This window comes from Ovis canadensis, chromosome 5 (genome assembly GCF_042477335.2).
Source record: "Ovis canadensis isolate MfBH-ARS-UI-01 breed Bighorn chromosome 5, ARS-UI_OviCan_v2, whole genome shotgun sequence".
Classification (NCBI taxonomy): domain Eukaryota; kingdom Metazoa; phylum Chordata; class Mammalia; order Artiodactyla; family Bovidae; genus Ovis; species Ovis canadensis.
The window spans coordinates 22,314,094-22,419,668 of NC_091249.1; the positions used below are offsets into that span (position 1 = coordinate 22,314,094).

At 51.2% G+C, this 105,575-nt stretch overlaps 4 protein-coding genes across 22 annotated transcripts; all 4 read left to right on the plus strand.

The window, feature by feature from the left end:
• Nucleotides 1–832: 832 nt before the first annotated feature.
• Nucleotides 833–12,424, plus strand: RASAL3 (RAS protein activator like 3). The gene is made up of 18 exons (XM_069590727.1): nucleotides 833–926; nucleotides 1,069–1,403; nucleotides 3,481–3,611; nucleotides 3,764–3,842; nucleotides 3,952–4,013; nucleotides 4,780–4,850; nucleotides 5,578–5,704; nucleotides 5,792–5,890; nucleotides 6,333–6,878; nucleotides 7,216–7,360; nucleotides 7,612–7,756; nucleotides 8,864–9,100; nucleotides 9,191–9,392; nucleotides 9,498–9,616; nucleotides 10,615–11,005; nucleotides 11,293–11,450; nucleotides 11,946–12,009; nucleotides 12,116–12,424. Exons 2-18 carry the CDS (start codon nucleotides 1,082–1,084, stop codon nucleotides 12,257–12,259), a joined length of 3,042 nt encoding a protein of 1,013 aa, XP_069446828.1. The 5' UTR covers nucleotides 833–926; nucleotides 1,069–1,081; the 3' UTR covers nucleotides 12,260–12,424.
• Nucleotides 12,425–14,556: 2,132 nt separating this feature from the next.
• On the plus strand, nucleotides 14,557–41,226 carry WIZ (WIZ zinc finger). Of its 9 annotated transcripts, XM_069589188.1 has the most exons (13): nucleotides 14,557–14,724; nucleotides 16,129–16,392; nucleotides 21,428–21,500; nucleotides 23,366–25,533; nucleotides 26,634–26,957; nucleotides 31,620–31,790; nucleotides 32,672–33,175; nucleotides 34,229–34,627; nucleotides 35,199–35,750; nucleotides 36,876–37,403; nucleotides 37,597–38,016; nucleotides 38,284–38,479; nucleotides 39,484–41,226. In XM_069589188.1, exons 2-13 carry the CDS (start codon nucleotides 16,188–16,190, stop codon nucleotides 39,641–39,643), a joined length of 5,700 nt encoding a protein of 1,899 aa, XP_069445289.1. In that variant the 5' UTR covers nucleotides 14,557–14,724; nucleotides 16,129–16,187; the 3' UTR covers nucleotides 39,644–41,226. The 9 variants fall into 9 exon arrangements, with proteins under 9 accessions (XP_069445289.1, XP_069445291.1, XP_069445290.1 ...); XM_069589190.1 differs by lacking the exon at nucleotides 34,229–34,627; XM_069589189.1 differs by lacking the exon at nucleotides 31,620–31,790.
• A 2,290-nt stretch (nucleotides 41,227–43,516) lies between these two features.
• Nucleotides 43,517–74,386, plus strand: AKAP8L (A-kinase anchoring protein 8 like). 10 transcript variants are annotated; one of them, XR_011256943.1, is made up of 15 exons: nucleotides 43,517–43,750; nucleotides 49,008–49,082; nucleotides 53,567–53,599; nucleotides 53,885–54,125; nucleotides 55,941–56,394; nucleotides 56,485–56,581; nucleotides 56,665–56,735; nucleotides 57,104–57,167; nucleotides 57,993–58,101; nucleotides 59,554–59,695; nucleotides 59,788–59,893; nucleotides 59,989–60,038; nucleotides 60,130–60,260; nucleotides 73,822–73,917; nucleotides 74,007–74,386. XR_011256943.1 is itself a non-coding variant. In XM_069589200.1 (15 exons), the coding sequence occupies exons 1-15, from the start codon at nucleotides 43,738–43,740 to the stop codon at nucleotides 74,316–74,318; spliced, it is 1,842 nt and encodes a 613-aa protein (XP_069445301.1). In that variant the 5' UTR covers nucleotides 43,607–43,737; the 3' UTR covers nucleotides 74,319–74,386. The 10 variants fall into 10 exon arrangements, 6 of the variants coding, with proteins under 6 accessions (XP_069445300.1, XP_069445304.1, XP_069445303.1 ...); XR_011256941.1 differs by having other exon boundaries at nucleotides 59,989–60,033; nucleotides 60,207–60,260; XM_069589200.1 differs by lacking the exon at nucleotides 59,989–60,038 and having other exon boundaries at nucleotides 43,607–43,750; nucleotides 53,885–53,942; nucleotides 54,045–54,125.
• A 292-nt stretch (nucleotides 74,387–74,678) lies between these two features.
• AKAP8 (A-kinase anchoring protein 8) lies at nucleotides 74,679–92,539 on the plus strand. 2 transcript variants are annotated; one of them, XM_069589197.1, is made up of 14 exons: nucleotides 74,679–74,797; nucleotides 77,688–77,726; nucleotides 79,163–79,195; nucleotides 79,745–80,021; nucleotides 80,472–80,955; nucleotides 81,482–81,611; nucleotides 81,850–81,896; nucleotides 82,989–83,022; nucleotides 84,881–84,968; nucleotides 86,831–86,972; nucleotides 87,328–87,421; nucleotides 87,881–88,011; nucleotides 89,142–89,237; nucleotides 90,881–92,539. In XM_069589197.1, exons 1-14 carry the CDS (start codon nucleotides 74,779–74,781, stop codon nucleotides 91,316–91,318), a joined length of 2,052 nt encoding a protein of 683 aa, XP_069445298.1. In that variant the 5' UTR covers nucleotides 74,679–74,778; the 3' UTR covers nucleotides 91,319–92,539. The 2 variants fall into 2 exon arrangements, with proteins under 2 accessions (XP_069445298.1, XP_069445299.1); XM_069589198.1 differs by lacking the exon at nucleotides 74,679–74,797 and adding an exon at nucleotides 75,021–75,498.
• The last annotated feature ends 13,036 nt before the right edge of the window (nucleotides 92,540–105,575 follow it).

Genomic DNA, 105,575 nt, shown 5'->3' on the forward strand with positions numbered 1-105,575 from the left:
TCCATTCTACTGTATATGCACATGTTGGTTGTTTTCAGTTTGGGGCTACCAGGTGGCGCAGTGGTAAAGAATCTGCCTGCTAGTGCAGGAAACACAGGAGACACGGGTTCGATTCCTGGGTCGGGAAGATCCCCTGCAGGAGGATATGGCAACCCACTCCAGTATTCTTCCCTGGAGAATTCCATGGACAGAAGAGCCTGGCGGGCTACAGTCCATAGCGTTGCAGAGTTGGACACGACTGAAGCGACTTGGCACGCAAGCGTGTAATCTTTATAAGGCCTTCTCTCGTGGCTCACCTGCCAATACAAGCACCACAGAAGACCCGGATTTGATCCCAGGGTGGGGAAGATTCCCTGGGGTAGGAAATGGCAACTCGACCCAGCAGTCTTGCCTGGGAAATCCCATGGACAGAGGAGCCTGGTGGGCTACAGTCCATGGGGTTGCAAAGAGAAAGACAGAGTCGAACACGACTGAGCAACTGAGCACACACACATTATGAATAGGGCTGGTGGGCATGTCTATTGGGTGTTTACCTAGCATATACACCCAATATGTGGAGCTGCTGAGTCAGAAAAGAGGTATATGGTCAATATTCAAAGATCACACCAGGTTTCCAGCTTGGATGAGTCGGTCTACATCCTGACCAGCAGTGGATGAGAGCTCCAGCATTTAATCTGCATGTACCCATTTTGCAGAGAAGGCAACTGGGGTTCAAAGAGGGGCATGAGCTACCTCCTGGTCACTGAGAGATTCTGCGTCCTGCTTTGTCACCTCCTCTCCTCTAGCATCCTGCCCCCTGTTGTGCCCTCCCAGCCTGGCTGTGGGGTGGGGTGGGACAGATAGGGTCACGTGGAGTTGCGTTCAGCCAGAGGAAGCCGGGCAGGGTGCAGACGGCTGCTGATTCTGAGGCTGGTCAGGAAATCAAGGTAAGAGAGGGGGTGTATGTGGCCCCCAAAGGGGGTTCCCTGGGGGCAGAGCTGAGAGTGAGGAGGGGGCAGAAACGAAGACAGCACAACCCTGTCCAGTGGGCAGACACCGGACAGAATTATCACCGTCTCATTCCCCCAGGAGAATCTCTGCCATGGACCCACCTTCACCAAGCCAGGCCTCCCAAACCCAGCCTGCAGCCCCAACCCCTCTAACCTCCTACCGCTGGCACTCCGGGGGTGGTGGGGAGAAGGGAGCTGGGGGGTTCCGCTGGGGCCGCCTTGCAGGATGGGGGAGGGCACAGAGCCACCAGGAGACCACGGCCAGCAGCCAGCCGGCCCCGCGCTCGCTGTTTCGTCGCGTCCTCTCTGCACCCGCCAAGGAGTCACGCACAAGCCGCCTGAAAATATCCAAGAGCCTCTGGGGAAAAAACAAGAGCCCACCCCTGGATTCAGAGCCGGAGCCAGAAAACCCAGGTACGTGGCTCCCCCACCCAGGCTGGGAGGCCCGGATGCAGGGAGGTTTTGTCTGCCTCCAGAGCATCAGCCTTACAGACACAGGAAGTTGTGGGGAGTGCAAAGGCCCAACAGGAAGTGGCTGGGGGCCCGGCTGGCTGCCCTCTTCCCTCTTTCCCCCTCACCCCAGGGGCCTGGGCATGGTGGGAGTGGCTAGGAACCTATGAGCTGGGGGTCCAGCCAGGGGAAGGGGCAGGGAACAGTCTGATGCGGCAGCACTGTCCAAATGCCAAAAGGCTCTTGGCCCTGGCAGGTCTGTCCTCATATTCAATGGCCCAGGCATCTTCTCTCCTGCCTGGATACCCATTTCTGCTGTCTTCTACTTTCCTGCCCTCCAGCCTCGATGTCTTAGTATCTCCTCTTCCTTGAGCTTCAGTTTCTCCACAGGTTAAAATGGAATCATGACTCCTATCCTGAAGGGTATATCATTCATTCATTCGGTCATTCAAACAGAGGTCTATGAGCATTTACTGTGTTCTAGGCCTGCCCTGATTTAGACACTGAGGACACAGCAGGAACAAAACAGATGAAAGAGCCTGCCTGCCTCATGGAGTTCAGGGTGCAGTGAGTGTGACCGACCGTCAACAAGTAAATAAGGAGATGACAGATGGGGCCAAGTGTCACACAGAGAGATCTAGAATTCTAAAGGATACCATGAGGGTTGGAGCTCAGGAATGCCTATGACTCAGCACATTTTATGTGCTCCATTAGCAGGTGGAGTTATTGCTTATTCCCCTGGTGGTAAAACTGTAGGACAGGTGGGTCCCCTGGGAGGGTTGATTCTGTCCTCCTAATTCTGAAAGCTCATTTAATTCTCATCATTCATATCCCCACTTTGCAGAGGTATCCCTTCAGCCCCCTCCAGGGTATCAGATATTGCCCACTCCATAGCATCCAGTGAGAGCTCTCTGACAAGCCCACCTGCTCTTCCCCGACTCAAACACCTCCCATGGTTCCATAATACCTTCAAGATGAATCCCCATCTCCTCTAACTGACACTCAAGGCTCTGCCAATCTCTTCCTTAACCTTCCCCTCCAGCCTTTAAGCCTTCCAAGCTCTCCTCACCTCTCCGTTTAATTCTCTGGACCAGGCCACGTGCCAAATCCCAGCCTTTCCACAAGCTCTGTGTGTGTGTGTGTGTGTGTGTGTGTGGGCGTGGGTGTGGGTGTGGGTGTAGGTGTGGGTGTGCCTTCAGTTGCTCAGTCATCTCCGAATCTCTGTTACCCCATGGACTGTAATCCACCAGGCTCCTCTGCCTATGGAATTTTCCAGCAAGAATACTGGAGTGGGTTGCCATTTCCTACTCCAGGGCATCTTCTCAACCCAGGGATTGAAACTACGTCTCTTGCATCCCCTGCACTGGCAGGCAGGTTCTTTACCACTGAGCCAGCTAGGAAACCCTGCTCACTCTGTTAATGCTACCATCTCCTCAATCTCTGTCAAATCAAACCTGCTCTTCAAGATCCAGTGCAGGGCATTCCCTGGTAGTCCAGTGGTTAAGGGGCTTCCCTAAGTAGCTCAGTGCTAAAGAATCTGCCTGCAATGCAGGAGACCTGAGTTCAGTCCCTTGGTCAGGGAGATGCCCTGGAGGAGGGCACAGTAACCCACTGCAGTATTCTTGCCTGGAGAATTCCATGGACAGAGGAGCCTGGCGGGCTACAGTCCACAGGGTCACAAAGAGTCGGACACGACTTAGCGACTAAGCAGCAAACGGCAGCAGCCTTGGTAAAATGGGGGTTTTAATAGCCCTTTGAATGGCTTTTGGAGGATTAAATGAGAGAAGGAATGCGGAGTAGTAAATACAGTACAGGACACATAGTCTGTGGGGCTGCATCCACTACCCATTACTATCCATGGCTACTGGAGACAAGGCCCAGAGAGGGGTGGGGGCTTGTCCAGCACCTGACATGACTACTGAGTGGGTTGGGAAGAGGAGGCACTTAGGAGGGAACCCTTGATGAGCCTTGGTGAATGGAAAGGTTGTCTTGAGGGAGAAGAAAGGACTCCCAGGTCCCCAGCGCCGCTTCCTCTACCCAGAGCCTGAGCCGGAGCTGGAGCCCGTGGCCGCACAGATCCCAGAGGCTCCCACCCCTGATGTCCCCGTCTGGAACATCGAAGTCTTCACACTACTTGATGGGAAGCTGGTGCTGCTTGGGAATGAAGAGGAGGTAAGAGGGGCCACACAGGCAAGGGAAGGGGAAGAAAGGAAGGGAGCGAGAACAGCAGTAAGGGAGCATGAGGGGTATAACAGAAAGGTGTCCACCTCTCCTTCTGTCTGTCTGCCTCCCCTTTCTGACCATCCACTCCTGTTGGGGGACAGGGTCCTCGCCAGCCCCGGATTGGGAGCGCTAGCTCTGAGAGCAGCATCCAAGTGGCCTTGGGGAATCTCAAGGATCCAGGTAAGCTTGAGAGACAGGGAGGGCTGGGGCATTTGGGAACCTGTTAAAGTGGGGCAGAATCCAAGATGATCCCACCCCCCGCCAATCTTCCACCCCTGACCACCCACAGATCGGACCCCTGGAAAGACAGAGCCAGAGGCTGCTGGCCCCCACCAGATCCACAATGTTCGCGTAAGTGGTGGGTGGAGGGGAGAGAAAAGATTTCAGAAAGGAGGGACTTTTCCTGGGTGATATTTTTTCATTAATTTCCTGGGATTTTTTTTTTTACTTTTTAATTTTTTAATTTATTTGTCTTTATTCTTGGCTGTGCTGGGTCTTTGTTACTGCTCATGGGCTTTCTCTAGTTGCTGCGAGCAGGGGCTCCTCTTCCTGGAGGTGAGTGGGCTTCTGCTAGCAGTTACTTCCCTTATTGTGGAGCATCGCCTCTAGGCACATGAGCTGTAGTAATCACCACTTGGGCTCCGTAGTTGCAGATCATGGGCTCTAGAGCTTGGCCTCAGTGATACAATGCTCAGGCTTAGCTGCTCCAAAGCATATGGAATCTTCCCATACCAGAGACGGAAGCTGTGTCCCCTGCAATGGCAGACAGATTCTTAGCCACTGAACCACTAGGGAAATCCTCCTGGGCCATCTTGACCAGGTCACTGACCCTCTCTGGGCCATAGCGTCCCTATCTGTCAAATGAAGCAGGTGAGAGAAGCTCCTTCTTGGGGCTGTTTATGAGAAGTCCATAGAGAATGTAGGAAAGCACATTTCTAAATGGCTGGTGCTTTAGAAATGGCAGCTGTTGATTGCCTTTAATATTCCGGCAAATGTAGTCTGACCTTGTGATTTCCCCCAAGATCAATAGATCTTCCAGGACATCCTGGGTGGGGCAAGGAAAGGACCTAAAGAGGGAACATAGGGTTCTGCCCAGCTGACGTCTCCCTCCCCACAGGGGCTGCTGAAGCGTTTGAAAGAGAAGAAAAAGGCCAAGTCAGAGCTAGGAGCCAGTGCTTCCCGAGATGGGTAAGGGTCTCTGAGGAGGTAGAGGGGTTGAGATTCAACACTACCCCTCCCATTCCTCCTGCCGATAATTCTGATCTTCACCAAATATACCCTGTGGGCCTCTGTGTCCTGCCCCTTGTTGGGCAACGCTGGGGCCACTGAAAGACCCTAAGGATGGAGTCAGCCCTCCACCGAAGGGTGGGGGCAGAGTGTGACACACTAACTCTAAAATAGCAGCTGAGTCAACACCTTGGTTTGGGAGTGAGTGTCTCGGAAAGGGACGCTTGATCTGAAACATGAAGGGTGTGTGTATGTGTGTGTTTGGTCATGTCTGACTCTTTGCAATGCCACGGACTGTAGCCCACCAGGCTCCTCTGTCAGTGGGATTTTCCTGGCAAGAATACTAGAGTGCTTTGCCATTCCCTCCCTCCGGGGAGATCTGAAGGCTGCTGCTGCTGCTAAGTTGTGTCAGTCTAGATGGAAGTTAATCAGGCCAAAAAGGACAGGAAAAGCATTCCAGGCAGAAGGAACAGCAAGTGCAGAAGTCAAGAGGACGAATGAAGTGACAGAAGGCCAGTGTGACTGGAGTACAGACAGTGAGGAATTCAGTGTCAAAAGGATGGATTCACGTTCAACTTAGGTTCAAGTTCCCTCTGGGTTCCTTCCACTCTTTGGGCTGTAGGGGGCAGGTTGTGGGGGTCAAGGGAGTGAGTAGGAATGACAGCTTGCCCACGCGCGCCTTCGCCAGGCCCCCCAGTGCTCTGGGCTCCCGGGAATCGCTGGCCACGATTTCCGAACTGGACCTCGGAGCCGAGCGGGACGTTCGGGTCTGGCCACTGCACCGCAGCCTGCTGGAGGAGCCCCACTGCTTCCAGGTAAGTAAAGGCAACTGTCCACCTCGCCTGACCCTTTGGCTCAACCCTTGTCCTCAACCGTACTCGTGGATTCCCCCTCCTCAACAGGTAACATGGGCAGGCGGGAGTCGCTGCTTCTCCTGTCGCTCGGCTGCCGAGAGAGACCGCTGGATCGAGGACCTTCGTCGCCACTTCCAGCCTAGTCAGGTAGGTACGCGCAAGGTCGGACGTGGAGGCCCCGCCCACAGCCCGGGCCCCGCCCCTTCCACCCAATCCAAATTTCTCTCGCGTTAAAACTCTGCCCCTTGGACACATCTGCCTTCCTACACGTTTGCAACCACTCTGAGATCCTCCGCCGATTCCATGAATTGCCAGCCCCTTCCACAGCTCGGATTGTATTCAGTCCAAGCCCTATTTGCACCCCAGGGAGTCGCCAAGTTTCCACCTCGCGGTTACTCCTCCATGCCCTGGACCCCGGATCTCTCCGGGAGAGCCCAGAAAAGCTAGAGGATCGTCGTGGGACCCCCGTAGTCCCGCTGTCTTCCCCCAGAGGCACAGCGAACCCTTGGGAGTACGCGTCCCGCGCTTCATCTCTGATGCGCCATGTGGAGCACCGAAGCCACGCTCCTGTCTCTGCTTTGGTCCGCAGGACAACGTGGAGCGGGAAGAGACGTGGCTGAGCGTGTGGGTGCACGAAGTGAAGGGGCTGCCCCGGGCGGCGGCGGCGGCGGCGCCAGGAGTGCGCGCGGAGCTGTGGCTGGACGGAGCGCTGCTGGCGCGCACGACTCCGCGGGCCGGCCCGGGCCAGCTCTTCTGGGCAGAACGCTTCCATTTTGAGGCGCTGCCGCCAGCGCGTCGCCTGTCCCTGCGACTACGCGGAGCGGGCCCCGGGGACGCGGTGCTGGGCCGAGTGGCCTTGGCGCTGGAAGAACTGAGCGTCCCCCGGGCGCCCGCCGCGGGTCTGGAGCGTTGGTTCCCGCTGCTCGGGGCGCCAGCCGGCGCAGCGCTGCGGGCACGAATCCGGGCGCGGCGCCTGCGAGTGCTGCCGTCGGAGCGCTACAAGGAGCTGGCGGAGTTCCTCACATTCCACTACGCGCGCCTCTGCGGGGCTCTCGAACTCGCGCTGTCTGCTCAAGCCAAGGAAGAGCTGGCCGCCGCCATGGTGCGCGTGCTGCGGGCCACCGGCCGGGCTCAGGTGCGGCGCCGCGAAGGGACGAACCCGGGTGACCAGGGGCTGACCGATCGCGTGCTCCAAGGAGGGAGTTAGCGGGGACCAGTACCAGAGTGGTACCTTCGAGGGGTGGGGCAGCTTGAGGGGTGGAGTCTGAACTGAGCTTCTGCACCGTGAGACCCAAGTTTCTGCTTTGATTCGGAGGTTCCCGTTTTGTTAAGAACCCCAGCCGCGAGGCCAATGGGCCCGAGCAGCAGCTGCGAGGGGCAGGGCCTGTGCCCCAAGGGTGAGGGATCCGCCAAGAGCAGGGATTCTCACGACTCAGTCCGCGCCCAGCGCAACGTAACCCCACTATGCCTAGGCCCTGGTGACAGATCTGGGCACCGCAGAGCTGGCACGCAGTGGAGGCCGTGAGGCACTGCTATTCCGGGAAAACACATTGGCCACCAAGGCCATCGATGAGTACATGAAGCTGGTGGCACAGGATTACCTCCAAGAGACGCTGGGTGAGCAGAGTTGGGCAGGGGTCAGAGGCTTAGTTAAGCCTGCTAGGACAACCCAGGAGAAATCTGAGAACCCTTGGGTAAACTTGGATTCTGGTAGTGGGTGATGCCCTGGGGATGCTGGGATCCTAGAGTAAACTGGAGGTTTCCCAAGATTTTAGGTGCCTCCGAAGTAGGTTGGAGATGGAACTGGAGGCTGGGTGCTGTGGGTTGTGGTCATGGTCCAGGCCCTCTCTGGTTGTGCTGGACTGCAGGACAGGTCGTGCGGCGTCTCTGTGCCTCCACCGAGGACTGTGAGGTGGACCCCAGTAAATGCCCAGCCTCAGATCTGCCCCAGCACCAGAGCAGACTGCGAAACAGCTGCAAGGAGGTCTTTGAGAACATCATCCACTCCTACAAGTGAGTGTCAGGGCACCACTGCTACAGTGCTCTCAGTCACTATGCTAGCTCTGACTCCAAATTAAGGTTTCCAGATAAAATATAGCATGCCCAGTTAAACGAGATACCATATTTGTGACATACCTTTTTATACTAAAAAAAAAAAAAAGTATTCATTTTTTTTAAATCTGAAATTCAAGTTTAACTGTTTTTCCTAAAGTTTTATTTGCTAAATCTGGCAACTCATTCCAATGTCATGCTACCTAACCCCAAGTAACATGGGACCCGATTCTTTGTCTTCTAGACTACAGGTGACCCCATACCCTAATTCCATGCCCCCTGACCCCAGTTAAATAGGGTCTCAATCCTATTGGGGCTTCCCTGGTGGCTCAGATAGTAAAGAATCTGCCTGCAATGCAGGAGACCCGGGTTTGATCCCTGGTTTGGGAAGATCCCCTGGAGACGGGAATGGCAACCCCACTCTAGTATCCTTGCCAGGAGAATTCCATGGACAAAGGAGCCTGGCAGGCTTCAGTCCATGGGGTTGCAGAGTCAGACAGGATTCAGCAACTAACACTTTCACTTTCACTCAATCCTATGATCTCTGATTCCAGTAATGCCATACTCCCAATCCCATGATCCCTGAACTTAAGTAACCCTGTATCCCAAATCCCATGTAACTGGAATTCCTAGGCTTCCAATTCCTTGACCTCTGACCCTAGGTTAACCTGTGTGCCTAATCCCATGTCATGTAGGACATCAATCTCATGATTTCTGAATCTAGATGACTCTGTGACCCAATCTTATACTACTTCATATTATGTACTCTGTCTGGCACCCCAGTTTCATGTCCAGTTATAGCTGGACATGAAGCTCAGGGCTTCTGTCCTCCTGTGAACCTATACCCCCAAATCTAAGCTTTCTGACTCCAGAAGTCACCACAATGAGTACACCACCAACAAGCCCTGACCCCAAGGAGACCTATAACCCCAAGCATCATTATCCCCAATGTCTTCTATCCTGGAACTTAGCAAGCAGGCATCTATTGACCCCGACCTTAGGATTTCGATCATCCATGAACCTTATGCTCATATATTTCCCCTCTGACTATTGCCTCTTCTCTCCCAGCTGGTTCCCAGCAGAGCTGGGCACTGTGTTCTCAGGCTGGCGAGAAGCATGCAAAGCACGTGGCTCTGAGGCACTGGGGCCCCGACTCGTATGTGCCTCTCTCTTTCTGCGGCTCCTGTGTCCTGCTATTCTATCACCCAGCCTCTTCGGCCTAGCATCAGAGCACCCGGCGCCTGGCCCAGCCCGCACCCTCACACTGATCGCCAAGGTCATCCAGAACCTTGCCAACCGTGCTCCGTAGGTGCTGGGAGGCTGGGTAGCCACACTGGGGTGGTGGGGGTGGCAGATTCTGGACCTGACCCATCCACCACTTGGGCTCTGATGCAGGTTTGGTGAGAAGGAAGCCTACATGAGCTTCATGAATACCTTTCTGGAGGATCATGGACCTGCCATGCAACATTTCCTGGACCAAGTGGCCGTGGTGGATGCAGACACAGCACCCAGTGGTTATCAGGGCAGCAGTGACCTGGCCCTCCAGCTGGCAGTCCTGCATGCCCAGCTCTGTACTATCTTTGCTGAACTTGACCAGGTGTGGCCTGAGCACAGAGCCCAGAACATGAGGTAGGGAGGCAAGAGAGTAGGGGTCTCTGGTCCTGGAGAGTTTGCTCAGCATCCTCCCTGCATGCTTTATCAGGCCACCCGGGACAACCTGGAACCGCTGCCCACTATCCTGCATGCCATTGAAGAGGGCCGACCTGTACCTGTGACTGTGCCAATGTGTTTCCCAGCACCCCACACCCAGGGCCATTCCAGGTAACTACTTGCCTCAAGTCTGACCTGATCCAGTTCTGATGGGTGGGAGTAGGGGAAGGGCCAAAGGCATGCACGGGGTCAGAGGTGAAGACAGGATCATGTCAGGGGTCAGAGACAGGGTCATGTTCATCATCAGAGACACTGTAGGATGGAGGTCAGAGGCTAGAGACAGGGTCATCTCGGGGGTCAGGGAGAGGCTCACAGTGCCATCAGAAAAGGGGGCATCAGGTCAGATTGGACTCTGAGGTGGGGATTAGGCATTGCAGAGGTCACATCTAGGGTCAGAGAGAGAAAGTGACATTGTCACTTTCAGCAATGAGGGGCAGATCTCAGGTCAGGCCCAGGGGGAGATGGGGTCAAAGTTTATGGGCAGAGTCATTTGGGGGGTCAGAAGTCAGGGATCATGTTCTTTCAGAAGGCAGAGACAGGTTCAGTTGAAGGTCAGAGGTTGGGGACAAGAGGGAGTCAGATTGGGAAGGAAGAGGGTAGAGTTTTGAGCACAGGTCAAGCTCCAGGGGGCTCTGCAGGCGGTGCGAGTGGTAAAGAACCTGCTTGCCAATTCAGGACATGTAAGAGTTGCAGGTTTGACCCCTGGGTTGGGAAGGTTCTCTGAAGGAGGGCAAGAGAACCCACTCCAGTATTCTTGACTGGAGAATCCCATGGACAGAGGAGCCTGGTGGGCTACAGTCCTTAGGACTGCAAAGCGTCAGGCAGGACTGAAGTGATTTAGCATGCAGACAAGCTCCGGCAGATTGGAAGTAAAGATTACACAGAGCTCCGGGACAAGGCTAGAGAGGGCTCAAAGGTTAGATTGAGGTCATAGAAGGGACAATATTATCGGAAGTCCAGGACAGGATCAGAAGTCAAAATGGGATCCCTTCAGTCACAGGGCTTGCAGAGAAGTAAAAGATCAGGGGTGGAGTTATTTCTGGTGGATGGTTGAGGTGGGGTCAGCGCAGAAACCGGTGGAAGTTCTGAGCTCCCCATCCCACCCCCAGCATCTCTGCAGGGGAGAAGCCTGGCTTTCTGGCCCCCCGCGACCTCCCCAAGCACACCCCTCTCATCTCCAAGAGTCAGTCCCTGCGCAGCGTTCACGGCGCAGGTAGTTGGGCCCGACCGCGGCTGGAGGAGGAACAGCACCCCCGGCTGCCTCGGCCGGTACAGCGCACGCAGAGTGTCCCGGCTGGCCGCCCCGCTCGCCGCCGCCCGTCTGCCGGACCGCGGCCGCGACCCAAAGGCTCCCTACAAGCGGGACCCGCGCCCCGCGGCCGGCCCTGGACTGGAGCCTCAGCATCGCTGCCTCGGAAGCCGTCGGTGCCCTGGCAGCGCCAGATGGACCAGCCAAGAGACAAAGACCAAGCGCTGGGCACCCACCGACCCGTGGGCAAGGTGAGGTGTACAACTCAGGTCTGCGCATAGAGTGGGGAGACAGGATTGGAAAAAGACTGAAAGATAGGCAGGTCTCGGTTCAAACACCGAGCTTGCTGTGGTCTGTGATTCAGGCCTAACCCAACCCTCTCTGAGCCTCAGTTTTCCCCTTCTGTAAAATTAGAGCGTCATTACCCTATAGGCAGGGCGGTTAGGAGGCAGAGCAAACGGAACAGGGAGGTCAGTCAGTGTCCGTGGGGAGAAGGGGCAGGACAGTGGCTCAGGTTACAGTAGCTCCCTCCCCACAGCTGGCGGAACTTCAGTGCGAGGTGGCTGCCCTGCGTCAGGATCTGAAGATGCTGACCGGCCTCGTGGAGTCACTCAGCACCCACATCCGGTCCTTGAGCGAGCAGCAGGAGCAGCTTCGGACCCAGCTTCAGCTTCTAGATTCCAGGCTCCGAGAAGGGTAAGCCCCGCTCTCCCTATTAGCTCCGCCCCAGGCGGCCTTACTAAAGAGAGATCTGCTCAGGCCCTGCCTCCCAGTAAGTCCACCCAAATCACGCCTGGCACGGCCACGCCCCCTCCGTAAGACCCGCCCCTACACAGCTAAGACCCGCTTCTTGGTCACCTCCATCCACCCCAAGTCTCTGGGAGGTCCTCTCGAGCAGTCCCTCAGTCAGCTCCTTCCAGACAAGTTGGGACAGACCCGTTATCTCTTAGTCTGGGCCCGCCCCTATCCTGCTCACGACCTCACGCAGGACTGGTTGATTGGTCCTTTCATCGCAGCCAGTCCAGGTTCTAATTCAGCAGTCCCTTCTTCAAACGTATCTAGGCCCCACCCCCAGGCTGGATAAACCCCACCTCCATCTCAAGCTCCGCGCCGGAGTCCCTGACTCCAACCAGGAGCTCTAGGGGAGTCTCTCAGCCTCTGACTCTTTCCTTTCACCCGTAATCCCTACAGGACCGTGAAGTTGGATCCAGGGCGCGATCCTTCAACCAATGAGAGCCACAGGCTGAAAAGTCTGGTGAGACCCATGCCCGAGCCCTGGAACAGATTTAGGTTGGGTGAGGGAACACGAGTTGGGATGCAACCCTCACCCGGCTCTGAGTCCACTGCTGCTGCCTCCCCAGGAGTGCCGACTGGCTGAGATAGAGAGTACTCAGGCCCAGCTGAAGGATACCATCCAGAACCTGCAGCTTCTTCCCAGGACATCAGAGTCCCAGAGCCAGCCCCTGCCTCTCAAAGCTCCCTGCATCAACGGAGACACCACTTGAGTTGCCCACTCGGCCGACATGCTTTGGGAGCAGAAAGAAAGCGTCTAAGGGGCCTGTCCACCCCCTGCCTCAAACCCACGTGGCCTATAGTAGGGAATGGAGCTGTAGGTGCCAAACAGTCTGGCACTGTCAGGTTGCCCAGTAAAATCTTGATTTCAGTAAAAATCGATGTGTTTTTTTGCCCCTGAATTTTGCCAATCAGAAAGCAAACTCCATTCCCTCAATCCAGCTCTCTCAAACTCTCCCCTAATTGCAGGTTTCAGGGGAGTGGGGCGATGCAGGGAGATTCTCACCAGCTGTGTGACCTTAGTCCCTCACTTTCTCAGAGCCTGATCTCCTCATTTGTAAAATGGATTTAAAGTTCCTCATACAGTAAAAGACCTATAGTTTAAAGTGTTTGATAAAAGGTATTGGTCATTGTTAGCTGTAGCAGCTGATTCTCTGTAAAGCCCAGATCTCATCTCCACTAATTTCCAGATCTCAGATGAGAGCATCTTCTGCTGCTGCTGCTTCTGCTAAGTCGCTTCAGTCGTTTCCGACTTTGTGCGACCCCATAGATGGCAGCCCACCAGGCTCCCCCATCCCTGGGATTCTCCAGGCAAGAACACTGGAGTGGGTTGCCATTTCCTTCTCCAATGCAAGAAAGTGAAAAGTGAAAGTGAAGTCACTGAGTCGTGTCCAACTCTCAGCGACCCCATGAACTGCAGCCTACCAGGCTCCTCTGTCCATGGGATTTTCCAGGCAAGAGTACCGGAGTGGGGTGCCACTGCCTTCTCCAGAGCATCTTCATAGCACTCCAATTCCAACATTGGCTCCTTGATTCAGTGAAGGCGTGGGTCTAGGAGACAGATGAAAGAAGGAGTGGGTAGATATGTAGAAAGTTAAGCTGTGTGTGTGGTGGTTGAAAAAATGAATGGGCACTTGAATCATGAGTAGGTAAATGGGTGAGGGTTAGGGTGGATAAGACAATAGGCAGATGAATAGGTTAGCATTTGCTGGATGTTTGCCCTGGTAGGTGAGTAGTTGAGTAGGTGGTTAGCTGGGATGGGTATGTCTGTCTAGGAAAGACCTGGTTCATAGTAGGAAATAAATATTTGAATTAAATGAGTAAGCAGTTATATGTATTACATGTACATTTGTTGAGGTATCCTGAGACTCTCAGGCTGTGCAGTGGGGAAACAATAATGAACTCCACAGACAGACTCTTGTTGCACTCTAGTGGAGAAGACAAACATGCAATTGATGGATTGGTGTTTGGGCGGCTATCTTCCCTATTGGCTCAAATGGTAAAGCAGCTACTTACAATTCGGGAGACCTGGGTTCCATTCCTGGGTTGGGAAGAGCCTCTGGAGAACGAAATGGCAACCCACTCCAGTACTCTTGCCTGGAAAATCCCATGGAGTCCATGGTGTCACAAAGAGTTGGACACGACTAAGCGACTTCACTTTGGGGTGACTGTATGAAAGGATTATGTGCAGAGATGGGTGGATGTTTGCTTGGTTGTATGGATAAGTAGGTATTTACATAGGTAGTGGATGGATGAGTAGGTAGATGGGAGGTGGATGGTCATTGAGTGAGTGTTTGAATAGATGGGTGGCTAGATGGATGGATGGATGGATACGTGGTTGCAGAGGTGGACGGCTAGGTGGTTAATCGATTGGATGGGTAAATGAGTGGTTGGGTGTGTGGGTGAATGGGTGGAGAGATGAATGGGTAGTTTGGACATGTGGATAGGTGATGGGTGGGAGAAGTAGCATTGTGTACATTATGGGGTTGTCCAGGCAACTGTGATCTTGCGGGTTGGGCGGAAAGGGGGACTTTGCACTAGGTACCTAGGCCAGCTCTAGGGGCATGAAAGTACTGAAGTCCAGTGTAGGTAATGGGGAAGGAGGGAACAAGCTCGTGGTTGGAAGGTAGCAAGGGTCTGAAGGCTAGGGATTGGCCATGTGGAATCCCCAGTGACCTATGAATGACCCACGGGGAACTTCTCTGCCCCCTCCCCACTCTTCTGGTGCTATTAGCGGACCCAGCATTGGAAGAACCAGTGGGGTGATGAAGAGCCATTGGGGACAAGAGGACAAGAGTGTTGTCATGGTAACAGAGCCTCTCCCTGGACTCTCAGGTCGCGCGGGCCCTTTAAGGGTCACCCTTCTGGCCACTCCCAAAATGGCGGCGCGCCTGCTGGCTGCCCCCCCCACCGGGGTGGCGCGGGGGGGCGCCCCAGACCTCCCCATCATGGCGGCGCGGCGGGGCTGTCGCGCTGAGGTCACGGCGGCGCGCCGGGGGGGCGGGGCGGCGGGGGGAGAGATTTAAAGGGACAATGTCCCCCGAGCGGTGGAGGCGGCGGCGGCTGCGGAGGCCGCGGCACCGGCACCGGGAGCCGCAAGGGCGGTAGCGGCAGCGACGGCCGCACCAAAGAAGGGAGCGCCGAGCCCCGGCACCCAGCCGGCGGCGCCGCCTCCCCGGTGAGGCCCGGCCCGGCCTGGGGAGCCCGCGGGCGGGGCGGAGCCGGCACGGGGAGGGGGAGGCCCGGGCCGGGCCGGGCCAGGCGGGACCCCCCGGGGCGGGGGGCGGGGGCGGGGCCTGTAGGGGCGGGGCCTGGTCGGGGGCGGGGCCGCACAGGTTGGGGGGAGGAGCGGGGGTCTTGGGGCAGGTGTCCCCCACCCAACCTCGGCGCGTCCCGCGGGGTCTCCCGCCCCGAGGTGCACGGGCGGAGGGCGCATCGCGTGGACCCTGGCGCCCCGAGGGGTGTGCTGGCGCGGCGCCGCCACCACCCCTGCGACCCCCGGGGGCGTCCAGGAGGGAACCCCCTTCCCCACGCTGCCAAAGTGCTCCGAAGTTGCGGTCCCGCCCGTTCCCCGCGGGCAGTGCCCACCCGGTGGGCACCCGCAGGTGGTTCCTCGGGGCCTGGGCAGGGACCCCCACCACAACGGCCAGTCCACGGATAGGCCCCCTGGGAGCCCCCAGGCCCTCGAGGGCAGCGCCTGCAGCCAGGCCTGGAGCCCCGGCCCCGCCCCGGTTGCCTGGGATCGGCCTCCCTACCATCTCCCTGGGGAGGGCGCCTCATTCCTGCCCTTCACTTTCCGCCGTTACCTTGAAGGTATTTATAGGTGGAGAAGACAGCCCCCACCCCCCATGGCCTCCCCAGGGTCCTCATTTCTGGACCAGGAGCTCCATCCTTCCCTTTTGCCCGCAGACTGGAGAGATCTTGGGAGGGTGGGATGGAGGAACCCAGGCAGGGTATGCATGAGGGGTAACGTTGGGGTGAAGCAAGAGGGTGAAGGCTGGGGTCACTTGCGGCTGAGTGTGAGGGTGAAAGGGTTAATGCTGGAGAACCCTAAGGTTGTGTGTGGACACAGGGTTGGAGTGTGGGAAAAGTGAGGGGTAACTGATCTGGGCAACAGGAGTGAGAAAAGTGCAGGGGTAATGATGGGGGGACTTGAGACAGTGTATGGGATCAGAGTGTAGCAGTGCTGAGGCACGTGCATAGGATATACACGTGCATGGAAGTGAGTTCACAACTGGGAAAAGTGCAACCATGAATGAATGAAGGGAGGCATCTAGGAGAAGTAATAGGTTTAATGCTTCAAGAAAGCAAGGTGTCTGAGCGTGAATGCTGTAAAGTGGGGGAAACTGAGGCAGTGCAAAGAGAGGAGTTGTGGACGAAAGCCGAGGTGTGCTGAGATTAGAGACCACTGAGATCAGTGTGTAGGGATAGGGCCTCAGCACTGTGGACTTGCTCATCTGTGCTTGGGGGGTAAACTGAGGCACCAAGCCACAAGGGTGAGGACAGGGGCTTTGAGGAAGCAGAAATTGAGGCAGAATCCCTTCCAGCCTCCCCTGAGCACCTGTCTCTCTACCCCCACCAGACCTACAATGCCTCACTGAGCCGGGCCAGCAGCTGAGTGGAGCCAAGCAGAGAGCATCTATGGATGGGCCCCTGGCAGGCGGCCTGGCCGCCCCAGATCGTCCTCGAGGCCCCGAGAGACTGCCTGGCCCAGCACCAAGAGAGGACATCGAAGGTGGGGCCGAGGTTGCTGAGGGGGAAGGTTGCATCTTCCGGTCTACCCATTACCTGCCTGTCACCAAGGAGGGCCCTCGAGACATTCTGGATGGCAGAGGTGGCATTTCTGGTAAGAGGGTGGGCCCTGTGGCCCTGATGGGAACATCCAGCCAGGTCCCCAAGGCTCAGAGAGGGCCGAGTCACCGAGCCCATCAGGGGCTGAGTTGGGATTCTGAGTCTACCTGGGTTCAGAGCCTTTGCCTTCTGCTTAGTTGCCCATTTTACAGTTGTGAAAACAGAGGTCTCGGGATCTAATGACCTGACCAAGGCCCGCCCCAGTGGAGAGCAAGGAGCTGGGACTTGACTCAAGTCTGCCTGGCTTCCTTCTTTGAGCATACTAATGGGGTCCAGATGCTCAGCTTAGCACCCCTGAGCTCCCCTCCCTGAACCCACTTGTTCTCCAGGCATGCCCCCATTCCGGTCAGTCTATTCCAGTTCCATCTTGCTGCCCGGTCTTGGTGTGTCCCACTTCTGAGCCAGGGGCCCAAACAGCTTATGCCCCCTAGTGGCCGGGGAGAGACTGGGTAGTCAGGGATGACAGCCATCCCTTTATGCCTCTGTTTCCCAACAAAAGGGGATCTTGCACCATCCCCACCTAAAGACTTGTCATTCCTTTATTAAATACTCAGCAACTACCATGTGCCAGGCTCCGTTCTAGCTGCTGGGGATACAGCTGTAAGCAAAAGCGACAAGAGTCCCTGCCCTCAGGGACCTGACGTTCTAGTCGGGGAGACAGACAACAAGCAATTATACAAATAACATACGGGCAGGTAGTGACAGGTGCTGTGAGGGTATTAAACAGAGTGCCAGGATCATGCCTGGGGGAACCTGGGAAAACCTCCCTGAAGGGGTGGAATTTGAAACAGCAGGTGCAGAGGCCCTATGGTAAGGAGGAGCCTGGTGTAGTCAAGGGCCAGGCAGGAGCCTGGTGTAGCTAAAGAGTGGTGGGTGCGGTGTAGGCTGATGTACTCTGTGTGTCCCTTCATCTCCTTGGCCTGCTCTAAAGGCCATGGTTTCTAGGAACGTCCAAGCACCTGATCATGGGTCTCCTATATGCCAAGCCCTTTATGTGATCATCTCCTGTCATTCTCAAAAGAACTGTGTGGGGTAACCTTGGTCATTATTATCCAGTGTTAGAGATGGGGAAACTCAGATCCTGAAGTGTCAAGTCAATTTCCCAAGGGCCCGCAGCCAGGCAGTAACCTGGCTTGACAGCCCGCATACTTCACCACCACCCTATGTCAGGGCATCCTTGACCTGCTCCAGCTCACCTTAGTGAGGCTCGTGAAGCTCAGTTACTTACAGAGCATGGCATGCTAACCTCCCTGGAGCTGGACACTGGTGCGCAGCCAGGGACCAAGCGTACACTCCACGTACGCCCCCGCTGGACCCTGCCATCTGGGGTCAGACAGACAGACAGACCAGCCACCAGCTGTTAAGACATAGTTGCAGAGGTTGCAATGGGGAGTGGCCAGGCTGGGGGACACCCCGGAGTCCTGGCTGAGGCACCGTGAGTCAGGCAGGGGGCAGGGGACATCCAGACGGGGCTCCACACATGCAGCGGTGTAGAGGTGACTAGTGGTACCCAAAGGTGTCATGCAGGAGCACGAGAGGGCAAGACCCTGTTCAAAGAACCATACCCTCCCCCAAACTGTTAGGAACCAAGGCCCAAAGAGAGGCAAGACCATGTCCCAGGTCATGCCGCTGACCAGGGCAGGTCCAGGACTGTGACTCTGTGGGAGTCCTGGGGAACGGACTTTGGGGCCTAGGGCCCTCTTTGGATCTGACTCTGAGGAACTGGGCATTCTGCTCTACCTGGCAGAAGTTCTGAGGACTTCCCTGCTGGTCCAGTGGTTCAGACTCCACTCTTCCACTGCAGAGGGTGTGGATTCGACTCCTGGTCCAGGGAACTAAGATTCCCATGTGCCACATGGTGTGGCCAAAAAAGAAAAAGAAGAATTGCAAGTCTGGAGAGAGGGAGCAAGTAGGTAGGTGGGTAGGTGTGTGCTCACTCCCCCTGGGGAGTCCACCAGGGTCCAGGGCACGTGCCTGGGGAGGAGGGGGGTTGTGGTTGCTGACGGGGGACAGGTCTACTCCTAATGGTACAGCTGAGCATCTGGGGCATGGGGCGAGGGCTTGACTTGGGGTAGGGTCATGGCCTGGAAGGTGGAGAAGGATCTGGGCTTCACACAGAGTGTCTGCCCCACTGCCCTCTTAGCCCGTTCCACCCCGCCTTCCCTAGGCACCTGCCGTAGGAGTCTTGTGATGCCTATAAATAGGAACAGCCTCTGAGGCTGCCATTCCATGCTGAAGCCTGGGCCCTCCCTCATCCCCACCTAGTCCTGGGAGTCCCTCAAGAGCACCCCTGGAGGGGCTACCTCCAAACTCCTCCACCTAGACATGGATGAACCCACTGCCTCTTCTGTCCTTCATTATAGCTGTTGGCCTTGGCCTCACCTGCAGCCCCTCACCCAATGCTTGGCTTCTCCGGTTGGCTGGGTGCACCTGAAGCCTGGGGGGCTGGGATGGTCCGTATGGATTTCTGAAGAGTCTGGTGCATGCCTGGCATTGGGACCAGGGAGCTAAGGGACAAACAATGCACCCTTTCTGCCCTCATGGGGTCCCAGAGTGTGGAGTGAGTGGGCCTGAGGTTCACGGTCAAGCCTCCACCTTCCGACTTGGGGGGTGTCTGAACCCCAACCTGGGCAAACCATCCCCCCTCCTCCCCCCACCGCCGACTCTCTTGATTGAGCATTTACTCTGTGATCTTCCTTGGCGCCCGCCTCAGGCCCTTCAAGACAGGCCATAGCTGTTGCCCTTATATCGAGGAAGAAACAGGCTTGGAGTGAGAAAGGCATGCCCTTCAGTCTCCCGCTTGGCCTTGAACTGGATCTGTCTGACTCTGATGTCTAGACTCTTGGCCACTTCGCCAAGCTGGCTGGCTTGGGCTTCAAGCTGCTCACGGACACCCTTCTCATTTTCAGTTGCTCACTTTCAGACCCTCTCGGGGACCCCAGATGGCAGGAGCCAACGAGGACCCCTCGGCACGGCATCACTGGGGGCTGCATCCAGAGTGCCTTGTCTGACCCATAGGGACTTCTGGACCCCCTCCCAGTGGTGGAAGCCACCAGATGAGCCCCCAGTTCCCCCAACAGTCTTGGATACAGGACCCTGCTTGGTCTGCTTCCTCCAAAGCACCTAAAAATAGGTGCTTCACTGGAGCCGCTCAAACAAAGAGGCCAATACGGCCCCCTGGCTCGTGGAATTCTTAGACAACGGCAATCGCAGAACCATTGAATCTGGGACACTCGGAATCTCAGGAGCTTGGGGTCCCAGAATCTCAGAATCAGGACATCTGGACCCTCAGACTTGCATGAACTGGCTGGCCTCTCCCAAGAAGCTCACGTCTGGGACTGTTGTGTTCTCAAGAGACACATTTCTTGGGGTCTTACTCCCTTAGCTGGTCCAGGCCTTCATTCCCCAAGCCTTGAACCCTCTCCAGCACTCCCCTGACCCTTGCATCCGGGCTCAACCCTGACCTGGCCCCACTCCCCATCTTCTACCACAGAGCTTCTCAAAGGAAGGAGTTTCTGCCCCCAGGGGACACTGTGGCCATGACTGAAGACAATTTTGGTTGTCATGACTGCAGGTTCAAGGGTGGGGGTGGCTCCTGGTGGGTGGAGGCCGGGGGTGCTACTGAAGATCCCACAATGCACAGGATGCCCCCCACCCCAGACAATAATTCGGCCCCTCAAGCGAGCAGCACCACATTTGAGAAACTGTTCCAAGGGATGCAGAATCCTGTATCCCCATCACACTCTCACCTCCTGGAGGCCACGTGCCAGTCATGCACCTTCTCTCAAGCTCAACAGAAAGACCCCTGTGGCCGTGATCACAGCCTGCTGACCCCTACCCGCCACCCTCATCAGCTCTGAATTCTTTGACCCCTGACAGTCGGCTCTCAATCTCCTGGGCAAATTGGAGAGTAGGGGATTGGGAAAAGTATCCATACCAACCCCGGCGCTTAGCCCTCTTTCTGGACCATCCTCAAATTGAAGCTGATCCAGCAATTGCATCTGTTGGGCTCTGGATGGGGCGCAAGATCTCCCAGTATGTTAACCCTGGCCCCGGCAATTGGCCTGTGCCCTGACTGGCATGCTTGCCTGCATCAGGCGGGCGTGGCAGGCAGAGGAGGCGCAGGCCAGGATTCCTGTGGTCACTCCAGGCATTGGCTCCACAGGCGGATAATGGAGAGTTGGCTCTATCTGTGTGAGGGTTCCTAGGAGGGATCAGATTCCAAGTGGTAGGCCTGAAAGGGGGTCTGGGAGGCAGGAGGCAGGGAGGGGCCCTCTGCAGCTCAGGCTCAAGGGCTCCTCTCTCTTCATCTGCCAGCTGTTGGTTGAGTACCTGCCATGTGCCAGGCACTGAGATGCTGCAGTGAGCGAGGCCCCTGGAGTGGGGGTGGGTGGCTTACGTGCCAGCGGAGGACCCTGGCAATTTCAGAGAGTGCTAAGGAAAGAAAAGAAAGAAGGCAACGAGTGAGGAAATCACTGGGGCTCACTTTATCAGGTGGCCAGGGAAGGGTTCTCCAGGCAGAGGGAATAGCCAGTGCAAAGGCCCCGAGGCCAAAGAGTGAGGTGGGCTTGAAGCTTCATGAGCTGTCTGGGCAGAGTGAGAGAGGGGTGAGGAGGAGAAGGCAGAAAAGCTGGAAAGACCCACAAAGGTCTGACCTCACAGGGCCTTGCAGGTGGTAGTTGGGAATCTGGCTTTTATTGGAGGTATGATGAGAAGCCAGGCAAGTTTTACCAGGGTGTGACTTTAAAAAAAAAAAAAAAAAAGATCACCCTGGCTGCCAGGTGGGGGACAAAGAGAGGAAGACTGAAGGCAGCAAGCCCTAGTGGTCCCCTAGGAAAGCCAAGAGGACCCCTCCAGAGAAACCCCTTTGGGGCTCAGAAGTACAGAGGCCAGAGGCCTCTCAGGGGAGAGGGGTGGGGAGCCAGCTGGGCCCTTCCAAGGTGCCCGGTTGGGCTCCCGGAGCTGGGGTGCTGTGAAGGGCTCCAGCCGGGGGGACCCCAGCCCCTCAGGGTCTCCCCTCTCTGTTGCAGATGGGCAGCCCCACCCTGGCCTCAGCGAAGCCCTTCCCCGTGCCACCTCCGCCACCCATCGGATCAGCAGCTGGTGAGTTGCCACGCTGGCCCTGACCTCAGGGAGGGCAGGGGGGCGAGCAGGACATACCTAGGCCAAAGAGAAGCCCCCAGGAGTGAGACGGGGTCAGGAGGGAATCAGGACACCAGGCAGGAGGAGGTGGCTCCCCTCAGGCAAGCCCCTGGGCGCTCGCAGGGGGTGGTGGGAGGACTGGGATGAACACAGACAGTCAACTCTCATTATCCCTGCCGGGAGCAGGGCCAGAAGGCCAGGAGCCCGGAGGTTGGACCCTCGGAGCCCTGTCTCTGCCAGGTGACCCTTAGAATAGGGTTCGGCCTCTCTGAGTCTCAGTTTCCTCATCTGTAAATGGAGTCCTTGTAGCGCATCTCACAACCTCACCTCGAAGACCAGAGGGATGTAGCGTCGGAGCAGGAATCAACAGCAGTGCTGATGGCAGCAACCTTTTATTAAATGGCTTGAAAGTGAAACTGTTAGTCGCTCAGTCGTGTTCGACTCTTTGCAACCCCATGGCCTGCAGCTCTCCAGGCTCCTCTGTCCATGGGATTCTCCAGGCAAGAATACTGGAGTGCGTAGCCATTCCTTTCTCCAGGGGACCTTCCCGACTCATGGATCAACCTGGGTCTCCCGCACTGCAGGCAGATTCTTTACCATCTGAGCCACCAGGGAAGCCCCCTATTAAATGGATGAGCAGGCGCTAATGTATAACAGCGTCCATATTGGGATTAATAATAGCTCAGTTATTTAGCGCTTTCTGTATACTGTGCTCTCAGTGTGGGACTTTACCCCACTAAATCTTTGCCATAGCCCTGGGGGGAGTGGGCCCGTTAACATGGAGATAACCCCATGATTTCTGCTCAGCCTCGCAGTGGAACCCATCTCCACATCTGTTCCATGAGTGTGATTCATAGCCGCTCGTGGAGGCCAGATCTTGAAAATGAGAGAAATCGATCAGGAACAGTCATAATAAGAACCCGCATTGGTTGTGGGCCTACTGGGAGCTGGGCTTCAGGCCAAGTGAAGCGTTTCCCAAGCACTGAGTTGCGTCACATTCACCCTGCACTTCACGGGGTCAGGGTTCCCATTTGAAAGCTTGTGGTTGCCATCATTTAAATAAGCACCTGCAGCATGTTAAGTTTTCTTTGATTACGGTGTGAGAAAACTCCCTCCGTCACTGCATACAGGCACAGAAGCTCTTGGTTCTCGGGACTTGTCCCCATTTTTAGGGCTGGAAAACTGAGGCTCAGTGAGGTTGCCGCGCCTCCCGTTGCCCCTCAAAGGAGGTCAGGGTCACCAGAGCCACAGGCTGCGCAGGACCTGACTCTGCCCTCCTTCCAAGATGGGAGACGCAGGGAGGAAAGTGCATTCTCATGAATGTTTCCTGTTGCCGAGTTTTACCAAATTTGCTGGAAAGAGGAAACTCAATGCACAAATCACTCCAATTTGGGGAGGACCAAGACAAAAAAAGCAGCCTGCAGCGTAACCAAAATGGGGGTCATCTAGGACCCTCCCAGGGGACAGATGAGAGTTGACTGTGCCACCAGACTTGGAGACATTCCTTGTGATCCCCTCTGTGGTCTCTGCACACTCCGCCCCTGCCCCCATCCACCACAGTACAGCAGGGCTGGGTTCCATACACAGGCATGAGACCTGGGAGCTGAATCTTGTATTTGACCCAACTGCTCTGGAAGGGTCCACACATACTCCCCCGACCTCCCAACTGACACCCACACACTCCCCGCCTCAGTCCCCACGGGTTGAGTTCTCTGGAACCTGTCTCAGACCGCCTGGGAACCACCCCCATCCCCTCACTGTCCCTTGCCCAAGAAAAGGAAACCAAGGCCTGTGGCTAACCTGTCCCCATTGGCCCTTCCTTGCAGCTGCTGGGATGAAGGCAGCCTGGACTTCCAACCGGGCTCCCCCTCACCCCATCCCCTGGGCCACTACCCAGACCCCCTGGATGGCCGGGGGCCCTGGGAGCGGCCCCTGATTCAGGAGGCTGGAGAGGAACTCCCATCTGAGCAGAGGTTCGAGGACTCCATCATCATGAGAACCGTGAAGCCCCATGCTGAGCTGGAGGGCTCCAGAAGGTTCTTGTACCAGCACCAGGGGGAATCGAAGGTATTTGAGAAGGTCCCCCGGGGTCGCCCCAGGTTCGACTGGCTGCAAGACGCAGATGAGGTGGTCCCGCTCCAGGACGCAGGGCTGGACATGGACTTGCCTCCCCAGCCACCACCCCTCACCTCCTTCAGGACAGTGCTCGTGCCCGTAGATGATACCACGAAGACATTGGATGGGCCGGTGGTGGGCACCAGAGAGCACCTGGCAGGCCTGGAGGGCCTGACCCAGCCGTCCGAGTGGAGCCTGCCCCGGTCCGCCTCAGAGGTGGCCACGCAGACCTGGACGGTGAACTCAGAGGCATCTGTGGAGCGGCTGCAGCCGCTGCTATCCTCCGTCCGGACAAGGCCCTACTTGTGTGAGCTCCTGGAGGAGGTGGCTGAGGGAGCAGCCAGCCCCGACGAGGACGAAGACGAGGAGCCAGCTGTGTTCCCGTGCATCGAGTGCAGCATCTACTTCAGGCAGAAGGAACACCTCCTGGAGCACATGAGCCAGCACCGCCGAGCCCCGGGCCAGGAGCCGCCGGCTGAGCTGGCCCCGCTGGCCTGTGGCGAGTGTGGCTGGGCATTCGCCGACCCCGGTGCCCTCGAGCGGCACCGCCAGCTGCACCAGGCCTCCCGGGAGAAGATCATTGAGGAGATCCAGAAGCTAAAGCAGGTCCCAGGTGACACAAACCGGGAGGCACGGCTGCAGTGCCCCAGATGCATCTTTGGCACCAATTCCTCCAAGGCCTTCATGCAGCATGCCAAGCTGCACACGCAGGAGCCAAGGGGCCCAGCGGCCCAGGAGCCCTTTGGGGGCAGCAGCGGGACGGGCAGCCCAGGCCCCGACGCCACCTCCCTAGCCTACCAGCCCTACGGAGACCCCTCGGGCCTCAGCGCCTGTGTTTTCTGTGGCTTCCCCGCGCCCAGCGAGAGCCTACTCAGGGAGCATGTGAGGCTGGTGCACGCCCATCCCCACTGGGAAGAGGAGGATGGTGAGGCTTTTGAGGAGGAGGGCCCTGCCAGCCAGCCCGGCACCAGCCAGGACGCCTACACCCGATTCTCTGAGGCCGCCGACTACTTTGGCAAAGCTGAGCCGCTCTTGGCCCCCACGTGGCAGGAGAATCCTGCTGGATACGACCCCAGCCTGGCCTTTGGCCCAGGCTGCCAGCAGCTGGGCACGAGGGATTTCCCACTGTCAAAGCCACTCCCACACTGCTCGAGCCAGAGGCCCCTGGGAAGGCCAGCCTTCCCCTCGCCACTAGCATCCGCCGCCTACTCCTTACAGGCCAGCAGAAACAAGAGTGTTGTCCAACATCAGGGGCTCCCAGGCCACCTGGAGGACCAGAGGCACCCATGGAGTGAAGAAGATGAGGAGGAGGAGGAGGAGGAGGAGGAGGAGGAATTACTGCTGGCCTCAGAAATGGACTTTCCCCTCGAAAACAGGGTCTTCGCGCCGCCAGCCAGCCCCGGCCTCATCCCACAGCCAGCCCTGGAGCTGAAGCGGACATTCCGAGAAGCCCTGCAGACGGCGGTGGCCTCGAGGGCACAGCAGCAGCAGCTCTGCGGGATGGTGCCTGTAGTGCTCGTGGCGAAGCTTGGGCCGCAAGTCATGGCTGCGGCAGCCAGGGCCCCCCCAAGGCTCCAGCCTGAGGAGCTGGGGCTGGGGGGCGCCCACCCCCTGGACTTCCTGCTCCTGGGCACGCCACTGGGTGGCCCTCTGGGGCTGGACCCATTCCTGGATGGGGACCCAGGGGTGGCACTGAAGCCTGAGGAGCGGAAATGCCCCTATTGCCCTGACCGCTTCCACAATGGCATCGGCTTGGCCAACCACGTGCGGGGCCACCTGAACCGTGTGGGTGTCAGCTACAACGTGCGGCATTTCATCTCCGCTGAGGAGGTGAAGGCCATCGAGCGCAGGTTCTCTTTCCAAAAGAAGAAGAAAAAAGGTAGGGTGGCTCCACTCCAGCACCCACCTCCCTCCGAGGCCAAGGCCGGGGAGACGCATAGCTGGGCAGCTGAGTCCTGAACCAACAAACCCTCAATCTAAAGCCTCCTGTAGTGCCCAGCAAGGTGAAGGCAGGGAATTGGGGCCAAGGTCACTGCATCAGAGGAGATGTGGGGACATCCCAACTGTCTGACGCTTCCAGTAGCTGGAGTGTGGGCTCCTCAGCCCCACGCAGAAAATATCACTGAATCCTTCATTCGACAAATCTTTACTGAGTGAGGTCACCACAATGAACAGAACAGGAGTCCCTGCCCTTCTGGACTGCACAGTCCCAGAGGCTTGGTGGGACCCTGGCTGACTTCAGAACCCCTGGGGCTGCCTGTGAGGTATGCTGATTCCCAGGCACCAAGGTTCTGATTCCAGAGGTCTGTCTCCACATGAGTGCCCTGGGGAGTTCTGATACTGGCAGACATGGAGCCTACATGGGGAGGGGCTGGTATGGTGTTTGAGAGTGTGTGTGTATGTGCACTGCGAGGAACGGGCAGGGGACCAACTGCCACAAAACTAGGCAGTTACAATGTTAAGGGACCTGGGCTGTGATGGAGCAGCTCGGGGAGGGGTTTGGGGAAGCCCAGAGAAGATCCCCAACTCTGTCTGGGGGATCTGAGCAGATTCCCAGAGGAAGGCATCCCACCCATTGATCCGTTGCTTCATTCAGCCAAGGTTTCATTGATAACACTGGGGTGATACAGACATGAGCTCTAGAGGAAAGAAGGGTATTAATCAAACACTTGTCCAAATGACTGCAAATCTATCCTGGAGAAGTATTTCTGGGGGTGAGGTCCCTGATGCTTTGAGCTGTGTGAAGGGAGACAACAGAAGGCCAGGGAGAGAAAGCTTCTTGAAGTGAGCAGATGCAGGCAGGAGCATGTACAACAAAGGGCAAGGGAGGCATCCAGGGTGAGAACCAGCACGGGGTGTGTGATCCACTGGGGAGCGGCCCTGGGAACGGGGAGAGCGGAGGATGTAGAATAACACACACACACACACACACACCCACCCCCCACTCAGGCAGTCCATGTCCTCTCTCTCTCTCCGCAGTGGCTAACTTCGACCCGGGCACCTTCAGCCTGATGCGCTGTGACTTCTGCGGGGCCGGCTTTGACACTCGGGCTGGCCTCTCCAGCCACGCCCGGGCCCACCTGCGTGACTTTGGCATCACCAACTGGGAGCTCACCGTCTCGCCCATCAACATCCTGCAAGAGCTGCTGGCCACCTCGGCTGCTGAGCGGCCCCCCAGCCCCCTGTGCCGTGAAGCTGGGGTGCCGCCTAGTGGCTTCCTGACCTCCCGCCGGCCTCGCTTACCTCTTACAGTGCCCTTCCCACCCACCTGGGCTGAGGACCCTGGGCCAGCCTACGGAGATGGTAAGGGGAAAGGGGGCAGGCAGGCTAGAGCCCTGACCCTTCCCAGGGGCCTGGAGGGATGGAGGAGTGGGAGGTGGGCCGCCACTCTGCTTTCCTGCAAGTGTTTTCAAGTCACTTTACCAAGTAGGTTGACTACTGTCCTGCCACGTAGGGGTCCTTTCTATTTTACTCAGTGGCTGGGCTAGGGCTCTGTCCAGGTCCAGTTCCTCCCTGCTCTGCCTGACAGTGGTTTTAACAGAAGCTTACTGATCTCTTGACTAGGAGCCAGATATTCTTCTAAGCCTTTAACAAATATGAACTCATTTATATCCTCATAACAACCCTTTAAAGGCAGGTGTTATTATCCCCATTTTACTGATTAGGAAACTGAGGCTCAGAGATCTTCATTAATATGCCCAAGGTCATACAGCTGAAAGCATGTGGAGCTGGGGTTTGAAAGCCCAGAAAGCATAAGCTTCAGAATCCTTGATCTTAATGATGTCTTTTACCTAGAGCAGCACTGTCTGGTGGAACTTCCTGAGACAACAGAAATGTTCTCTAGAGACTCACACTGTCCTACAGGATCACCACCACTGGCCACATACGGCTGTTGAGTCAAAGGCAGTTAGTACAAGGTTAGTGGTGATCCAAGTGGACAGTGTAGCTCTAGAGTTTACGTTCTAGGTTTTCAGTGGTGCCTACAGTGTCCATCTGGGCTTCCCAGATGGCTCAGTGGTAAAGAATCCGCCTGCCAATGCAGGAGCCACAGGGACGCGGGTTCGATCCTTGGGTCAGGAAGATCCTTTGGAGGAGAAAACAACAACCATTCTCGTATTCTTGGTGGGATGATCCTGTGGAGAGAGGAGCCTGGTGGGCTATAATCTATGGGATCACAAAGAATCAGACAGGAGTGAGCAGCTGAGCACACAGGCATGCACTGTGTCCAGCAGCACTGATAACCCCTCTCTTAAGTGAGTGCTTGCTGTGTCCCAAGGTTTCACGTCACATACACCTCACAAGAGTTCCATGGAGCTGAGGGTTTCTGTGTTCCTGTCTTTTGGATAAGGAGACTGTGGGTCACCCGCTCTGCCACAGCCGCAAAGCAGCACAGCTAGATGGTGACGTCAGAGGCTTGGGATGATCCAGAAGTAATATTTTGGTGAAGGAGCCTGGGGCAGGACTCCGTGGAGGAAGTGGAAATATGAAGGACTCAGCCTTGCAAAGCCTGACTTTGTGGGAGTCTTTACTGAACCTCACAGGAGAAAAACCTCAGCAGTGAGGAGAAAGTAGGCTCTGAGGAATGGAGAAGGTACCTGGACAGGGGAATTGTCCAGGGGCTGCTTGGGCCCAAGGGTTCCTTCTGTTTCTCCTGTTTTCAGGGTCCTGGGCTTCCCAAGTGGTGCTAGCGGTAAAGCACCCATCTGCCAATGCAGGAGATTTAAAAGATGTGGGTTCAATCCCTGGGTCAGGAAGATCCCCTGGAGAAGGGCAGGGCAACCCACTCTAGAATTCTTGCCTGGAGAATCCCGTGGACAGAGGAGCCTGACAGGCTACAGTCCATAGGGTGTCAAAGAGTCAGACATGACTGTAGTGACTTAGCACACTCGTGCACGCACGCACGCGCACACACACACACACACACTCTGAGCACGTGCGTGCGCGCGTGTGCGCACACATATACGCACACCCCTAGATCTGTACTCTGCCTTTGCTGGATCCATCCACGAGACTAAAGGACATTTGAGGGTCTGCAAAGGGAAGAGTGTGGCTGTTGAAGCCCCCTCCCCTTCTTGGACAAGGAAGAGATTTGAGGCCCAGAGAGAGGATAGTGGTTAGTTGAGGTCACACTGAAGGGAGAGGCGGAGTGGGGCTGTGACTTCAGGCTTCTTGCCTCTGTGAAGGCTATCCCCTAGGCAATCAGCTCATATGCCTGGCTTCCTGGTATCTCAATGGTGGCTGGGAGGTGCCGTTGCTCTGAAGATGGCTAGTTGTGGGTGGGAGTGGGGGAGGGGGCAAGGCGGGGACAGGAAGCAGTTTATAGGCTCCAACCTTGGCCCCTTCTTTCTCTGACTGAGTCCTGAATGTCAGGCTTACACTCTTTACTTGGTACCCGGTTCAGGCACCCAGGGGATGACAACATGCAACCAGCAGCCAGGTTCCGTTTCTACCAGAAGCACAATGTACCAGCCCCCAGTTAGTGCTGAAGAAGCTGACCATGTCACTGGGACAAAGGAGTCAGCCTGCTACCGCACTGGCCCTGTCCTTGGGGGGTTAGCGGTATGATCAGTCTTTCGCTGAATATGTTGGGGGTTAGGGTGTTAAGGAGTGGTTGAGAAGATCCTAGAAGCCTTGAGGAACGATGCCCAACAGTAGGGCCAGGTCTGGGCACCAACCACGAGAAGCGGCCATCCTTCGGAGGATCTCCCATGCCTCCCAAAGTGGGCGGTAGGGAGCGGACTCCAAGTTGGGGGCGGGGCAGTGGTCAGATGCTGGTCCCACCCAGCTGTCAAGTAACAGCTGGGGGCAATCCGTTTAGTTTGGGGGAGGGAGAAGAAGGTTGCCGGCCTTATGTGGAGTTCGGTAGGCTTGCCAGACAGCGCCGTCAGGGGACAGCTGGATGCCAGCATGATGTTGGGGGATTCTCCTGGTTTGGGGATCAAGTGTCTTCCAGGATTCCTGACCCAGAGGGGAGACTTCCAAGGAAGGGAATGAAACAGTGTCCCCGGGCAGGTCCTAGGTCCTCCCGTCGGGCTCTAGGAGCCTGGGTGCTGTTAAGGCGAATGCATGTGGCCGGAGGATTCCCATCGTAGTCTTAGAGATGTCTAGGGTACGGGGAGAATGTCTCGGGCCATTGAGACCCGGCTAGGGCGGCAATTAGCAGCCGCTAGTAGCACTGCGTGCGTGAGCGCGCGAGCTCTCTGGTCGGGCGGGGACAAGGGGTTCGTTCGCGGTGCTCGGCGCTCGATTGGCCGCCCTGGGCGCTCCCCGAGGGGTGGGGCGGAGCGGAGCAGGCTCCGCGGCGGCGGCAGTCGGCGTTCGGCTGCTCTCGCCTGGGGCGGCCGCCCCGCGTGCGCCGGAGCCAAGATGGCCGCCTCCACCGCCCAGTGCCGAGTGACAAAAGCGGAGAGCAAGGCGGCGGCGGGGCCGCGCGCGGGGGGCGCCCGTGAGCGCGCGCCCGCGGGGGCGCCCCCGCCGGGCCCCCCGAGCCCGGGCCCCGCGGCTCTTCCCGCGCCGCCGCCGCCGCCCCCACCCCCGCCGCCGCCGCCGCCGCCGCCGCGGGACGGGCCCAAGGCCGAGCCGGAGCCGGGGCCCGGGCCCGCGCCCGCGCCGGGTAAGAGCCCGCGCCGGGGAGGGTGCGGGGAGGGCAGAATTGGCGTCCCGCCCGCCCCCTGCCGCAGCCGCCGCCCCAGACACCCGCCGTCCAGTCTCCGGGACTTCCCCTCCCCCCAAGCGCTCCAGTCGCGGGGACCCTGGGCCTCCTGTCGCGGCTCGCAGAGTCCCAAGCTTCAGAAACACTCTCCGCCGCCACTTTGCGGAACCCTCTCCCCATCTGACAGATAGGCGCTGAGCTCCTTGGAGCCCGTGGTTTGCCTCTCACCGCAGCCTCTGTTCCTCCGGCGCGGAAACCGACTCCAAGTCACTTCAGCCTTGACACGGTCGCTGCCCCGACTGACAGATGCGCCCACTCCACCCGGAGACTTTGACAAAGTCCTCGGCGTCCCAGGCGCCCACCCCCGCCGAACCCCAACTTCCTTTCTCCTTGCCTCTGTAGGACTCAGACTGAGCCTGGGACCTACCTGTCCGTCCCTTCTCCCCCTCCCGCTGCTCACAACACGGAGCACCTCCAGGGCCCCATCTGACACACCATTCCTTCATTCTGACCTCTCTCTATACTCTGAACGCGAAAACTCGGACTCAACAGGCCCCTCAGTCCCCTTTCTCCAAAAAATTAGGCCATGAAAGCTCACCTTTGATTCTCTGTCCTCATAGACATCTTACCCAGAGCTAAGCTTTGCAGTCTGATGGAGGCCTCAGAAACTTCTGAGAAAGTTCAGTGATGCCCATTCTCACTGTCCCCAGTCAGGACTTGGCCTGTCCCAGGCTCACAATTCTTACCTGTACCCTTTCCTTGGGCTTAGCTTGAGATAAGAAGACCAACCTAGGGCGCCCAGTTGTCTTGCCTGGTGGAGATGCCCCACAAGTCCTAGGGAGCGTCCCTTCCAGTCCTGTGCTGCCTGCCTCTGCACTGCCTCTGTGGCCTCTGACCCTGGCTTTTTCTTTCCGAATCCCCCTTCTGACTGCCACCTACCTGTCCCCCCATGACTGAGAGATGCTCCGCTCCGCTCCACGGAGAGGAGCCCAGAGACCTCTCTGCCCGGAGAGATATTTTCTCTGAGATTAGCACTGCGTCCGGTGACCTGTCTGTGCTGTGGTAGGTGGAAGCCGTTCCTAGTCTGTGCTGTCAGTTGGCGGCCTCGACATCCCTGCGTCGTATCGGAGCTCGGGGTTATGGATGGAGCCTCAGCTTTCATGGGGTGAGCTGCGTCCCAGAGTGAGAGCAGGCACCAAGGATGAGGAAGAAGGCTCCCACTACCACCAGCCCTACGCCCCTGGCCCTCCGTCCTCACAGGGGTAGACAGCCCACACCTTACCTGGGCTGAGCCTGTCTTCCCAACCTCACAGGCCTGGGTTCTGAGGAAAACGCAATGGTGGCCATGGACTTGGGCTCCCCCCCACTTCCCAAGAAGAGCCTGCCTGTCCCTGGGCCCCTGGAGCAGGTGGCCAATCGGCTGAGCAGCAAAATGGCTGCAGAGGTTCCTCATGGTAGCAAGCAAGAGCTGCCGGACCTCAAGGGTGAGTGGCGCAGGTGACGAGGGTGCTGGCCAGGCTGGTCACGCTCTCAGGGAGCTCTTGGGCTAGGGGGTTAATGTGGGGGGAGGCCCTAGGTTAGCCACAGCTTTCTCTCTGGCATCTCATGGTACTAAGGAGACCCCCGGCTGTCTTCTCTCTTGAGTTTTTGCTGCCACAGGCATGCTTGGCCTTGAGCCCTGGTCAGGGGAGGGGCATCCAGAGAGGCAGTGGGCACGGTCGTCAGGAGCGCACCCCCCAGACCCAGTTCATTTGCTGACTCTGACTGTTGGTAGCTGTCTGATCTTCTCCATGGAACTGCCTTGTCCGTCCGTTGATTCTCAGGTCATTACTCAGTAATGGCAGGCACTGTGCTGGGCCCTTGGAATGTGAGGGACGCAAAACAGACACTGCCTTTGTGGGACAGCAAGGCAGCGAAGTAGAGATGAGGGCTCTGCAGAAAAGCGTGCAGACAGGGCCCCACGGAGGCCATGGCTGAGGCCCCCAGCCTAGCATCTGGGGCACGAGTTAAGCTACTCTTTAAAGTGTGTGTCTAGCAGGCCAGCGTCTGTATGAAAACCTGTTGCCAGGACACCCTGGTACATTAGAAATGTGAACAGAATGCCACTGGCTGGACCACCAAGGGCTCTGCCTCCCGCTGTGTGCCTTTGGGCACAACTTTTCCTCCCCCTCTCTCTGAGACTCAGTTTCCTATATTTGAAAACTGAACAGACTAAATCCTGCCTCATTAGGGTCATTTTAAGTGTGGGAGGGGTTGACAGAAGCCAGGAGCCTGCGTGAACAGGACCTAACCGGGAGGAACAGCGGGAGGGCAGAGCCTGTGCAGCCTGACAGACAGCTCTCCCGGCCTTGGTCTCATCCTCCAGCCCAGAGCCTGACCACCTGCGAGGTCTGCGGTGCCTGCTTTGAGACACGCAAGGGCCTGTCCAGCCACGCGCGCTCCCACCTGCGGCAGCTGGGGGTGGCCGAGTCGGAGAGCAGCGGTGCCCCCATTGACCTCCTCTACGAGCTTGTGAAGCAGAAGGGCCTGCCTGACACACCCCTCGGGCTGCCCCCAAGCCTGACGAAGAAGTCCAGCTCGCCGAAGGAGATAGTCGCTGGGGCCCCACGACCTGGCCTGCTCGCGCTGGCCAAGCCCCTCGATGCCCCTGCTGTCAACAAGGCCATCAAGTCGCCTCCCGGCTTCTCAGCTAAGGGCCTGGCCCACCCGCCCAACTCCCCACTCCTCAAGAAGGCATCGCTGGCCCTGGCGGGCTCCCCTACCCATAAGAATCCTGAGGACAAGAGCCCCCAGCTGTCTCTGAGCCCCCGACCAGCCTCTCCAAAGGCCCAGTGGCCCCAGTCTGAAGATGAGGGGCCCCTGAACCTCAGTGAGTGCGGGTCCTGGGAGCCGAGGGAAGGGCGGGGCCTCAGGCTGGGTCGTGGGGCTCGGGGTGGATGCAGTGGGGACCCTAGCGCCTGCGTGTCCTGGGTCGGCTGGGTCAGAGTGTGTTGTGTCTCCGGTTGGGCATATTACCTGTCTCCCGTTTCACTTCGCCGTTCTTCCCCCGGAAGTCTGGCGGTAGCTACTAAACCTGCCAGGGGCACCAGGGTCATCCTTGCCCCTTAGGGCTGCTTTTGACCTTCGCTGGGCCTGAGAGTTGGGGCAGTGAAGGTAGCCAGGGATCCCATGGGGCACCTGGGGTCCTGCAGGTAAACAGGTGATCCACTAGCCAGGTGGGCCCGTGCTTGGCCCTGTCTTCACATCCTCTTGTTCCTGGTGTCCTTTGCAGAGGTACCTCCGTGCCCAGGGCTGGAACAGTACCTCTTGGGCTGCCTGTGGGCATGGCAAAGAAGGGCTTGGGAAGCAACTCCCAGGCGTGGTGAGCAGGCTTAACAAAGGCCATCTCTTAGGAACTCAGACCTCCCCGCACATTTGTGGGCCTCAGGGTCTGAGAGTGAGCCTAGGGTCTGGCCCCTGCCCAACAGGGCACCCCAGTTGCACCTCATGTTCCAATGAAGCTGCTTCCATGGTCTTCTGTGCTTCCAGGAGCAAGGGTCTGAGCAGGTGTGCCCTTGGTTGTGTGATGCCTGGCAGCCAGTGTGCCCCTGCTTTGTCACCTCCAGCCCATCCTGCACAGCTTCCCTGGCTGAGCTACCTGGGAAGGGGGCCTGGAAGCCTCAGATTGTGCCATTAGAACTGGGCCACTGCCTCTCTACCCCACTCTCCGTAGCCTTAAGCTCTGTACACTCAGCTTGACGCCAGAGGCCTAGGCAAGGAACATGACTTTCTGTTGCCCCAAACCTCATAAATCCACAGCAATGAGTCTTGGACTCCCACCAGCCTGGGCCACCGAGACTCACACCAGGCCTTCCCGCCTCAGTCCCGGAGGGCCGGCCGAGGTGGCGGCCGTGAACCGCCCCCCTGTGTTTTGTCTCCGCAGCTTTAGATAGTGACGGGGGCAGAGAGCTGGACTGCCAGCTGTGCGGTGCCTGGTTTGAGACCCGCAGGGGCCTGTCCAGCCACGCCCGCGCCCACCTGCGCCACCTGGGCGTCAGCGACCCGGATGCCAAGGGATCCCCCATAGACGTGCTCCACGGGCTCATCCGGAGGGCCGGCGTCCAGATCCGCCTCCCACTCGGGCGGGGCGCCCTGGCCCTGCTGGGGCGGCCTCCCCCCGCTCCTGCGGCCCTCTCCTTGCCCCCCCCCCCGCCGCCGGCCAAGAGGGCCAAGCTGAAGGCCAAGGGTGCGGCCAGCCCCTGGGGGAAGCAGGACCTCCCGGCCGCCGCAGCCGCTGGCATTTTCTGGGCCTCTGATGTGGAGCCGTCTCCTCTCAACCTCTGTAGGTTCTCGCTTCAGCTGCCCCCGTCCTCCCTGCGGGCCCTGGAGCCCCTCCCAGGGTGGGGAGTCACAGCCCTGTTCCTCCTCCTTCCCTGCTGAGGCCAGGAGTGGACAGGGGCCCTTAGCAGTGGCCCAGTTCTGCCCAGAAATCTTGCTGGCCGTTGGCTGCTAGGCCTTCTCTCTCGGCCTTTGACCTTCCCTCAGAATGAGGGCCAAGGGTGGGGTGCTGCCTCTTGGTATAGAAGGTGCCCATGGTTGCCCCTGGTCCGGATGGCAGGGCTACCACTTCCTGCCCCCATCCCGGTTGGGACCCTCAGAACTGTGGCATCTTGGTTCTGTCCTTTTTCCACCAGGACCCAGGGCCCGCAGGCTCTCTCTAGAGCCTCCCTGCGCTCCTGCCGGGTGTCTGCCCCCAGCCCCCGCCCGCTCCTCAGCTCCCTCCCTTGCACTTACCCTCCGTCACCACCCCGGCCCCTGGACATGCTGCTGTCCATGCCCAGCCGACCAGGAGACCCGCAGGTGATGATGCTAACAGTGCTGGTGAAGCTAACCGCCCCTCTCTCCCGCTGCAGCCTCGGGCCCGGAGCCGGCACGCGACATCCGCTGTGAGTTCTGCGGAGAGTTCTTCGAGAACCGCAAGGGCCTGTCGAGCCATGCCCGCTCGCACCTGCGTCAGATGGGCGTAACCGAGTGGTACGTCAACGGTTCACCCATCGACACGCTGCGGGAGATCCTCAAGAGACGGACCCAGTCCCGGCCTGGCGGACCCCCCAACCCATCAGGGCCTAGCCCCAAAGCTCTGGCCAAGGTGGTGAGCAGCGGAGGTCCTGGCAGCTCACTGGAAGCCCGCAGCCCCGCGGACCTTCACCTCTCACCCCTGGCCAAGAAGTTGCCGCCGCCACCAGGCAGCCCCCTGGGCCACTCACCAACTGTTTCTCCTCCTCCCACGGCCCGGAAGATGTTCCCAGGCCTCTCCTCACCCTCCCTGCCCAAGAAGCTGAAGCCTGAACAAATGAGGGTGGAGATCAAGCGGGAGATGCTGCCGGGGGCCCTTCATGGGGAACCACACCCATCCGAGGGTCCCTGGGTGGCACCTCGGGAAGACATGACCCCCTTGAACCTGTGTAAGTGTGACCCTGGGGCAGGACAGGGAGAACAGGTAGAGGGGTCTTCCCCTCACTTGCCTCGGGGGTACCTGGAACACCCAGGGTTGAAATGGAAAAGGAAGTAGTACACAGGTCGAGAGAACAAGGGGCTAGCCGAGAGTTCCTGCTATGCAGACCCCCATCTGAGTGAGCTGCTTCTTGATGATTCTTCATTCCTGTGAGGGAGGCAGAACTGTGTCATTAGGCAGTGGTAGAGAGATTCTCTCTGCCATCTTTGATTGATTGGTAGTGGCTACCATCCAGATTTCAAGGGGAAAAAAAAACAACGCTTGTAGGGATCAATCAGTGATGTCTGCCATGGGCAGGAGTGTAAGTGCTGGAAATGGGTGTCTTTCTGATATTCCCGGTCACTAAGCACTTGGCATTTGGAGTTCAGGTTAAGGTCTCAGCTGCTCCAGAGTCTAACAATACGTGACTTTGGACAGTTTCCTCTTTTGGAAGATGGAGATGCTCATGCTCCCAGCTCTACAGTTTTCCGAAGTGGTGTAAAGCACTTAGCTTTAACGCTGAAACAAAGCTCCGTGTATGCAGTAGTTGTAACATCCCTATTACAGCAAGCAAGAGTGCTCCCCTCTCGAACTGTCACTGTTCATTCTGCTCCAGTTGGTTGAGCTGCTGTGTGCCGAGCAGGTAAGGAGGGCCCAGGCCTCTGCCTTAGTGCTCACATGCGTTCCACGACTGCTGTAAACCACATGTTTTGAATTGCTCCTGCTTTAGACCCCAGGAACACAAGAGAGGTGGTTTCCATCTCCCATTTTGCAGAGGAGGAAACTGAGACTCCCAGCTTCACACAGGGAGTCACAGCCAAGCTTGCAGCTGAGTCCAGGATCCAGGGAGTGCTTGCCCCTCAATCCATTACAGAGTCAGGGATTCATCGTGAAGCCAGCTAGCGTTTGAGGTGACAGGAGCAGCAGAAGGGCTGGATCGTACTCAGGGGCCTCTGGAGGCAGATGAGGGAGCGGGTCCATTCAGGTCTGGGACTGCATGGATGGGCAGCGGGGCACTTAACACTGACCTTGAGCTTGGAGGCTTCCTGCCAACAGCCGCCGCCTCCCTCTCCTCCCCTACCCTGACCCACTGCAGCATCCCGGGCAGAGCCGGTGCGTGACATCCGCTGTGAGTTCTGCGGCGAGTTCTTCGAGAACCGCAAGGGCCTGTCAAGCCACGCACGCTCACACCTGCGGCAGATGGGCGTGACCGAGTGGTCTGTCAACGGCTCACCCATTGACACGCTGCGGGAGATCCTCAAGAAGAAATCCAAGCCATGCCTCATCAAGAAGGAGCCGCCGGCCGGAGACCTGGCCCCTGCCTTGACCGAGGACGGGCCCCCCACAGTGGCCCCTGGGCCCATGCAGGCCCCCTTGCCCCTGGCGCCGATGGCTGGCCGGCCAGGCAAACCCGGAGCTGGGCCAGCCCAGATTCCCCGCGAGCTCACCCTGGCACCCATTACTGGCACCAAGCATTCAGCCACTGGCTACCTGGGCTCCGTGGCAGCCAAGCGGCCCCTGCAGGAGGACCGCCTCCTCCCAGCAGAGGTCAAGGCCAAGACCTACATCCAGACTGAACTGCCCTTCAAGGCAAAGACCCTCCATGAGAAGACCTCCCACTCCTGTAAGCAGTGGGCGGCAGGGTCCAGGGAGGGCATCTGCCAGGGCCTGTCGGGCTGGGCAGTGCCGTGTCGCTCAGCCCCAGTGGGGGTCAAGGCGCCCGTGGGAGGCGGGACTGACTCCCGACCTGGGCAGTGCCTTCTGGGTACCCCTTCTCCCTCGGGGCTGGGGCTCAGCAGCACCCCCTCTGCCTGCAGCCACTGAGGCCTGCTGCGAGCTGTGTGGCCTTTACTTCGAAAACCGCAAGGCTTTGGCCAGTCACGCCCGGGCGCACCTGCGGCAGTTCGGCGTGACCGAGTGGTGCGTGAACGGCTCACCCATCGAGACACTGAGTGAGTGGATCAAGCACCGGCCCCAGAAGGCAGGCGCCTACCGCAGCTACATCCAGAGCGGCCGTCCCTTCACTAAGAAGTTTCGCAGTGCTGGCCACGGCCGCGATGGCGACAAGCGGCCGCCCCTGGGGCTGGCCCCCGGGGGTCTAGCTGTGGTGGGCCGCAGCGCTGGGGGTGAACCAGGGCCCGAGGCTGGCCGGGCAGCCGACAGTGGTGAGCGGCCTCTGGCGGCCAGCCCGCCAGGCACCGTGAAGGCCGAGGAGCACCAGCGTCAGAACATCAACAGTGAGTGCTGGTGGAGGAGGGTCGCGAGCTGCCCCCCGGGTCCTCTGCCATGCATCTCCCCTCAGGTCACTTTCCCAGCCACCCTCCTGTTCAGTCATCCACCCTCCATCCCACCTGTCCCACAGTCCAGGAGGTTTCCATTCACCAGCCATCCTGACTCAAAATTCCCGCAGCATCTGCCCCTCACTCGCTAAAGGCAGGAACCTCTTCAGGGGCCTTGCCGTCCGGCTCATCTCCCGTCCCTCTCCCCACTTTTCCCCACCTCAGAATTTGAGCGCCGACAAGCCCGCCCTCCAGATGCCTCTTCGGCCCGGGGCAGCGAGGAGGCCAATGACCTGCACCAGAAGCTGGAGGAGGTGCGGCAGCCTCCGCCCCGGGTCCGGCCAGTCCCCGCCCTGGTGCCCCGGCCACCCCAGACATCACTCGTCAAGTTCGTGGGCAACATCTACACCCTCAAGTGCAGGTATGCAGCCCTCCCCTGGGGGAAGGAGGAGACTGCCCGCCCAGGGCTGGGCCTCCAGAGCCTCTGGGCCAGACTGGGGTGTGGCTGGACCCAGGGGAGGGGCTCCACACAGACAGCAGTACCCCGCAGCCTCGGGCCCTTGAGCTTTATAACTTGCAAGACCTGTGTTCAGTTGCTGGCTCTGACACACAGTTTAGTGACCGTGAGCAAGAGTTTCCTGCTCCATACCTCAATAATCCCACCTATAAAACGGGATTGATAACAGACCCACCAAATAGATTTGTTGTCAGGATTAAAAGTTGTGTAGTTACAAAACACTCAAACTGTACCTGTCACATGGTAAGCAGTTGGCGAGTGTTTGCTGGATTAAGGAGGAAAAAAATAGGTCTTAGTTCATTGTTAGCAAAGTCCATGCATCCATCAGTGTCCAGGAAAGAGAGTCTGGGATGCAATGTGCCTGCCTCAGGCTACACAGGCCAAGTCAGAAGTAGGATTCAAACCCAGGACTCAGAACCACGAGCTTCGGTTCTGGATTTGAGGCTGAGAGGGTGATGAGTGGGTGAATTGGGAGTGTGAGTCAGGTGGGTGGGAGTTGGTACCCAACCCCCCTTTCCCTGGCTCCCATCCTTCTCTCCTGGGGCCTGGCAGGGTTGCGTTTGCTTCCCTGGGGTCCCTGTCCGCCTCAGAGCACATGCTTCAGTCACCTGGCAGAGGTGTTTGGGAAGCTCAGTGACCCGTACCCAGCACCTGAGCTGGCAGACTGCCCTGAGCATAGGGGGGGTCTCTCCAGGGGGCCCTAGCACGACCCTGTGATGGATAGAGGTAGCTGTAGGTAGGAGGACACCTAACTTCGGGTCCCCCTTCCCCCACATCCTGGGCCTGCTTTGTTCACAGTGAGGAGCAGCAGGTGTGCCTGTTGCTCAGGGTGCGGCCAGGGCTATGGTTCTGCCTCTCCTTACTGCAATGGCCACATCTTCCTCTCTCTGTTCCCTGCGCCCCCCCAGGTTCTGTGAGGTGGAATTCCAGGGGCCCCTCTCCATCCAGGAGGAGTGGGTGCGGCACTTACAGCGGCACATCCTAGAGATGAATTTCTCCAAAGCGGACCCCCCGCCGGAGGAGCCTCAGGCCCCACAGGCACAGACAGCGGCAGCAGAGGCACCCTAACACAAAAGCATTCCAGACCCCCTCTCAACGCCACCTTTCTCTCCTTTTTCTCCTTTCCTCCCTCTTTCTTTTCTGTTTCCAAAGGAGCAAGCCAAAACCTCAAACCGGCACCTTTCACGGGCCGGGCACACTACAGCCGGGGCACCGGAAGCCAGCTAGCCACCCTTCCCCTAGCCCAAGGACTCTGGGGCCACACACAGGGCACCCTCCTCCAGCCCACACCCACCTGCCCATTTGGTTCAGCAGTGGCAGCGGCCAGGTGTCTGGCGGCAGCCAGTCAGTTCACAAGGGAGGAAGACCAGCGTTCTCCCGCGTCCAGCAGCCAGGCGGGCTCTTTTTGCCATCTGTGGCCACTTGCAAAGACCCCAAGGACCCCTGTCCTGGTTCCCTCTTGCCCCTGCCCCTGTGAATATCTTCTCACACACGCACGCACGCACTCACGGACCTCGTGAGACCCGGGAATCGGCCCCAGCCCTCCAGTTCCCGAGTTGAACGACTACCACATCACGCCACGGTGCTTGCTCAGGAGAAGGCACACTCCCTCTGTGGCCCTCTGCCAGGGCCTGGGAGCCCCCCGCCTGAGCCCACAATGCCACGGAAATCCTTGTTGGCCGCCTCCCCCTCATCCCTTGCAAGAGGGGCCTTCCCAGCCAGGAAGAGCTCAGAGCTGACAGCTGCCTCCTGCCCTGTCAAGGCCCCCCCAGAGTCTCGGGGGCTCTGGGGCCTGGGAGGGGGTGGGGGTGGGACTCTCCTTCCCCACCCTCACCCCCCCCTTTTCACTGTTGCTTTCTATGTATAGCTCCCTAGACCTTTCACTTTTTTAAAAACGCGTTTTGTGTAGAGAATAAGGAACGTGGATCTTTTTATTTTGCAATCCTGGGCCAGCTAGAAACCGGGAGCCGATTGCCCTTTTAACTTTTTTCAGTGGCCACATTTTGGTTATCGATGTACCTAGAAGTATGTAAATTAGATTAAATTTCTCTTCTGGAAACACCCCGGGGCAGGCAGCCAGCGTTGTGTTTTTCTGTCGAGTGGACAGGCTGGCATTGTCTGTCTGGCAGCCAGGGCTGGGATCAAGCCACCTCCGCCAAAAGCCCCTGGAAGCCCTGGGTTTTCCTGTTGGCCGCCAAGCCCACCAGCCCTGTCTGGGGATGAGCCCGAGTTCCCAGCTGCTGGCCTTCCATGGCAGGGCTGGTGGTCGGGGGAGGGGCAGCGGGTGGGCCTCTGGCCAGCTGGTGCGGCAGCTCCTGTGAGCCAAGGAGCAGAACCAGAGCTCTGGGCAGCTGGTCTGGGAAGGGAGCCAGGATTGAGCCGTGACTGAGGCCTGAAGGGCTCTCTGAGGGCAGGAGCTGTCCATTGAGGGTGAGGGGACCTTCACTAGGGGGGAGGGTGAAGTGCACAGCCGCTGGGACTGCCCTGCCTTCAAGACATGTGACCTGTGTGGGGAGATACACACGCACCCTGAACCCAACTAACACAAGGGGGAAAAGAGCTGCTGGCTCCTTTTCGTTGTTATTTATTTTCTCGTTCTGCAAATGTTTATTGAACGTTTCTGAGATTTTAAGAGATTTTGTTGGCTGCTCCTTCTTGTTTATTGCATGTGATTTTTTAGCTCATTATTTTCACTTAAAACAGCCAGGGGCTGGAAAGTGGGAATGACCTCCTGGGGCAGAGGCTTCTCCTACCCCAACCCCATTATCCTGGGCCCCCAACCATGCCCCTGACTGGGAAGGGGGGACTCACAAGCTGTGACAGTACGCACCCCCCCTCCCCAAGGGTGGTCTTGGCCTGCACACTTGGCATTTCTGCTTCTATGAGATCAGGATACATATCTTGCCTGCCGGAGGAGGGCCTCTACTACTCATGTCTAACCAATGCTGCGGCTGGGCATGTGTGAGAATTTGAAAGCTGGTAGAGCCTCACTCGGAGAAGGTGATGGCACCCCACTCCAGTACTCTTGCCTGGAAAATCCCACGGACGCAGGAGCCTGGTAGGCTGCAGTCCATTGGGGTCACGAAGAATCGGACACAACTGAGCGACTTCACTTTCACTTTTCACTTTCATGCATTGGAGAAGGAAATGGCAACCCACTCCAGTGTTCTTGCCTGGAGAGTCCCAGGGATGGGGCAGCCTGATGGGCTGCCGTCTATGGGGTCACACAGAGTCGGACGCGACTGAAGTGACTTAGCAGTAGCAGTGGCAGAGCCTCTCTCAGAATGAGACCTGACCCAAAGGCACCACCTCTTTCAGCGTTTTTTTTTTTAAAAACTAATATATTAGTTTTTAAAAGTGATGTAAGCTGGATGTAAAGGAAAAGTTCAAACTAGTGACTGAACTGAACTGATACAAGAATTTTGAAAGTAGGAGGTCCTACACCACCTGCAGTGGTGCCATGATAAGGGCCAGCCCTTGAAAGGGTTGAATGCTGTTCTTGCTACAGAGGGATCTTTTCCTAAAACTTGTGATCACATCCCTTCTCGTAAGCAGTTCTACTTGTCTCAGAGGCAGTGCATTAGATATTAGTGAAGTCAACATATGAGGGTGAAATATGGCTGTGGCACAGGCCATGAAGGAAGCCTGGGGCTATGCCTTAGTTTGGACGGCAGGCAGGTATCCCTGAGGGTGACACTGAAATGAGCCCCACAACTGGAGTGCACATGAGGCAGAATTTTATGTACTTCATATGTGGAGTTTTTCAATGCATTGTGAGCTTTGGCTCACGTGGCAGCAAGTTTTGCATAGGCCCAGGGTTGGAGGAGTTGCTAAAGCTTTTCACGGAGAATTCTAATCACACAAAAGTGGAATAGTAAAATGAACTGTCACCTACTCATCAGTTGTAAACTCATAACCAGTCTCTTCAGTTACAGCCCCTTCATGTCCTCTCCTCCATATGAATTACAGTCATCAGACCAATCAATCTGTTAATGTTTCAGCATATTTCTCTGAAGGATACGGACTTTTAAAAGTGCCACTGAAATGAGAGATTAATATCAAAAAGTCAGTAGTGGCATACTTTAAAACAAAAAAGTACAAGTCACCCAGCTTGATGAACTTTCACAAACACATTAAGCACAATTTTCAGTGTCTGCAGCTCCCTCAAGTCGTTTCTTAGCAGCTATGAGCTGGTTCTGACAGTGGACACATCCAAAGAGGCTGCTGAGGACACAGCGCTGGAGCCTGGCTGGGCTTCTTACTGTAGGATCTCTAAAGTCCAGAACAAACTGAGAAGGGTTTAGAGTGGGTAGTTCCAGCTTTAACACTTAAGTGTCAAGGACCCTGAGCAAGTCATGAATTTCAAGCTTCAGTTTTCTCATCTATTTAAATGGGAGTTAAAAAAAAAAAATAACAAACTTCCTCACAGAGTATTTGAAATAATACAAATATATTTATTACATATAATGATATAAACGTGCTGTATATGTTATCTTTATGTAACGGTGTATAACAAAATGTAACATTTCTTTAGATCACCCGGCATCGGACTGAATTCTTCACATATGTTATTTCACATATTTGAAACTGTGCCCAGTATCTTGCTTGGCACTTAGCTGTAATTTTCATTCCAACATGGCTTTACCTTGTTCGTTTTGGAGCTGAAGGCCAGGGAAGTTAGGAAAGAGCGTAGACTGGCACAACATCCCCGTGGCAAAGCCGGGACTGGAGGAGTGTCCTGCCTTGTAGACCCAGCTCCCTCTGGCGGGCCTCCAGGGCACAGGCCTTTCCCGCCTGGCCATTCTTGGGCCTCAGGTCTTTCCGTAGTGAACAGCTCCGCCCCTTCGAACTCTGCGGGAGTCCACCTCCAGGCGGTCTCCTCTAAGCCAATCCGCATTATCTCAAAATAACGGGAGGCGGGATTTAGGGTGGGGCTCGCGTGAGATTGGCAGGGCCGTCAGCCGCGGGCCTAAGGAGGCTCAGAGATGGACAGCGAGGCTATCCAACAGGCGTGAAGCCAGGGTCCGGCGTGAGCCAATGCTGTCGAGAGGCGGGGCTTAGTTGTGTGTGGAAGGGGCTCAGGGGATTGTCTCCGCTAACGCGGCGACGTTCGACGCGTGGAGCAGCTGCAGGAATTTTCGGGTGCAGTCTTCGCTGCTGCCATGAGCTACACAGGTGGGCCCGGCAGGGTTGGTGAGGAGAGGGGTCGGGCTCCCGGTGGAGAGGGATAGGGATGTGCCGGAGCCGCGCCGGGCTCGTCCGTGCCTCCCACGGGGCTTGGACACTGCCCTCTCTGCGGTCACAAAATGGCGCCGGGGTCCCGTCGCCTCAGTAGCGCGCCCCTCACGCCTTGGCGTCTCAGTACTCTGTGCTGGCCACCTCGGGTCCCGGCTCCCTACCGCCCGAAGTTTTGGCTTCTGTCCCCTGTGTCGGTGGGCCTTGATTTCGGCACCTGAGTTCTCGCCTCCGTTCCTGGCCCGGCCCCCTGGGCCCTCATCGCCTCGGGTCGCCCTTTCTCAGGCCTCGGCCCTTCAGGTCGATCTGCGGACTCGGCCGCTGTCGCCATTGTCCCCCTTGCAGTTTCCCTGCAAACACCGCGGTTGCCCGCACCCCGCCCCCCCTCGCCTTTACCTGCCCCAGGCTGGGAGAGGCGCCAGCCCCTCCTTGGAGCGGGGGTGTGAGTGAATAAATACATGAAGCGTCTGGGCCGAGTGGGGAACCTCGCGTCCTTAGGGACTGAGCCGTGTGAAGAATGGCTGGCTTCCGTGTTAACTCATTCCACAACTGTCAAATTCATCGTGGAGTCTGGGGTTGAATAGACACTGACATACTGACGGGAATTCCTCAAGTGTTTTATAGAGTAGGGCAGACCCTAATCGGGAAACGAACGTAGTATGTGTTGTGGAGTAGTCAGTACCCTGAGGACCTTGTTCTATTAAGTGGGGTGGTTGGGGACCTCTGGAGAGCATTGAGCATTTGAGCAGAGACCTGAATGGAACGTGGGAGTTAGGGATATCTGGCCAAGGGGGCCCTCGATATAAAGACCTAGTGACAGGAGCTGCCTGGTGTGTTACGATCAGCCCGAGGTGATCAGTGGGTCTTGAGCTAAGGGGAGGGAGGGGATGATGAGATTAGAGAGGGAGCCATAGGATATGCCTGGGTGATTACAAATCATCCCTGAATGAATTCAAAGGCTGGCCTGGGACTGCTTTCGGAATAACTGAAGAGGCTTCTCAGCCAAGAGCTTCCCTTGTTAACAGGGCTTAAGCTTGTGTGGTTGCTGGGTAAGCTGCATTCTGCTTGGAATGTTTAGGACTGAGAGTGGAATCTGAGCCTCTGGGGCTGCTCCATAGGCACCCTTAGACGAGAAGGTAGTGTTAGCTCTCCCTCCTCCAGGTCAGGAGCTTGGCAAGAACTCCAGTTTTTTTAAGCAACCATCCCTTAGCCCAGTGGTTCTCAACCAAGGGCAAGTTTGCCCTCCAGGGGACATTGGCAAAGTTTGGAGCGTGGGATTCGGTTGTCATTTCTTGGGGTGGGAGTTGCTACTTGTGCATCTAGTGGATAGAGGCCAGGAATGCTGCTAAAAACATGCTATAGTGCAAAGGGTGGCCCCACCCTGAAGAATTATCTGGCCTCAAACATCAGTAGTGCCAAGGTTGAGCAACCCTGCCCTAGCCTTTGTGTACCTTTTCTGGTTCACCAGGGAAGTCAGTCTGGTTGATACTAACATAACTGAAATTGAAAACTGATCTATTTCACCAAATCTTATCAAGAACTGGAAGACAGTTCTGTGGTTATTAGGGACAGGACTGCTGAAGAAACCAGGGGATGACTGGTTGGGTGCTGTGGGGTAGCTTAATAATGATCCATTTAATTTCATAGACAAGGAAACTAATGTATAGAGGTCACAGATGGTCATGTTTGAATATCAGCTCCATATCTTGTAGGCTGTAATTCTGTGTTTGAGTTGGCAGTGAGGTAGCCAAGCTAATGAGGTTATGATTAGTTTTCCCTTGATCTTGACCAACTGAAAACCACAGTCGCTTTATAATGTGTGATTTTCCTTTTAAGAAGCAGGCCACTTAAGTCAGAGGCATGTAAGGATTTCCCTGGCAATCCAATGGTTAAGATTCCACTGTAGGGACACTGGTTCAGTTCCTGATGGGGGAACTAAGACCCCACATGTCAGGAGGTGCTGTCATAAATAAATAAATGAATGAATGTCAGGCATTTTATGTCACATTTTAGATAACTCTTTGCCTTTAAGGAGAATTTCTGGAGGCCTTAAAGCAAATGTTGCCCTTAGTAGTAAGGTAGAAGGTGATTTAAAATGTATCTTTTTGATAACTTATCTACTTTTTTAACCTAATTTTTTTATGTATACTTGAGAAAGAAAGTTCTGTCTCTACCACTAAGGGGAGGAAGATAGGAGCAGTGGAAATATAGGACAAAAAATCCAGAATCAGATCTTTAAACAAAGGTCTGAAATGCTACCAGTCTTTTTATAGGACCATTCATCATCTCATATATTTTCTCTGCGTTAGAAATGCACAGGTGGTTTAGCGGGGTGGCTCTGACTTGGGATTTCTCATAAGGTTACATTTTGGATGTTAGTTGGGACCTTAGTCATCTGAAGGCTGAACTTGGGCTGAAGGTGACTCAGACTAATGTGCCTGACAGGTTGATGCTGGCTGTTGATTTCTATACTACCTGGAGCTCTCCACAGGCCTACTAGAGGGTCCTTACTATATGCTAGCTTATAGTAAGAGTGAATAATCTGAGAAAGAATAAGGTGGACGCCTCAGAAGTTGCACTGGGTCATTTCTGCAATATCTTTTCGATCAAACTGCCTCCTTTTATTTGGGAAGAGACAACATGGTGTCAGAAGGCAAGAATCGTTGGAGGCCATCTTGGAGGCTGATTTTCACTGGATAGTAGAGGTTGGCGGCAACCTAACCTCTTTCCTATTGTCTTCCAGTTTTTGTCACTTACTATTATTTCTTCAAAGAATCCCCTTCTAAAAAAAAGAAGGAAAATAATAAAATTGAGAAGCTTTGTGTGTTTTTGAGCAAAAAAAGATACCAGAGAGGCTGGCCAAGATGGAGGGGCTGTGATACACAGTTATAAACACATTGTCTCACCTTTCAATTTATAGGACCAAAAATTTGCTTATTTTATTTTTTCACTCAGAGCTTATTTTTTCATTCAGAACTTAGTCAAGCTGAAAAATTGAACTAAGACAAGATCGATCCTCAGCCAGATAAGAATTGGTTCATAATTGGAGCATAACTGGCTAAAGAAGGTCCTGCCCTGGGGGCAGTGTTGTGGCGCAGGATATTAATGTAGAGAGGACAGAACGAGCTGAGTTTGCCTTTGAACTCTGAAGGTTTGATGCATTGATGAATTATCTTTTCTTTTTCTCAAGGAAGAATCAGGGCCCTCTCCCCTGAATATGCATAGATCTTTTGCTCGATAGCTTTAATACTGTGTTCCAGTATGTATTCCTGTTAGCCTGTGGTAGGTTCTAGTTGCAGCTGCAGTACCTTCAGGCCATATTACCTAAAGTCTAGAGTTGTTTTGCAAGTGGCACTATTGCTGAACAAACAGGTTTCCAGAAGCTAGTTGAGCAAACAGTGGAAAAGGCCAATGTAAGGTGGTACTTATATTGGGAGCCTTCCCCACAGGTGAACCTTCTTTAGATTACTTTCGATGTTTTTTATGTATTATCAGGGTTACAGTTTGGGCATCTCAGGAAGATCCTGGATCCCTGGAGGAAATCCATTCCGTGTGCCCTGTTTAATTAGGGAATATAGGAAATGTTGGATTTATATGCTTCTGTCACCAGCTCTCTTATTCCCCAGTGCCCAGTTTCAGTTCCCTCCTCTGGGAAGTAAAGTGTGGATCCACTGTTCTTTGTTTGAAACCCTTGGAGCTGGGTGTGTTTTGGAATTCTAGCTTCAAAGGACATTGCACGACACCTGCAGTGGGGTTTGGGGCTGCCGCTGCTGCTGAGTCGCTTCAGTCATGTCTGACTCTGTGCGACCCCACAGATGGCAGCCCACCAGGCTCCCCTGTCCCTGGGATTCTCCAGGCAAGAACACTGGAGTGGGTTGCCATTTCCTTCTCCAATGCATGAAAGTGAAAAGTGAAAGTGAAGTCACTCAGTCCTGTCTGACTCTTAGCAACCCCATGGACTGCAGCCTACCAGGCTTCTGCGTCCATGGGATTTTCCAGGCAAGAGTCCTGGAGTTGGGTGCCATTGCCTTCTCCAGGGGTTTGGGGCAGCACCTTGTAATTAAATGAAGAAAGATAAAGAATGTCCTCATGGGTCAGTTTTTCCCAGAATGCATGTTGACACCACATTTGACGAAAACACTTGGTTTTCAGACTTTTTTGGACTTTGGAATTGGCAGGGTAAGGGATCTTGACCCTGTCCCTTTTGTTGGCTGTGGTGAGGATGAAGCGAAATAATGCAGATGAACCTCTTAGCACCCTGCAGGAAAAACACTTGTTCAGTGTTGGCTGCTGTTGCTGTCCTATTTGCTGCTATGGTCTTAAGAAATGAACTGGAAAAAAAAGAGAACTAGAAAGAGTGTCAACAAATACTTGAATGCCTGCCCAGGGAAAGGCACTTGGTGTATGGTTTTATTGTCAGCAAGCTACTGGAGGTGCTGGCTTTAATTTTTAGGTCATGAGTTGGATCTTGACGGGAACAGGCAAATGTTGCCTCTTATGGTGTCTATCATAATTTCAGTGCTAAGGGCAAATCACTTAAACAGTGTTTTAAAAGTGTAGATTAAAAGATAATCAGCATTTGAGACCAGTAGTTTCTGGTAGAAGTTCAGATTTTCCTTACTTGTTACTAATTCATTAGAAGTTGAGAAATAGTATAAGATTTGAGAAGATTGGAAATTATACATATAATCTGTAATGCTTGTTCCATGTAAACATGCTAACCCCAAGTAATTACATTTAAGAGGTAATTGTAATACACTTTTTTTTTTTAATGGGAAAATGAAAAATATATATAAGCTTTAGATTTGGGGGAATGGAATAGGTATTATTTACCTTAACATTGTTCAAAATTAACCCCCATTGTTTTTTGATTTGGAGCTCACCTTTCAGTGCTCACCTTTCAGTGATTTGATATAAACGTTTTCTTCATTTACCTGAATCATTTGGGTACCCATTTATCAAAACAGGGTACTGGTTTAAAGGTTTAAAAATGTTTATCCAATTCTTCTGACATAACAAGTTAAATATAGCCTGCCTTTCCTTTGGTTGATATGTTCTGGAGGTGTTCAGAAACCAAAAGTTTTGGTGGCTTTCCAGTGAGGGGAGGGTCTGCCAGGCAGTCTCCACTGACGGGTAGTCTTAGGTCATTTTCATGTGGCTTATTTGGAGAAATTAACCACACTGTACGTATATTTAGGCTTTGTCCAGGGATCTGAAACCACTTTGCAGTCGACGTACTCAGACACAAGCGCCCAGCCCACCTGTGATTATGGTAAGTGTGGGCCCCTGGGAACTGGAGGGTGTGTGCTCTGCTCTCCAGTGGCGGAGCAATCCACTGGTTTATTAGTTGCCTTTAACATTGCTGTCACACTGTCGTTTCCAAATGCAAACTTGTATGAAATGGTACGGTGGGCTCTTAGAATAGCTACGGGGGGTTAGAATTGCCCTTTGGGGGCAATTGTGGGAAAGATGTCTGTTATTGAGCAAGCTGGAGTTCTTGGCTGTATATGATTGGTTCCTTTGACCCTTTGACAAACTGTTACAAGTACTTGTGGCCTGTGACAAAGGTGTAGGTTCAGAAAATCCCCTCAAGGGAGGGTCTGGGGAGGAGAGTGGCCAATCAAAGTCCAAAGGATTGGTGTGAGCAGAAACCAAGCCATTAACTTAACCCCTGGGTAGTGCATGAGATTCCAGTGTAGGAGAGGCTACCTGTCTGAATCTAGATGGCTTTTAGAGACACAGTCAGGCTGGTAGGTTCCTCCCACACAGGGTTGAGAGAAAGTTTCTCATTGCTTTCTCAATTGTGGACAGACACACTGAATCTCTAATTCAGAAGGATCCATAGATATTCTTTTGGTATCTCTCAGCAGTCCAAAACTGCCAGTAAAGCTGTTTCTCCGTGATTTGTGACCGTGACCCTAGTTCTCTGTCATGAAGGAGCTTTCTTCAAAAGGTTTTGCCTTGATTATTGAGATGGGTAATTGGTTATACTGCCAAGGTCTAGGGAAAGACTGAGTCTACACAGTCACATTCTCTCAGGAGTCACGGATTAAGTGGAAATAAGTAAAACTCCCTAAAGGATTGTCAGATTGTCCCAGGGGAGAGAGAGACTTAAAAAAATGTTCTGAAAATGAGTAAGGAGGTATCAAATAGTTCATAAGGAGGAGAAACTTTGTTTGCATGGCTTCTCTGTCCTGCCCTCCCTGCCTCAACCCTTTTCATTAGACATAATTCCAAATTACACATCTTTTTTGAACCATTTTCTCTCAGGTTTATATATTCTAGTCCAAAACATTTCATAAGATGTGTCATTTGCAAATATTTTCTCTCAGGCTGGGACTTATCTATTTGTTCTCTTGATAGTGTCTTTTGAAGAACACAAATTCTTCATTTTGGTGAAGTCCAGTTCATCAGTCTTTTATTTTTGTTTGTTTTAAAAGTCTTTCAGCTGTGCTGTGTGGCATGTGGAATCTTAATTCCCTGACCAGAGATTGAACTTGGCTCTTAACCACTGGACTGCCAGGGAAATCCCAATCTTGGTTTTGTTTTGTTTTTTTGCACCGATTCTTCATTGCAGCACAGGAGCTTCTCTAGTTGCAAGATGTTTCTCTCGCTGTAGAACACAGGCTCTAGCGTGCATGGGCTCAGTAATTGTAGCACATGGGCCTCTCTAGTTATGACTCTAGAGCTTAGTTGCCTGACCAGGGTTTGAACCCAAGTCCCCTGCTTGCTTTGGAAGGCAGATTCTCAACCACTGGATCACCAGGGAAGTCCCCCCAGTTGTTACTGGGAAATTTATACTTAACCCAAGGTCACAAAGATTTTCTTTTAAGCACTTCATAGTCTTAGGTTTTACATTTATTTTGTGATTTTGAGTTAATATTTCTACCAGGTATACAATATAGGTCAAGATTCTTCGTTATCTTTGTTGAAAATTAATTGAATGTATATGTGTAGGTCTGTATCTGGATTCTAATTCTGTTTCATTGATTTGCATGTCCTAAGTTTCCTCTAGTACCTTACTGTCTTGATCACTATAGTCAGTCTTGAAGTTTGTGAATATAAGTCCTCTAGGTTTATTCTTTTTCCAAAATTGACTTGGATATTCTTGTTCCTTAGCTTGTATGTATAAATTTTAGAATCAGTTTGTCAATTTCTATAAAAATTCCTCCTGAGATTTGGAGTGGAATGGTCTTGAATCTGTAGTTTGGGAGAATTGAAATCTTAATAGTATTAAGCCTTAAAATATGTGAACACAGTATGTCACTTCATTTTTAAGTATTTTGTCGTTTTTGCACACAAATCTTGCACATATTTTGTTCAGTTTACAGCTAAGCATTTCATGTCTTTAATGGTATGAGATATGATAGTTTTCAAAAATTCAGTTTCCTATTGTTCATTGCTGTTATGTAGAAATTTGATTTTTTTTTCTTTTTGTATGTTGACCTTGTAATAAGCCTTGCTAAGCTCACTTATTTACAAGTTAACTTTTTTTCCACTAGTAACTTTTTTTGTGTAGTTTTTTTTTTTTTTTTTTGAGAAGTTTTACATCATGTTTTGAAGGAATAGTTTTACTTCTGGCTTAAATTGTAAGACTAATATAACAGCATTTAAATAACATTTTGAAAAACAGTCAGCCAAGGTCCCACCATCTATACCTGTCAGCATAGTTATTTTAGGTAGTTGCATATCTTACAGGTAGCTAGAATTAATGTTTTGTTGTGCTGTTAGAGCATTTCCTTGTGCAGCAAAAGGCCTAGTAGTTTATTTTTTTGATGCCTATGTGATATCACTGAGTAGGCTGACCATAATGTGATTAACTATTACCTTAAAGTCAAACATTTACATGGTTTTCTATTTTTTGCTCTTTAAATATTTGCTACAACCAGCTCCTTTTCTTTACTTTTTTTTCTTCTTTCTTATTTTGGTTTCCTTTTTAAAAACAAATTACATTCTTAAAATACTCTGTCAACTATGGTCTCATCTCCTCTGTGGAGATGAAGTGAATTCCAGTGTTCTTTTGCAAGGGAGTCACCAAAGAACACAGTGTAGACAAAGATTTCCCCTGAGGGGATCTGGCTGGGGAGCCCACCAGGGTTGCTCTAGGCATAGCAGGTAACACATAGAGAGTGCTTGCCTGCCGCCATCATAGGAACCACCAGCCTGTGCTTGTGCTCAGAGTTATGCCTACTGCTGCTTCCTTTCTTTGTGCTTCTTCGCTGTTCTGGCAAGTGCTCAGTAGTGGAAGCCTGGAGTGGGGCAGGGACACCGTATTCGGGACTCAGGCATAGCCTCGATGGGCTGCCTTTGTCTCCCAGTCCTGTCTCTTTTTGAATAGCCAGTGTCCACCGTCCTGGTTGCAGACAGCCACGTGGCCAGACCCTTTTAGCTGCTGGGACTAAGTGTACATTATTCCTTGTGCGGCTGTGCCAGCCACTCTTCTTGCCTGTTTGAATGCCTCATTCACCACTCACTCCTTGCATGATCTCCACCTGCTGTCCCTTGCTGCTCTCTAATTATTTAGGGTCTGCTTTACCACACAGTGCTCTGGGCCTGAGGAGTGCCTGGGACTGCCAGCCTCTGTTCTGTGTGCTCTGAGCATGATAATCATTGAATAAACAAATGAATGAGAAGCCCCTGCTTTGGTTTCCCCAGCTGTAGAGGATTTTCACTTTGTGAGCTCTAGCATGTCCCACAGTTCATTAGTGTTCAACTCCAGGTCCTTGCTGGTTTCCAGTGTCTCCCTATTCATTTGTGCAGTAGATCGAGGGGAAACTTGAGTATAGGATCTCAGCTTGCCCCCACGCATGTTCACTCTGATTCATCTTCTCAGTGTATGCACTCTTGCCTTCCTATGGCTGGATTCTGTTGTTTATCACGCTGCCCTCTCGCTGAGGTTTGGTCCTCTCTCTGTTCTGGGACGAGTATGACCTGTCTGTCTGCAAGGTAGACATTGTGGAATAGGAGATAACTCTGAGGTCCCACCAGAGACACTGGGAAAGTGGTTGCCTGTTCTCATGCATTTCCTTGGGAAAGAATCATGCTCGACTCAGAGTTTGCACTTGGTCAGTTTTCAATGGCTTTATGTTTTCGAAGGAAAGACTTTTTCTTATGTGCTGTAATAAAATCCAAAGTACATTTAGTTTATAATCCAAATTGTATTTTCATCAGCTCTTCTCAAGAGTGGCGTCCTGTGTTTCCCTCTGCTTATGTGTTCCAGCACAGCACACTCACACAATTCAATGGCTTGATAGTTCTCCCTGTTAAGGCAGACATTTGAGGGAGTAGGGTGGTTATTTTCTCTGCTCCAGATGGCTTTGTTGGGTGATCTGATTGACAGGATTTTGGAGTGGATATGAGCTCTTTGCTGAGCTTCTTTTACAGCGTGGAATCAGTGTGAGGCACCAGAACTGCTTGACTCTTCCTCTGATTGGTGCTAAGCCAAGGGCCAGAATAATCTTCCAATTCTGACTTATTGCAGAAGCCATATAGAAGCCAAATTCCTTCCCTGAGAGTGTTAGGAGTGGGGGGGTTCCTTAAATAGCAGATGGTCAGACCCATGAAAGATCGGGCACCAGGGCAGCACGTGGCCTGGGTCAGTTATATAGTGCTCTCAAGCTCAAGGCTTCTCAGTTAGGGGAGGTTCGGCCTCCTATAACCGCTCAGGTTCTAGGAATCATTGTTTTTATGCCGGAATTAGGCTTTCATCGTACTGTAAGCAATTATAGATATAATTGCCCTTTTACTTTTTTGTAGGATATGGAACTTGGAACTCTGGGACAAACAGAGGCAAGTATTATTCCCATGATCACTCTTCTCTCTCCTGGGATTGGACTGGTTGAGTCTTTCTGCCACTGTGCAGCTTAACCAAGGTTTCAGGATGGGGCTTGCCTTTGGGGGTCCGAGGTGCCCTGGGGCTGGCTGTTCCTTCCCAGAAGGCTGGGCCCATCCAGCCTTGGGTGGCTAAGATCCAGGCTTGTCTCTGTGACCAAAGGTGTCCTTGTCTCTGTGTTTGTCTGTCTCTCCTCGCCCCCTCCATCTTGTCTGTCTGTCTTTCTGTCTCCATCATTGCAGGCTACGAGAACTATGGTTATGGCTATGGCTATGGCCAGGATAACACCACCAACTATGGGTATGGTATGGCCACTTCAAACTCTTGGGAAATGCCTAACTCTGACACAAATGCAAACCCTAGTGCCATGGGTAGTGCCAGTGCTGATTCCGTTTTGTCCAGAATTAACCAACGCTTAGATATGGTGCCGCATTTGGAGACAGACATGATACAAGGAGGCGTGTACGGCTCAGGTGGAGAAAGGTGAGTGGGCACCAGCCTAGGGGCGGAGGCTTTGCAGGGTCACCCCCTGGCCCCTGGTAGTCTCCCCTTCTGAACTTCCTGTTACATCTGTCTGCTTTTTCCTTCTTTGCCATACTGCTGGGGCTTCCCAGAGACTGTAGGGTCTGTTTCACATTCCGTCTCTGGCTTGTGTCCCGTCTTCCCTCCATCCTCACCCATTGTCTGGTGGTGAGCCTCTTTTCCAGCTTGCAGAGGGCCGAGCAAGCCCACTCTTGGCTGGTTTCACTGTGACCTCTGAGTGGCTCTTCTCAGGGTCATTGTTGAATGACTCTTCCCTCTGGAGACAGCCATTTGAAGTCCTTGCAATACTTTGCACCCTGCACTCTGTCAGGGCAGGACCATTTCGGTTGTGTATGAAGGATGGGGTGAGCACCGTGAGCTGGGCCATCCCACATAAGGCACGGGAAAGATGGGGGCACATCCTGGCCACCCTTCGGTGCCTAATCAGTGTGTAGCTGTTGAGCCTCAGAAGTGCCCCTGTGGGGAGCTGTTGATGTCCTCACTTTGTAGATGAGGAAAGTGAAGCGCCTGTGGGTTGTACCTCTTGCCCAGAGGCACACAGGAGCTAGGTATTCCACTCAGATCTGCCTTCAGATTTGTCCTTGTCTGATCTGGTGCTGGCCCAGGAGTTCTGTGCCCTAGTGAGAGGTTTCAGTGAGAAGGGCACATGTATTTCTACCACGGGATTGAGTGAAGTGGCCTAATGGCTCCAGTTGACAGATGGGAGAGAGTAAGGAGGGGTCTGGCCAGACACTGATAGGGCCAAGTGAGGCCCCAGGAGCACTAGGGCCGAGGGTGCCAAGGAGACTTCTGCTTGCATGGGCTCTCTAGCAAGCAGAAAGTATTGGGGGAGGCCCAGCACATCCCCTCTCCTTTTGCCTGATAGTCAATTGTGTTGGATCTGAGGCTGCCAGATGGCGGAGCAGTGGTTGTGGGGGGGTGGTTGGGCTGACATTGCTGCTGGTGCCAGCTGCCTGTGTACCGTCTTGCAGCAACCTAAAGCTGGAAAGCAGGGTTCAGAGACAGAGTGGCAGTTGGGTCACCCTGGCCTCTTCTTTCATGGTGCTGGTGCTTCTTAACTACCCAGCTTTGGCAAAGAGACATGTGGGGCCTGGGCCTGTGGGCTGCAGCCAAGGTTAGAACAGCTGTCTCTGATTCCACAGTCAGAACATCTGGCTTGCCTTCCCACTTGCTGTGTAGGCTGTCCTGGGCACCAGGGATGATATGAGCTCATAAGAGTTGTGTTCTTGTCATTGGGCAAGCTTGCAGTGTCTTTGCTGGCAAATGTTCTGTATTCTTTTTAGTTTTCAGTGATGAGGGGGTTTGAGGCTTCCTGTGGATGTTACCAGCCCCAGTGAACAAAACACTGATGCGCTGGATTGCCCATGTATTGCGGGGTGCCAGGATGCTTGGCTCTGCCCCTTGAGGAACAGCCTTGGGCATTGTGACTGCCACAGACACATGCTCATTCCCTGTGGACCCGCTCTTCTCCTGAGACCTACTCTACCCTAGTAGTCAGTCCTTCTTAGGGTCTGAAAGCTGGTGTGTGGTCATATGCAGGCTTGGGGACATGAGCTGAGGGGACCTGCTAGCTTCTAGAAGTCTGCCCCGAGAAGCCTTTTAAGTTGGCATTTCTGAACGTTGGTCCTCTACAATGGGCTGGGGTAGTGCTGGAGTGGGTCTTCTGTCCCTGAAATGGGGAGGTTTGCTGGAAGGCAGGAACAGAAGGGTGAGGGGACCTGAGGCCCCCTTGATGCTTGTCATCTGCCTCTGCAGGTATGATTCCTACGAGGCCTGTGACTCAAGGGCCGTCCTGAGCGAGCGTGACTTGTACCGGTCGGGCTATGACTACGGAGAGCTTGACCCTGATATGGAAATGGCCTACGAGGGCCAGTACGATGCCTACCGCGACCAGTTCCGCATGCGTGGCAGCGACACTTTTGGCCCACGGGCTCAGGGCTGGGCCCGGGACTCCCGGAGTGGCCGGCCGATGGCCTCGGGCTATGGGCGCATGTGGGAAGACCCCATGGGGGCCCGGGGCCAGTGCATGCCTGGTGCCTCCCGGCTGCCCTCCCTCTTCTCCCAGAACATCATCCCTGAGTACGGCATGTTCCAGGGCATGCGTGGCGGGGGCACCTTCCCAGGTGGCTCCCGCTTTGGCTTTGGGTTTGGCAATGGCATGAAGCAGATGAGGCGGACCTGGAAGACCTGGACCACGGCTGACTTCCGGGTGAGTGAAAGGGGGCCCTCCTGGTCTGTGACTGAGAAAGTGAAGGGCCTGAAGCTGTTTACCCTGACCCTGTTCCCTCTTCTGACCCAGACCAAGAAAAAGAAGAGAAAGCAATGCGGCAGTCCTGATGAACCAGACAGCAAAGCCACCCGGACGGACTGCTCTGATAACAGTGACTCAGACAACGGTGAGCCCGGATGCTGGGCCCATGACCCTTGCCCTCTGCCCCATGGGACTCCTGCACTGAGCTTGCTTCCTCTTGCCTTTCAGATGAGGGCACAGAGGGGGAAGCTGCAGAGGGCACGGAAGGCGCTGAGACTGTGGAGAAGGGCTCCAGAGCAGTAAGTGGCCCCAGCCCTGCACTCTTGTCTGTTTGTGGGTGAGGCCTGCTGACAGGGGGCTGCTTGAGCCCCGGCACCACAGAGCAGGCCTCTCCCAAGAACCACAGGCCAGCCTGAGTTATCCCTGCATGCAGACATGATTAGCACAGGGAAGTGGAGGTCTGGTAGAGACAGGCTGCTGGCAGCCACCTGACCAGAGGCTGGATTTCCTTTTCAGAACATGGCCCGGTGAGCCCTCTGTGCAAGGCCTGCTGGGAGGACGTGAGGCGCCTGGCTCTATGCCTGGCCTGGTACAGGGCCTTGTCATTTACAGCTGTTAGGAGCAACTACACAGGCTTTAACATTGACTGTCTGAAATTGTGTCTTAGGAAGGAGAAGACGAAGAGGGAAAAGAGGAGGGGAAGGAAGGAGGCAAAGAGGATGCAGACAAGGGTGAGTCTTCTGAGTGGCCCGGGCACTGGGGGCTTTTCCAGATGCTTGTGGCGGGAGGGGGCCAGCCGAGGGCAGGGTTTTGGCAGAAATAGGCCCAACTTGGATCGTCCCTGTGTGGCTGACTATGTGCTGGTAGGGAGTAATCTCTCTTCCTCTTCCTGGTTCCTACTCTGGCCCTGATCTCAGACAGTACACTGGTTTTGCCTTCAGGTGGGTGGGGCAAGCAAAAGTGTGGGGGAACCCCAGGCGCAACCCCTGCCTTCAGGCCCTTAGTAACATGCAGTTCCGAGTCCTCAGTGGCTGGTGTCCAAGCTGGGACCCTTGGTGCAGTTTTTACGGCTCTGGTTTGCGTGTCCTTTCCCTTAGCACCTCTACAGCCCCTGTTGGGAGTCCGTGTCTCCCTATTCGAGTGATGAGCGCCAGCAGGTACCTAACCTAAATCCAGCCTCAGCCTACTGTTGCCGCGGTACCCAGTGTGGGTGGGCAGGGCCATGTGAGCTTTGGGGCCTTTTACCCTTGGGGGCTGCACTCAGGCCCTACCTGAGGCCTTCCTGCATTCTGCCACCTGGGTCCTCTGAACTTTTGCCAGTATCCCCACTGAGACAGCCTCTCTTTACCTTCCAGCTTCCCTGTGGCTCACTCTGCAGAGTGTGGATGTCCTGGAACGTGGTGGGGTCAACTCCCCACCCATCCCAGGGCACCCGGTCCTGCTTGCAGCCAGAGGCCTTGCTCAGACAGCTGCTTTCAGAATGGACCCCCTGGAGTAGAGAGTGGATATCCAGCCAGAGGCCACAGACTGATAGCCGTATCCTTCTGTTCCCACAGGGGTCCTGAGCGCCCAGGATGAGAGTGGCCAGGCCAAGCGCAAGTTGCAGGCAGGCAAAAAGAGTCTGGACAAGCAGAAAAAGCGGCAGCGAGACCGCATGGTGGAAAGGTAACCAGCTTCCCTCCACCCCTTTGCCTCTGCCTCGCTCTGGGGCTGCCTCCAGGAGAGCAGGGCCATAGCTCTGCTGCCTCACCGCCCTCTGGCCTCCCTTGGGAGCCGCCACCTGCTCGGCCGTGCATGGACCCTGCTTTCCGCCAGGCCCAGCTCCCAAGGCCTGATTCATCCCCTGCCCCTGTGCGGCCGCCTGGCGACCGCTAGCGACTTTGGCCTGAGATCTGACACTGCTCAGCACCGTTGCCCAGAAGCTCCGGCGCTAGGTCACTTGGCACATGAGCCCCAAGGTGCACTGGGGGCCTGATGCCCCTGTGGGAGGGGGCCAGCTCAGCAGAGACTCAAGGTCCAAGGCGCCTGTGCCACCCCAGCTAGCTGCCAAGAGGCCGTCACCGTGCTCAGGAGAGATGGCAGCACCTGTGGGCTGTGGCAGCCTCGGGCCTGCCCTCTGCCCGGCCCGCCGGCCCTGTCAGGCCGGGCCTGTCTGCGGCTGAGCCCTTCACGCCCCTTGGTCGGGTCTGTCTGCCCTCAGGGCTCCCGCACTGGCGCTTGCCTCCTCCTCCTCCGCCTCAGACTCTTGCTCTTGCTGGACCTTCCTCAGCCTCGCCGGCGCCCGGCCCCTGGGCTCTCCAGACAAAGCTGACCCCGTGGCCCAGATAAGGACGTCCGGCAGAGGTAGGGACCTGCCCCGAGGCCTCGGTGGCGGCTGGCCTCTTCCGCCCCTTGCCACGGCGGCCTGCTCCGGCCCAGGCCCCAGACCCCGGGCTTCTGCTGTGGACACGCGGCCCAGACAGAGCACCTCGCTCAGGTGACTCCAGGCTGCCCTCTGGCAGGCCAGGCGGGCGCCCTCCTTCCAGCTCAGACTGGTCTCTTCTCAGAAGAGGAAGATGAGGCAGCAGGTGCCCAGGCCTGCTTGCCTCCCATCCCTCCCGACACTACCCCCAAGCATTCTGAGCAGAGGATGGGCTGGGTCTTTGAGCCCCTCAGCCCCCACAAGGAAGATGCAGCACCTTTCCGGGCCCTGCCTCAGGACTGCGTACTTCACTCTGCACTCAGGGTCACCTGGCTCACGCCAGGGCATCCTTCCTTTTGCTCCCTAGCTGGGCCAAGTGCACAAGCTCCTGCCCAGCCTCGGTAGAGAGGCCCTCCAGCAACCTTCCAGCGACTCCTTGCCTGTTGCAGCTGCTGCTGCCTCAGGCTTCAACCTCCTGCCTGTGGGAAGGAAGAGCTCCTGCCCTGTCCCCTGCGTTGCAGTAACTGCAGCCTGCAGATGTTCTGTCCCTTTGCACTCCCAACCCCACTGGTCCTAGCCTGTCCCCCTGCTGGGACCACACCTCAGAGGCCCATGAGCAAGGCCTGTTTCAGGGCTCACAGCTGGGTTGGGTGAGGCAACAGCACTCTTTCCCAGAACCCTCTTGGTCTCAGCTCTGCGTTTCCCTCCTGTGGCAGGATCCAGTTTGTGTGTTCTCTCTGCAAATACCGAACCTTTTATGAGGATGAGATGGCCAGCCACCTTGACAGCAAGTTTCACAAGGAACACTTTAAGTACGTAGGCACCAAGCTCCCCAAGCAGACAGCTGACTTTCTGCAGGTGAGCCTTGGAGTGGTTGGTACAGCTGTTGTTACCCTGCAGACATAGAGTGGCCCACACAAAGCTTGATATCTCCCTGGTGTATCCGGCAGGAATATGTCGCCAACAAGACGAAAAAGACAGAGGAGCTCAGAAAAACCGTGGAGGACCTTGATGGTCTGATCCAGCAGATCTACAGAGACCAAGATCTGACACAAGGTGAGGAGGTTCCATCCCAGTCCTACCAGGCCGGACCACAGCCTTCCCTCCTCTGGTTCTCAGAGTAGGGTCACAACACCCCTCTGTTCCCCCAGGGAGGGTCAGTGAGAACAGCCTCAGGCCCACGTGGAAATGGCAGGGTGAGGTGAGGAGCTGGTCTGGCATTTTCCCCCAACTCCTGGGTCTTTCTTAGGTGTCTGGGACCAGTGGCGACTCCCTCCTTCTCCCCTCTACAGAAATTGCCATGGAACATTTTGTGAAGAAGGTAGAGGCAGCCCACTGTGCAGCCTGTGACCTCTTCATTCCCATGCAGTTTGGGATCATTCAGAAGCACCTCAAGACCATGGATCACAACCGGAACCGCAGGGTGAGTGGCCACCAGTGCCCTCCCATCATCCTGTGGGCTAACTGGCTTAGGCCTCTGGGGAAGTGCTGGGGTCATGACCCCTGCCTGCCAGGGGCAGGAATATAGACACATCTCCAGCCCAGAGCAATCAGCCACGCTACAGAAGGATGGGAATCGGGGACTCTGTGTGGCAGGTGGTGGCATCAGAGCCAGACCTTAAGAAGAAGTAGGCTCTGGGAAATGGGGACCTGCGTATGCATAAGGGCCAATGGCCAAATTAGGTTCAGACACCAAACAGGGAGAAGCATATGGTACAAGTGTTGTTGGAGGAGGGATTGGACATAGGTTCACAAGGGCTGGGCTGAGGGGCCTGGTCTTGCTCCTATAGGCAACAGAGTTTTTAAGTGGGGGACTAGTAGGATTAGAGTTGGTATTAGACTAGAGACTTTGGGCACCTGTTCTGGGAAGGAGGTGGGGGGATCAGTGAAGGGCCTTGGGAGATGATGGAAGAGCAGTTTAAGAAGGTGAACAGAAGCTCGGCATGAGGGAGTGATGAAAGTCTGGGTTATTACAGATTTCTGGCTTGTTTATCTGGTGGACAGTGGTGCTGTTAAGATGAGGAGGGTGGGGTAGTATATGGTACAAGGAAAGGAGCGAGTTTGGCAAGAAATTTTAAAAGTTCTGTCTTGCATTCCAGTGTATTCCCAGGGCCTAACACAGAACCCAGAGTGGGTGTTCTTTTGGTTGAATGGATAACATCCTGAATTAGAGCTAGCTGTTAGAGATCAGGTGGGGGGTGGGGCTTTGCAGTAGGGAGAGAGCTAGGAGGCCCAGAGCCAGGTCTGGGCTAGAAAGAGAGGCCTGGCTGCCATCACCCTGAACAATGCTGATAGATCTTATGAGCAGCATCAGCAGCCAAGGAGAGTGTAAGGAATCATTTCTCAGCCTTTTTCCATGCCCATCAGATTCATCTCTGGTCTTTTTCAGTGCAGTGATTCTCAACAGTGGGATGGGCTTAGAGACCTGGCTGGGATGGTGGAGGAGATTCGGGATTGGCATATACCGTTGACAGATCTGAAAAGGTGCAGAATATGTCCGTTGGCTTTGGCAACAGAGAAGCTGTAGGGATCTTGCCATGGTGAGATTTTTGGGTTGGTAGCTGATAAGGGTTGAAAGAGAACAGAGAGCAGACTGTAGAGAATGGATAGTGCATGGTATTAAAACTTGGAAAATTTAGGTGAAATGAATGATAGCTAGTAAAATACAAACTGATTCCAAGTTGGTTATAGAGAGTTCAAGTATAAATACTATATTCTGTAAAATGCCAGATTTAGAAGTAAATAAAAAGCTTCTAGTTATTATTAATTTTGGTAACAGTTTTATTGATGCTCAATTCCCATACCATACAGTTCATCCATGTAAGGTATACAAGTCAGTAGTTTTTAATATATTCACAGTTGTGTAGCTGTCAGCCCAATTATAGAACATCTTCACCTCAAAAGCCATACCTTATAGCTGTCACTCTGTAACACCATACGCCCCAAGCCCTAGGTAACCACTGATTTACTGTCTGTCTCCGTGTTTTTCTAGGCATTTCAAATAAATGCAGTCACCATAGTATGTGGTCTTTTGTGATTGGCTGCTTCCATTTAGCATGTGTTCAAGGTTCATCCATATTGTAGCATGTATCAGAACTTTATCCCTTTGTGTGGCCTAAGCGTATTCTCTTGTATGGATATATACCACATTTAGTTTATTCATGCTTTAGAATTTGGATTGTTTCTACCTCTTGGCTATTATGGATAATTCTATTATGATGCAAGTTTTTGTATGGACATGTGTTATGGTTTTTTAAGACAGGAGTGGAATGTCTGGGTCAAATAATAACAGTTTAACTTCTTGAGGAACTGCCAGCTTATCTTCCAGAACGGCTGTACCACTTTATATATATCCCCAACAACAATGTGTGAGTTCTGATTTATTCATGTGTTACCAGTACTTCACCAATACTTGTTATTATCTGACTTTTTGATTCCAGCGATTCAGTCATTCAGGTGTGCAGTGAGTTATATCTGTTGTATTTTTCATTTGCATTTCCCTGATAACTGACTAATGATGTCAAGCATCTTATCATGGACTTGTTGGCCATTTGTCTGTCTTCTTGGAAGGGAAGAAATGTCTGTTCAGATACTTTATTTTTTAATTGTGTGGTCTTTATGAGTTAAGGTTCTTTATATATTCTAGATACAAGTCCTTAATCGGACATGTGACTTGCAAATATTTTTCTCCCATCCTATGGCATGGGTTTTTTCACCTTGATGTGTCTTTGCAGCACAAAAGTTTAATTTTGATGAAGCTCAGTTTATCTAAATTTTTTTTTCTTTTGTTCCTTGTGCTTGGGGTATCATATCTAAGAACCCATTGTCAAATAAAAGGTCACAGATTTATCCCTTTTCTTCTTATAATAAGAGTTTTACAGTTTTAGCTCCTACAATTTGGTTTTTAATGCATTTAAGTTAATTTTTGTATGTGGTGTAAGGTAAGGTTCAACTTCATTCTATTCCATGTGATTTTCCAGTTGTCCCAACATGATTTGTAGAAGAAAGTGTTCTTTCTTTGTTGAATGGCCATGGCTCTCGCCAAAAGTCGGTTGACTACAGCTCCATGGATTTAGTTCTGGACTGTTCTGTTGTTTTCTGTGTTTATCCTTATGCCATTACCACACTGTAGCTTTGTAGTAAGGTTTAACATCAGAAACGGACACCTATAACTTCTGCTCCTCTTTTTTTTTTTTTTTCAAGATTGTTTTGGCTATTCTGTGTTCCTTGAGATTCCACGAATTTTAGGACCAACATGTCAGTTTCTACAGAGAAGCCAGCTGGTGTCCTAATGGGACTATATTCAATTTCTGTATCAGTTTGGAGAGTATTCCTGTCTCAGCAATATTAAGTCTTCCAATCCATGAAAATGGAATGTCTTTGCTTTATTCAGAATCTTTAATTTCTTTCAACAATATTTTACAGTTTTCAGTGTGTAAGTTTTTTTATTTTGGGAGATTATTAGTCTATTCCCAAGTATTTCATTCTTTTGATACTAATATAAATGGAATTGTGTTCTTTAATTCCATTTCTGAGTTGTTCTTTGTACCTGTTTCAAAATAGAATTGATTTTTGTTTGTTGATACTGTATCCTGTAACCTCACTGAAGTTTTTATTAATTTTAATCATGGATTGTTTTAGTTCTGTATATCAGTTGTCTGTAGATAGAGATAGTTATAGTTTAACTACTTCCTTGCCAATATGGATGCTGTTTAATTTGTTTTTCCTTGTTTAATTACCCTGGCTAGAACATCCAACATAGCCTTGAAGAGAAGTCCCTCCCTGACCCTCATCTTGTCTCTGGGGGAGCATTGGTCTGACCGCCCCTCCTCTTTGGGGGAGCACATCGGTCTGAATGTTGAGCGCGCTGCTTAGCTGTGGGTTTCCCATAGGTGCTCTCTGTCTGGTCGTTGAATTCCCTTCTGGTTGTTGAATTCCCTTCTGGTTGCATCTTGTTGAGTGTTTTTATTCTGGAAGGGTATGGGAGTTCGTCAGATGCTTTTTCTGCATTTATTGAGATGATCGTGTGGTTTTTGTTTTTTATTTATTGATAGAGTATATTTCATTGACTTGAGGGTGTTAAGCCACCCTTGGCGTTGTTGGGAAAAATCCTATTTTGCCATGGTGTATGATTCTTTTTATATGTTGTTGAATTGGCTTTTTGTTGAGAATTTTTGCATCTGTACTCATGAGATATTGGTCTGTATGTTTTTTGTGTGATATTTTGGGGTTTGGTATCAACGTAATACTGGCCTCATTGGAGGGACTGATGTTGAAGCTGCAACTCCAATACTTTGGCCACCTGATGCGGAGAGCTGACGCATTTGAAAAGACCCTGATGCTGGGAAAGATTGAGGGCAGGAGGAGAAGGGGAAGACAGAAGATGAGATGGTTGGATGGCATCACCAACATAATGGACATCAGTTTGGGTGGACTCCAGAAGTTGGTGATGGACAGGGAGGCCTGGTGTACCGTGGTTCATGGGGTTGCAAAGAGTCGGTCGGACATGAATGAGCAACTGAACTGAACTGAATACTGGCCTTAAAAAATGAGTTGAGAAGTTTTCCTTCCTGTTGTTTGGAAGTTTGTGAAGAATTGGTATTAAATTGGTAGAATCTGCTCTGAAGCTGTCTGGACCTGGGCTGTTCTTTGTGAGTAGTTTTTGTTTGTTTGTTTGTTTGTTTTACGAATTCAGTTTCTTTACTTGTTACTGGTCTACTTAGATTTTCTTTTCTTTTTTTTTTTTTTCACCTTATCCCTCTGCACTTGGGATCTTAGTTCCCTGTCCTGAAATTGAACCTGGGCCCCAGTAGTGAAGGTGCCAAATCCTAACCACTAGACTATCAGGGAATTCCCTCTATTTCTTTCTGAGTTAGTTTTAGTAATATCTTTCTGGAAATCTGTGCATTTAATCTAATACTCAATTTACTGTCATGCATTTATTCCTAGTGTTCCATAATAATCCTTTTTATTTCTGTATTGTCAGTAGTCCCCTTCTTTCATTTCTGATTGCGTTGAGTCTTCTTTTTTTCTTGATCAGTCTTGCTGAGGTTTAATTTTATTGACATTTGAAAAGAACAAACTATGGTTTGGGGTTTTTTTTGCTCTTTTTATGTGTGTTCTCTGCTTCATTAATTTCTGTTCTAATCTTCTGCTTGCTTTAGGTTTCTCTCTATTTTAATGTAGACATTTATAACTGTAAGTTTTCCTCTGAGTACTGCTTTCACTGCATCCCATAAGTTTTGGTATGTCTTATCCTCACTTTCACTCATTTCAAATTATTTTCTAATTTCTCTCTGCCTTCTTTTTCTTAGACTCATTGGTTATTCAGCAATGTGTCATTTAATTTTAACATATTTCTAAATTTCCAAAATTACTCTCTCTTACTGATTTCTAATTTTCTTCAGTGTAGTCAGACAGTATACATTCCATTATTTCAGTCCTTTTCATTTACTGAAGCTTGGTTTATGGCCGAGTAGTATAGAGTCTGTGCTATGCTTTGTACATTTGAGAAGACTGGATATTCTGTTATTGTTGCAAAGTGTTCATCTGTTATGCCTGTTTGGTTTTATAGTGTTCAAGCCTTTTATTTCCTTGCTGATCTTCTGCCAGGTTGTTGTTTGCATTCTTGCAGTGGGATGTTAAAATCAACTGTTGTTGAATTGTTGTCAGGTGCATCTATACTTAAACATCCCCCGATGGAGAGACCCTTTTATCATTATAAAATGTCCCTTTGTATCTTAGGAACATTTTTTACAGTCCGTCATCTGGTATTAGTATGTTCAGTTCATTTTCTTACGGTTGATGTTTGTATATCTTTTCTCATCCTTTTCCTTTCTATTTATTTGTATCTTTGAATCTATTGGATCTAAAGTTTGTCTCGGTGGAGCGCATATAATTTGAACTTGTTTTTCTATCCAGTTTGACTATCCTTGCCTTTGACTGGATCGTTTAATCCATTTACATTTAATGTTACTTTTTTTTTTTCCAATATTTATCTTCTTTAATGGTTTTTTTGTAAAACTTTGGGGGTATTATTAGTGGTTTCTCTAGGCCTTACTTTATATATATTAACTTCAAAAATTTCCTTGAGATACAGTCATTTCAGTGGGATTAAGTTCCTCCTATGAACCTCTCTCTGCATAGGTTTTTGTTATACAAAGTGGTACATCTATCTATATGTGTTACAAACCCAGTAATGTAATACAGTGTAATTATTATTTTATGTAATATGTCTTTTAAGGAGCCAACAGAAGAAAGGAGAGCAGCAGTTACATATTTCTAGCTTTTGTTAAACTAGACTTCTTATTGCTCATTTCTGGTTCTCTTTGAATTCTTCCTGTGGATTCAAATTACCATCTGTAGTCGTTTCCTTATTAGCCCAATACAGTTTTACTCTCCCGACCTTCTTTGTGCTCTTACTGGCAAATATATTACATTTCTCTATGTTACTACAGGTCAAGTAATACAATTATTTATATAGATTTAAGGGCTATGTATTTTTTAAATATTTAAATATGTATTGTTTTATACAGCTCCTGTCTAAATTAGTTGAGAGGACAGGAAAAGATATTGCATTTATAGTATTTCTTTATATGGTTACCTTTATTGTTCTTTCTGGTGGATCTGCATTACTATCTGGGCTCACTTCTTTTCATCTTGAAGGACCTCCTTGGGTATTTCTTTAAAGGTCTGCCAGCAGCAAACTCAATTGTTGTTTGTTGTGGACTGTTATTATTTCACTTTCACTTTTGAAAGATAGCTTTTCTGGGCACAGGATTTTTGGTTGACAGTTTCTTTGAGCATTTTAAGTATGTTATCCCACTGCCTTCTGGCCCCATTTCTGGTAAGACGTCAGCTTTTAACATTACTGGGGTTCCATTTTAAGTGATGATTCCTTTTTCTGTTGCTGCTGTCAAGATTCTTCTGTTGTCTTTGGCTCTCAGCATTTTTATTACAATGTGTCTTTTTGTGTTTATTTGGAGTGTGTTAGCTTCTTGGATGTGTGGTTTAAAGTTTTTCATGAGATTTACACAGTTTATAGCCATTATTCAGGTTTTTTTTTTCTTTCTGCTCCTTTTGTCTTTCTGGTAATCTCATTATGGGTGTGATGGGTAACCTAATGGTGTCAAGGGTTGTTTGAGACTATTCATTTTTCTTCATTCATTTTTCTATTCTCCAGATTGTGTGATCTCTGCCAACCTACAGATTTTGCTTTTTCTGCCAGTTCAGATCTACTGTTGAACCCCTCCAGTGAATTTTTCATTTCAGTTCATTGTATTTTTCAGTTCTAGGATTTATATATTTAACTTCTGTCCCTTTATTGATGTTCCCTATTTGATGAGACAGTATCATCTTATACTTCAAGCATGTTTCCTTTTAGTTCTTTAAATGGATTTATAATGGCTGCTTTTAAGTCTTTAAGTTTGACATCTGGCCATGGGCACAGGCAGTTTCTGTTGTTTGCCTGCCTTTTTTCCTGAATGTCAGTTTCCTTTGCACATCTCATAATTTTTTGTTGGAAACTAGACAGTTTAGATAATCTGTTCTGACAGCTCTTTGTTCTAGACCTCCCCTACTGTAGGTCTTGTTATTGTGTTTGTTTGAGTGAACAGTCAAAATATTTTAGTAAAATCTCTTAAATTCCCACAGTGCAGAGCCTGTTACTGTACCTCGGAAGAGGAAGCCATTGGCACAGCCACTTGGCCTATGGTGGTGGTAGCTTCAGTGGTAGGGATGGTGGTAGTTTTGATGGGACCCCATTTGTCTTTTCCCCTACTGCACCAAGCTGTTCTTTTCCATAAGTTGTTGGCTGATAGCTGTTGTTTTCAACAATGCCTAAAGGCATTAAATTGTTCTAATCCAACTGAATTAACATAATCCAATTAAATTGGATTTCCATTGTTTGAGATTTATCCTGAACCCTAGGGAGGCTCCTTCTACCTGTTTTACTGGTTCTTTTTGGAGACAGCAATGGTTTAGTTTGTGTTGCTTATCAAATCCATGCTCAGTCATGTCCAGTTCTTTGTGATGCTGTGGACTGTAACCCACCAGGCTTCTCTGTCCATGGAATTTTCCAGGCAAGAATGCTGGAGTGGTTGCCATTTCCTCCTCCAGGGGATGTCTCCTGCCCAGGGATGAGAACCCTGTCTCCTGCATCCATCCGCAGGTGGACTCTTTACCGCTACGCCACCTGGGAAGTATATCTGCTACTACTACTAAGTCGCTTCAGTCGTGTCCGACTCTGTGCGACCCCATAGACAGTAGCCCACCAGGCTCCCCCATCCCTGGGATTCTCCAGGCAAGAACACTGGAGTGGGTTGCCATTTCCTTCTCCAATGCAAGAAAGTGAAAAGTGAAAGTGAAGTTGCTCAGTCGTGTCCGACCCTCAGCGACCCCATGGACTGCAGCCTTCCAGGCTCCTCTGTCCATGGGATTTTCCAGGCAAGAGTACTGAAGTGGGGTGCCATTGCCTTCTCCAGGGAAGTATATCTACCTTCCTTTTAATTGCTTTTCTCCACACCTTTCATTGTTTTGAGAAAGCCCTTAGTTTTGAACTCCCCACACTCTTAAAAAAAGGAGTTCCTTTGGGAAGAGATTTGGGAGCTCATTGTTTTAAGGTCTGCCTTTCCCTCAAGCAAAACTCCTGAGTCCAGGCTTCAGTGCTAGGAGTGGTGACCAGACTCTGTATTGACTCTGCTGCTTTAGAAGAGAAGGGTTTGGGACTTTTCCCTGGTGGTGCAAAGACTCAGCGCTCCCACAGCAGGGGGCTCGGGTTCAAACTCTCATGGAGAATTAGATGCCACATGCCTCAACTAAAGATCCTGTGTGCTGCAAATAAGACCCAGTGTAACCAAATAAATATATATAGTTTTGAAAAAAGGAGAGAAGAGGTGTGGAGGCAGCTGTAACCTCTGGTCAACTTGGTTTGGTTTGCCTCTCTAGGCATGGGACCTCTGCCTTATGAACAAGCCAGGGTTAGAGCAGTGCATGGTGTTAAACTTCCATTCCATGATAGGATGGAGCCCCCACCTCTCAGCTGAATTTGCCCAGAACTTAGCCTCAGCAGCAGGCAGTTAGGGGCAAGATGAGAAATGTTTACAGTCCTGCTTCTGGGAAGATACACCCCCTCAATGGTGATAGCAGAGTAGAGAGGGAGGCCTTTTTTTTTGTTATTGTTTTTAATTATATATTGGCTGTGCTGGGTCTTCGTTGAGATACAGGGCCTCTTCATTGCTGGTCACGGGCTTTCTATAGTTGGGACGAACAGAGCCTGTTTTCTTAGTTGCCATGCGTGGGCTTCTCATTGCACAGGCTTCTCTTGTTGTGAAGCACAGGCTCTAGGGCACATGCTCTAGTTTTCCTGTGGCATTTTGGGATCTTAGTTCCCAGACCAGGGATCAAACCCATGTCCCCTGCATTGGCAGGTGAATTAACCACTGGACCATGAGGGAATTCCTTTAGGAAGTCTTTTTAACCTTAATTCCAAAAATCTGGTAAGAATAATAATGAGATGAAACTATAGATTAGTTCATTGAAGAATAAAAGTGCTAAGTAAAATTGTGTTGTCAAGGATGTGAAATGAAACTTTCATCCATTGATGTGGTGGTTGGTGGTTTACTCGCTGAGTCATATATAACACTTTGCCGACCCCACGTACTGTAGCCCACTAGCCTTTTCTGTCCGTGGGCTTCTCCGGGTGAGAATATTGGAGTGGGCTGCCATTTCCTTCTCCAGGGGGTCTTCCTGGCCCACGGATCAAACCCACATCTCCTGCATTGCAGATATGTTCTTCACCACTGAGCCACCAGGGATTCCCAAAATATTCCTAATTATCAATCTAGTGGTGATTCAAATATGTGACACACTATAAGTAAAATTTGCTTCTGGAATACAAGGATGGTTCAATAAGAAATTAGCAACATTATCAGTATAAAGTCCTAGAAATGAAAACTGTTTATATGCAAATAATGTGATTATATTCCTAGAAAAGCTGATGATTCCAGCAAAAAAAAAAAAGTTCTTAGGATTAATAGAATTTGGTAAGGGGTTGGAAAAAAAAGTGTGAAAGTTGCTCAGTGGTGTCTGACTTTTTGCAAACCCATAGAGGGTTAGGACATACCAAAAGTAGGCTTTCCTGATAGCTCAGCTGGTGAAAAATCCACCTGCAATGCAGGAGACCTGGGTTTGATTCCAGGGGTTGGGAGTCTCTGCTGGAGAGAAGGGATAGGTTACCCACTCCAGTATTCTTGGGCTTCCCTTGTGGCTCAGCTGGTAAAGGATCTGCCTGCATTACGGGAGACCTGGGTTCAATTCTGGGATTGGGAAGATCTGCTGGAGAAGGGATAGGTTACCCATTTTAGTATTCTGGCCTGGAGAATTCCATGGACTATAGTTGCAAAGAGTCTGGGGTTGCAAAGAGTCACAACTGAGAGACTTTCACTTTCAAAGTAGTAGTAGTTTTTATCAATTCTAATAGTAATAACCAATTAGAAACATAAATGAGGAAACATCTATTCACAATAACCGCAAAATGTGTGAAATAACTAGGAATGTAAAGAAGAAAGGTATGGGATCTTAAATTCAGAGATATGAAACAAGCAAGACTTCAGTGAATGGAAGGAAGTACTAAGTTCTTAGATGGGAGGTTTAATAGCAAAATAAAACAAAAACCAGTTCCTCCCATATTATTATTGACAGAGTTAAGTGTAATAGCCAGGAAAATTATGCAGCAGTCAGTTAGTACAGGGACTCGCTGTGACAGATAATAAGATTCATGTAGAGTCATTGTAATTGAAAACAAGTGATATTGGCATAGTGATTTAAAGAACAGAGTCTAATGAAATAGCCCTCTATGCTTTGTTTTTGGAACTCAGTATTAAAGTCAGTTTCAGACCCCTTATAAAAAACCTGAATGTTTTTTAAATAATTTTTAGATTTCAGAACAGCTACATGATAGTATTGCCAACATCCCCAGCAGAATCTGGGAAAGTGCCTTGCAGTTAAACCATCAATAATTCTTCAAGTGACTTGTTTAGGTAGGATAAATAAAGATGGTATAAAAATATGTCAGCTCATAATTTACATCAAATAAATTTTAGAAGAAAAACTTCCTTTTGGATTTCAGATTTGCAGATAAGGGACTGTAGACCTCCATGTCAATTTGATGGGGGGAAACAATGGTTTATCTTACACATTTCTGGAAAGGAAAGTTGGACTCATACCTCATACCATATATTAAATTTCAAGATCTTAAATGTGAGGGGAAAAGAACAACATTTCGAAGATTGTTCACCTTGACATTAAAGGAAGCCTTCCTGAACAAGCTAGGAAACCAAGAGACCGCGGAAGAGATGACTTCATAGAAATCCGAACAGACAGCCCAGTGTGCATATCGGATTCGCTGGTGGGCAGGGAAATGCCATGGGAGGCAGCATACATTCTTTTCGCTCACCCTACAGGAAAAACATTCAACAGTGGTAATATCTAATCTTGATGGAGAGGCGGGGACAAGTACATTGTTTTAGTACAGATGGGAAAAGCACAACCTACAGTGTTTTTGCAGGGTACTCAGGCACTGTCACTTTAGGGAACGTGTTTAGTAGGATTAAAAGCACTAGCATGGAAATATTTAAGTATATCCTTCATTTGGTTATTATAGCAAAAATCTCAAAACTATGTTAAGTTTGCTCAGTCAGGAGACATTCTGGTGTGTCCGTCTGTGCACCTGGAGGGAGAAGGGTAGTGTGTCAGCAAGTAAGATGTAGTAGTATCCTAATTGTGCATCTTTTTTTTTTTGTCCATTCATAAAATTTTTATTCCACATTATACTTGGATTATTCATAAAAATCTCATAAGACATTAAACAAAGCCATCATCTCAAGTTATTTCCATGTTAACTATTTTTTTACAGCACATCATGTTAGGCAAGTATATTAAAAAAAATCACAAAAGCAAAAACCCTAAAATTTAAACATTAGATTTTTGTTTTATTGCTGTGCTTGATATACATGAAGTAATAGATATCAAGCAATTCACTTTTATTGCATCTTTGTATATTTGTTCTTGAGTTACCTGAATACAAAGAACGTGAGTGTAGCAAAAGCGACAAAAGCAAACAGCTGTTGACTTTACAAATAATGGAATGTGACACGTTTCTGCCCTTATCCAGAGAAAATTGAGTCACAGCTAAACGAACACTTCTGTAGCTGTAGTCAATGGTGTGCACATTGAGAGTGCGTATTCCACAGATAACACATGATTTAACATATAATATATCCACAGGATATCCATTTCTACTACAGCCTTGTAAGTGCTCCAGAGTTTAAAGTACCCGCAACTACAGCTGTGATTAGAACCGGTTATCCCTTTTATTCCCCACCAGGGGAAACCAGTATGTAGGCAGTTTTCTTTTGTGCATCTTTAACTTGTTTCATTTTGAGCATACATGAGGACTATTTTCCCCAAGTAAAAACGAAAAAAGATGAAGGTGGGGAAAGGGAATAGAAACAGACAAATGAAGTGATTTTCTGAAATTCGATGTAAAGAGTTGGCTAGGGTTGAGTAGAGGTCCCAAAGGTCAGCTTCCCCACCCCTCCAAAAATAGCTTTTTTTTTTTCTGTTTATGGCTTTATACTTGGGTTACCCATTACTTGCGTTAATGATGGAAGTGAGAGTTGCCTTCACTCACAGAGAAAATCATGTAGCATTTTGGTGTAAATTGCCCCAGACACTGGCATGCTCTGCACTCTGTCCCATCACACATTTTATGCCAGGGGAGAGAGAAGCCCTGTTTGAAGACTGCATGGTGTTCTTCTGAACATCTGGTTTATGTAACCACTTTTCCACTGAAGAACACTAAGGTGCTTTCCAATTTTTCACCTCTGCAACCAGTGTACTTGCATGTTCCCAATTTTAAATTTAGGCTAGACTCCCTGGAGGAATTGCTGAGAAAATTTTTACTTTTGATTATTGTTCAGTTGCTGAGTCCTGTCCAACTCTTTGCGACCTCATGGACTGCAGCATGCTAGGCTTCCCTGTCCTTTACTATCTCCCAGAGTTGCACAGACTCATGTCTATTGAGTCAGTGATGCCATCCAACTATCTCATCCTCTGTTGCCCTCAATCTTTCACAGCATCAGAATCTTTACCAATGAGTACTATCACAATGATTTTTCAGAAAATAAACACTTGAGCCTCTCACCAAGAGTAAGTGTCTCTTTTCAACCTTTACATTTGAGGGTATAATTCTTTATCTTGGGAATCTTATGGATTAAAAGGATGTATATCACTTAAGGGCTTCCCTGGTGGCTCAGATCGTAAAGAATCTGCCTGCAATGTGGGAGACCTGGTTTCAGTCCCTGGGTGGGGAAGATCCCCTGTAGAAGGGAATGGCAACCCACTCCAGTATTCTTGTCTGGAGAATCCCATAGACAGAGGAGCCTGACGGGGCTACAGTCCATGGGGGCGCAGAGTCGGAGACGACTGAGCAACTAACACTTTCGTATCACTTAAACATAGTGTTTGACATTCTTTTCCTGCTTTTATATCCTCCCTGTTTATCCTGCAGAGTTGTGTGTGTTTTAGGGCAGTTGCCCTCTTGTTAGGAGTTGCACATTTGGTTTTTAGTGTTTGTTCACTGCTTATAAATTTTTATGTAAGCAAATCAGATCGCTGCAGTACAGCTGTAAAGACATGACTTTAATCAGTTACAGTAAGTATGGCGTGGAAAGATGGACCATTGGAGCAAAGATCAAATCGGGTCTTGGCTCCATGCTTGTAGAGTGAACCCACGCTTGTACTCAAGGGTCCACTTACAGACCTAACGCAGTCTGCTTGTAGTCATTGGCAGTGCTGGGTCCCGAGGTGGAGGTGGAGAGGTGCGCGGGTGTGTTTGGGCTCTACCCGATCCGGCGGTGTGAGGGTGGGAGGCTTCTTTGGAATGCCTGGGTCAGCCTCTGCAGCCCTGCCTGCCTTGCCCGCAGCTCATGATGGAGCAGTCTAAGAAGTCCTCGCTCATGGTGGCTCGCAGCATCCTAAACAACAAGCTAATCAGCAAGAAACTGGAGCGCTATCTGAAGGTGAGGTGCACGCCCCTGGCATGCCGGCCCAGTCCCCAGCCGCGACCCCGCGGGTTCTCCCTTTCTTCATGTCGCGCCCCTCTCCGCAGGGTGAGAACCCTTTCACTGACAGCCCAGAGGAGGAGAAGGAACAAGAGGAGGCCGAGGGAGGTGTCCTTGATGAGGGGCCGCTGGTTGAAGCGGCCGGGGTCGCGGAGGGTGCAGAGGCCGTGCCGGCTCAGCCCCCAGTGCCTCCAGAGCCAGTACCCGGGGCCGCGTCCCCACCCCCGCCCCCGCCCCCGGAGGAGGACGAGGAGGCCGTGCCCCTACTGGGCGGGGCGCTGGAGCGCCAGATCCGAGGCATCCCGGGCCTCGACGTGGAGGCTGACGACGAAGAGGAGGGAGGAGGAGGCGCTCCATGACTTGGGGCGGGCGGGGCTCGCGGGGCCGAGGCTGCAAGCTGAGTCTAATAAAAGTTCGTCTCATCCCACCTCGTCGTCGTCGTCTTTTGTCTGTGTGCTGCACGGTCCGCCTGGGCGGGGGTCCAGGCCTCACCGCTGGGCTGTGTGTGTCTGCGGATGCGACCTGGGGCTGTTGGGTTAGGTTTGCGCATTGGCGGCGAAAAGAATGGATACGCCTGCGAGCGGTGAGGCACAGCGCCCAGGAGCAAAACTAGCAAGCTATGAACACCGACCCGGAACAACCGGAAGGCCAGCCGGGGTGATAAAGGAGGGCCCGCCGTGAACTACGGCCAATGGTATCGCGTAGCAGGGGTGACGTATGCGCCTGGTCTACCATTAGAGGACGGCGGGAAGTGCGTTGAGCGCATGCGTCCTGTGATAGCCTAGAAAAAGGAGCTGCTTGGCGGGCGGATCTGAAGACATGGATCAGGGCTACGGAGGTTGGTGTGGGCGACTCTGCGGGGTGGGGCGGGAAGGTGGTGTCCCGGCACAGTTCCGACGCCGTGCAGGGGGCCGCGGGCCGGAGACTACACCAGAGCGCGGTTACCGCAGTTCGGTCTTGGTGGAGAGGCGGCCGGGGCGCGCGCGCGCAGCTCATTGGACCTCGGCCCTGTCGTTCCCGGGGCGCTGCGTGCGGATTGGCCGACAGGACCTGAGCACGTTGGCCGAGTTCGGCGGCCCGACGCTGGGGCGGACTTCGGGGGGCGCTTCAGGCATTCGGCGCGGTTTCAGTTTTTCACCCCCGGCTGGGTCGGCCGGGCCCTGCCGAACCCCGCCGCTCGCAGGCCCGGTGTCCCTTTCGGAAGACGCCACAAAATGGCGGCGCCGGGAGGCGGAGCTATGCCGGGATCTCGTGGGGCGCGCGGGGTCTGTGGCTTGGGACCGAGACGGGATCGCTGCCTTTTCCCGAGCTGTCGTGCCTGCCTGTCTGGGAACCTGCGGGGTTGGCTGGGGCCTCCGTGTGGCACAGGAGGTCTGGGGCGCTGGTCCCGAAGGCCGTGTGGGCGGCGCAGGTTCGGACCCCTTGCCGCCAGTCGGGCGGTGCAGAGCAGCCGGGCCTAGTGCAGCCTCTGCGGTTATCAGCCTCACTGGGCGACTGTCGCGGACCTGGCTCAAGCACATCTGGGACAAGACACTGAGGGTCAGATGCGGGGTACCTTCTTGATCAAAGCCTGGAAACTCTATGTGCTCTGGGGTCGTGACAGACTGGTGGTTCTCCTAAAGGTTGTCGTCTGTGGTGGCCTGGAGACGCCAGAGGGGCTGTGTGAGGTGAAAAGTGCCCTTTACCCACTTGGATTTCAGGGCCTGCGGCAGGACGGACCTCGAGCGACCTGCTCTGTTTCTGGAATCTGAGCCTCCTAGGAGGCCTTTGCTGCTTGCTGGAAGCCGCGTTTACCTGCAGGGAATAGTTGGAATATGCAGGACTGGGCTTGACCCGGCGCGGATCTCTGTCCTGGCTTATGAGGTTCAGACACGGGCGATCAGATCTTGGCTGCCGCAGGGAAGGCGCGTGTTTTGAAAGGGCAGCATTAGCAGGAGGCCAGCAGCAGAAGCAGAACGGTCCTGGTGTCTGGTGTGCTTGGGTGTCTCCAAGGTCGTTGAGTGGCTCAGCCTGGTTCTCCGGTCTTTTCGGCAGTCAGATTGGATCTCACCCTTCTTTGCCTGCTTCCCTAACCAGATTTTCCAGCTAGTAATAATCCTGCCTTACCTGTGCTCTTAGCTTAGAGGGTTTACACCCTGCTCCCCTTCTACCTACCAGAAAACCTTTTCAGATTCGGTTTAGGTGCAGCGGCCTCCCAGAATCCTTCTGTAGCTTTTCCACCTAGAGTTATTTCCTAAGACTTGTTGCCGTTTAAGAGTTGCTCGTTGGCCCTCGGAGGCACCTCGATCTGGGTCCAAGTCCTCCTCTTCCTGCTCCTTAACATGTTCTTGGGCAAGTGACTTATCCTCTGGAACCCCTGTGTACCACAGAGTGAACAGTACCTATTTCAAGGGTCTTGAGGTTATGTGAATGGTTTATGCTTTTTAGTTAGACCAGTTCCACAGAGTTGGTCAGTTGCTGTTAGAATCACTGCTCTGCTTTTCTGCTGCATAGACGTGGAAATCTGTGTGACGGGAGATAACCTTCAGCAGGGTGACTTCAGTTCAAGTCCCATAACGTCTGAGCCTTAGCTCCCTAGCTCCCTCTGAATGGCATTCTGGGATCACCAGCTGAGTGTCAGTCTCGTGTGGGCATACAGTAGGCATTCATCTAATGGTTTGGATTGTCTTGGTAGGAACATTCATGCTCCGTTGCTAACTCACGTCCAGCTCTTGCAACCCCACGAACTGCAGTCCACCAGACTTTTCTGTCCATGGGATTTTCCAGGCAAGAGTACTGGAATGAGTTGCCATTTCCTACTCCAGTCCTGGTAGGAGAGAAGGGAAGTATTTGAGAGAGAGGAGGCTTTGCAGAAGTGAAGTCATTTGGCAGGTATGAAAGGTTGCCTGTGCCCAGCTCAGTGTCAGGCTGGAAACACAGGTAAAGAGGGACCAGATAGATGCTGTCATGGGAGTGTCCAGAGGGGCCGGGGGAGCCACTACAGAGAGGAATGCCATCTGATGCCTCAGGACCAGGCTGAAGCCCTGGGACTTCAAGGCCCAGAGGAGCATTGGAGAGTTCAGAGTCAAAAGAAGCGAGGCCTGCCGAGACACAGCTGTTGGCTCCAGATAGTCAAAGTTTATTCCCAGTTAGGAGGTTCTTCCCTGGTGGCTCAGAGGTTAAGCGTTTGCCTGGAATGCGGGAGATCCAGGTTCAATCCCTGGGTCAGGAAGATCCCCTGGAGAAGGAAATGGCAACCCACTCCAGTACTCTTGCCTGGAAAATCCCAGGGAGGGAGAATCCCTTGGAGGGAGGAGCCTGGTAGGCTACAGTCCATGGGGTTGCAAAGAGTCGGGCACGACTGAGCGAGTTCACTTCACTTCACTTCATGGCTGCCTGAGGGGGCTGGGGGTGGGGACTGTGTTCTAATGGTGAGTGAGCTGGTAGCTAGTCCTGTGTCTTCCTTAGTTGTGGGTTGAGGCTTAGGTCAAGGTCCCTCAGCAAGCGATGGACCAAACTGGCGCAGAGGCCCATCCCCCTCCTCTTTTTTCTGCTTTGACCTCAGGCAGGTGGAGTGTGATAATGCAAAAGCCAGCTGTCGGATGACTTTTAGGGGGGCATTGTTGTGGTTGTGCTGCCTTCTTGTAAGACTGGCACTCATCTCCTTCAAGGAGATTCCTTTATGCTCCTCAGAAGCACTTGTTCTCTGGTGTGACAAGTATGACTGTAACTCACAAATATGTTCACAGGTTATGGGGCATGGAGTGCTGGACCTACCAACACCCAGGGTAAGTGAGACCTGCTTGTCAGGGAGGCATGGGCTACCCGCCCCCAGCACTAGCATGAACATAGCTGGAACCAGGAAGCCTTTTTTGTAAAGGGCCAGATAGTAAATTTTTTTACTTTGCAGGCTATATGGTCTCTATAGTGCAGAAGCCACCATAGACAGTTTATAAACAAGTAGGTAGGACTGTGTGCCAATAATGTTTACATAAAGACACTGAAATTTGCATACCATGTGATTTCCATTATGTCATCGAACAGTCTATTTTAACAATTTTTGTTCTATCTTAAGTAAATAGTCGAGGGTATAACCAAAGATTTTTATAAATAATACTTTTCAGTAGTTTTAGGCTTATGGGATTGATCAGATAGTACATAGAACTTCATATGCACACTCACAGCCTATCTTCGACTCAGGCACAATTTCCTTTATTATTATAGTTAGCAGAATGTGTTACAGTTTATAAGCCAGTGTTCATACAATGTATGGTCTATAGTTTACATTAGTTTTTACTCTGTTGCACAGTTTTGTGAGTTTTGACAGATACGAAAATGTGTCTTTTGTCAGAATTTGCATGTTATGAAGTATTATTTTGACTTTTTTTATTTGTTTGTTCCCCAACCGTTTAAAAACATAAAACCCATTCTCAGCTTGTGGGCCCTACAAAAACAAGAGCTGTGGACTGGATTTGGCCCTAGGCCCGTCCATGGACCCTGCTCAGGAGTCCCCATCCTGGTACTTAGTGTGTTTGAAGAACTAGAATGTGCTCTCTGGTGGGCGAGGTTTTCTGCTTTTTGCCAGCATTTGTTCCAGGGGATTGGTTGAAGGTTTCCTTTGTTTTCTGAGCCTGGAACTTGGCCCTTGCACCACTGGCAGCAGGGTCGCTTTTGAGTCACTTTTCCACCCATCACCTAGTGTCCCAGCAGGAGGCCTTGTGTGTTGCCCAGGCACACGATGTCCCCTGTTCAGTTGAGCTGGGGACGTGATTTTCCACCAGTGCACTCCGTGCTGTTGGCGGTGCCTTAGATCTGGCGCCTGGTGAAACTGGCACTTTGGAACAGCTCTGCCTGGGGGCCTGGCAGCCTCTTCGCTGCTGGCCCACGCTGGACGAGCTTCCCGGAAAAAGACTGTAGTGTCCTTTCTGTTGCCCTAAAGGACAGCTTCCTTAGGAGAGATGCCCTGGTTACGCTTAGCTGAGCATTTCTGTAGGAAATGAGTTTTACAGCTAGTGGACCCCACCTTTCCTGACCTCAGTGGGCAACCAAGGGTGCCTCCTTGCAGCACTGACCTAGCCACCCCCAGCTCTGGCCCTGTGGATAGTGGAGTGAGGTGATGACCGTCCTTCAGTGCCTAGGCTGGGGTCGGGGTGAGGAACTACGTCTCAGATGCCTTCGTTTTGTAAGCCGAAATCTTGTATGTTTTTGTTTCTTCTAATTTAAGGTACATATGGAACTGGTGTGGCCAGCTGGCAAGGTACGCCCTTCTAGGGGTCTGTGGGTGGGTGAGTAGGCCTCTGACCAGCTACCTCGAGGGGCTGGGGTGCAGGGACCCCCATCTCCCATCCTTGGTGTGCTCATGGTTGTCCTGAAGCCTCAGCAGACTGGGTCTGAGATACGGGGGAGGGCTGGGGGCAGCGGGGGAGGGCTGGGGGCAGCGGGGGAGGGCTGGGGGCAGGCCTCCGAGGGAGCTTGCTGGAGGTCAGGGGTAGGGAGGGTTGTGGTGGTGGTCTGCTCTTTGGTGGGTCCATCAGTCTTCCAACTGCCAGCTCCTGGGCTCTCTGGCTTTGGATGAGAAGCAAGTCTTATGATTCGGTATAGAAAACCCACCGCTCAGAGTTGAGGCCGTGCCCTCCTGCCACCTGTTGGCAGGTGACGTGTGCAGTGCTGGGGCAGTGGCAGCAGCCCTTGGTCCCCGGACCCTCTTTCTTCTCCATAGGCGGCGGGTGCTCCTTGCCTGACTTGTCCCCCAGGGACTGGTCTTGTAGCTGCTGAGATCTGACTTAGCTCTTCCTCCCTCCATCAGGTTATGAAAACTACAATTACTATGGTGCCCAGAACACCAGCGTCACCACCGGAGCAACTTACAGCTACGGCCCAGCCTCATGGGAGGCCACCAAGGCCAGCGACGGCCTGGCGCCTGGGGGCCCTGCCATGCACATGGCTTCTTACGGCCCAGAACCATGCTCTGACAGTTCTGACTCCCTCATCGCCAAGATCAACCAGCGTTTGGACATGATGTCCAAGGAAGGAGGAAGGGGCGGGAGCAGCAGCGGTGGGGAGGGCATGCAGGACCGGGAGAGGTGATTATAGACCTGAGCCCTTCCCGAGGGTCCCGGGTGCCCCGCTTTGTATAGAGGGAGTGGGCACCTGCTCGTCCTGGGAGGGCTCTTCCCTAGCTCCCTCCACAGTGTAGGCCAGATAAGTTGAGCCTTTATTGGGGCAGAGGCATTTGGTAGGACTTGCTGGTTTCCTGGGTGGTGGGCCTTAGGGCATGGCCGTTAGCTCAACTGTGTAAGACCCCTTACGTCTGCATCAAGCACCCAGCATCTTCTCCCTGTTCCTGTGGCCAGGGTTTCACTCCCCTTGTTCAGTGGTGTTTCAAAGGGATTTGGTCTGTTTTACTTTGTGAGCATCTCGGAGGGGTGCGTGGCAGTTTGGTTTTGCTGCTCTGAATGTAGGGAGGTGTGCTTTGCAGGAGGTGTTGAGATGGTGCCTGGACAGTATGGTGATGGGTTGTGCTTTCTTTGCAGCTCCTTTCGCTTCCAGTCGTTTGAGTCCTATGATTCCAGGCCTTGCCTGCCTGAGCACAATCCCTACCGCCCCAGCTACAGCTACGACTATGACTTTGACCTGGGGCCCGACCGCAATGGTGGCTTTGGTGGTCAGTACAGTGACTGCCGGGACCCAGCCCGTGAGCGGGGCTCCCTCGATGGCTTCATGCGGGGCCGCGGCCAGGGCCGCTTCCAGGACCGGAGCAACCCCAGCACGTTTGTGCGCGGTGACCCCTTCATGCCACCTGCAGCCGCCTCTGAGCCTCTTTCTACTCCGTGGACAGAGATGAACTATGTGGGTGGGCGGGGCCTTGGCGGCCCCGCCCCCAGCAGGCCCCCGCCTTCCCTCTTCTCCCAGTCCCCGGCCCCTGACTTTGGCATGATGGGCGTCCAGGGTGCAGGAGGTTATGACAACTCTGTGCCCTATGGGTGTGGCCGGTCACAGACCCGGATAAGAGATCAGGTGAGCCTTTGCCAAGTTCTGACCTGCCTTGTTTGCGTTTCTTTTTATGTGTTTATCTTCAAAGTATTTTAGAGATCGTACCAGACCTTATGTCACTTTTTAAGTGCAATTCAACTTCTAGTGAAAATGCACAGAATTGTGCAACCTTCGCTCTTCACTACTATGTAATTAAGAGTGTTTCCATCATCCCGGAAAGAAACCTGTCATTTCCTCCTCTCTCCCTCAACCCGTGGCAACAGCTAACCTAGCTTTTGTCTCTAGATGTCCTCGTGGACATTTCATATGAATGCAGTCGTGTAATACGTGGCCTTTTGTGTCTGGCTTCTTTCACTCAGCATAAAGTTTTTGTGTTTTGGCAGGGGGGTGAGGGTGGGAGAGGTTCCAACCGTGGTGTCTTCCTTTGCTTTCTGAAAGACCTTTCCTGCTCTTGTTCTCTGACCTTACAACCCCTCTGTTCTTCATTGCTCTGGGGACAAATGGGGACCATCAGAGTAAGCAATGCATGAGAGTGTGCTTCTGTTTGTAGCCTCGGCGGAGAGGGTTCAATCGCTGCGGCCCAGAAAGCTTGGGCAGGAAACGGAAGCAGCTGCAGATTTATGACGAGCCTGACACCAAACAAGCTCGAGCTGACAGCGAGGGAGATTTTTCTGAGAACGGTATGCCCTGGGGCCAGCAGGCCAGTGTGGGTGTAAGGTGGGTCGGCTGCGTGTTTGGTGCTCTGCCTGCCTGTCTGGACAGCGCTCGGGAACTCAGTGGCGTGTGTCACTCGCACTCCCACCGTCCCCGCTGTAGTCAGCGTGAGCGCAGTCACTCTGGACAGCGAGTTTGGGGAGTGAAGATGGAGTGGGCCTGCTGCCAAGGGGCTGACTTTCTTTATTCCTTTGTGTTTGGTAGATGATGGAGCTGGTGACTTCCGCTCAGGAGACGAAGAATTCAGGGGTGTAAGTTCGCCTTGACCGATCAACCTCCAGTGTCTCTAGTCTGGGTTTTCCTCCTTTAGTGTCTTCCTCACAGAGAGGCAGCAACAGCTGCTGTGGTAGATTCAACTCCACCTCATGAGTCGATTTAATAATCAGACTTGCAGCTCGGTTTCTGAGAGTTTTCCACTTGAAACAATCCTTGTTTTCCTGAAAGCGTTCCCAGCCCTCTCCCCAGCCATTCCTAGGTCCTCACAGTGATGTGCCCGGCTGCCACATGGTAACTGCAGTGGCCACGGAGGCTGAGGCTTTCAAATAGGCACCGAAGACTCGTCTGCTGCCAGCTCTGTGCTGGTGCTGAGTTGCATCCCTGTCCTTCAGCTCTTAAAACCGGTCATGGGAGATGGGTGCCGGAGGCTGGCTCTTAGCCAGGACCAGGCACAAGCACCTGGGGTGCAAGCCTTTGCCGCCTCCTGCAAACTCTGATCCAAGTCTGGGGCAGGACCTGGAAATCTGGGCGTATGAAACTTCATCCAGGGGCTTCTGATGGTCAGATGAGCTTGGGGGAGGGGAGGAAGTCCCTGGTTACAGTGACTTTTCAGCTCTTCTGATTGTCTTGCTTGTCCCTGTCTAGGTTGTGTAGATCTTGTTGGGGATTTCTGTATACCTGCTGATAGATCTGTATAGCAGCTTGATGTCTAAGGAATGGGTTCAGTTACATGAGTTTCTGTCTATATCTGGCTTGTTATAACCTTTGGTAGATGTAAACAAGTAGCTGGGAAATGTCATAAAGCCCATTTTCAGGAGAGAGTGCTAGGACTAGCTCTTTCTACAAATTGGGGTTTCTTGACATTGTTGATGGGTGAACTTTTGGTATTTCATGCAGAACTGTGCGTTTGCCAGAGGTAATTCTCTAGCTTTAAAGCTAGTCTGTGTCTTTAATTTTAAAAAAGCAAGTTAGTTGTTAGCACAGAGCCTCAGAAGGCAAGCGGGACTAGTGACAGGACACTCAGGCCCTGGGTCTTGTCCTGATGCTCTGTGGCTATGTTCCTGGTGGCTGCTTGTAGAGAGCGCTAGAAATTCCACCTCACAGTGTGCCTTTGTGGCCTTTTTCAGGAGGACGAATCCTTTGACTCCGGGAGGCAAAGAGGTAGGCATGCCCCAGAATCCCTTTGAGCTTTCTTGTGTCTGCCCAGCTGCCCTGTACTCACTGCCTGACGCCCAGCCACCTGGGCTTCCGAGCAAGGTTGGAGGAGGGGCTGGAGGCTCAGGGCAGAAGAGGGGCCGTGGCTGCCGGGTGGGCCTTGGCCTTGCCACTCGCTCTGAGGCTTTGCCTTGGTGTTTGCAGCAACACTTGCTGGAAATAGGTCTGCTTGCCTCACTCAGTGCAGGCCCTGGAGGCCGGGGGAGCTCGTCTCTGGGTGTCTGCAGTAGCTCTAAGCGGTAGGGAAAAGAGTCTCAGAAATGCAAGAGAGAAAAGAAAAGGCGCCCTCCAGCCTGCCTTCTCTGTTCCCCCGTTGGCCAGTGCAGGTCGCTGTACTGTTTGCTCCTGGGCTTCATTCTGTCCACAGTCCCCTTGCTTGCCAGGCCAGGGCCATGCTTCCGGCCCCTGTGGTGGAGACACTGGCACAGGGTGGGGCAGAGATCAGACGCCTGCCTGGGAGGGGAGCCGGGGGTGGGGGGGCAGCCTGGATCCTCCAGAGGCAGGCACTGCTCAGCAGGCCCCAGCAGTTCCAGCGTGAGAGACGTGAGAGCCCCAAATGAGTGGCAAGAACAGAGCACCATTAAGCCCTTCAGGAGGGGCGTGGAGAGACAGCCACTTGCTTCTCTCCTGGTCCCGTGGGTACGTCCATAGCTGGTTTCCCACAGGCTGCTCCCATTAATTATGAAGGCCCTGACTTAAATGCTCCTTCTCTTACATGTTCAGGTTTAGCCAACCCTCTGAGGTCCTCCTGCCCTGTTTATTGAGGCAATTACATCCATAGCATGGGACCACAGAGCATTTAGCGGCTCGTGCAGCGGGGTAAATGCTAAAGCAAAGGTGACATGTTTATTGCGCACAGGTCCTGCTGCCTACCTGGGATGACTTTGCTATTAAACAGCAGTAATAGTTTCAGGCAGTGACCTCTTGCCAAAAATCCCACACGCCCTTTTGAGAGGCTTCTGAGCAGCGTACACCGGTCGCCATCTTCGTGGGACAGTCTCGTGACTGGCATCAGGGGTAGGGGTTACAGTTCAGATGCTTATCCAACCTTGTTTCAGCGTCCGGCCCTGGCCCTGAGCCGCGGTGAGGCAGCCTGGGCCAGGCTGCACCTCTGGGCTGCACGGCTCTCTCCAGAGCTCCCGCACTGGCCCCATGGGATGGACAGAGGACCGTTTGGTCTCTTCCCATTTTTATTTCTGGGATTGCTTCCTGCATATCGCTGGGAAAACCAGAGATTGATGGTTCTGGTGAGTGGGAGGTAGAGTCCAGGCCAGCAGGGATTGTCAGACCTGCTGAGGCCCTAGCTCAGAGGAGGCCGGCAGGACGGCTGTCACGGCCCACCTGGAGGTGGAGCGGAGGGCGGCAGAGTGGCTGGCGTCACTCTCTAAGGCCGTCCAGCTGCTGCCTGGGGAGAACCGCTTCTCTGTCTCCTTAAGTCACATTGGGAGAAGACCCAATGGTAGGGTGTTGGACTGGAAAAGCAAGATAGGGAAGGACAGAGCAAGTGGGCCGTAGTGTGAGTGGGGTGGGCGGGCCGTGTCCCTGGCCCATCCCAACCTTATCAGGCCCTGGGGGGGAGTGACGTGACTCCCCTGGGAACTGCTCAGGGTTCTCATCAAAGGCCCACTCCTTTTGGGAGCTTTTGACAGCCCCTTGCTGCCTCAGGGTGTCCTGACCCTGCCGTGCGTGGAGGGCGCAGCAGGGCATGGGGTATGGTGGCACAGCTGTGGCCCCCGTCAAAGCCCTGGTGCTCAGCGCCTCTACCGGCGCCTCAGAGGGTCTGGAAGGGACTTCTCTGTTGCAGGAGAGAAGGACGACGAGGACGATGAAGTGAAGAAGAGGAGGGAGAAGCAGAGGAGGAGAGACAGGATGAGAGACCGGGCGGCTGACAGGTGAGGAGGCAGATGAGGCGGGCGCTGTCAAGGCTCTCCTGAGCTCCGCTGTCTTCACTCTGTAGTTGGGGGGGTGAGGGGCCTGGTCACCTCATTTCCACTCCCCTACCCCCAGGGCCTGACAAGGGTGGGACGAGCTGGGGAGGACACGGCCTGCCCACCCCACTCACACTACGGCCCACCTGCTGTCTGTGTCCTTCCCTGTCTTGCTTTTCCTATCCAGCAGCCTGCTGTCTGACTCTGGGTGTGTGTCAGGAAAGCCTGGTCGGGTCGACGGGAGACAAAGCTTGGGAAGCACACCGAGTCTTAGCCTTGCTGGGGTTGCTTGCCCTCCTGTAGGCCTGTGAGGAGTTCCCTTGTCTCTTGGCTATCATTCCAGACAGGTGAAGTGTATTTAGCTGAGCTGCCAAGGTGTTTTGGATGCCTCGTCCATGTAAATCCAAACCACTTGTGGAGTTTGACATGTATAGATGTTAAACCTCAAGATGTAAAAGCACCAGTGCAAACCGCAAAGGGCATCGGTGTGGGCACACTGTACTTCTCCTCATAAACCACTGGAGTACATGGTTGATGAGGCCTTGACCAAGCTGGCTACTTCCCTGTGCGCAGGTTCTCTTGAAGACTTGAGAGGAAATCCTTGCCCTTAAGGCTCAAATGGGGGTAATGGTTTTCCTGTGCTAGTAACACTTAGCAAAAGAGCAAACAGTAGAGGCTGGAAAGTGGGGTAGGAGGAGTTCCAAGTGTTACAGAATTCACTGAAATCTTATCTTTAAACAGATGCATAAAAATGACGGTCATTCTAGATCTGTTTTCATGCCGCATGGGAACTGAGATTACCATTTTAAAAGAATCTTTAGACTGCCCTGGGCTTCCCTTGTGGCTCAGCTGGTAAAGAATCTGTCCACATTGCGGGAGACCTGGGTTTGAACCCTGGATTGGGAAGATCCCCTGGAGAGGGAACGACTACCCACTCCAGGATTCTGGCCTGGAGAATTCCAGGGACAGTCCATGGGGTCACAAACAGACACGACTGAACGACTTTCACTTAGACTGCCCTAGTGACTGAAGATCCTCAAAAAAATTGGAGAAGTTGTCACAGGGGAGGTCAAGATGCAGCAAAGAAGCGAGGCCTGTATTTCTTTGGTGGCTTCCTGACAATTGTGCACACAGGGCCCAGGAGATTTTCCTCTTCACTCCTCTTTTGGGAGTATCTGCAAAGGCAAGGGTGTCTTGTGGCACTTGTCCAGCAGAACTCTGATTTGGCAGAGGAGGATTCCTGAGTGCCACAGCGCCTCTGCTCTTAGACCCCATGAGGAGCAGAGCTGAGGGAAGCAACACCTTGCTCTGTGCTCTGGGGGTTTGGGAGTCTGTCTGTAGGGTGCTCTCCCCTTGTCATACGGCATGCATATATCTGGTGAGATTTTGAAAGCGCACAACAAAGAAACCTCAGTTTTCATCTTTAGGTATGATGTGTCCTTCGATTGAGTCCCATTGGAGAACTGAGATCATGTGAGTTTTGAATTTTGTGAGATCATCAGGAATTCTGTGGTACTAAATGGGGTCAGTTGTCTTGTATCTTCCAAGTGGCTGCAGAACAAAACATCTGAGACGCTATGGAGTTGGGTTCTAGGTCCCCAGAGCAGTGGGCTAGAGACTTAGGGAATCCACAGTTCTGAAAAGTCTCCACCTGTTTGGGCCAGAAAGAGTGGTATGGTAGAGTGCTACAGGAATCATTTTCCTGAAATACTTGAAAGGTTGCACTCTGATTCTTAATGTGGAGAAACTTGGAGTAACTGTTACTCTGATGCAGAGATAAGCTGGTTATCTCCATCACTGCTTTTCTTTTTGTCTTCCTTCTCCAGGATTCAGTTTGCCTGTTCCGTGTGCAAGTTCCGGAGTTTTGAAGATGAAGAAATCCAGAAGCATTTGCAAAGCAAGTTTCACAAAGAGACACTGCGCTTTATAAGTACCAAGCTGCCTGACAAGACGGTGGAATTCCTCCAGGTAAATCGCACTTAGCCTCCATCACGGCGTGTGCCAGTGATCCTACAGGTGTTGGCTACCCCATAGAGAAGGGAAGCCTAAACTAGGTCAAGACTTCTTTTTCCAGAATAGCAGTGTGCAGGTCCCTGAGGCAGAAGGACAATGAGAGTTCCACTCATTGTAGTTCGCACGAATTCTGCCCATGGAGCTGCTCTGATGGCTGTCTTCCAGTCCTGAGAGCAGCTGAGATAAGGTTGTCACCACCCACCATGGGCTTGGCAGTCACCCTTGATGAGCTGCCTCTGATGCAGTTGAAAAAATACCCACGTGCGCCTTCCCCCCTCATTTCATTTGGTGCATCTCCCAACCTCTCTAGGAATACATTATAAACAGGAATAAGAAAATCGAGAAGCGGCGTCAGGAGCTGATGGAGAAGGAAAGTACAAAACCAAAACCAGATCCTTTCAAAGGTGAGTTTCGATCTGAGGTGGGGGGTGGGGGGTGGGGGGTGGGTGTTAGTCCAGATCACAGAGCCCAGGTCAGGGTGGTTGAAAATGGGACAAAGAGAAGACAAATGGGAGGGGCGCTTAGCAAGGGAAGGAGACCTTCATGTGTGGCCTAAGGTAGCTGACAGCTCTACAGGCAGCTTATTGGGGTGCTGTTTAAGCACTCTGATGTTTTTCCTCCTTAGTATGAAGAGGAAGGACCAAAGGATGAGAAAAGTTAAAAATAAAGTTCGCAGGTGTGGAGGCCGTGTGTTCTGTCTCCATGCACCTGCTGGAGGGCAGGTGATGTGTGTCTCAGATTCTGTCCTAACCGAGTCCTTAGGGCCATGGGGAGAAACTGTGAGCCCTGATGGGGAGTTAGTGGGAGAGAAGCATCACTTGGATGCCGACCCAAATCCCACAAGTCTGGGGTGTTGTCAACAGGGATTGGCCAGGAGCACTTCTTCAAGAAAATAGAGGCTGCTCATTGCCTGGCCTGTGACATGCTGATCCCGGCGCAGCCCCAGCTCCTCCAGCGGCACCTGCACTCTGTCGACCACAATCACAACCGTCGGGTGAGTGCCCCCCTGGTGTGGGGTGGGGCAAGCAGTCCTGGCTGCCAGTGCGAGGGGTTCAGCACTTTGTGTGTGCATGTGGAAGTTAACTTCTTTAGGGGCTTTTGCCATCAGTCTATCATTTCATGAAGTGATTGTAACATGTACCCAGTTTCTATTAAAATGTGAGGAAAATGTGTTGCTTAAGATTGACTGGAAATTTTCCTGGGTTGAGAATATTCCCTGTAAGTCACATGAGTAAATTCCCCAGCTGCTGAAAAACTAGATTTCTTACAAGGTGAGGCTGAGGACCACTCATAGCAGAATAGTCTGGAGGACTCAGGGTCAGGGATTGGTTTGATCCTTACTAGCTGATGGGGCCTGAGGCTAAATGCCAAAGTATTGACAGCTTTTTTTATTTAAATAAAGGGTCAAACTGTAAGTATTTTTAGCTGTTGTAAGCCATCAGGTCCCTGCCTTAACTTGTTAATCCTCAAGTCTGTGGCTGTTGGGCAGAAACAGCCACAGGCCTTAAGTAAAGGGAATGGGTGTGGCCGCGTCTGGCCTGCAGGCTCTAGCTTGCCAAGCCCTGGTTTAACATCTCTGTGGTTAGTTTACCTGACTACCAGATTGGAGCTACCTACCCGCCCATCATCTCCTGGTATTACTAAAGACCAGACAAAAACCATTGTACAAACAAGGGCTTATCATCTGAGTTAAGCTCTAAAACAGTCAAGTGTTTGCAGCATTCAGACTTTTCCTATAGAATTTACTTGTAAAGTCAGTATAACTCAGAAAACTGAAAAGAAAAAGCTTGCCCTTTTCCCCTACTGAGTCCACCTAGCTTCTGATCTGTAAATGTTTTTATTTTTTCCTTGCTTGTATGCGTGGTACTTGGACATCAGTGGTGTGCCTGCACTTTTTAACGTCTTAGACTTATCCCCACTATTTCACAGACTCAGTTCTGATTCTTCTCCAGTGCTTGCTTGCTTTCATTCTTGGAGTCCAGCGCTTGGAGACTTGCCATACTGAAGAAAGATTTTAGTTGCATAGGACGAATCTCAGAACAACTCAGTGTACCCAGGCTGGTTTATTCTCTCGCTCCTCTGTGCACACCATTTTTAACAACTCATGTTTGATTCCCTTTGTAGTTGGCTGCTGAACAGTTCAAGAAAACAAGTCTTCATGTGGCTAAGAGTGTTTTGAACAACAGACATATAGTGAAGATGCTGGAAAAATACCTTAAGGTTTGTGCTTCAGAGTCCAGTAGATGGGAAAAGCTTTGGAAATGGAGGATGAACTAACTCTCTGGGTTTGGAATTCTATTCAAAGTGCAGTATTTAGCATTTCTGAGTCTTTTGAAGAATTGAGAGATGTTGGAATGTATCAGGCTTGGGGATTCCACAGTTGTGCATTCCCTGAGACTGACTGCTTGCCTGGGAACTCTGGGAAATGGTCCTACTTGATTAATCTGTGCAGTGGTGCTGACTGTCACCATGAGAAAACCAGACTGTCCCTCCATAAAATAGCAACCCAAATGATGGTGAAATGCTCACAACAAAACAGAAAACCAAAGTAGATGGTCATTCTCCATGTAGATGCTAAAACGTGTTTTTGCTGGCAGAGACAACCGACGTAAGATCGGGAATAAGGGAGAGGGAAGGGCTAGCGGTGCCATAGTATCAGGAGCAGAGTAATCAAAAAAACGCCAAGGAGGATATCCTGGAGAGGAGTCTGGTTGGAAGAGTCTCTGGTTCCTCCTTTGGAAGCCCATTTTGCTAAGTGCTCAGACCCATGACTTCAACATTTGGGGCTGGCAGTTAGGATTCAGCATAACCTGACTAGGACGTGTTTGCCCTCTTCTCAGTTATTAATTGCTTCAGTATTTGAAGATTCATTTCATCCATAAAGGGATAGAATTTAAATAATCAGTGTAAGAACCATGACTGATCAGTGTTTTACCTTGTGGCTTAGACAGTCTTAAAAGTTTCTGGAGTCAGCTGTTAACTCAAGCTTCTAAATACTTGGTTTTGTTTTGGCCCTACCTCATAACTTGTAGAATCTCAGTTCCCTGACCAGGGACTGAATCCAGGCCATGGCAGTGAAAGCTCAGAATCCTAAGCATGAGGCCACCAGGGAACTCCCTACACACCATTATTTTTTTGGTATGTGCGATCTTAGTTTCCCCAACCAGGGATCGAACGTACATCCCCTGTAGTGGAAGCTGGGAGTCTTCATCACTGGACTGCCAGGAAAGTCCTAAGCACTGTATTTTAAAACATTTTCTGATTACTGTATAGTAACTCTCATTTTCTTCACTGTAAAAAGGGGGTAACCTTCATGCCAGGGCTGTGTGCTTAAATGAAACTTTAGAAAGAGCCTTGGGACTTTTCTTGGTGGTCCAGTGGTGAAGAATTTACCTTCCAATGCAAGGGATGCTAGTTTGACCCCAGGTCAGAGAACTAAGATCCTACATGCCACGTAGCCAGAAAATCAAAATACAAAAGAGAAGTAGTATTGTATTAGATCCAATACAGACTTTTAAAATGGTCCACATTTAAAAAAAAAAAAAGCCTGAACTTCCTGTTAAAATGAGGTTTATGGGTTTTGGGGTTGTTTTTTTTTAACTGGGTTGAGAGTATCTATGACTTTTTAAACCTTCCCTCATCATTGTATGCTTGAATAACAAGTATAAAATAGTATTCGTGAAGCTTTTCTGAGATGTCTTTTCTGAGCACGTATAGGATGGACTCACTTGATATGATTTAAAATGTTTCTCTTGTTGACTCTGCCCATCATGAAAACATGATCTCCCAGCAGCCTGAGCCTCAGTCTCTCGTTTGGACAGTTGTTTAGACCGCACTAACCTGGGTTTCCTCTTGTTGGCCAGGGTGAAGACCCTTTCACCAGTGAAGCTGGTGATGCAGAAATAGAAGGAGATGAGCATTTAGGAGGTGAGGATAAGGAGGAGACCCCTGAGGAGGTGGCAGCCCAGGTCTTGGCTGAAGTGGTTACGGCAGCAGTGAGTGCAGTAGATGGGGAGGAAGCTCCTGCTCCAGAAAGTGGGGAGATGCCTGCCGAACCGGACGGCCCCGCAGACACGGCTGAGGCCACCAGTGGTCCCCACCCCAAAGCAGAGACTCCCTGCAGAGTGGCACCCGGGAAGGGCAGTGCTGAAGCAGAAGCTGGAGGTGAAGCTGCTGAGGCTGGAGTCGAAGCGGAAGCCGTGGCAGCAGAGCCAGAAAGCACCTCGACAGTCACAGCTGCTGCCGAAGCCACCGTGGGGCAGACTGATGCAGAGCCCAAAGGTGCTGCTCCCGCAGAGTGACCCTCCTTCCCTGTTTCAAGGGATAGGCTGTATGATGCATTATGCTCTCTCCTCTGGCTTCTGAGTAGTACTAGGGTATGTGATACTGGAATATTATTTCAGCAAAGAGACACAGCCATTTCCTTCAGAAAAGTGTACCTCACAGGCTTGTCTCACAGAGTCATCTCAAGGCTTTCTGCCTTGGTGTGAAGGCTGCAAAAGTTGTACATTCCCCCAAGTGGCTGTCTTTACATCTCTCTTTACATGGTAGTTGGAATAATAAAATTTGGATAATTAGACTTTGCTGATGCTTTGCTTGTTAAATACAGCCACTGGCTGAATGCACCCCTTTTTATTATTTTTTGGTCGGGAGCAGTTCAGTACTAGGATGTATCTTGCTTTATAAAGCTTTTACTGTTTTTGTTAAAAATTTCGAGAATTTACTTTGGCTTTGGTTTTTGATCTCTGCTTTTGTGGTACACTGTGTGGTGTGTGATCCTCCTTCACAAGAGGTAGCAGAATCTTGGTAACATGTGATTTGATTCTGTCACATCAGTGAATTCTCAAAGTCCTGAAGAATCTCACACGTGAACCATTGGAAGCACACCTACTTACCCTCAAGAATGAGGATATTTTGCCTGGGGCATTGTTTCCCAACTTTTAGTCCTTGGTGAATCACCTTTGCAATGTTTTACCTCATTTGTGACCCACCTCTGCATTACTTCAGGGTTTCTTGTTTTTCTTTAAATTGAGTTACTTTTACTTAAATATATTTAAAAAGAAAATTTGATGTCTTGTGAATGGAAAATCAATATAAATTGCCATAGAGATACCTATCTGTGGAAAATGAATAAACATTTTATTTTAGATAAATATTCCTTTGGAAGTTTTTGAATCTGTAAGAAAGAAAAGCTAGCATGTGTTGAAGGTTAGTAAGCAACAGTTACACTTTCATGTAATCAAAAGAACTGGAAGATTAACCGCCCTTTTGAAATGGTACTGCTGGGTCTGTTTGCCTGTAAGCCTTTGAGCTGTCACACTTAGGAAGGCAGTGGCCAGTGGACGTTAGTAGAAAAGAGGTGATAGAAAAGAGAGCGCCTGTTGTATACCAGGTGCTGATTCATGACAAAACTTAGGTATGTGCACTGCTCTCAAGGAGCCTTATTGGAGACTTGAGATGGGTATTTATGGAAAAGTCAAATGGTAGAACTAAGAACAAATAAACTGCTTAGTAAGCAAGAATCAGTGCCTCTGAATCTTTTCTGCTCATCATTCCTTAATACTGCATTTGTTTTTGTTCAGTCACTAAGTTGTGTCAGACTTTCCAACCCTGTGAACAGCATGCCAGGCTCCCCTGTCCATCTCCCAGAGTTTCTCAGATTCATGTCCATTGAATTGGCAATGTTATCTAACCATCTCATTCTCTTCCAGCCCCTACTTTTGCCTTCAGTCTTTCCAGGATCAGGGTCTTTTCCAGTGAGTCAGCTCTTTGCATCAGGTGGCCAAAGTATTGGAGCTTCAGCATCAGTCCTTCCAAGGAACTTTCAGGGTTGATTTCCTTTAGGATTGACTGGTATGATCATGCTGTCCGAGGGACTCCAAGAGTCTTCTCCAACACCACAGTTTGAAAGAATCAATTCTTTGGTGTTCAGCCTTCTTTATGGTCCAGCTCACATCTGTATAGGACTACTGGAAAACCCATAGCTTTGACTCTATGGACCTTTGTTGGCAAAGTGATGTCTCTGCTTTTTAATACACTAGGTTTGTCATAGATTTCCTTCCATGGAGCAAGCGCCTTTTAATTTCATGGCTACAGTCACTGTCCACAGTGATTTTGGAGCCCGAGAAAATAAAACTTGTCACTGTTTACATTTCTTCCCCATCTTGTTTGCCTTGAACTGATGGGACTAGATGCCATGATATTCATTTTTTGAACATTGAGGGTTTGGTTTTTTTCTTTTTTTTTTTTTTGAACATTGAGTTTTAAGCCAGCTTTTTCACTCTCTTTCACCCTTATCAAGAGACTAGTTCCTCTTCACTTTGTGCCATTAGAGTAGTATCATCTGCATAGCATCTGAGGTTGCTGATATTTCTCCTGGCAATCTTGATTCCAGCTTGAGCCTGGCATTTCCCATGATGTACACTGCATATAAGTTAAATAATCAGGGTTACAATACATAGCCTTGTCATACTCCTTTTCCAGTTTGGAACCAGTCAGTTGTTCATGTCTGGTTCTAACTCATTTCTTGACCTGCATACAGTTTTCTTAGGAGATAGATAAGGTGATCCGGCATTCCCATCTCTAGGAATTTTCCACAGTTTGCTGTGATCCACAAAGGCTTTAGTGTTGTTCATGAAGCAGAAGTAGATGTTTTTCTGGAATTCCCTTGCTTTCCCTATGATCCAACAAAGGTTGGCAGTTTGATCTCTGATTCCTAGGCGTTTTCTGAACCCAGCTTGTACATCTGGAAGTTCTCAGTTCCAGAAGCCTCGAATGTACTGCTGAGGCCTAGCTTGAAGGATTTTGAGCATAACCTTACTAGCATGTGAAATGAGCACAACTGTACGGTAGTCTGAACATTCTTTGGCACTGCCCTTAGTTAAGGTTGGAATGAAAACTGACCTCTTCCAGTCCTGTGGCCACTGCTGAGTTTTCCACGTTTGCTGACTAACACTGCATAGACATGGCTTAGTCACAGGTTATGCATGCCCGTTGAAGCTTGTTCTCTTGAGGCAAAAGTGTCTGAGAGAGAATAACAAAACTATGAAACTAGGTTTTTTTGGCCATGCCATGTGACTTGGGGGATCTTAGTTCTGCAATCACCGGTGCCCTCTGCAGTGAAAGGGTGGCGTCCTAAGCACTGAACTGCCAGGGAATTCCCTTGGTTTTCTTGTAAAATTAATACAAGGCCTGCCATTGAATCTGAATTTCTATTACGTTCTTTTACTCCCACCCTTACCACCTACCCCCAGTATGAAATGACATGGTTCATTTTATTCTCAAATTTAGGTTTAAATCAGGCCCTCATTCCCCAAGATGGGGAGTCATTACTTGGTTGCACAAAATGATGTCCTGATACGCCGGAGATGACAGGAGTAAGTTGCAGGCTCACTCATTGGAAACGAATATTTATCAGTTTTATCTTCTCTGTAGGGGAGAAACCTGAGAGGGAAGTTGAGTAACTTCTAAGGCCCCACATTAAAGGTGTGGGAATACTGTGACATCCCAGGGGGCTCAGTGGTAAGGAATCCACCTACCATCCCTGGTGCAGGAAGATCCCAATGCCTCGGAGCGACTAAGCTTCTGTGACACGTCTGTTGAGCCTGTGCTAGAGCCCGGGAGCCACAGCTAACTGAAGCCCGCAGACCCTAGAGCCTCTGCTCCACAACCGGAGAAGCCACCGCAGTGAGAAGCCCACGCGTCACGACTAGATGAAAGTCCGTGCGGCAACAAGGACCCAGCACAGCCAAAAAGTTTAAAAGTTAGTTCAAAGTCCACCTTCCATGCATGGGACACAGGTTCAGTCCCTAGTGGGGGAACTAAGATCCCACGTGCCATGGAGCAATTAAGCCTGAGTGCTTCGGGGCCCACGAGCCACAGGCCCACAAGCCACAGCTGGAGAATCTGCACCACAACGAAGATCCCACTACCCACAACTAAGACCCAATGCAGCAAAAAGATGTGGGACTCTGAAATACTAAGATGAATACACAGGCCTGTTTGGGACTTCCCTGGTGATCCAGTGGCTAAGACTCCGAGCTCCCAGTGCAGGAGGCCCAGGTTCAATCCCTGGTCAGGCAGGGAACTGGATCCCACGTGCCGCAAACTAACAGTTTGCATGCTGCAACTAAACAACAACAACAAAACAGGTTTAGAGAATGTATTCTCTGCTGCTGCTGCCGCCAAGTGGTTTCAGTCGTGTCTGACTCTGTGCGACCCCATAGAGAGCTGGCAGCGAAAAAGTAGTCTTAAGAATGTCAACCTATTAATAGTTTCAGCTTTAGGTAATACTGTGGGTCTGTGTGATCTAATTGGGTTTTTATGAAATTACTACAGTTGCTAAAGAGGAAAAAATACAGTGTAATAGGGGACTTCCCTGGTGGCTCAGATGGTAAAGCGTCCGTCTACGATGCAGGAGACCTGGGTTCAGTCCCTGGGTTGGGAAGATCCCCTGGAGAAGGAAGTGGCAATCCACTCCAGTACTATTGCCTGGAAAACTCCATGGACAGAGGAGCCTGGTAGGCTACAGTCCATGGGTCGCAAAGAGTCGGACACGACTGAGCAACTTCACTCACTCACAGTTGCTAAAGAGGAAAAAATATAGTGTAATAACCAAAGTGCTCACATAATCAGTATTTGTCAATCTTCTGTTAGATTTTGGACCATAAAGAAATCACGTCTACTGCTGAAAGTGATCCTGGCTCACCAGAAAGGAGGCCAGGAGTGATTAGACAGGTACCTCAGAGTTCGAGTAGAATTTTAGAACAAAGTAGAAGAGTCTTTTAGAACTGGGCCACTTCCTTTATCTTGTACCAGGACCCTGAGGCCTATGAGGTTTAGTTGGTTTTCTATAATCAGACTTAAGAGTCGATGTACTTCCTCTCAAAACGCCATCTGGTTGAGTGTATACTTTATATGTATTTGAAAGAAACTGGAATTCAGTTAGGGGATAACATAATGTGTTGGGATAGGGAGCAAATCTGTCCATTCTCACAGGGCTGGTATCAGAATTAAGTGAGATAAGGGGACCTGCCTGGTGGTCCAGTGGCTAAGACTGCACTCCCAATGTAGAGGACCAGGGTTCCTTCCCTAGTCAGGGAACTAGATCCCACATGCCTGAACTATTAATATGTGTTTACCTGCTGCAGTGAAGATCCTGCCTGCCACAACTAAGACCCAGTGCAGCCAAATAAGTATTTTTTTTTGATTGTATAATAAATACTTGGCACTATTGAAAAAAAGTGGTTTCTAAGGTTTTCTCCCCCAAGAGGTAAAATTCATGTGACAAAATGGGCTGTTAACCATTTTAAAGCTCATAGTGCAGTGGCGTTTAGCACACCCACAAAGTTGTGCAACCATCACGTGTAACTGGTTCTAAGACATTTCTCTCACCCTTCAAGGAAAACTCCTTATCCACCAGTAGTTTCTCCCCACTCCTCCTCCCTCGTCTCCTGACAACCACTCATCTGCTTCCTGTCTCGGCATTTATCAATTCTGGTCAGCTTCTTAAGTAAGCACTCGTGTTTTTGAGGTTCCTCCATGTTGCAGCCAGTATCCGTAGTTCATTCCTTTATATGGCTGAGTATCGCACTTAAGGACACACCACATTTATGTATCCAGTTGTAGCATATACACAATGGGATATTCAGTCATGTAAGGGAATGAAGTATTCATTTATTCAGCTGGCTTTCCAGGTGGCCAGAATCCGCCTGACAATGCAGGACACGCAAGTTCAATCCCTGGGTCAGGAAGATCCCTGGGGGAGGAAACAGCAACCCACTCCAGTATTCTTGCCTGGAAAATTACATGGACAGAGAAGCTTAGGGTTGCAAAGAGCTGGACATGACTGAGAGACTGAGTATGCACACTGGATGTCATGTGGGATCTTAGTTACCTAATGAGGGGTTAAACCCATGCCCCCTGCATTGGAAGCATGGAGTCTTAACCACTGGACTGCCAGGGAAATCCACTGAGTACCTTTTCTGGGGGAGGGGGCTTTGCAGGGTCTTTGTTGGCGAAATCGGGGGCTTCTCAAGTTGTGGAGCACAGGACCTAGAGCACACAGGCTCAGCAGTTGAGGCACGTGGGTTTCTCTCTAGTTGTGATGTGCATTGGAAGGCTGATTCTTAACCACTGGACTACCAGGGAAGTCTCTGAGTACCTGTTTTCAGTTTTGCAGGGTATATACCTAGCACAGAAATTACTGTATCATATGGTAATTCTTATGTTTAAAAATTTGAGGACCCACCCACCAAATTTTTTCATAGCAGCTGTACCATTTTCCATTCCAAGCAATTTGCAAGGGTTCCACTTTCTCTACATCCTTCAGTTCCGTTCAGTCGCTCAGTCATGTCTGATTCTTTGTGACCCCATGGACTGCAGTCTGCCAGGCTTCCCTGTCCATCACCAACTCCCAGAGTTTACACAAACTCATGTCCATTGAGTCAGTGATGCCATCCAAACATCTCATCCTCTGCCGTCCTTCTTCTCCCACCTTCAATCTTTCCCAGCATCAGGGTCTTTTCAAATGAGCCAGTTCTTCGCATCAGGTGGCCAAAGTATTGATTGGAGCTTCAGCTTCAGCATCAGTCCCTCCAATGAATATTCAGGGCCGATTTCCTTTAGGATGGACTGGTTGGATCTCCTTGCAGTCCAAGGGACTCTCGAGAGTCTTCTCCAACACCACAGTTCAAAAGCATCAATTCTTCAGTGCTTAGCATTTTTTATAGTCCAACTCTCACATCCATACATGACCATAGGAAAAACCACACATGACCACAGGGAAAACCATACCTTTTGAAGTGGTGTCTGTCTCACTGTGAGTTTTGTTGTTGTTGTTGTTGTTTTTTTTGACGACACTGTATGGCATGTGGGATCTTAGTTCCCTGACCAGGGATTGAACCTGGGCCCATGGCAGTGAAAGCATGGTGTCCTAACCACTGGACTGCCAGGGAACTCTTTTACTGTGGTTTTGACCTACATTTTCCTAATGACAAATGATGTTGGGCACCCGTCCATGGGTTTTTGGTCCAGTCCAATTTATCTTTTTTTCTCTGTTGCTTGTACTTTGGGTGTGATAGTTAAGAAATCATTGCCAATTCCAAGGCTATGAAGACTTACCCCTATGTTTTCTGCTAAGAGTTTTATGGTTTTAGCCCTTACATTTAAGTCTATGATCTATTTTGAATTACTTTTTTATATGGTAGGAGGTAGTCCTGCTGCTGCTCCTGCTAAGTCACTTCAGTCATGTCCGACTCTGTGCAACCCCATAGATGGCAGCCCACCAGGTTCCCCATCCCTGGGATTCTCCAGGCAAGAACACTGGAGTGGGTTGCCATTTCCTTTTCTAATGCATGAAAGGGAAAAGTGAAAGTGAAGTCGCTCAGTTGTGTCCAACTCCTAGCACCCCCATGGACGGTAACCTACCAGGCTCCTCCATCCATGAGATTTTCCAAGCAAGAGTACTGGAGTGGGTTGCCATTGACTTCTCCAGGAGGTAGTCCTACCATACACAAAAATTCTATTCCATGTGATATCCAGTTTTCTCAGCACCATTTGTTAAAGAGACCATCTTTCCCCATTGAATGATCTTGGACACAGTTGTCAAAAATCATTTAACCATAGCTTCATGGATTGACTTCTGTACTCTGTATTTTTTTGTTCTTTATATCTATAAATCTTAGATTTACTATAAATCTAAGTAGATTTATAGTAAGATTTGGAATTAGGAAGTGTGAATCTTCCAATTTTCTTCCCCTTTTTCAAGATTGTTTTGGTTATTCTGCATGTGAAGTCGCTTCAGTCATATACAAATCTTTTCGACCCTTTTCGAATCATGGCCTGCCAGGCTCCTCTGTACATGAGATTCTCCAGGCAAGAATAGTGGAGTTGATTGCCATGCCCTCTTCTAGGGGATCTTCTCAACCCACGGATTGAACCTGCTTCTCTTACACATTCTGCACTGGCAGGCAGGTTCTTTATTACTAGCATCACCTGGGAAGCCCTTTGGTTATTCTAGGTGCCTTGAATTTTCATATTAACTTTAGGGTTATCTAGGACTTCCCTGGTGGCTCAGACGGTAACATGTCTGTCTACAATGCAGGAGGCCCAAGTTCGATCCCTGGGTTGGGAAGATTCCCTGGAGAAGGAAATGGCAATCCACTCCAGGACTGTTGCCTGGAAAATCCCATGGACAGAGGAGCCTGGTAGGCTACAGTCCATGGGGTCACAAACAGTCGGACACGACTGAGCAACTTCACTTCACTTAGGGTTATCTTATTTTCTACATATAAGTCAATGATACTCTGGCAGGAATTACACTGAATCTGTAGACCAGTTTGGAGATTCAGTTCAGTTCAGTTCAGTTCAGTTCAGTCGCCCAGTCATGTCCGACTCTTTGTGACCCCATGAATCGCAGCACGCCAGGCCTCCCTGTCCATCACCATCTCCTGGAGTTCACTCAGACTCATGTCCATCAAGTCTGTGATGCCATCCGGCCATCTCATCCTCGGTCGTCCCCTTCTCCTCCTGCCCCCAATCCCTCCCAGCATCAGGGTCTTTTCCAATGAGTCAACCCTTCACATGAGGTGGCCAAATTACTGGAGTTTCAGCTTCAGCATCATTCCTTCCAAAGAAATCCCAGGGCTGATCTCCTTCAGAATGGACTGGTTGGATCTCCTTGCAGTCCAGGGGACTCTCAAGAGTCTTCTCCAACACCACAGTTCAAAAGCATCAATTCTTCGGCATTCAGCCCTCTTCACAGTCCAAATCTCACATCCATACATAACCACAGGAAAAACCATAGCCTTGACTAGACGGACCTTAGTCAGCAAAGTAATGTCTCTGCTTTTGAATATGCTATTTAGGTTGGTCATAACTTTTCTTCCAAGGAGTAAGCGTCTTTTAATTTCATGGCTGCAGTCACCATCTTCAGTGATTTTGGAGCCCCCAAAAAATAAAGTCTGACACTGTTTCCACTGTTTCCCCATCTATTTCCCATGAAGTGATGGGACCAGATGCCATGATCTTCGTTTTCTGAATGTTGAGCTTTAAGCCAACTTTTTCACTCTCTTCTTTCAATTTCATCAAGAGACTTTTTAGCTCCTCTTCACTTTCTGCCATAAGGGTGGTGTTATCTGCATATCTGAGGTGATTGATATTTCTCCCGGCAATCTTGATTCCAGCTTGTGTTTCTTCCAGCCCAGCGTTTCTCATGATGTACTCTGCATAGAAGTTAAATAAGCAGGGTGACAATATACAACCTCGACGTACTCCTTTTCCTATTTGGAACCAGTCTGTTGTTCCATGTCCAGTTCTAACTGTTGCTTCCTGACCTGCATACAGATTTCTCAAGAGGCACGTCAGGTGGTCTGATATTCCCATCTCTCTCAGAATTTTCCACAGTTTATTGTGATGCACACAGTCAAAGGCTTTGGCATAGTCAATAAAGCAGAAATAGATGTTTTGGAGATTACTGTCATCTATAAAAGATTAAGTTTTCCATCTCATGATTATGGATGTCTTTCCACTATTTAGTTCTTCTTTAACTTCTTTAAGCAATATTCTGTAGCTTCCAATGTATAACTTCTGCACTTACTTTGTCAAATTTATTACTAAGTATTTTTTTGGTGCAACTGTAAATGGAATTGTTTTCTTTTTCTTCTAGCTGCGCTGCACAGCTTGTAGGATTTTAGTTCCCCAACCATGCATGACTCAAACCCGGGCATGGATCGAACCTCAAAAGTGATACCAGAGTCCTAACCACAGGCCTACCAGAGAATTCGCAGTACTTTTTTTTGTAAAGTTACTTATATCCTTAGTAATTTCTCCTTATTGTGAATTGCGTTAAGTTTATGTGGATGACCATGTGTCTAGGTTCCTGCAAATACTCCTAATTCCAGCCAATCCATTTAAGCTGGATTCTTTAAATAAAGAACAGAAAGTATACAGCAGCTTCTTTATGAGTAAGGTCAACACATTGACTGCTGAATGCCTGCAGGGCCAAGGCATTGTGGATGTATGCATCAACTCTTTGTTCAGTAACCTGCCCACAGATGTAAACTCAGGATAGATCCTCAACTTTCCCCATGGGAAATGCTTGGATATTTTAGCCTCTTAGATGCCTACAAAGAATTGGGAGCATTTCTCTAAACAGGAGTGAAGACAGACAGCTCACAAATGTATCATAAATTTCCCTATTTGCTGCCTTGAAATTATCTTAGGAAAAATTCCTCTTTAGAGATAACCCCCAAGGGTCAGTGACTGACTAACTTCAGGGTAACAGAATGTGTGAACTGTTTACTACAATAGTCCCCAGAAGAAAAACTCTAGCCTCCTTAGAGATATAAGTTCCTAACTCATTCCCGTTGGAAGAGAACTTAAAGAGAATACTGTTTGTCTCAAAAGAACTAAGACCACAGCAATACTCCGCAGTGACTGAAATACACTTTGTCTAGTTTAACAATGTAAAACCAGAGCAACTAAGGGGATATTTTGGAAGAGGGAAGAATTTGCTTGCCACACTCTTCCTCAACCCCATGAAGGCTGAAATACGTCTTCCCTAGGTGAAAGGGTGTTTGGTCCCAGGTTGTGTTATTGGTTATCTATTGCCACATAACAAATTACCCCCAAAATTTACTATCTTAAAAAATTAAAGCACACTTATTATTTTATAATTTCTGGAAGTCAGGTGTCACCTAGCTGGATCCTCTGGTTGGAATTACAGGGTTGTAATCAAAGTGTAATCAAAGCATCTGAATGCAGAGTTCCAAAGAATAGCAAGGAGAGATAAGAAAGCCTTCCTCAGTGATCAATGCAAAGAAATAGAGGAAAACAACAGAATGGGAAAGACTAGAGATCTCTTCAAGAAAATTAGAGATACCAGGGAACATTTCATCCAAAGATGGTTTAGATAAAGGATAGAAATGGTATGGACCTAACAGAAGCAGAAGATATGAAGAAGAGGTGGCAAGAATACATGGAAGAACTGTACAAAAAAGAGCTTCACAACCCAGATAATCACAATGGTGTGATCACTCACCTAGAGCCAGACATCCTGGAATGTGAAGTCAAGTGGGCCTTAGAAAGCATCACTACGAACAAAGCTAGTGGAGGTGATGGGATTCCAGTTGAGCTATTTCAAATCCTGAAAGATGATGCTGTGAAAGTGCTGCACTCAATATGCCAGCAAATTTGGAAAACTCAGCAGTGGCCACAGGACTGGAAAAGGTCAGTTTTCATTCCAATCCCAAAAAAAGGCAATGCCAAAGAATGCTCAAACTACTGCACAATTGCACTCATCTCACATGCTAGTAAAGGAATGCTCAAAATTCTCCAAGCCAGGCTTCAGCAATACATGAATTGTGAACTTCCAGATGTTCAAGCTGGTTTTAGAAAAGGCAGAGGCACCAGAGATCAAATTGCCAACATCTGTTGGATCATGGAAAAAGCAAGAGAGTTCCAGAAAAACATCTATTTCTGCTTTATTGACTATGCCAAAGCCTTTGACTGTGTGCATCACAATAAACTGTGGAAAATTCTGAGAGAGATGGGAATATCAGACCACCTGACCTGCCTCTTGAGAAACTTATATGCAGGTCAGGAAGCAATAGTTAGAACGGGACATGGAACAGACTGGTTCCAAATAGGAAAAGGAGTACATCAAGGGTATATATTGTCACCCTGCTTATTTAACTTCTATGCAGAGTACATCATGAGAAATGCTGGGCTGGAAGAAACACAAGCTGGAATCAAGATTGCCGGGAGAAATATCAATCACCTCAGATATGCAGATAACACCACCCTTATGGCAGAAAGTGAAGAGGAGCTAAAAAGTCTCTTGATGAAAGTGAAAGAAGAGAGTGAAAAAGTTGGCTTAAAACTCAACATTCAGAAAACGAAGATCATGGCATCTGGTCCCATCACTTCATGGGAAATAGATGGGGAAACAGTGGAAACAGTGTCAGACTTTATTTTTTGGGGCTCCAAAATCACTGAAGATGGTGACTGCAGGCATGAAATTAAAAGACGCTTACCCCTTGGAAGGAAAGTTATGACCAAGCTAGACAGCATATTCAAAAGCAGACATTACTTTGCCGAGTAAGGTCCGTCTAGTCAAGGCTATGGTTTTTCCTGTGGTCATGTATGGATGTGAGAGTTGGACTGTGAAGAAGGCTGAGCGCCGAAAAATCGATGCTTTTGAACTGTGGTGTTGGAGAAGACTCTTGAGAGTCCCTTGGACTGCAAGGAGATCCAGCCAGTCCATCCTAAAGGAGATCAGTCCTGGGTGCTCATTGGAAGGACTGATGCTGAAGCTGAAACTCCAATACTTTGGCCATCTCATGCGAAGAGCTGACTCACTGGAAAAGACCCTGATGCTGGGAGGGATTGGGGGCAGGAGGAGAAGGGGACAACAGAGAATGAGATGGCTGGATGGCATCACCAACTCGATGGACATGAGTTTGGGTGAACTCTGGGAGTTGGTGATGGACAGGAGGCCTGGCGTGCTGTGATTCATGGGGTCGCAAAGAGTCAGACAGGACTGAGCGACTGAACTGAACTGAATCAAAGTGTTGGCCTAGGCTGTGGTTTCTTCTGAAGGTTTGACTATGGATCTACTTTCAATGGTATTGATGTGTTTGCTGGCAGAACTAAGTTCCTTGCAGCTGTTGGACTGACGGCTTTAGTCCAGTGCTGGCGTTGACCAGACGCTACCCTGTCCCTTGACACATGGGCCTCTCCTACACGGCAGCTTGCTTCATCAAAAAAGTTGATGTTGAGAAGGCAAAAAAGAGTCCAGCTGGAAAGTCAGTCTTTTGTAACCTAATCGTGAAACAGATACCCTACTGCTTTTGCCATAATTTCTTTGTCATCAAGAAGTCAACAGACCACACTCAAGGGGAGGAGTTTACGTAAGGGTAATCTTTGGGGGCCATTTTTGAAAGCTGGCTACCAGACAATACTAGTATAAACCTAGATACGGATGCTCTTTTTTTGTTTTTTTGGCTGCACTGCTCAGCATGTGGGATGTTAGTTTTCTGGCCTGGAATCGAACCTGTGCCCCCTGCATTGGGAGCAGAGTCTTAACCACTGGAATGCTGGAGAAGTCCCCAGATGCAAGAACCTGCTTCATCAGCGCATTTGTCTTGAAGATGAAAGGAGCAAAAGAGATGTAAGCTTTCAGTCCTGATATGTACTTACTCCAGTTAGAGCGTTCCAACATGGGCTTATCCATGAAGTCCTTGCTGAAATAAATGGTCAGGTATTCTTCACCAAAATAGGCTGGCGATCTGTCAAGAAACCTTTTTTGCTCAGCAAATGCTGAAGATAATTTTTGAGCAGTTGGGGCAATTTTACTTGACTCGTCTTTCATTTTGATGCCATGATGATTCTGCAAGGGCTTGAATCCCTGTGACCACCAGCAGCTCATGACCAAAATTTTATTTCCTGGCCATACATACAGAAGTTTGTCCATGTCAGCTTCATCATTACCTTTTTCCATTCAGTTCTCTTCACTCAGGCACAGTTTTGTTTATATAATTTATTCTTTCCTTAAAAAATAATATATAATACAAATATGCATCAAATATTGACTGAATAATTACAAAGTAAATGCATAATCAAGAAGCAAAATACTTTCCAGCCATGTAAGATGGAAAAGACCCTGTAGAACACTGTGCTTACAGTTAATGTACTATACATGTAACAATTTAAAAGGGTAGATGTCGTGTTTTTTTACCACACACACACACACACACACAAGTGAATCGATAGGGCCATAGAGGTTTTCGATCTAAAAAGTTTTAAAGGAAAAGAAATAGAATACTGCTATACCTCAGAAATCGGTTACTGACCTCATTCTCTTCATCCTTTCCTGATCACCCTGTCAAGTAACCTGTGGTAATTACCTGCTTGTTTTTTATAGTTCCCACACTCCAATGGTTCTTGCCCAGAACACATCCAAATCAAGGAAAGCAGCAGAAGCGGCAGTCCTCCTATCTCCACAGGACTTTGTGATGCTGGATCTCAGGTTCAGAGCTCCTCAGGTGACAGGAAATTGTATTTCCCTAAAAATCTCCACATATTTTTATCTGTTTTAGAAATCAGCATAGAAATGGAATCATCACATATGCCTTGCTTCTTTGATTTTCCTGTTTCATCTGTGCTATTTTGTGTGGCTGTGATTTGTTCATTTTCATTATACTACATTCTACCAGGCAGACATTTGGGTTGTTTTCAATGTGGCCTCTTAGGACTATGCTGAACTTTCTTAAGTATGTCACTGAGAGTTTCCGTGGATTGGAATTAGTGGGCCACGGAGTATAGAGAGCTTCAACTTCACCAAACAAGGCCAAATGTATTCTAAAATGATAGAACCAAGCAATGAGCAGTATATAAGAGCTCCTACTATCATTCCTTCTTTGACTTCCAGACTCCTTCCTCTTGAGTACTTTTATCCCATGTGTAATACTTGCATTTTCTTTCCACTTTGAAACTTAAAGCAAAAAAAATTACTTCCTTTTCAAAATTGCAATTGTATGGTTCTTCACACTAAGTCTT

Bases quoted from the DNA above. Each gene is read 5' to 3' on its own strand.
- RASAL3 (XM_069590727.1), top strand. From the start codon at position 1,082: ATGGACCCACCTTCACCAAGCCAGGCCTCCCAAACCCAGCCTGCAGCC. The intron at 5,891-6,332 runs GTAGGTACGCGC...TTTGGTCCGCAG, and splicing joins GCCACTTCCAGCCTAGTCAG to GACAACGTGGAGCGGGAAGA. The intron at 6,879-7,215 runs GTGCGGCGCCGC...CACTATGCCTAG, and splicing joins GGGCCACCGGCCGGGCTCAG to GCCCTGGTGACAGATCTGGG.
- WIZ (XM_069589188.1), top strand. From the start codon at position 16,188: ATGGATGGGCCCCTGGCAGGCGGCCTGGCCGCCCCAGATCGTCCTCGA. The intron at 37,404-37,596 runs GTAAGCAGTGGG...CTCTGCCTGCAG, and splicing joins TGAGAAGACCTCCCACTCCT to CCACTGAGGCCTGCTGCGAG. The intron at 38,017-38,283 runs GTGAGTGCTGGT...TCCCCACCTCAG, and splicing joins CCAGCGTCAGAACATCAACA to AATTTGAGCGCCGACAAGCC.
- AKAP8L (XM_069589199.1), top strand. The intron at 57,168-57,992 runs GTGAGTCTTCTG...CTGTTCCCACAG, and splicing joins CAAAGAGGATGCAGACAAGG to GGGTCCTGAGCGCCCAGGAT. The intron at 59,894-60,129 runs GTGAGGAGGTTC...TCCCCTCTACAG, and splicing joins AGACCAAGATCTGACACAAG to AAATTGCCATGGAACATTTT.
- AKAP8 (XM_069589197.1), top strand. The intron at 77,727-79,162 runs GTAAGTGAGACC...TTCTAATTTAAG, and splicing joins TGGACCTACCAACACCCAGG to GTACATATGGAACTGGTGTG. The intron at 80,022-80,471 runs GTGATTATAGAC...CTTTCTTTGCAG, and splicing joins GGCATGCAGGACCGGGAGAG to CTCCTTTCGCTTCCAGTCGT.